We start from the raw sequence: 103,930 nt of genomic DNA, 5'->3' as shown, positions 1-103,930 counted from the left end.
TCATTGATTTGATGAATCTGCTGCTCGGCGCGATTCTCCGGCAGAAACTGGTTCTTTTCTGAAAATTGAAATGAAACTTCACCCAGTGAGGAAGCTGCTTTTTGTAGAACTCACAAAGACAGACTGGGATTGGGTGAATGGACACAGAAACCTCGAGTTGAGTCAGGGTTCAGGAGGTGACACAGAGGCTCAGAACGCAGCACTCTGTGTTAGAGTTAAACATTCTCATTATTGCTCTGCTTCCAAATATATTTTACACCTTTGGCCAGGGCCTTGTAACAACATTCAGAAATCCGTGTCAATATCACCAACTACAGGCTGGAATCTGAATGGAAAAAAGTATCCCTGAAACGGAAAGGATACCCCCCATCGTCCGGATACTCCCATAGTCTGGACACTCCCACAGTCCCGATACTCTTCGAGTCCGCATACTCCCCGAGTCCAGATACTCCCATAGTCCGGACACCTTGTACTCCACAGTCTGAAAACTCCCAGATCCAGAAGTACGAAGAGTCCGAAAACTCAAACAGTTCGGACATCCTGTATCCCAGAGTCTGTATATCCTGAGTCCCAAAGTCCGGATACCTTGTATCCGCGAGTCTGGATACCCTATATCCCAGAGCCTGATATAGAAGGTGAAGTCATATGGGATCCGAGCTGGTAAGGTGGATACAAAACCAGCTTGGGCATAAAAAGCAGAAAGTAGCAGTGGACGGGTACTTTTCTAACTGGAGATCTGTCCCAAGTGGTAATGATGTGGAGATGTCGCCGTTGGACTGGGGTAAACACAGTAAGAAATCTCACAACACCAGGTTAAAGTCCAACAGGTTTATTTGGGAGCACGAGCTTTCGGAGATGAAGGGGCAGTGCTCCTTGTGCTATCAAATAAACCTGTTGGACTTTAACCTGGTGTTGTGAGACTTCTTACTATAGAAAGTAGAGTCACAGGTGGACAGAGTGGTGAAGAAGGCATTCAGCATGCTTGGTTTCATCGGTCAGAACATTGAATACAGGAGTTGGGACGTCTTGTTGAAGTTGTACAAGACATTGGTAAGGCCACACTTGGAATACTGTGTGCAATTCTGGTCACCCTATTATAGAAAGGATATTATTAAACTAGAAAGGGTGCAGAAAAGATTTACTAGGATGCTACCAGGACTTGATGGATTGCGTTATAAGGAGAAGCTGGATAGACTTTTTTCTCCAGAGAGTGGGAGGCCAAGTGGTGATCTTATTGAGGTCTGAACTGGGGAAAGGCGAGCTATAGCAGGATTAGGAGGGAGCTGCAGGACACTGATTGGGAGGGACTGTTAGCTGGAAAGTCCACGGTTGGCAAGTGGGAAGCTTTTAAGGGCAAAATGAAATGGTTGCAGGGGAGGTATGTTCCGGTTAAGCGGAAGGATGGGAAAGGTAGGATTAGAGAGCTGTGGATTACAGGGGGTATTGAAGACTTGGTCAGGAAGAAGAGGGAGGCGTATGTTAGGTCGAAATGACTGGGTACGGAGAGTGCGCTGGAGGAATATAGAGAGAGTAGGAGGGAGCTAAAAAGGGGAATTAGAAGGGCGAAGAGAGGGCATGAAATGGCTTTGGCTGGTAGGATTAAGGAAAATCCAAAGGCATTTTATTCCTATATTAGAGGCAAGAGAGTAGTTAGAGGGAAAATTGGTCCTCTTAGGGACAAGAGTAGAGAGTTATGTATTGAGTCGGAGGGAATGGGGGAGCTCCTGAATGAATACTTTGCGTCGGTATTCACGAAGGAGAGGGGTTCGGAATCGTGCGGTCTCTTGGAGGGAGCGGAGGATCAGTTGCAGGAGATATCTATTATGAGGGAGGAAGTGCTAGGGCTTTTAGGTAGCGTAAGGACGGATAAAGCTCCGGGGCCTGATGGTATTTATCCCAGGCTGCTTAGGGAGGTGAAAGATGAAATTGCTGGGCCTCTGGCACAAATCTTTGTCTCTTCTTTGGACACAGGTGAGGTCCCAGAGGACTGGAGGGTAGCTAATCTGGTACCGCTGTTCAAAAAAGGTAGTAGGGACAACCCTGGAAATTATAGACCGGTGAGTTTGACATCGGTGGTAGGGAAATTAATGGAAAAAATACTTAGGGGTAGGATGTATGAGCATTTGGAGCATTGCGATCTGATTAGGGATACGCAACATGGCTTAGTTAGAGGGAGGTCTTGCCTTACGAATCTGGTGGAATTCTTTGAGGAGGTGACAAAAACGGTTGACGTTGGGAGAGCCGTTGATGTCATCTATATGGATTTCAGTAAGGCGTTTGACAAAGTCCCTCATGGTAGGCTGGTAGAAAAGGTTAAGGCGCATGGGATACGAGGCCAGGTAGCTAGGTGGATTGAGAACTGGCTGGGTAATAGGAGACAGAGGGTAGTTGTGGAGGGGACCTTGTCGGGCTGGAGGCCAGTGACCAGTGGTGTGCCGCAGGGCTCAGTACTGGGACCTCTCCTCTTTGTAGTATACATAAATGACTTGGAAGAGAGTGTAGGTGGTGCGATCAGCAAGTTTGCTGATGACACCAAAATGGCAGGGTTGGCGGGTACTGAACTGGATTGTCAGGTGATACAACAGGATATAGATAGGTTGGTGCATTGGGCAGATAGGTGGCAGATGGAATTTAATCCTGACAAATGCGAGGTGATGCAATTTGGAAGGAATAATGCAGAGAGGAGCTATGTGATAAAAGATAGACAGATTAGGAGTATAGACATACAGAGGGACCTGGGAGTGCAGGTTCACAAATCCATGAAGGTTGCGTCACAAGTGGAGAAGGTTGTTAGGAAGGCGTATGGAATGTTAGCCTTTATAGGAAGGGGTATAGAGTATAAAAGCTGCCGTCTAATGCTTCAGTTGTACAGAACGTTGGTTAGACCGCATTTGGAGTACTGCGTCCAGTTCTGGTCACCTTACTACCGGAAGGATGTGGAGCCTCTGGAAAGGGTGCAGAGGAGGTTTACCAGGATGTTGCCTGGCATGGAGGGGCTGGGTTACGAGGAAAGGTTGGAGAAACTGGGACTATTCTCCTTGGAAAGACGGAGATTGAGGGGGGACATGATAGAGGTATATAAGATACTGAAGGGAATAGAACATAGAACATAGAACACTACAGCACAAACAGGCCCTTCGGCCCACAAGTTGCGCCGACCACATCACCTACCAACCTACAGACCTATCTATAACCCTCAATCTCATTAAACCCCATATACTCATCCAGAAGTCTTTTAAAAGACCCCAGCGAGATCGCCTCCACCACCACTGACGGCAGCTGATTCCATTCACTCACCACCCTCTGAGTGAAAAACTTACCCCTAACATCACTTCTGAACCTCCCTCCCCGCACCTTAAATCTGTGTCCTCTCGTAGCGACCATTTCAACCCGGGGAAATAGCCTCTGAGAGTCCACCCTATCTATTCCTCTCAACATTTTGTAAACTTCTATCAGGTCGCCTCTCAACCTTCGTCTCTCCAGGGAAAAGAGTCCCAGCTCCCTCAACCTAACTTCATAAGGCATGCCTCCCAGTCCAGGCAACATCCTTGTAAATCTCCTCTGCACCCTTTCAATAGCTTCTACATCTTTCCTATAGTGAGGCGACCAGAACTGCGCACAATACTCCAAATGAGGCCTGACAAGGGTCTTATAAAGTTCCAGCATTACCTCCCGACTCCTAAACTCAATCCCTCGATTAATGAAGGCCAGTACACCATACGCCTTCTTGACCACCTCCTCCACCTGCGAGGCCGATTTAAGAGTCCTGTGGACCCGGACCCCAAGATCCTTCTGCTCCTCAACACTACTCAGACTTCTGCCCTTAATAGTGTACTCGTTCATCCCGTTGGTTCTGCCAAAATGGACGACAACACATTTATCCGCGTTGAAGTCCATCTGCCACTTCTCCGCCCAGTCCTGCATCCTATCTATGTCCTGCTGCAACTTTTGCCATCCTTCCAGATCATCCACAACACCACCGACCTTCGTGTCATCAGCGAACTTACTTACCCATCCCTCCACTTCCTCATCCAGGTCATTTATGAAAATGACAAACAACAAGGGTCCCAGAACAGATCCTTGAGGCACTCCGCTGGTGACTGACCTCCATTCAGAAAAAGCCCCATCCACAACCACTCTCTGCCTTCTGCAGGCAAGCCAGTTCTGGATCCACAAGGCCAAAGGCCCTTGGATCCCATGCCCTCTCACCTTCTCAAGAAGTCTTGCATGGGGGACCTTATCAAACGCCTTGCTGAAGTCCATGTACACTACGTCCACGGCACTTCCTTCGTCAATGTGTTCAGTCACATTATCGAAGAACTCAACTAGGCTTGTAAGGCACGACCTGCCCTTGACAAATCCATGCTGACTATTCCTGATCATGTCAAACCTCTCCAAATGTTCGTAAATCTTGTCCCTCAGAAGCCTCTCCATCAGCTTACCAACCACTGAGGTCAGACTCACCGGTCGGTAATTTCCCGGGCTATCTCTGTTCCCTTTCTTAAAAATAGGAACTACATCCGCAATCCTCCAATCCTCTGGAACCTCTCCCGTCTCCATTGACGACGCAAAGATCATCGCCAGGGGCTCTGCAATCTCTTCCCTCGCCTCCCACAGTATCCTGGGGTACATCCCATCTGGTCCCGGCGACTTATCTACCTTGATAGAATTCAAAAGTTCCAACACATCCTCCTCCTTAATATTCACGTACTCAATCCTTTCCATCTGCTGCAAATCCATAACAAAATCTCCCAGATCGGCTTCCACCGTGAATACTGAGGCGAAGTACTCGTTAAGCACCTCCGCCATTTCTTCTGGTTCCACACAAACCTTTCCCCCCTCACCTTTTATCGGTCCTATCCCTTCTCTTCTTATCCTTTTACCTTTCACATATTTATAGAAGGCCTTGGGATTCTCCTTAATCTTACTCGCCAAGGTCTTCTCATGACCCCTTCTAGCTCTCCTAATTTCCCTTTTAAGTTCCCTCCTACAGTCCTTATACTCCTCAAGATCTTTAACATCTCCTAATTCCCTGAACCTCTTGTACACCTTCCTTTTCTTCCTGACTAGGTTCAACACATCCTTTGTGCACCACGGTTCCCTCGACCCACCAAAACCCCCTTGTCTCATCGGAACGTTGTCATTCAGAGCTCTAGACACACATTCCTTGAATATCTGCCACCTTCCTTCGGTACTTTTCCCTAAGAACGCCTCCTTCCAGTTTATTTGTCCAAGTAACTTCCTGACTTCTTCGTATCTCCCCTTACCCCAGACAAACACCTTCCTAGCCTGCCTGATCCTATCTCGTTCCAACGCAATTGTGAAGGAGATAGAATTATGGTCACCATATCCAAGATGCTCTCCTACCGAAAGATCCATCACCTGCCCTGGTTCATTCGCCAGTACCAGGTCAAGTACAGCCTCTCCCCTCGTAGGCTTATCCACATACTGCGTCAGGAAACCCTCCTGAACACACCTAACAAACTCCTCCCCATCCAAACCCCTTACCCTAGGGATATTCCAGTCGATGTTTGGGAAATTGAAGTCTCCCATCACGACAACTCTGTTATTAAAACATCTCTCCAGAATCTGTTTCCCTATTTGCACTTCAACTTCCCTGTCACTATTGGGCGGCCTATAGATTACACCCAGCAAAGTTTTTGGCCCTTTGCTGTTCCTAACTTCCACCCACAGAGATTCTGTAGACAATCCCTCCACGACATCCTCTTTCTCTGTAGCCATGACACTATCCCTGATCAACAGTGCCACGCCACCACCCCTTCTGCCACCCTCCCTGTCCTTCCTGAAGCACCTGAAGCCTGGCACCTGAAGTACCCAGTCCTGTCCCTGAGACATCCAAGTCTCCGTAATGGCCACCACATCACAATCCCAAACAGCTATCCACGCCCTAAGCTCATCTACCTTATTCACTACACTCCTTGCATTAAAATATATACACTTCAGCCCCTCAGTCTGGGCATTTCCCATCTCCACCACCTGTCTAACCTCCCTCGCATACTGCCTGCGGTCCTCCCCTACCTGGGAGCGAACCTCCTCCGTCCCAGTTTCCCCAACACAGTTCCCTCCCCCCATCCTTTCTAGTTTAAAGTCCCCCCGGTAGCCTTAGCCAGTCTTCCCGCCAAGATACTAGTCCCCCTGGTATTTAAGTGCCACCCGTCCCTACTATAGAGGTCCCACCTACCCCTAAAGAGGTCCCAGTGATCTAGGAACCGAAATCCCTGCCCTCTACACCAGTCCCTCAGCCACGCATTCACCCTCCACCTCATTTCATTTCTTCCCTTATTCTCCCTTGGCACAGGCAGCAATCCTGAGATTACTACCTTCGCTTTTCTCTTCCTCAGCTGCCTACCCAGTTCCCTATAGTCCTTTTTCACAAGTGCCTCCCTCTTCTTACCTACATCAGTAGTACCTATATGTACTACTACCTCCGGTTCCTCACCCTCCCCTTTCAGGATGTCTGGGACCCGCCCAGAGTTAATAGTGAGAGACTGCTCCCTAGACTGGGTACAAACACGAGAGGTCATGATTTAAGGGTGAGGGGGGAGAGGTATAATTTGGAAGTGAGAGGAAGGTTCTTTACGCAGAGAGTTGTGGGGGTATGGAACGCGCTACCGAGTAGGGTGGTGGAGGCAGGAACGTTGGACTCGTTTAAGGTTCAGTTAGATAGACACATGAGTGAAACGAGGATGGAGGGTTATGGTAGGGGCTATTAAATAAGGTTAGAACCTCGGGAGACACCGGAAAAGCAGGCTTGTAAGATTAACGTTTTTGTCTTTTTATTCCGCAGGTGGAGGTCCACCTCGTGTCAAACGAGGGGCATGCACACGGTGGGTCGTGCGCGGGCTGCTCTTGGAAGTTCCGGGAGTGGCCTAGCACTTTGTGTCGGTGTGTGTGCTTGATCCTGGACCGGTAGACGGGCGCCGCAACAGCTCGGTGACTAGCACTGCTAGCTGTGCAGATACATGGATTTGGGCCTGTGTCTGTGGGAGTTTGCGCATTCTCCCTGTGGATGCGTGGGTTTCCTCCGGGCGCTCCGGTTTCCTCCCACACCCCAAAGATGTGCTCTTAGGCTGATTGGTTTTACCAAATTGACACTATTCTCCCCTGAATCTGGCTAAGTTAAAGGTTCCATTCATAGACACGCAGGGTAGAATAGGTGTAGGGTGATGCGGCGGCGCGGGCTCGTTGGGCTGAATGGCCTGTTTCCCGTGCTGGGTTGTTCTTTGTTCTTTGTTATAAAATAATAAGAACATAAGAAATAGGAGCAGGAGTAGGCCGTCCAGCCCTTCGAGCCTGCCCCGCCACTCAATAAAATCATGGCTGATCTGAAGTGGATTAGTTCCACTTTCCCGCTTTCTCCCCATAACCCTTAATTCCCTTATCTATCAAAAACCTATCTACCCGTGACTTAAAAATATTTAGCGAGGCAGCCTCCACCACTTCAACGGGCAGAGAATTCCAGAGATTCACCACCCTTTGAGTGAAGAAGTTCCTCCTCAACTCCGATCTAAACTGCCCCCCCCTTATTTGAGGTTGTGCCCTCAAATGAGGGGCACAGATCAGCTAGATAGCCAATATCTTTTTTTCACACAGAGGGTGGTGAGTGTCTGGAACAAGCTGCCAGAGGCAGTAGTAGAGGCAGGTACAATTTTATCTTTTAAAAAGTGTTTAGACAGTTACATGGGTACGATGGGTACAGAGGGGTATGGGCCAAATGTGGGCAATTGGGACTAGCTTAGGGATTATAAAAAGGACAGCATGGACAGGTTGGGCTGAAGGGCCTGTTTCCATGCTGTAAACCTCTAGGACTCTGTGTGGTTTAGAACGTCGACATCTGTAAGAGACTCTGAATGAGCATTCTTAGAACGTTTCACAGAGTTCAGGTTTAGAAGAGCAGAACGAGAGTAAAAAATAGAATGAGAGAGCTTGCTCGGGACAGCTCATGAGAGGTCGTCACTCTCCAGTGCTATCTTTATCACATTATTGTCACATTCCCCTGGTGTGTTCCGCACCTTCCCGTGTGATCCATCTCCCCTCTGGATCATTTTTAAATTTTTCTTTATTCATTCCTGGGACACAGGCTGCCAGCACCTTGTTGCCCACCCCTCGTCCCTCTAGAAGTGAATGACTCACTCGGGTATTTCAGAGGGCAGCTGAGAGTCACCCACATTGCTGTGGCTCTGCAGTCAGGTGTAGGCCAGACTGGGTAAGGGTGGCAGATTTCCTTCCCTAAAGGAGATTAGTGAACATAGAACACTACAGCACAAACAGGCCCTTCAGCCCACAAGTTGTGCCAATCATATCCATACCTACCAATCTATAGACCTATCTATAACCCTCAATCCCATTAAATTCCATGTACTCATCCAGAAGACTTTTAAAAGACCCCAGCGAGTTCGCCTCCACCACCACTGACGGCAGCCGATTCCACTCACTCACCACCCTCTAACATCTCCTCTGTACCTGCTTCCCAGCACCTTAAATCTGTGTCCTCTCGTAGCGACCATTTCAACCTGGGGAAATAGCCTCTGAGAATCCACCCTATCTATTCCTCTCAATGTTTTATAAACCTCTATCAGGTCGCCTCTCAACCTTCGTCTCTCCAGGGAGAAGAGTCCCAGCTCCCTCAATCTATCTTCATAAGGCATGCCTCCCAATCCAGGCAACATCCTTGTAAATCTCCTCTGCACCCTTTCAATAGCTTCTACGTCCTTCCTATAGTGAGGCGACCAGAACTGCGCACAGTACTCCAAGTGGGGTCTGACAAGGGTCTTATAAAGTTGCAGCATTACCTCCCGATTCCTAAACTCAATCCCTTGATTAATGAAGGCCAGTACACCATACGCGTTCTTGACCACATCGTCCACCTGCGAGGCCGATTTAAGAGTCCTGTGGACCCGGACCCCAAGATCCTTCTGCTCTTCAACACTGCTAAGACTCCTGCCCTTGATAGTTCATCCCATTGGTCCTGCCAAAATGGACCACTACACATTTATCCGCATTGAAGTCCATCTGCCACTTCTCCGCCCAGTCCTGCATCCTATTTATGTCCTGCTGCAACTTCTGACATCCTTCCAGACCATCCAGAACACCACCGACCTTCGTGTCATCAGCGAACTTACTAACCCATCCCTCCACTTCCTCATCCAGGTCATTTATGAAAATGACAAACAGCTAGGTGACCAACCTCCATGCCGAAAAAGACCCATCCACAACCACTCTCTGCCTTCTGCAGGCAAGCCAGTTCTGGATCCACAAGGCCAAAGGCCCTTGGATCCCAGGCCCTCTCACCTTCTCAAGAAGTCTCGCATGGGGGACCTTATCAAACGCCTTGCTGAAGTCCATATACACCATGTCCACTGCACTTCCTTCGTCAATGTGTTCAGTCACATTTTCGAAGAACTCAACTAGGCTCGTAAGGCATGACCTGCCCTTGACAAAACCATGCTGACTATTTCTGATCATGTCAAACCTCTCCAAATGCTCGTAAATCTTGTCCCTCAGAAGCCTCTCCATCAGCTTACCAACCACTGAGGTCAGACTCACCGGTCGGTAATTTTCCAGGCTATCTCTGTTCCCTTTCTTGAAAATAGGAACCACGTCCGCAATCCTCCAATCTTCCGGAACCTCTCCCGTCTCCATCAACGGCGCAAAGATGATTGCCAGGGGCTCTGCAATCAGATGGGTTTTTTTGACAATCGACAATGGTTTCATGGTCATCAGTAGATTCTTAATTCCAGATATTTTAAATTGAATTCAAATTCCATCCCCTGTCATTGCAAGATTCTAACCCGGGGGACACGGTGACACAGTGGGTTAGCGCTGCTGTCTCACAGCGCCAGGGACCCGGTTTCGATTCCCGGGGACACGGTGACACAGTGGGTTAGCACTGCTGTCTCACAGCGCCAGGGACCCGGTTTCGATTCCCGGGGACACGGTGACACAGTGGGTTAGCACTGCTGTCTCACAGCGCCAGGGACCCGGGTTCGATTCCCGGGGGCACGGTGACACAGTGGGTTAGCACTGCTGTCTCACAGCGCCAGGGACCCGGGTTCGATTCCCGGGGGCACGGTGACACAGTGGGTTAGCACTGCTGTCTCACAGCGCCAGGGACCCGGGTTCAATTCCCAGGGGGCACGGTGACACAGTGGGTTAACACTGCTGTCTCACAGCGCCAGGGACCCGGGTTCAATTCCCGGGGGGCACGGTGACACAGTGGGTTAGCATTGCTGTCTCACAGCGCCAGGGACCCGGGTTCGATTCCCGGGGGCACGGTGACACAGTGGGTTAGCGCTGCTGCCTCACAGCGCCAGGGACCCGGGTTCGATTCCTTGGGGGGCATGGTGACACAGTGGGGTAGCGCTGCTGCCTTACAGTGCCAGGGACCCGGGTTCGATTCCCCGAGGCCTGGGTTACTGTCTGTGTGGAGTCTGCACATTCTCCCCGTGTCTGTGTGGGTTTCCTCCGGGTGCTCCGGTTTCCTCCCACAATCCAAAAGACGTGCTGGTTAGGGTGCATTGACCGTGCTAAATTCTTCCTCAGTGTAACCCGAACTGACGCCGGAGTGTGGCAAGCAGGGGAATTTCACAGTTACTTCATTGCAGTGTTAACGTAAGCCTTACTTGTAACATTAATAAATAAACATTTTAGAACTTTAGCTGAGTTTCTGGATTAATTGTCAAGTGATAATTAGGTCAATGCCTCCACACTGGACCCCAGTGTAATTCCCCTATTTCAGGGCCAGCTCTGTTTAAGACAGGGTTTGTCAGTTTCTGACATGATCTATCCTCCCTGAGACCTCCTTCCTCAGTGGCTTCTCCTCCCGCCACTCCAGGAAGTAAACTGTGGCACGGTAGCACAGTGGTTAGCACTGCTGTTTCACAGCTCCAGGGACCTGTGTTCGATTCCCAGCTCTGGTCACTGTCTGTGTGGAGTCTGCACGTTCTCCCCGTGTCTGCGTGGGTTTCCTCCCGGGTACTCCGGTTTCCTCCCACAGCCCAAAGATGTGCGGGTTAGGTTGATTGGCCTTGCTAAAATTGCCCCTCAGAGTCCTGAGATGCGTAGATTAGCAGGATCAGTGGATAAATATGTAGGGATGTGGGGTTAGGGCCTGGGTGGGATTGTGGTCAGTGCAGACTTGATGGGCCGAATGGCCTCCTTCTGCACTGTAGGGTTTCTATGATTTTTAAAATATGGTTCAGTTTTGACAAACAAACATAGTTTTACTTCAGTCTTCAAAGTCAATAAATAATAGTCTGACATGGTATCCTTGTTACCTAGGTGTTCCAGAGTTGAGTGCAGGGCCAGGGGGATGGGATCTGCTGTGGATCTGTTGCAGCAGTAGGTGAACTGTAGTGGATCCAGGTAGACCAGGAGGCTGGAATTGATTCGTGCCATGACTAACCTTTCAAAGCACTTCATAATGATGGATGGCAGAGCCTCTGGCCGATAGTCATTAAGGCCACGCTGCTTGGCTTTTCTTAGGTACTGGGATGATGGTCATCTTCTTGAAGCGGATAGGGACCTCAGGTTGTTGTAAAGAGAGCTTGAAGATGTCTGTGAATAATCCCGCTAGCTGGTCCATGCAGGATCTGAGTGCTCGTCCGGGTACCCCATCCGGAGCCAGTCGCTTTCCGTGGGTTGAACTTCAAGAAAGCTGTTAATCAACAAAAATACTGATCTTTTGCGCTGATGTGCTGGGCTGCGTATCTGAGTTTGTCAGGATCACCACGTGAATGGGACAGTCTGGGAATCAGGAGTGACCTGGACACTATCAGATCCAATCAGTGAACTGATACAAAGCCATGTCCCCGAGCCATCTCCTGCCAGCTTGGAATCAGAAGGATATTTCTCACGCTGGTGGAGTGCTCTCCCTGGTGTTTTGGGTAAGTACTGTTCAAGCTCTTGGTGTGTTGCTGACGATGGAGCTGGGTGCTCTGTACCCTGGCCAATGGTGACGCGCAAACACTGATACATTTACACAGGAAGATTCCACAGCGCTGGCAGTTCCAATGGCTATTGGCTCAAGACCACCTCTTGTTTTGCAGAGTAAAAGGGAGACTGGGAGTGAAGTGAATGAGTTCTAACAACGATTCAAATCTCTGAAACATTGGAGAAAGGAAACTGGAGCTTGAATTAATCCAGTTTTGCTGCTGAACTCTGATCACTCGTTCGAATTCCCACAACATCATTGCTGCAAAAACCACCTGTTTGAGTTTGAACGTGTCTCTGTTGGGTTGTGTTTGTGGATGGGATGTAGAGAGCAGAATTCTCTGGCTGTGCTCGCCCCTCGCCCCTCGCCCCTCGCCCCTCACCCCAGAACCGGAGAATCCTGCTGGAGATCAATGGACCTTTACGTGATCTGCACCACCCCCCCCAACTGGCCCCCCCCCTCCACAACAACCCCCCCCGCCCCACCGCCCCCCCTCCACCGCCCCCCTCTCCACAACAACCCCCCCGCCCCACCGCCCCCCCTCCACAACAACCCCCCCCACCCCACCGCGCCCCCCTCCACAACAACCCCCCCAACCCACCGCCCCCCCCTCCACAACAAACCCCCCCCCACCCCACCGCCCCCCCCTCCACAACAACCCACCGCCCCCCCCTCCACAACAACCCCCCCCACCCCACCGCCCCCCCTCCACAACAAACCCCCCCCCCACCCCACCGCGCCCCCCTCCACAACAACCCCCCCCCACCCCACCGCCCCCCCCTCCACAACAACCCCCCCAACCCACCGCCCCCCCCTCCACAACAAACCCCCCCCACCCCACCGCCCCCCCTCCACAACAACCCCCCCCCCCACAACAACCCCCCCACCCCACCGCCCCCCCTCCACAACAACCCGCCCCCCCCTCCACCGCCCCCCCCCTCCACAACAACCCCCCCCGCCCCCCCCTCCACAACAAGCCGCTACCGCCCCCCCCTCCACAACAAGCCCCCACCCCACCGCCCCCCCCTCCACAACAACCCCCCCACCCCACCACCCCCCCCTCCACAACAACCCCCCCCACCCCACCCCACCACCCCTCAGCCCGCCAACTGCCCCCCAGCCCCCCAACAACACCTCCCAACAACACCCCCCACTACCCCTCATCCCCGCAACTGCCCCCCGCCACAACAACCTCCCCCAACTGCCCCCACTGCCCCTCACCCCCCCAACTGCCACCCCGTCCCCCCAACTGCCTCCCCACTGCCCCCCCGCCCCCCCCCAGCTGCCCCTCACCCCCAAAACTGCCCCCCCAACTGCCTCTTGCCCCAACTGCCCCTCACGCCCCCCAACTGCCCCCCCCACCCCCCCCAACTGCCCCACCTGCCCCTCACCCCCCCCACCTGCCCCTCACTCCCCCCCCAACTGCCCGCCTGCCCCTCACCCCCCCAACTGCCCGCCTGCCCCTCACCCCCCCAACTGCCCCCCCACCACCCCAACTGCCCCCCCACCACAACAACCCCCCATTGCCCCCTCACCCCCTAACTGCCCCCCCCCACTGCTCCCCCACCACAGCAACCCCCCCCCCACTGCCCCCCACCCCCCCGCCACAACAACCCCCTCCCCCACTACAACCCCCTCACTTCCCCCACCCCCCCCCCAACCAACTGACCCCCGCCACAACAATGCCCCCCACCTCACTGCCGTTCCCATGGTGAGTGGGATGGGATTGTTAACCAGTCCCAAGTCAGATCCCCCAATCCAGGCGAGACCTCTGGATTGGTCACTGTCCGTTTTGGAGACCCCCAATAGTTACAAGCCTGGGGGAGGGATGATTCTTTTGCTGGTTTTTATTAACACAGCCCTTTTCCAGGGATAACTATGGTTTAACCTAACAAGATTCCCTCCCCCAGACCGAATAGTTATGTTTAAAAAGTGGCAAGTTTAACCAGGTAAAGTTAGTTAAGTTAGTAAGTTTCCTACTCTTTGTTTCCTCTCTGCCAATCAGTTTTCTAACCATCTCAATACACTACCCCGCCCCCCACCAATCCCATGCGCTTTAATCTTACACGAGAATCTCTTGTGCGGGACTTTGTCAAACGCTTTCTGAACATCCAAATATACCACATCGACTGGCTCATCCTTGTCAACTCTACTGGTTAATCTTCAAAGAATTCCAACGGATTTATCCAGCATGATTTCCCCTTTATAAATCCATGCTGACTGTCTGATCCTGCCACTGCTTTCTAAATGCTCTGCTATAAAGTCCTTGATAATGGATTTGAGAATTTTCCCCACTGCCGATGTTAAGCTTACTGGTCTATAATTCCCTGTTTTCTCTCTACCTCCCTTTTTGAATATTGGAGTGAGATTCGCTACCCTCCAATCTGCAGAGACTGTTCCAGAGTCTATAGAATCCTGGAAGATAACCACCAATGCATCCACTATTTCTAGAGCTATTTTCCTTAAGTACTCTGGAATGTAGATTATCAGGCCCTGGGGATTTATCCGCCTTCAATCTCATCAATTTTCCCAGCACCATTTCTCTGCTAATATTGATCTCCCTCAGTTCTTGCCTCTCACCTAAATCTTGCACTCTCCAACATTTCTGGAATCTGATTTATATCCTCTTTTATGAAGACAGAATCAAAGTATTCAGTTTCTCGGGCCATTTCTTTGTTCCCTATTATACATTTCCCCCGTTTCTATCTGTAGGGGAGATGCATTTTCCTTCACCGACCTCATTCTCTTTACATATTACATTACATCCCCACATTACAGGAAGGATGTAGAGGCTTTGGAGAGGGTGCAGAGGAGGTTTACCAGGATGTTGCCTGGTATGGAGGGGAGATCCTATGAGGAGAGACTGAGAGATTTGGGGTTGTTTTCGCTGGAAAGAAGGCGGCTAAGAGGGGACCTTATTGAAACATATAAGATGATTAGAGGTTTAGACAGGGTGGATAGAGATAGCCTTTTTCCTAGGATGGAGAAAGCTAGCACGAGGGGGCACGGCTTTAAATTAAGGGGGGGTAGTTATAGGACTGATGTCAGGGGTAGGTTCTTTACCCAGAGGGTGGTGAGGGACTGGAATGCCCTGCCAGCTGCAGTTGTAAATGCGCCTAGTTTGGGGGCGTTTAAGAGATCTGTGGATAGGTTTATGGACGAAATGGGACTGGTTTAGATTAGTGGGTTAGTGTTGTTTTTTTTTTAAAAAGCTGGTCGGCGCAACATCGTGGGCCGAAGGGCCTGTTCTGCGCTGTAATGTTCTATGTTCTATATCTGTAGAAACTCTTAGCGTCAGTCTTTATGTTCCCTGCTAGCTTACTTTCGCACTGGATTTTCCCCTTCTCCATCAATCCCTTGATCCTTCTTTGCTGAATTTTAAACTGTCCCCGATCCTCAGACCTATTATTTTTCTTGGCCAATCTGTATGCTTCTTCCTTGGATCGGATCCTCTCTCTAATTCCCTTTGTGAGCCTTGGATTGGCCCTCTTACTCATTCTGCTTTTGTGCCTGACAGGAACAAACAGTTGCTGCAGTTTCCCCCATGCGTTCCTTGAATGTTTGCCATTGCCCACCCACTGGCATGCCTTTAAGTAACTCTCCCCAATCTATCAAGGACAACTCATGCCTCACATCCTCATGGTTTCCTTTAAGATTCAGCACCCTAATCTCCGAATCAACTACTTCACTCTCCATCTCGATCAAAATAGTCACTCATCCCTAAGGGGTCTGGTACACCTAGATTGGCAACGATTCCCTCCTCATTACACAGTGCCCAGTCTAAAATGATCTGCTCTCCGGTTGGTTCCTCCACATATTGGTCAAGAAAACCATATATTCTCTAGACTAGCATAGGCCAGAATTGACTGGGACATTTTTCTCTGGAGTGTAGGAGGCTGTGGGGTGATCTTATAGAGGTTTATAAAATAATGAGGGGCACAGATCAGCTAGATAGTCAATATCTTTTCCCCAAAGGTAGGGGAGTCTAAAACTAGAGGGCAGAGGTTTAAGGTGAGAGGGGAGAGATACAAAAGTGTCCAGAGGGGCAATTTTTTCACCCAGAGGGTGGGGAGTGTCTGGAACGACCTGCCAGAGGCAGTAGTAGAGGTGGGTACAATTTTGTCTTTTAAAAAGCATTTCGATAGTTACATGGATACAAGGAGTACAGAGGGATATGGGACACATGCGGGCAATTGGGATCAGCTTACAGTTTTGAAAAAATACAAATAAGGGCAGCATAGACAAGTTGGGCCAAAGGGCCTGTTTCCATGCTGTAAACCTCTATAACGCCAGGAATTCCTCCTCTACATACGTATATAAAGAGCAAGAGGGTGGCCAGGGAGAGGATTGGCCCACTCAAGGACAAGGGAGGGATTCTTTGTGTGGAGCCAGAGGAAATGGGCGAGGTATTAAATGAGTACTTTGCGTCAGTATTCACCAAAGAGAAGGACTTGGTGGATGACGAGTCTGGGAAAGGATGTGTAGATAGTTTGAGTCACGTTGAGATCAAAAAGGAGGTATTGGGGTTCTTGAGAAACATCAAGGTAAACAAATCCTCAGGGCCTGATAGGATATACTCCAGAATACTGAGAGAGGCAAGGGAGGAAATTGCTGGGGCCTTGAGAGAAATCTTTGTATCCTCACTGGCTACAGGGGAGTCCCAGAGTATTGGCGAATAGCCAATGTTGTTCCCTTGTTTAAGAAGGGTAGCAAGAATAATCCAGGTAATTACAGGCCGGTGAGCCTTACATCAGTGATCGGGAAATTATTGGAGAGGATTCTTCAAGACAGGATTTATTCCCACTTGAAAGGAAGTGGACATATTAATGAGAGGCAACGTGGTTTTGTGAAGGGGAGATCGTGTCTCACTAACTTGATCGAGTTTTTCGAGGATGTGACGAAGATGATTGATGAGGGTAGGGCAGTAGATGTTGTCTACATGGACTTCAGTAAGGCCTTTGACAAGATCCCTCATGGCAGACTGGTGCAGAAGGTGAAGCCACATGGGATCAGAGGTGAGGGGGCAAGGTGGGTACAAAACTGGCTCGGTCAAAGAAGACGGAGGGTAGCAGTGGAAGGGTGTGTTTCTGAATGGAGGGCTGTGACAAGTGGTGTTCCTCAGGGATCAGTGCTGGGACCTTTGCTGTTTGTAATATATATAAATGATTTGGAGGAAAATGTAACTAGATTGATTAGTAAGTTTGTGGATGACACAAAGGTTGGTGGATTTGTGGATAGCGATGAGGACCATCAGGATATAGATCAGTTGGAGACTTGGGTGGAGAGATGGCAGATGGAGTTTAATCCAGACAAATGTGAGGTAATGGATTTTGGAATGTTTAATAGAGATAGGAAATATACAGTAAATGGCAGAATCAAAGAACAAAGAACAACACAGCACGGGAAACAGGCCCTTCGGCCCAACGAGCCCGCGCCGCCGTCCCACTGTCTCAGTGACCTATTCATGATTTTAGTCTACGCCTAATGTGCGAGGATCAGGGAGGTCCAATTTAGGGACAATTTAGTACCCAATCAATCAGCCTAAAAGCACATCTTTGGGATGTGGGAGGAAACCGGAGCACCCGGAGGAAACCCACGCAACCACGGGGAGAACGTGCAAACTCCCACAGACACAGGCCCAAATCCATGTGTCCGCACAGCAACAGAGATAGTCTCTGAGCTGTCATGTTGCCCTTGAGATGGTCCAGTTTAAGCACACTAACGACATGAAGCAATAGGCAACTCCCGAAGCAACGTCCAAGAGCAGCCCACTACAACCTGCCGCATGCATGCCCCTTGCTGGACTTAAATGCCTGTGGGGACAAAAAAATTCATTATTAAACAGGCAAAGACTAACATCCCTGAGGCAAAACGTATTCCCAAGCCTACAATGTTTAGTAAGGCCTACTATATCCCCCTATATGTAGCCCGCTCATGTGGCTGTCTAAGTGACTCTTAAACAACCCTAGCGTGCCTGCTTCCACCACCTTACTCGGCAGTGCATTCCACACCCCCACTACCCTTTGCGTGAAAAACTGCCCTCTAATATTTGTCTTATACCTAGCCCCCCTCACCCTAAGCCCGTGACCCCTCGTTCTATCCATTTCTAATAGCAGAAAAAGCTTACCACCATTTACTCTATCTATCCCCTTCATAATCTTATAAACCTCTATTAGATCCCCCCTCAGCCGACGTCTCTCAAGGGAAAACAGCCCAAGTTCATTCAATCTTTCCTCGTAAGACAGCCCTCCCATACCAGGCAACATCCTGGTAAATCTCCTCTGCACTCTCTCCAGGATCTCTACATCCTTCCAGTGGTACGGCGACCAGAACTGGACGCAGTACTCCAAGTGAGGCCTAACCAACGTTCTATACAACTGCAACATCAGACTCCTACTCTTATATTCTATACCTCTTCCTACGAAGGCTAACATACCATACGCTTTCCTCATCACATTCTGCACCTGCACCGACACCTTCAGGGACTTGTGCACTTGCACCCCCAGGTCTCTCTGCGTATCTATGCTCCGGATAGTTCTACCTTTTATCGTATAACTCCCCTCCACATTATTCCGGCCAAAGTGCATCACCTCGCATTTCTCCGGATTAAATTCCATTTGCCATCTATCTGCCCAATCTACCAGCCTGTCTATATCCTGTTGCATTGCCAGGCACTGCTCCTCAGTATCCGCCAATCCAACCATCTTAGTGTCATCAGCAAATTTGCTGATCACACCACCTACCCCCTCTTCCAAGTCATTAATATATACCACAAATAGAAGAGGTCCTAGTACCGAGCCCTGCGGCACACCACTGGTGACAGACCTCCAATTGGAAAAAGAGCCTTCCACTACTACTCGCTGTCTCCTCCTCCCAAGCCAGTTCTCCACCCATCTACATACCTGACCTTGTATCCCATGAGCCTTCACCTTTTCTATCAGCCTACCATGAGGGACCTTGTCAAACGCCTTACTGAAATCCATATAGACGACATCAACGGCTTGTCCTTCGTCAACCGTTTTTGCCACCTCTTCAAAAAATTCCACTAGATTTGTAAGGCACGACCTCCCTGTAACGAAGCCATGCTGCGTATCCCTGATCAGATTGCAGCGCTCCAGATGTTCATACATCCTATCCTTGAGGATCCTCTCCATTAATTTGCCTATAACTGAAGTCAAGCTCACCGGCCTATAATTCCCTGGGTTATCCCTCTGACCCTTCTTAAACAACGGTACTACATTTGCAATCCGCCAATCCTCTGGGACCTCACCTGTGTCCAAAGAAGAGACAAAGATTTGCGTCAGAGGCCCAGCAATTTCATCCCTCACCTCCCTTAACAGCCTGGGATAGATGCCATCAGGCCCCGGAGATTTATCCGTCTTTATACTGTCTAAAAGTCCCAACACCTCTTCCCTCGTGATGACTATATCCCTCAACGGATCCTCAAACTCCTGAAGCACAGCACCAGACATCAGGCCCCTCTCCTGCGTGAATACCGACGCAAAGTATTCATTCAGGATCTCCCCCATTCCCCCAGGCTCCAAGCATAGTTCCCCTCCTCTGTCCCTGAGAGGACCAATCTTCCCTCTAACCATCCTTTTATTTCTAACATAGGAGTAAAATGCCTTAGGATTTTCTTTAATCCTACCCGCCAAAGCCATTTCATGGCCCCTTCTTGCCTTTCTGATGCCCCTTTTAAGTTCTCTCCTACATTCTCTGTATTCTTCTAACGCTATCTCTGTCCTCAAATGCCTAGATCTAATGTACGCCTCCCTCTTCCTCCTGACCAGGTCCTCAATATCCCTAGTTACCCACGGCTCTCTAATCCTACCTTTCCCATCCTTCCTCTTGACCGGCACGTGCCTTTCCTGCAAAGATTTTAGTTTTCCCTTGAGAGACTCCCACATACCCAGCGTCGACCTGCCATCAAACAGCTTACCCCAGTCCGTATCTTTAAGATCCTGTCTAATCTGGTTGTATCTAGCCCTCCCCCAGTTTAACACCCTCCCCTTAGGACAGGCTTCATCTTTATCCATTAATATCTTAAACCAGACAGAGTTGTGGTCACTGTTAGCCACCTGCTCTCCTACTTCAACGTCAACCACCTGCCCAGGCTCATTCCCCAGAACCAAGTCCAGTATAGCCCCCTCTCTGGTCGGGCTATCCACATACTGCTCCAGGGATCCTTCCATTACACACTGTACAAATTCCTCCCTGTCAGCACCCTCTGATCTCGGCACCTTCCAGTCTACCCCGGGGAGATTAAAATCTCCCACTACCACCACCCTATTCTTCCTGCACTTATCTAGAATGTCCCTGCTTATCCCTTCTTCCACAGCCCTCGGGCTGTTGGGCGGTCTGTAGTACACACCCAACATAGTAACATCTCCCTTCCTATTCCTCAACTCCACCCATAGCGACTCGATTCCTATATCCTCTATACCTCCCTCCCTCTGCACTGCTATGATGCAATCCTTAACTAACAACGCCTTAAGAGTATTGATAGGTAGAGGGATCTGGGTGTCCAGGTACACAGGGCACTGAAAGTGGCAATGCAGGTGGAGAAGGTAGTCAAGAAGGCATACGGCATGCTTGCCTTCATCGGCCGGGGCATTGAGTTTAAAAATTGGCAAGTCACGTTGCAGCTTTATAGATAGTTAGGCTACATTTGGAATACAGTGTTCAATTCTGGTTGCCACACTACCAGAAGGATGTGGCGGTTTTGGAGAGGGTACAGAAAAGATTTACCAGTCGGTTAACGGGCAAGTTGCAGAAACACCTGGAGAATTGCCGATTCTCAGTGCAGTGTGTAGCAGTTATCTTTTACCCTTGTCACTGTGTCAGTGATACCGCCCCCTGTGTCATCCAGGGAAAATACTGTCCTTTCATCGCTTATTCTTCAGTCACAGGCTGGCTCGATATTTATTGCCCATTTCTAATTAGCCTGAGGAAGGTGCTGTTGAGGCACCTCTCGAAATGGAGAGGATTGATTGACCATTTCGTGGAGGCCAGATCATGGATTCCCTTCCTTCAACCAGATGAGTTTTTATGAGAATCTAATAAAGCAATATTTTAATGTCAGATTTATTTAATTAACTGAATTCAGATTCTTTTAATGCTCAGGTGGGACTTGAACTCCCGTTTCTGGATCATTAGTTCAGGTGTTTGGGTTACTATCCAGGGACAGAACCGTTTCCGTCCATTACCAGACTAGATTTTACACAACCTGAGTGAAGCATTCTCATTGGAAATTGGACTCTTCACCCACAGTTTACTATGGGAGGTGAGGGAAGTGATTGCAGAGCCCCTGGCGATGATCTTTGCGTCATCGATGGAGACGGGAGAGGTTCCGGAGGATTGGAGGATTGCGGACGTGGTTCCTATTTTCAAGAAAGGGAACAGGGATTGCCCGGGAAATTACCGACCAGCGAGTCTAACCTCAGTGATTGGTAAGTTGATGGAGAGGATCCTGAGGGACAAGATTTATGAACATTTAGAGAAGTTTAGTATGATCAGAAATAGTCAGCACGGCTTAGTCAAGGGCAGGTCATGCCTTACGCACCTAGTTGAGTTCTTTGAAAATGTGACTGAACACATTGACGAAGGAAGAGCGGTGGATGTGGTTTACATGGACTTCAGCAAGGCGTTCGATAAGGTCCCCCATGCAAGACTTCTTGAGAAAGTGAGAGGGCATGGGATCCAAGGGGCTGTTGCCTCGTGGATCCAGAACTGGCTTGCCCGTAGAAGGCAGAGAGTGGTTGTAGATGGGTCTTTTTCTCCATGGAGGTCGGTCACCAGTGGAGTGTCCCAGGAATCTGTTCTGGGACCCTTGCTGTTTGTAATTTTCATAAATGACATGGCTGAGGAAGTGGAGGGCTGGGTTGGGGAGTTTGCCGATGACATGAAGGTTGGTGGTGTTGTGGATAGTTTGGAGGGATGTCAGAAGTTGTAGCGAGACACAGATAGGATGCAAGACTGGGCAGAGAAGTGGCAGATGGACTTCAACACGGATAAGTGTGTAGTGGTCCATTTTGGCAGGTCCAATGGGATGAAGGAGTATAATATCAAGGGTAAGACTCTTAGCAGTGTTGAAGATCAGAAGGACCTTGGGGTCCGGGTCCATAGGACTCTTAAATCGGCTTTGCAGGTGGAGGATGTGGTCAAGAAGGCGTATGGTGTACTGGCCTTCATTAATCGAGGGATTGAGTTTAGATGTCGGGAGGTAATGCTGTAACTTTATAAGACCCTTGTCAGACCCCACTTGGAGTACTGTGTGCAGTTCTGGTCGCCTCACTACAGGAAGGATGTGGAAGCTATTGAGAGGGTGCAGAGGAGATTTACAAGGATGTTGCCTGGATTGGGAGGCATGCCTTATGAAGATAGGTTGAGGGAGCTGGGACTCTTTTCCCTGGAGAGACGAAGGTTGAGAGGCGACCTGATAGAGGTTTATAAAATGTTGAGAGGAATAGATAGGGTGGATTCTCAGAGGCTATTTCCCAGGGCTGAAATGGTCGCTACGAGAGGACACAGGTTTAAGGTGCGGGGAAGCAAGTACAGAGGAGATGTTAGGGGTAAGTTTTTCACTCAGAGGGTGGTGAGTGAGTGGAATCGGCTGCCGTCGGTGGTGGCGGAAGCGAACTCGCTGGGGTCTTTTAAGAGACTTCTGGATGAGTATATGGGATTTAATGGGATTGAGGGTTACAGATAGGCCTGGTAGGTATGGATATGATCGGCGCAACTTGTGGGCCGAAGGGCCTGTTTGTGTTGTAGTTTTCTACGTTCTATGTTCGAAACAATCTGGAGGGAACTAAAGGTGAGCAACAATGCCAGTCTGGCCAGCAACTCACATCCCAGAATGAAAAGATGGAGGGATTTGGGGGAATGAAGAGATATGGGGATAATCCTGGAAGGTGGGACAGAGGCTAGGATTTTATTGAATGCTCCCACTTCCCCTGCTTTAACCACAAACCAAACGTATCTGGGTGCGGACTTCCCACAGACTGACAACAACAACTTTTATAGAGCACCTTTAACTTAATAAAACTTCCCAAGGTGCTTCCCACTGGTGTTATCAAATAAAATATCACACAAAATGATCAGCACGTTTACAGATAACACCAAGATTGCTTGGGTGGTTAATAGTGAAGAAGGTCATAGGCTACAGGAAGATACAGATGGGTTGGTCAGATGGTAACAGACTGATAAATGCAGGTGATGCACTCAACAAGACAGGGCAGTGTTTAGTGAATGGCAGGACATCAGGAAGCTCAGAGGAACAAATGGATCTTGGGCTACTCATTCATAGATTCCTGAAGGCAGCATAGAACATAGAACAGCCCAGCACAGTACAGGCCTACGGCCCTCAATGTTGTGCTGAGCTATGTCTGAACCCAAGATCAGTCTATCCCACTCCCTATCATTCTGGTGTGCTCCATGTGCCTATCCAATAACCGCTTGAAAGTTCCTAAAGTGCCCGACTCCACTATCACAGCAGGCAGTGCATTCCACACCCCAACCACTCTCTGAGTGAAGAATCTACCTCGGACATCCCTCCTATATCTCCCACCATGAGCCTTATAGTTAGGCCTCCTAGTAACAGCTATATCCACCCAGAGATGTCCACTCTATCTATCCCTCTCATCATCCTATAAACCTCTATTAAGTCGCCTCTCCTCTGCTCCAAAGAGAAAAGCCCCAGTTCCCTCAACCTTTCCTCATAAGACCTACCCTCCAAACCAGGCAGCATCCTGGTAAATCTCCTCTGCACTCTCTCCAATGCCTCCACATCCTTTGCGGGCAGCATGGTAGCACAGTGGTTAGCACTGCTGCTTCACAGCTCCTGGGTTCGATTCTCGGCTCGGGTCACTGTCTGTGTGGAGTTTGCACATTCTCCTTGTGTCTGCGTGGGTTTCGTCCAGGTGCTCTGTTTTCCTCCCACAGTCCAAAGATGTGCGGGTTAGGTTGATTTGGCCATGCTAAGAAATTGCCCCTTAGTGTTCAGGGATGTGTAGGTTAGAGGGATTAGTGGGTATGATATGAGGGTTGGGCCTGGGTGGGATTGTGTTTGGTGCAGACTCAATGGGCCAAAGGGCCTCTTTCTGCACTGTAGGGTTCTATGATTCTACATCCTGCTTATAATGAGGTGACCAGAACTGCACACAATATTCCAAATGTGGATAGGGATGTAAAGAGTGCTTTTGGAACATTGGCCTTTATAAATCGGAGTATCGAGTATAAAAGTTGGAGTGTTATGGTAAAGTTATATAAGGCATTGGTGAGGCTGAATTTAGAGTACTGTGTACAGTTTTGGTCACCTAGTTACAGGAAAAATGTAAATAAGGTTGAAAGAGTGCAGAGAAGGTTCACAAGGATGTTGCTGGGACTTGAGAAGCTGAGTTACAGAGAGAGATTGAATAGATTAGGACTTTATTCCCTGGAGTGTAGAAGAATGAGGGGAGATTTGATAGAGGTGTATAAGATTTTGATGGGTATGGATAGAGTGAATGCAAGCAGGCTTTTTCCACTGAGGCTAGGGGAGAAAAAAACCAGAGGGCATGGGTTAAGGGTGAAAGGAGAAAAGTTTAAAGGGAATATTAAGGGGGGGATTCTTCACACAGAGTGGTGGGAGTGTGGAATGAGCTGCTGGATAAAGTGGTAAATGCGGGGTCACTTTTAACATTTAAGAAAAACTTGGACCGGTTCATGGATGAGAAGGGTGTGGAGGGATATGGTCCAAGTGCAGGTCACTGGGACTAGGCAAAATATGGTTCGGCACAGACAAGAAGGGCCAAAAGGCCTGTTTCTGAGCTGTAAATTTTCTATGGTTTTATGGTTTTCCTATGTGGTCTCACCAAGGTCCTGTATAGTTGCAGCATAACCCCACGCCTGAAACTCAAACCCCATTAATAAATGCTAACACACGATAAGTCTTCTTCACAGCTCTATCTAATTGAGTGGCAACCTTCAGAGATCTGTGGATATGAACCCCAAGATCTCTCTGTTTCTCCACATTCCTCAGAACCCTGCAATCTACATTCAAGTTTGTCCTACCAAAATGAATCACCTCACATTTATCAGGGTTAAACTCCATCTGTCACTTTTCAGCCCAGCTCTGCATCCTATTAATGTCTCTTTGCAGCCTACAAGAGCCCTCCACCTCATCCACTACTCCACCAATCTTGGTGTCATCAGCAAATTTACTAACCCACCCTTCAGCCCCCTCTTCCAAGTCATTGATAAAAATCACAAATAGCAGAGGACCCAGCACTGATCCCTGTGGTACACCGCTGGTAACTGGCCTCCAGTCTGAAAATGTTCCCTCTAACACTTTGTCTTCAATGAGATACGGTAAGAATTCTCACAACACCACGTTAAAGTCCAACAGGTTTATTTGGTAGCAAACGCCACAAGCTTTCGGAACGCTGTTCCTTCATCAGGTGAGTGGGGAGCTCTGATCACAAACAGGGTATATAAAGGCACACACAGTTTACAGAATACTGATTAGAATGTGAGTCCTTGCAGCTAATCTGCTATTCAAATCTTAAAAGTGCTGACAATGTGAGTGGAGATAGCATTAAGCATAGGTTAAAGAGATATGTATTGTCTCCAGACAGCTCAGTCAGTGAGATGTTGCAAGTTCAGGCAAGTCATGGGGGTTACAGACAGTGTGACATGAACCCAAGATCCCGGTTGAGATACTTCTATGAGACAGCCAGTTACTTATCCAATCGGCCAAATTTCCTTCTATCCCACACCTCCTTACTTTCTTCATGAGCCTACCATGGGGAACCTTATCAAATAGCCTTACTAAAATCCATGTGTACGACATCAACTGCTCTATCTTCATCTACACACTTAATTACCTCAAAGAATTCAATCAAATTTGAGAGGCAGGACTTACTTTTCACAAAACTGTGCTGACTATCCCGGATTAAACTGCATCTTTCCAAAAGGTCATAAATCCTATCTCTCAGGAACTTTCCATTAACTTACCGACAACCAAAGTAAGACTAACTGCCCTATAATTACCAGGATCATTCCTATTTCCTTTCTTGAAGAGAAAGGAAATGACTCTTCAGTCCTCTGGCACAATCCCTGTGAGAGGTCTCACAACACCAGGTTAAAGTCCAACCAGTTTATTTGATAGTAAACCCACAAACTTTCGGAAATGCTGTTCCTTCATCAGGTGTGAACAGCGTTTCGGAAAGCTTGTGAGATTACTATCAAATAAACCTGTTGGACTTAAACTTGGTGTTGTGAGACTTCTTACTGTGTTTACCCCAGTCCAACGCTGGCATCTCCACATCATGACAATCCCTGTGGACAGTGAAGACCCAAAGATCAAAGCTAAAGGCTCCGCAATCTCATCCTTTGCCTCCCAAGGTATCCTAGGATGTATCCCATCTGGCCCAGGGGACTTATCGACCCTCAGGTTTTTTTTAAATTGCTAATACATCTTCCCTTAGAACATCTACCTCCTCCATCCTATCAGCCTGTATCACGCACTCATCCTCAAAATCATGGACTCTCTCCTTACTGAACACCGAAGAAAAGTATTCATTCAATGCCTCACCTATCTCTTCTGACTCCAGGTACAAGTTCCCACTACTATCCTTGACTGGCCTTAACCTCACCCTGATCATTCTTTTATTTCTCACGTAAGAGTAAATAGTAGATAGTGGATATAAATTGCCCCATTGCTAAGATGCAGCATGGGGTCATAAGAACATAAGAACATAAGAAATAGGAGCAGGAGTAGGCCATCTAGCCCTTCGAGCCTGCCCCGCCATTCAATAAGATCATGGCTGATCTGTTGTGGCTCAGTTCCACTTTCCCGCCCTCTCCCCATAACCCTTAATCCCCTCTCTTATCAAAAACCCATCAACCCGCTTCTTAAAAATATTTAGCGAGGCAGCCTCCACCACTTCAACGGGCAGAGAATTCCAGAGATTCACCACCCTTTGAGTGAAGAAGTTCCTCCTCAACTCCGTTCTAAACCGCCTCCCCTTTATCTTGAGGCTGTGCCCCCTAGTCCTACTGTCTTTTTTGAGCGGGAAGAGTCTCTCCACCTCTATCCTATCCATCCCATTCATCATCTTATACGTCTCAATGAGATCTCCCCTCATTCTTCTAAACTCTAACGAGTACAAGTCTAGTTTATTCAGCCTCTCCTCATAGCTCAATCCCCTCAACTCCGGCATCAGCCTAGTAAACCTCCTCTGCACTCCCTCCAGGGCCAAAATATCCTTGCACAGGTGCGAAAAAGGGAAAGTCATGAAGGGAAAGTCATGTTTGACTAATTTGGTGGAATTCTTTGAGAACATTACATGTGCAGTGGACAATGGGGAACCTGTGGAAGGCATTTGACAAGGTGCCGCACCAAAAACTGTTACACAAAATAAAGGTGCACAGAGTTACAGGTAATGTATTAGCATGGATAGAGGATTGGTTAAATGACAGAAAGCAAAGAGTGGGGGTAAACGGGCGTTTTTCTGGTTGGCGATCAGTGACTAGTGGTGTGCCTCAGCGATCAATGTTGGAACCACAATTGTTTATGATTTACATAGATGATTTGGAATTGGGGACCAAGTGTAATGTGTCAGAATTCACAGAGGACTCTAAGATGAGTGGAAGAGCAGTGTGCAGAGGATACTGAAAGTCTGCAAAGGGGTATAGATAGTCTGAATGAGTGGGCAAGGATCTGGCAGATCGAGTACAAGTTGGTAAATGTGAGGTCATCCATTTTGGTAGGAATAATATCAAAATGGACTATTATTTAAATGGTAAAAAATTGCAGCATGTTGCTGTGCAGAGGGACCTGGGTGTCCTTGTGCAGGAATCTCAAGGAGTTGGTTTGCAGGTACAGCAGGTAATTAAGAAGGTAAATGGAATTTTGTCCTTCATTGCTAGAGGGATGGAGTTTAAAAACAGCGAGGTTATATTGCAGCTGGTATAAGGTGCTGGTGAGGCCACACCTGGAGTACTGTGTACAGTTTTGGTCTCCTTACTTGAGAAAGGATATACTGGCACTGGTGGGGGTGCAGAGGAGATTCACTCGGTTGATTCTGGAGTTGAGAGGGTTGGATTATGAGGAGAGACTGAGTAGACTGGGGCGATACTCACTGGAATTCAGAAGAATGAGGGGAGATCTTATAGAAACATATAAGATTATGAAGGGAATCGATAAGATAGAAGCAGGGAAGTTGTTTCCATTGGTGGATGAAACTAGAACTAGGGGGCATGGCCTCAAAATAAGGGGAAGCAGATTTAGGACTGAGTTGAGGAGGAACTTCTTCACACAAAGGGTTGTGAATCTGTGGAATTCCCTGCCCAGTTGAGGCTCCCTCATTGAATGTTTTTAAGACAAGGATAGATAAATTTTTGAACAGTAAAGGAATTAAGGGTTATGGTGAGCGGGCGGGTAAGTGGAGCTGAGTCCACGGAAAGATCAGCCATGATCTTATTGAATGGTGGGGCAGGCTCGAGGGGGTGAATGGCCTACTCCTGCTCCTAGTTCCTCTATTCTAGTTGCACGTGATAGGCGAATGGGCCTTTTCTGTATTGTGCCACTCTATGACTCTAACCCACAGCCACATCCTGTTACCCACCCCCACCCTCACTCTCTCACCTCCATCTCCACCCTCACCCCACCCCCAGCCCCCAGACCTATCCTCACCCCCACTTCCACATGAACACATTGGTTTTCCCAAGCTTTGCCCTGAGGGACAGACTGGGAATGGGGAGATGGGAGCTCACTACAAACGGGACTCCTTTTGCACCAGCTTCCCATTGGAACATCCCAGCTCTTGTGTTTTTCCTGAATCCGCTGTTTTATTCCCAATCTTTTCAATGCCTGAGTTTTTGCGTCTGTTCTGTAAAAGAAACAAGAATGAAGGTCAGAAAAACAGCAAGTGCTTTAATTCCAGTGAATAAAAACCAAGCTGATATTATCAGTATACGCTGTATACAAACTGGGTAGTGATGGTAAGTGGACAGAATGTGTAATTGTTACTGAGCTGCTGATGTCTCTGTTTTTTCTACAGCCTGGATGGGCAGTGTTTGCGATAACATGTGAGAAACGTGCAACTTTAAGTTGAATCTAATTCTGTTGAGTAGTGGGCAACTTGCAAGCTGGGGGGTCACATACAGCCAATCAGCATTCTGAGTGTGACCCACCAGACATTTTGTTAACCAATGCCCATGTGCAGCGTCACCACATTCTCATCCTTACTATCTGCAGAAAAGTTTCTTCCAATCGGTGTGACTGAAGCAATTTGCACGTAAAGCAAGGGCAAGTAAAGTGAGGAATGTGTTTTAATATACAGTGAAAAGTATTGTTTCTTGTGCACTATACAGACAAAGCATACTGCTCATAGGGAGGGAAAGGAGAGAGTGCAGAATGTAGTGTTACAGTCACAGCAAGGGTGTAGAGAAAGATCAATTTAATGCGAGGTAGGTCCATTGAAAAGTCTGACAGCAGCAGGGAAGAAGCTGTTCTTTCGTCGGTTGGTACGTGACCTCAGACCAACAGAAGAAGGTGGAAGAGAGAATGTCCAGGGTGTGTGGGGGGTCCTTGATTATGCTGCTGCTTTGCTGAGGCAGCGGGAAGTGTAGACAGAGTCAGTGGATGGGAGGCTGGTTTGAGTGATGGTTTGCATGATTCTCATCAACTTTTACAGATGCCCCATAGAAAGCGGAGGTTATAGTGGATGCCTTGGTGGTTATTTTCCAGACGTCGCTGGATTCCGGGGAAGTGCCGGAAGATTGGAAAACGGCTAATGTTACGCCGTTGTTTAAGAAGGGTGCCAGGCAAAAGGCGGGGAATTATAGGCCGGTTAGTTTAACATCTGTGGTAGGTAAAATGTTAGAATCCGTCATCAAGGAGGAAATTGCGAGGCATCTTGAAGGGAATTGCTTGATAGAGCAGACGCAGCATGGTTTCATTAAAGGGAAGTCGTGTCTGACAAATTTACTGGAGTTCTATGAGGATGTGTCTAGGGCAGTGGATAGAGGAGAGCCGGTGGATGTGGTCTTTCTGGATTTTCAGAAGGCGTTTGACAAAGTGCCTCACAAGAGGTTATTGCAGAAGGTCAGGGACATGGAGTTGGGGGTAGGGTGTTAGCGTGGATAGAGGATTGGTTGTCAAATAGGAGGCCGAGAGTGGGGGTCAATGGGTGCTATTCGGATTGGCGGTTGGTGACTAGTGGAGTGCCCCAGGGATCGGTGCTGGGGCCTCAGCTATTTACCATTTATATAGATGATCTGGAGGAGGGGGCTGAGTGTATGGTGTTGAAATTTGCTGATGACACAAAGATAAGTGGAAAAGCAAATTGTGCGGAGGGTGTGGAAAGTCTGCAGAGGGATTTGGATAGGCTGGGCGAATGGGCCAGGAACTGGCAAATGGAATTTAATGTTGGCAAGTGCGAGGTGGTCCACTTTGGTAGGAATAATGGTAGGAAGGATTATTACTTACGTGGCGAAAAACTGCAGCAGGCGACGGTGCAGAGGGACCTGGGGGTCCTTGTGCATGAGTCGCAAAAACCCAGCCTGCAGGTGCAGCAGGTGGTCAGGAAGGCGAATGGGATGCTGGCCTTCATAGCGAGGGGGATTGAATATAAAAGTAGAGAGGTCTTGCTGCAACTGTACAGGGCACTGGTGAGGCCGCAGCTGGAGTACTGTGTGCAGTTTTGGGTGCCGTACTTACGCAAGGATATTTTGGCCTTGGAGGGAGTGCAGAGGAGGTTTACTAGGCTGATGCCGGAGTTGAGGGGGTTGAGCTATGAGGAGAGGCTGAATAAACTAGGCTTGTACTCGTTAGAGTTTAGAAGAATGAGGGGAGATCTCATTGAGACGTATAAGATGATGAATGGGATGGATAGGATAGAGGTGGAGAGACTCTTCCCGCTCAGAAAGGATAGTAGGACTAGGGGGCACAGCCTCAAGATAAAAGGGGGGCGGTTTAGAACGGAGTTGAGGAGGAACTTCTTCACTCAAAGGGTGGTGAATCTCTGGAATTCTCTGCCCATTGAAGTGGTGGAGGCTGCCTCGCTAAATAGTTTTAAGACGCGGGTTGATGGGTTTTTGATAAGAGAGGGGATTAAGGGTTATGGGGAGAGGGCGGGAAAGTGGAACTGAGCCACGACAGATCAGCCATGATTTTATTGAATGGCGGGGCAGGCTCAAGGGGCTAGATGGCCTACTCCTGCTCCTATTTCTTATGTTCTTATTATGTAAAGCATTCTTTCTGGCTGTTTCGCAGCTTGGTCTGGGCTCCTGCTCTGCCCAAGACCATAAGGAACTACAAAAGATCGTGAATGTAGCCCAATCCATCACACAAACCAGCTTCCCATCCATTGACTCTGTCTACACTTCCCGCTGCCTCGGGAAAGCAGCCAGAATAATTAAGGACCCCACGCACCCCGGACATTCTCTCTTCCATCTTCTTCCGTCAGGAAAAAGACACAAAAGTCTGACGTCACGTACCAACCGACTCAAGAACAGCATCTTCCCTGCTGCTGTCAGACTTTTGCATTGAGTCAGAGTTTACAGCAGGGAAACAGGCCCTTCAACTCAACCTGTCCATGCTGCCCTTTTTTTTAAACCCTTAACTAATCCCAATAGCCCATATTTGGCCCATATCCCTCTATACCCATCGTACCCATGTAACTATCTAAATGCTTTTTAAAAGATAAAATTGTACCCACCTCTACTACTACCTCTGGCAGCTTGTTCCAGACACCACCCTCTGTGTGAAAAAATTGCCCCTCTGGACACTTTTGTATCTCTCTCCTCTCACCTTAAACCTCTGCCCTCTAGTTTTAGACTCCCCTACCTTTGGGAAAAAATATTGACTATCGACGTTGTCTATGTCTCTCATTATTTTATAGACCTCTATAAGATCACCCCTCAGCCTCCTACGCTCCAGAGAAAAAAGTCCCAGTCTATCCAACCTCTCCTTATAACTCAATCCATCAAGTCCCGGTAGCATCCTAGTAAATCTTTTCTGCACTCTTTCCAGCTTAATAATATCCTTTCTATAATAGGGTGACCAGAATTGCACACAGTATTCCAAGTGTGGCCTTACCAATGTCTTGTACACCTTCAACAAGACGTCCCAACTCCTGTATTCAATGTTCTGACCAATGAAACAAAGCATGCTGAATGCCTTCTTCACCACTCTGTCCACCTGTGACTCCATGTTCAAGGAGGTATGAACATGTCCGCCTAGATCTCTTTGTTCTGTAACTCTCCCCAACGCCCTACCATTAACTGAGTAAGTCCTGCCCTAGTTCAATCTACCAAAATGCATCACCTTGCATTTGTCTAAATTAAACTCCATCTGCCATTCGTCAGCCCACTGGCCCAACTGATCAAGATTCTACTACAATTGGAGATAAGAACATAAGAAATAGGAGCAGGAGTAGGCCATCTAGCCCTTCGAGCCTGCCCCGCCATTCAATAAGATCATGGCTGATCTGAAGTGGCTCAGTTCCACTTTCCCGCCCTCTCCCCATAACCCTTAATTCCCTTGCCTACCAAAAACCTATCTACCCGCATCTTAAATATATTCAGCGAGGCAGCCTCCACCACTTCAACGGGCAGAGAATTCCAGAGATTCACCACCCTTTGAGTGAAGAACTTCCTCCTCAACTCCGTTCCAAACTGCTCCCCCCTTATCTTGAGATAACCTTCTTCACTGTCCACTATGCCACCAATCTTAGTGTCATCTGCAAACTTACTAACCATGCCCTATATTCTCACACAAATCATTAATATAAATGACAAATAACAGTGGGCCCAGCACTGATCCCTGAGGCACACCGCTGGTCACAGGCCTCCAGTTTGAAAAACAACTCTCTACAACCACCCTCTGGCTTCTGTCAAGAAGCCAATTTTGTATCCATTCAGATACCTCACCCTGGATCCTGTGAGATTTAACCTTATGCAACAACCTACCATGTGGTACCTTGTCAAAGGCCTTGCTAAAGTCCATGTAGACAACATCAACTGCACTGCCCTCATCTACCTTCTTGGTTACCCCTTCAAAAAACTCAATCAAATTTGTGAGACATGATTTTCCACTCACAAAGCCATGCTGACTGTCCCTAATCAGTCCTTGTGTCTCTAAATGCCTGTAGATCCTGTCTCTCAAAATAGTTTCTAACAATTTACCCGCCACAGATGTGAGGTTCACTGGCCTGTAGTTCCCAGGCTTTTCCCTGCAGCTCTTTTTAAACAAAGGCACAACATTTGCCATCCTCCAATCTTCAGGCACCTCACCCGTGACTATCGATGATTCAAATATCTCTGCTGAAGAACCCGCAATTTCCTCCCTAGCCTCCCACAGTGTCCTGGGATACACTTCATCAGGTCCCGGGGATTTATCTACCTTGATGCACTTTAAGACTTCCAGCATCTCCTTCTCTGTAACATGTACACTCTTCAGGACATCACTTTTTATTTCCCCAAGTTCCCTAACATCCATGCTTTTCTCAACAGTAAATACTGATGAGAAATATTCATTTATAGATAGATATTATAAATATTCATTTATAGATAAACCTGATAGAGGTTTATAAAATGTTGAGAGGAATAGATAGGGTGGATTCTCAGAGGCTATTTCCCTGGGTTGAAATGGTCGCTACGAGAGGACACAGGTTTAAGGTGCGGGGAGGAAAGTACAGAAGTGATGTTAGGGGTAAGTTTTTCACTCAGAGGGTGGTGAGTGAGTGGAATCGGCTGCCGTCAGTGGTGGTGGAGGCGAACTCACTGGGGTCTTTTAAAAGACTTCTGGATGAGTATATGGGGTTTTATGGGATTGGGGGTTATAGATAGGTGTTGATGTGATCGGCGCAACTCGTGGGCTGAAGGGCCTGTTTGTGCTGTAGTGTTCTATGTTCTATGTTCTATTTAGGATCTTACCCATCTCTTGGGATCTGCACATAGATGACCTTGTTGATCCTTAAGAGGCCCTACTCTCTCCCCTGTTACTCTTTTGCCCTTTATGTATTTGTAGAAGCTCTTTGGATTCTCCTTTGCCTTATCTGACAAAACAATCTCGTGTCCCCTTTTTGCCCTCCTGATTTCTCTCTTAACTCTACTCCTACACCCCCTATGCTCTTCAAGGGATCCATTTGATCCCAGCTGTCTATGCATGTCATGTTCCTCTTTCTTCTTCTTGACCAGGGTCTCAATATCCCGAGTTATCCAGGGTTCCCGACTTCTGCCAGCCTTGCCCTTCACTCTAAGAGGAATGTGTTTACCCTGAATCTTGGTTAACAGGGTTCGGGGTAAACACAGGAATGGACCTACCTCGCATTAAGTTGATCTTTCTCTACACTCTATGACTGTAACATAACATTCTGCACTCACTCTCTCACCAATTGGGATTAGTTTACAGGTTTTATAAAAAATAGGCGGCACGGTTAAGTTGGGCCGAAGGGCCTGTTCCCATGCTGTAACCACTACACCATGTAAACAGCTGGCAGGAGACTCGAGCAAATCTGTCTGTCTGTAATGCTAACTGATAACCAGTTTCCTTCTCTATGAACGGTATACTTTGTTTGTATAGCCCGCAAGAAACAATACTTTTCATTGTGTGCTAATACATGTGACAATAATAAATCAAATCAAAAAAATCAAATCAAGTTTTAGCGTGGACATACCACATTTTCACAGAATCATAGAAACCCTACAGTACAGAACGAGGCCATTTGGCCCATCGAGTCTTCACCGACCACAATCCCACCCAGGCCCTAGCCCCACATCCCTATACATTTACCCTCTAATCCCTCTAACCTACACATCTCAGGACACTATGGGGTAATTTTTAGCATGGCCAATCAACCTAACCCACACATCTTAGGACTGTTGGTGGAAACTGGAGCACCCGGAGGAAACCCACACAGACACGAGGAGAATGTGCAAATTCCACACAGACAGTGACCCAAGCCGGGAATTGAACCCAGGTCCCTGGAGCTGTGAAGCAGCAGTATTAACCACTCTGCTACCGTGCTGCCCCGGTTTTCCTAGTTTTCTGAGAAAATAGAGGTGTTGGTGGGGTTTTCTTAACTATAGTGTCTGCCTGGGGGGGAACCAGGGCAGGTTGTTGGTGATCTGGACACCTATGAACCTGAAGCTTTCAACCCTTTCTAATTTATCTCTGCTGATGCAGACAGGGGCATGTTCTTCTTTACACTTCCTGCAGTCGATGACAATCTCTTCATTTTGTTGATATCGAGGGAGAGATTATTGTTGCCGCAGCAGTTCACCAGATTCTCCATCTCATTCCTGTTCTCTGTCTCATCATTGTTTGAGATCCGACCCACTACGGTGGTGTCGTCAGCAAACTTGCAAATCCATTTAAAAGTCTAACAGCAGCAGGAAAGAAGCTGTTCCTGAGTTAGTTGGTACGTGACCTCAGATTTTTGTATCTGTAAGAGTTGGAGGGGACTCAGAATCAAAGATGTAGAAGGAGTATGGTAGGGGGCTGAGAACACAGGGGTTGAGAATGATTGTGGAGGAGGTGTTGTTGCCTATCCTTACTGATTAGAGTCATAGAGGTTTACAATATGGAAACAGGCCCTTCGGCCCAACTTGTCCATGCCACCCTTTTCTTTAAACCCCTAAGCTAGTCCTAATAGCCCACATTTGGCTCACATCCCTCTATACCCACTGTACCCATGTAACTGTCTGAACACTTTTTAAAAGACAAAATTGTACCCGCCTCTACTACTGTCTCTAGCAACTTGTTCTAGACACTCACCACACTCTGTGTGAAAAAATTGCCCCTCTGGGCACTTTTGTATCTCTCCCCTCTCACCTTAAACCTATACCCTCTAGTTTTAGACTCCCCTACCTTTGGGAAAAGATATTGACTATCTAGCTGATCTGTGCCCCTCGTTATTTTATAGACCTCTATAAGATCACCCCTCAGCTTCCCACTACTCCAGAGAAAAATGCAATTTTTAATCTGAATGCGATTACTGTCACTAGAGAGGTAGTGCTTGATTGACTAGCGGGACTGATGGTGGACAAGTCCCCAGGACCGGATGGAATGCATCCAAGGGTTCTGAAGGAAATGGCAGAGGTGATAGTAGATGCCTTAGTGATTATTTTCCAAACCTCACTGGATTCTGGGGAAGTGCCAGAAGATTGGAAAACGGCTAATGTTACGCCGCTGTTTAAAAAGGGTAGCAGGCAAAAGGCAGAGAATTATAGGCCGGTTAGTTTAATGTCTGTTATAGGAAAAATGCATGAATCCGTCAAAGAAGAAATAGCGAGGCACCTTGAGAAGAATTGTTTGATAGAGCAGACGCAACACGGATTTGTTAAGGGGAAGTCGTGGCTGACGAATTTATTGGAATTCTATGAGGATGTGACTAGTGCGGTGGATAGAGGGGAACTGGTGGATGTGGTGTCTCTCAATTTTCAAAAGGCGTTTGATAAGGTGCTGCACAAAAGGTTGCTTCAGAAGGTTAGGGGGCATGGAGTTGCGGGTAGGGTGTTAGCGTGGATAGAGGATTGGTTGTCTAATAGGAGGCAGAGAGTGGGTGTCAATGGGTGCTATTCGGATTGGCAGTTGGTGACTAGTGGAGTGCCCCAGGGATCGGTGCTGGGGCCTCAGCTATTTACCATTTATATAGATGATCTGGAGGAGGGGGCTGAGTGTATGGTGTTGAAATTTGCTGATGACACGAAGATAAGTGGAAAAGCAAATTGTGCGGAGGGTGTGGAAAGTCTGCAGAGGGATTTGGATAGGCTGAGCGAGTGGGCGAGGACCTGGCAGATGGAATACAATGTTAGCAAGTGTGAGGTTATCCACTTTGGCAGGAATAATAGTAGGAAGGACTACTACTTACAGGGCGAAAAGCTGCAGCATGCTACGGTGCAGAGGGACCTGGGGGTCCTTGTGCATGAGTCGCAAAAACCCAGTCTGCAGGTACAGCAGGTGATCAAGAAGGTGAATGGTATGCTGGCCTTCATAGCGAGGGGGATTGAATATAAAAGCAGGGAGGTCTTGCTGCAACTGTACAGGGCACTGGTGAGGCCGCAGCTGGAGTACTGTGTGCAGTTTTGGTCGCCGCACCTGCGCAAGGATATTTTGGCCTTGGAGGGAGTGCAGAGGAGGTTCACTAGGCTGATACCGGAGATGAGGGGGTTGGACTATGAAGAGAGACTAAATAGACTGGGTCTGTACTCGTTGGAGTTTAGAAGGATGAGGGGGGATCTTAGAGACGTATAAGATAATGAAAGGGATGGATAGGGTAGAGACAGAGAGATTCTTCCTGCCCAGAAAGGACAGCAGGACTAGAGGGCACAGCCTCAAGATAAGGTGGGGGGGAGCAGTTTAGAACAGAGTCGAGGAGGAACTTCTTCACTCAAAAGGTGGTGAATCTCTGGAATTCTCTGCCCGTTGAAGTGGTGGAGGCTACCTCGCTAAATATATTTAAGACACGGGTAGATAGGTTTTTGGTAGGCAAGGGAATTAAGGGTTATGGGGAGAAAGCCGGAAAGTGGAACTGATCCACTTCAGATCAGCCATGATCTTATTGAATGGTGGGGCAGGCTCGAAGGGCTAGATGGCCTACTCCTGCTCCTATTTCTTATGTTCTTATGTTTGTATTAAAAAAGTCCCAGTCTATCCAGCCTCTCCTTATAACTCAATCCATCAAGTCCTGGTAGCATCCTAGTAAATCTTTTCTGCTCTCTTTCTAGTTTAATAATATCCTTTCCATAATAGGGTGACCAGAACTGTACACAGTATTTCAAGTGTGGCCTTACCAATGTCTTATACAACTTCAACAAGACATTCCAACTCCTGTATTCAATGTTCTGACCGATGATTGTGGTCTGTGAGTTAGGAAGCCTAAGATCCTTGATGTTAACTGTCACAGGTAATAATGATAATGAATTTACAATTGATGTTGTTACACTAATCACTTTCTTTACCTGTAGGAGATGAATAACTGTGAGAATGGCAGCGAGCAGCCCCAGGATCGCTCCCAGTGCCATCAGGATATACTGGATACATTGAAGGACCAGCGGAATCACCTGCATGAAAGTGTAGAAAGTGTCCAGGATTGGCCCGTCGATATTTCCACTCTGGAATAAATACAGCAACTTCCATTAATGTGTTTGTTAAAGGACACATGGCATTTGGGTTTTGCTGAATAATGAGTGACTGTTGTGAATTTGTCAATGTCTTTCTGCAGCTGTTGCTGATTTTATCCTTTCTCTGATATCTGCTGCCTCCTAATGGTCATTCTCATCAGTCTGAGAGGTGTGCTGGTTAAATGCATCGACATGAGCAGGTGCCAGAGTGTGGTGACTCAGGGAATTTCACAGTAACTTCATTACAATGTTAATGTAAACCTTATTTGTGACATTAATAAATAAACTTTACTTTTTTTAAATTTTACATTGAATGGAAATCTCTGGCTTTTTAACTGGTGTTGTTAGTGTAAAGGGGGTGATTTTGGATCGACACGTGTTAGTCAGCAGGGAAGCAATGTGATCGATTCTCAACTGCTTCCGTGCAGCCACGGGCAGGCAATAAACGCTGGCCATTTGGAGATGCTCAGTGTGACCTCTGGTCAGTGATTGGGACAGTTTCCTGTTTCTACCGTTGAAGTGGTGGAGGCTGCCTCGCTCAATATTTTTAAAACGCGGGTTGATGGGTTTTTGATAAGCGAGGGGATTAAGGGTTATGGGGAGAGGGCGGGAATGTGGAACTGAGCCACGACAGATCAGCCATGATCTTATTGAATGGCGGGGCAGGCTCAAAGGGCCTGATGACCTACTCCTGCTCCTATTTCTTATGTTTCTTTCTTATGTTTACATTCAGGCTAAAATTCATGAACCTTCCTAGAGTGGACGTTACAGGTGGATTGGGTCCAGTTTTGGGTTGGGCTGGGCAGGGGGGAGGGAGACAGTGATTGGGGTTAGGAGTGTTTGTGAGGGTTCCCCTGGAGGGTGGGGGGTCCTCTGGGGGTTCAGGTGTGTGTGGGGGTGACCCATGGTAGGCTTGCTATGGGTGCTTAAATAGTCACTCGGGAATTAAAAGTGATTTTTTTCCCTTCTCACTCTTATCAGGGTAAAATTGGCAGAACCAGCCACAGTTAGTGATTTAAATCACCTTGTCAGATGGTTCCCAGCCCAGTATGGTTGTCCAGGGGAAGTCAGTGCTTCTGGGCAAACACAGGATAGACCCTTACACAGGGTTGTCTGAGACAGATTCATCATCACAACATCATTAAAGTCTCCCAACCTCCTTCCCCTCCCCACACAGTCTGACACTGGGTGCTGGGTGTTATGGGTGACAGTAGGTGCTGGGCGTTATGGGTGATACTGGGTGCAGGTGTTATGGGAGACAGTGGGTGCTGGTGTAATGCGTGATACTGGGTGCTGGTGTTATGAGTGATACTGGGTGGTGTTATGGGTGACACTGAGCACTGGGTGTTATGGGTGACAGCCGGTGGTTTCCTGAGAGAAAGACTCTGACTATCCATGCCTTTTATAATCTTGTAAATTTCTATCAGGTCACCCCCTCAGCCTTCAACATTCCAATGAGAACAAACCAAGCTCATAGCTAATACCCTCCATATCAGGCAACAATCCTGGTACACCTTTTCTGTACGCTCCCCTGCGTCTCCACATCTTTCTGGTAGTGTGGCGACCAGAACAGTGCGCAATGTTCCAAATGTGGCCTAACTAAAGTTCTATAAAGCTGCAACATGACTTGCCTGTTTTTACACTCTGTGTCCAACTGATGAAGGCGAGCATGCCATAAACCTAACTGACCACCTTATCCACTGTGCTGTCACTTTCAAGGAGCTGTGAACGTGACACCTAGATCCCTCTTTGTTTTAATTCTTCTCCAGGTTGACATTTACTGTTTAATTCCTTTAAATTCCCTTTAACATTTTTTGGATGAAAACAGAATTGTTTGGGGGTGGGGGGGGGAGGCACAGAGACCGGGACGGGGAGAGAGCAAACTGCCTCCATATTGATCTCAGCCACAGAGGGAGGACCGTATAGAGGCACCTGTGAAAAATTCCTCCAATCACAGTCCTTTCTACAAGGGCCACGCACGGGTCTATTTTTCAATCCTCCCAACTCTACTTTCAAACTTCCTCCCGAGGCCATCGGGAAGGTTCCGTCCAGTCTGTCTGTCACTCAATCTGGGAACGTACTTCACAAATCAAATTCATTCCAGCGATGTATACTGTGGCAGGTGGAATTCCCATTCCGCTCACCATGGGAATCGTAGTGGGCAAAGGGCAGACAATGGAAAGATCCGTTGACCTAGAGTGGGATTTTCTGGGACATTTCCGGCAGGAGCAGCAGAAAAATCGTGCCCTAAAGCTGGAGTTCACCCATCCCACTTGCCAGTGGAATTTTAGTGGGGGGGGATTGCGGAGAATGTGAACTGCCATTGATGTTGGGGAGGGAATTTCTGACTTTTAGACCAGCACAGCCGGAGAATTCCACCCCAGGTTTCTGCATTTCTTTCAATAAAAACATAACGAGTAAGTTGTTTTCATCAGGAAGACTTCATTCTTTGAATAATTTCCATGCTTCAAGTAGAAAGAAAATTATCCCAAAATATCTGTAGATTTTCCCTGAAGATGTTCTTACCTCATCGAACCAAATTAAAGGGAGCAGCATTGTCCTCATTTTCCCAGTAAGTCTAAAGAAGAGGTGAAAGGTTATTGTGTGGTAAATTGCATAAATATTTCAGGATCTGATTACATGAGCAAATAACAATGTCCACTTGGCTTTGGTTTCAGATACTCTGGCTGTATACTTTCAAGATGAGGTGAGTTCTATACCCTGACAACAGCTCCTAATGAAAGGGATCTGATTCCTTATTGGCTATCGAAAAAACATGATCTCATTTTCAGTCACATGATCCAGCTGTAATTATTGCCCCTAATGAGTTTTCTATCAAGGTCCAATTGAATTGGCAGACAAGTTGAGAAATGAGTCAACAGATCCAAGAATGTCCTTACTCACTTGGCAATATCTTGCTTAAAGATACCAGAATTGGAGAGATTAAACTAACTTGGCAGGGGTGTGGGAGCCAAGAGATAATATCAGAGAGGAACATCAAGGTCCACAGTTAGAGAGCACGTGAGTGAGCAACAGTAAGCTATCGGGTGAGGGCAGGGTAAAGAAGAAAGTGATAAAATCAGGGTTAATATGTATGCATGTGAATGTACAGGGTGTAATTAATCAGATTGGGGAGTTACAGGCACAGACTGTACTGTGCAAATATGATATTATTGATAATCATTGAATCCTGCAGTGCAGAAGGAGGCCATTCGGCCCATCAAGTCTGCACCGACCATAATCCCACCCAGGCCCTATCCCCATAACACCATTCATTTACCCTAGCTAGTCCCCCTGACACTAAGGAGCAACTTACCATGGCCAACCCACCCAACCCGCATATCCTTGGACTGTGGGAGGAAACCAGAGTACCCGGAGGAAACCCACGCAGACACAGGGAGAATGTGCAAACTCCACACAGATAGTGACCCAAGCCAGGAATTGAACTTGGGTCCCTGGTGCTGTGAGGCAGCAGTGCTAAGCACCATTCCACTGTGCCACTGTGGCTCGAGGAAGTACAGGACTGGTATTAAATATTCCGGGATACGAGGTGTTCAGGAAGGATAAGAGAAGAAGGTTAGGGCAAGGGATAGCGGGATGGCCTATAGGCCTTCAACAAGTGGGAAGGATATTGAGGAAGAAATTTGCAAGGAAGTCACAGCGGCGTGCAAGAATGAGAGCAGTTACAATTTGATTATCCGAATATAAACTGGGATAGACGTAGTGAGCAGCAAGACTTGCTTGTGTGTGCGTGTGTCGAAGAAAGTTTTCCAAAACAGGACATTTCCAGTCCAATGACGGACTGCTGGACTTGGGACTGAGGTGGGCCAAGAAGATCAAGTATCTGTCGGAAACAGTGATCACTGTATCATAACGTTTAGGTTGACTATGGAAAAGAACAAAGAATGATCCAGAGTCAGAATAATTAACTGGGAGGAAGGTAGCTTCAAATGGGGTAAGAATGGGTCAGGGCAAAAAATTGGAGTCAAAGATTGGCAAAAAAACAATAGCTGGACAATGGACTACCATCAAAGAAGAGAGAATTCAGAGGCACGGTAATGGTTTATTCCCTTGGAAGGGAAAAGCAGAGCAAACAAATTCAGAACTCCCTGGATGACAAAAACGATAGAAATGAAGCCAAAGAAGGAAATGTGTGTTTATGACAGATGTTGGATAGGAAATACCATTGAGAACCAGGCTGAATATAGAAGGTTCACAGGGGAGGCGAAAAAGCAAATAAATGAAGCGCAGAAGGAAAATGAAAAGGAACAGTAAGCAGCACCGTGTGTACCATCTACAAGATGCACTGCAGCAACTCACCAAAACAGCATCTTCCAAACCCACGGTCACCAGCATTGAGAAGAAGGGCAGCAGATAGCAGGGAACACACCCACCCTCAGCTTCCCTTCCAAGCCACTCACCATCACATAGGCCATTCCTTCACTGTCACTGGGTCAAAATCCCCTCTAACAGCACTGTGGGATGTCCCAGTGAGAAAAAAATCAATATTGTTTTGTAGTGTGGTCACTAGCAGAGAGCGTCCGCGCAGACAGCTCAATAAAGGCAGTTATACTGCTGAAAAATCTCAGCCAGTTTGACAGAGTTGTGGAGAGAGAATAAAGCTAATGTTTCGAGTTTGGATGACCCTTCAAAAGGAAGTTAAGGATTGTTTAAGATTTAAAGGAAATGTCTTAAAAGTTGCCAGAAATACCAGTAAACCTGCAGAAGGGCAGCAATGTAGAATTTGGCAAAGGAGGACAAAGAAACCAATAAAGAAACAGTGAATAGGATATGAATATCATTGTGAGGAAAATCTGGGCTGTTACAGGATTTTTATGTCGGTATGTGAAAGGGAAAGGTTTGGCTATGACAAATGTGGGTTCATTACAGGAAGAGCCAGGAGAACTGGGAATGGGATAGAGACTTGGGGAGTGGGGTACTGACTCGAGGACTGGGGTACACACTTGGGGAGTGGAGTACTGACTCCCTTCCTGTTGGCGAGTGCTTCAGCAGTCACAGGCATTCGACCTCTGATCTTCAGGTAAGCGTTCTCCAAGGCGGCCTTCACGACACACAACGCAGAGTCGCTGAGCAGAGACTGATAGCCAAATTCCGCACACATGCGGTGGGTCTCAACAGGGATCTTGGGTTCATGTCACACTATCTGTAACCCCCGTGACTTGCCTGGGTTTGCAAAATCTCACTAACTGTCCTGTCTGGAGACAATACACATCTCTTTAACCTGTGCTTAACCCTCTCTCTACTCACATTGTCTGCACCTTTAAGACTTGATTAGCTGTAAAGACTCGTATTCTAATCAGTATTCTGTAAACTGTGTGTGTCTTTATATGCCCTGTTTGTGATCAGAACTCCCCACTAACCTGATGAAGGAACGGCATTTCAAAAGTTAGAGGCGTTTACTACCAAATAAACCTGTTAGACTTTAACCTGGTGTTGTGAGACTTCTGTGTTTACCCCAGTCCAACACCAACATCTCCACATCACAGTGAGGCACAGACTCGGGGGGCTGGGGTACAGACTCGGGGGTGGGGTGGGGCACAGACTCTTTCAATTCTTCATTCCACACAAAACCCCTCTCCTCACGACATTCATTCGATGATTTTCGAATGTATTCTTTATATTTTTTCAGTTTGAAGCAGTTTTACTTTCCCACATTTCTCTGGTGTGAATCCAGTCTGTTCATGTTCAGTGCCTGGGGTTATAATTCGTGTCATTTACAGAGTTCTGTTGGCAATCACAATGTTACAGGTGTTTGGTCTTTATAGTTATACAGGCAGCAGTTTATAAAAATTATCAAATAAAACTCACTGTATTCCTTTTGCAGATTTGAGGAACAGGTTTAATTGTAATTTAATTGAGACATTCAGTGGGATTCCTGACAACTGCAAAAGAAAAATAAAACAATGTGAATGATTCTCTGCGATGTGTCGGATAGTTTCACAGTTCTTGCTCACTCACATTAATCAGAGTTAATCTTTCCTGATGCTCCTGATTTTGGCAGCTGAAGCAATTCACTTTGCAGAGTGGCTGATGCAGGAAAGAATATAAACGAGGGGAACATGGAGAGTAAGTGGAAAAGTTATATTTGGAGGAGTTTATCAAATCCCTATATAAGGAATTAACTTTATCCTGGGGATTGCTTCTAGAATGACTGCCTCACCAGCCAGTGGAAGTGGGAGAAGCTGAGATGCAGCAGGAGGAACATTCAAGAAAGTTTCCAGACTGTGCACTGATCAGATTTCAGACACATAAAATTAGCTTGGACAAAGCAATACAGATACACAACACTGTTTAAAAACCTCAGCAAAAAGCAGGAAGATAAAGAGATTGACGTGGAACCATTTCTCTGGTGGAAATGTAAGAGGCTGAGTTTGAGCTGAGAGAGACTGAGGCTGAATCAGAACAAACATGTGAATGTTCCTTGTCCCTCTTCGTGAATCACAGATTCATTCTTGAGATGTCAGATGTTGTGGGATTGTCAGTTAGTTTTGCTGGTTTTTGGTTGGTTTGTCAGTAATGACCGTACTTACAGGATGGATGTCGATGAAAAGTGCATGGTCTTTCTCATTGGGATGCAATCCACTAATAGCCTTCTCTAGGACTGGATCAGCGTTGTAAAAGTGCGGGTGAGAGACGAAGATTTGAGCATCTGAAGATGAAAGATTTATAGTTAATATCCCATAAATATTCCAGCTGAGTAGCTCAAATCAACCTGTCACTGATGACAACTTGTTCTGCCCAAATCCCTGCAATTATACAGCTTTTGAATTTGACCTTCAGTTGCTATTTAACATCCAAAGAGCAACAGGACTCCTGGCAAGAAGCCTGTCTCTCCATCTGCCAAGTTGCAGCCTAACAGGAACAGTTTTACCCTGGTTTAAATTGCCTGACCCTTCCCTACTCTGTGAATCACTGGAACTGCTCTATCTGTGCCTTCAATTCATTTCTGTGTTCTTTCTCCCATCCTGAAAGTCCTCATATCTGGAAAGATACATCACTCTGCAACAGGCAGCCTGCAACCTTTCAAAGGAAAACACAATTGAACTTTTGGTTCTGGACTCTGGACTCACGAGAAATACTTTTACTTTTGTCCTTGACCTGAACCCCCACTTTATAATATCAGGGAGATCGGATGGATGCTGTGAAATAAGCCAATCCTTTCCTTTATCTGATCTCGAGGGTGCTGTGGGGTCATTAATTTCAGCATTGTGGAAATATATAAAAGAGAAATCAAAGCAGAAGTACCTTTCTGTCTGTGAGTGGAATAGTGAGAGGGGGAAATCAGCGTTACATCAACCAACACCCCTCCCGTCCATAACTAATTATTACTTCAACATTAACATCATCGCAGCTGAGGAGCAGTTGAGACATTAATTGGATTTCTTGTATCCATTTGATTTTCTGTTTTAACCAGATTTATATACTCACTGTATCTACACGTGCTGACGTTCAGCACTCCGGACTGTCTACATGGACAGAAGCCTTCATTGGGGGGATACACTGTCCCATTCGCAAACATCGTCTTTGGAGCAATGTATCGGTAAGAAGGTAACCCATAAGTCGAGCCTGACGCTTGGTAAATCAACTCCAATGACCTGTTCAAATTTACAAGTTAAACTCTGTCAGTATAAATTTTACTGCCTATTTTGTCATTGCAGACTGAATAATTAAACAGTACGTAAGGGCTTCTTCGTCAAATAGTACATTTGCTTTTATCCGTTCATGGGGTGTGGGCATCTTTGGCTGGGCCACCATTTGTTGCCTATTCCTGGGGGCATTTAAGAGTCAGCCACATTGCTGTGGCTCTGGAGTCTTGTGTAGGCCAGACTGGGTAAGGACAGCAGATTTCCTTCCCTAAAAGACATTAGTGAATGAGATGGGTTTTTCTGAGAATCCCCACTGGTTTTGCGGTCACTATTAGACTTGTAATTCCAGATTTTATTGAATTCAAATTTCACCATCTACTGTGGTGGGATTCAAACCCGGGTCTCCAGAGCATTACCATGGGTCTCTGGATTACCCGTCCAGCAATAATACCACTTCACCAGAAACTCACCTAATCTTCCGGGGACCAGGTTCGAATCCTGCCACGGCAGCTGGTGGAATTTGAATTCAATAAAAAAATCTGGAATTAAGAATCAACTGATGACCATCAAACCATCATCAATTGTCAGAGAAACCCATCTGGTTCACTAATGTCCTTTGAGGAAGGAAATCTGCCATCTTTACCCGGTCTGGCCTACACGTGACTCCAGACTATTGGCAATGTGGTTGGCTCTAAGCTGCCTTCTGAAATGGCTGAGGAATCCGTTCAGTTCAAGGGAATGGGCAAGAATTGTTGTCCAGCCAATAAAGTCCATCACTCAACTATTAATAACCTCCAACCTTCATAGCCTCAGACATTTAAACAGCCTCATGTCACATAGCCAGTTATTCAACCGAGCAAGCATAACGCCCTAACACATTGCATCAGACTTCCTTGGAAAAGGAGTCCAGCAAACCAGTTGGGAGAGGCTTGTCAGCTTGTGCTGATTCCCAGGGAGAACACAATTCCCATCGGAATTCCAGGGTGACTGCTTCCTCACATTCTCACAGTTTTAAATGCATTTTACTTCATCCCAATGAATAAACTATATTCCATATTCCTGATGTCAGATGGAAAGGTTTATATATCCACGTTTTTTTACACAATGGGGTCACGTTTCCAATCTTTGGGATTGTTCTTGAATCCCGGGATTTGGGGAATGATGAAAGAAATGTATCCACTATCTCCATAGCGACCACGTCGAGGGAATTAATTTCTCCAGAATTCTCTTTTACCGATGTTAATTTCATTTGGTTTTTCATTCTCATTCGACACTTGATTCTCCAATGTTTCTGGAATATATTTCTGTTTTCTATTATGAAATATTCAGGATTGTGATGAATGTTTGGAGATACACATCCCACAATGTCCTCATGAAACATTGCTCTAAAATTCCCACTCCCTCACTCACATTCCGTGCCTACCCCAAATCACTCTCTTTACATTATGACTTATTACCTTTAACCAAACACTACCACCATTTCTCACTAATCTTTGTAGATTATTTTGATTCATACCTACAAGCGTCAGGACTAAAGAACTTCAGCGAGTCAGATGGATTCATGAAGGGTGGCCACATTTCACCTGCTGTTCCATTCAGCATGTTGCACTGTTCAGAATGCCAGAAGTTCACCTGGAATATCAGCATTGCAATGAGAACTGTGAACAGTTTTACTCCCCTTATCCAAGGGGAGATATCCTGACACTGGAGACAGAGAGAAGATTCACTCGGTCGATGCTGGGTCTTGGAGGGATTTTTTTTATGAGGAGAGGGTGAGTAGGTTGGGCCTGTACTCACTGCAGTTTAGAAGAATGAGAGGCGACCTTATTGGGACATATCGGATTCTCAGGAGACTCGAAGGTGTAGGTACTGAGAGGTTGTTTCCCTTGTGGGAGAGTCTAGGACCAGAGGAATCTTAGAGTAAGACAGAGATGAGGAGGAATTTCTTCTCTCAGAGAGGAAAGCTGAGTCATTGAGTATGTCTAAGGCTGAGACAGACATATTTTTACTCAGCAAGGGAATCGAGGGTTTTGGGGATAAGGCGGGAAATTGGAACTGAGGATTATCACATCAGATCAGTCATGATCTCATTGAATGGCAGAGCAGAATTGATGGACCAAACAGCCACATTTGGAATATAGTGTTCAATTCTGGTTGCCACACCACAAGAAGGATGTGGAGGCTTTGGAGAGGGTACAGAAAAGGTTTACCAGGATGTTGCCTGGTATGGAGGGCATTAGATATGAGGAGAGGTTGGAGAAACTTGGTTTGTTCTCACTGGAACGATGGAGGTTGAGGGGAGATCTGATAGAAGTCTACAAGATTGAAAGGCATGGACAGAGTGGATAGTCAGAAGCTTTTTCCCAGGGTGGAAGAGTCAATTACTCGGGGGGCACAGGTTTAAGGTGTGAGGGGCAAGGTTTAAAGGAGATGTACGAGGCAGATTTTTTACACAGAGGGTGGTGGGTACCTGGAACTCGCTGCCGGGGGAGGGAGTGGAAATGGATACGATAGTGACTTCTAAGGGGTGTCTTGATAAATAAATGACTAATAGGATGGGAATAGAGGGATATGGTGCCCAGAAGGGTAGGGGGTTTTAGTTCAGTTGGGGGCAGCATGGTCGGTGCAGGTTTGGAGGGCCGAAGGGCCTGTTCCTGTGCTGTAATTTTCTTTGCTCTTTGTTCTGCCCCGCTAATAACTCCATTTCCCGTATAGCTTTCAGTTGTGGTGTTTGATCAATATTATTGATCAAGGCGATGTAGAAAGCTGAGAGGGGGCTGGGCTCCGCTCCGCTGATGTAATCTTTACCCATTGTTCACCGTGAAGGAACTAACCTTTCGCAGACCGTTCCAGGTGTTAATTTTATGCACTTTATTAATGTCATCAACTCCTGTATTAATTGTAAATAATCCAGTATCTGTGTTGTTCAACTGTAACAGAATCAGAGAACGGGCTTTTAGAAGTCAGTTACTCCTCACACAAAGAAATAGTTTCAGTTGACACAGGCAGAGGAACCTACAGATCCAGAAGAATAGTCACATCCTGACAGGAAATTAGAACAAATGACTAATTTCCACATGGCTTTTCCCAACTCCTGACACCTTTATAACTTTTCCAGAAGCTGACTGGAGCTGGGTTAATCCATGTTGTAATTTCCAGTTTATAATGTTCAGGGATGTCTGCTCACTTCCTGCCCTATGGAATCGTGGGCTGGAGGAGTTTCCATCGCACAGTAGCTGGCAGAGACCAGCACTTTGAACCAAGCAGATAATGACAGGCAGAGTGTTTGGGGATTGTATCAGAATGACCTCTCTGACCAGGCACACAAACCAGAACCACTCAGTGACAAAGGGACAGAGACAGACTGGTTGGCCTTCTGTGGAGAGTCACGTTATAAGAGGCAGTGACCAAAGAACAACACCCAAACTGTGCGGAATCCTCACCATCATTAATGTTCTTTTACAATTATGGATGTGAGGGAACCTAGGGAAATAAATAGTGATGTTCTGAGGACGTGCTGGATTCTTAAAGCGCTTCAAGATAAATAAACCTCTGGGACCTGATGAAGTGTATCCCAGGACACTGTGGGAGGCTAGGGAGGAAATTGCATGTCCCCTAGCCGAGATATTCGAATCGTCGATAGTCACGGGTGAGGTGCCTGAAGATTGGAGAGTAGCAAATATTGTGTTTTTGTTTAAAAAGAGCTGCAGGGAAAAGCCTGGGAATTACAGGCCAGTGAGCCTCACACCTGTGGTGGGTAAATTGTTGGAAGTATTTTGAGAGACAGGATCTACAGGCATTTAGAGACACAAGGACTGATTAGGGACAGTCAGCATGGCTTTGTGAGTGGAAAATCATGTCTCACAAATTTAATAGAGTTTTTGATGGGGTAACCAAGAAGGTAGATGAGGGCAGTGCAGTTGATATTGTCTACATGGACTTTAGCAACCTACCACATGGTAGTTGTTGCATAAGGTTAAATCTCACAGGATCTAGGGTGAGGTGTCTGAATGGATACAAAATTGGCTTCTTGACAGAAGCCAGAGGGTGGTTGGTGAAGAAGGCATTCAGCATGCTTGGTTTCATCGGTCAGAACATTGAATACAGGAGTTGGGACATCTTGTTGAAATTGTACAAGACATTGGTAAGGCCACACTTGGAATACTGTGTGCAATTCTGGTCACCCTATTATAGAAAGGATATTATTAAACTAGAAAGGGTGCAGAAAAGATTTACTAGGATGCTACTGGGACTTGATGGTTTGAGTTATAAGGAGAGGCTGGATAGACTGGGACTTTTTTCTCTGGAGCGTAGGAGGCTGAGGGGTGATCTTATAGAGGTCTATAAAATAATGAGGGGCACAGATCAGCGAGATAGTCAATATCTTTTCCTAAAGGTAGGGGAGTCTAAAACTAGAGGGCAGAGGTTTAAGGTGAGAGGGGAGAGATACAAAAGTGTTCAAAGGGGCAATTTTTTCACCCAGAGGGTGGTGAGTGTCTGGAACGAGCTGCTAGAGGTAGTAGTAGAGGTGGGTACAATTTTGTCTTTTAAAAACCATTTGGACAGTTACATGGATACAATGGGTATAGAGGGATATGGGCCAACTGCAGGCAACTGGGATTAACTTAGAGGTTTTAAAAGAAAAGGACAGCATGGATAAGTTGGGCCGAAGGGCCTGTTTCCATGCTGTAAACCTCTGTGACTCTATTAGACAGGTATCCTGTGCCTAAAATAGAGGACCTGTATGCCAAGCTAGCTGGAGGTTTAACTTACTAAATTAAATGTGAGTCACGTGTGGCAGTAGCTGGAATGGGATGATGCATCCAGGGAGTTTGTCACCATTATCACATGTACCAGTGTGTGGGTCTATAGCAGTCCACCAGGCTGCCAATCAGAGTCTCATCATCTTGTACAGTCCTTCAGTGCACAGTGGGAGCCAGTTCAGGATTTATCTCAGGTACTTGTTTACTCGAATGACGTGCTTAAGCTCAGAAACCACAGACGAGGAATACCTCACCGGATGGGATGTACCCCAGGTTACCGTGGGAGGCAAGGGAAGAGATTCCAGAGCCTCTGGCAATGATCTTTGCGTCATCGATGGAGACGGGAGAGGTTCTGGAGGATTGCGGATGTGGTTCCTATATTCAAGAAAGGGAGTAGAGATAATCCAGAAAATTATAGACCAGTGAGTCTAACCTCAGTGGTTGGTAAGTTGATGGAGAGGATCCTGAGGGACAGGATTTATGAACATTTGGAGAGGTATAGTATGATCAAAGATGGTCAGCACGGCTTCGTTAAAGGCAGATCGTGCCTTACGAGCCTGACTCAGTTTTTTGAAGCTGTAACTAAACACATTGATGAAGAGCGGTAGGTGTGGTTTATATGGACTTCAGCAAGGTGTTTGATAAGGTCCCCCATGTAAGGCTTATTGAGAAAGTGAGGGGCCATGGGATCCAAGGGGACATTGCTTTGTGGATCTAGAACTGGCTTGCCCACAGAAGGCAGAGAGTGGTTGTGGATGGATCATATTCTGCATGGAGTTCGGTCACCAGTTGAGTGCCCCAGGGATCTGTTCTAGGACCCTTGCTGTTTGTCATTTTTATAAATGACCTGGATGAGGAAGTGGAGGGATGGGTTGGTAAGTTTGCTGATGACACAAAGGTTGGTGGTGTTGTGGATAGTCTGGAGGGATGTCAGAAGTTGCAGCAAGACATAGATAGGATGCAAGACTGGGCGGAGAAGTGGCAGATGGACTTCAACCCTGATAAAGGTGTAGTGGTCCATTTTAGCAGGTCAGATGGGATGAAGGAGTATAATATCAAGGGTAAGACTCTTGGCAGTGTGGAAGATCAGGAGGATCTTGGGGTCCGGGTCCATAGGACTCTCAAATCAGCTTCGCAGGTGGAGGATGTGGTCAAGAAGGCGTATGGTGTACTGGCCTTCATTAATCGAGGGATTGAGTTTAGGAGTTGGGAGGTAATGCTGTAACTTTATAAGACCCTTGTCAGACCCCACTTGGAGTATTGTGCACAGTTCTGGTCGCCTCACTACAGGAAGGACGTAGAAGCTATTGAGAGGGTGCAGAGGAGATTTACAAGGATGTTGCCTGGATTGGGAGGCATGCCTTATGAAGATAGGTTGAGGGAGCTCGGCCTTTTCTCCCTGGAGAGACGAAGGTTGAGAGGCGACCTGATAGAGGTTTATAAGACGTTGAGAGGAATAGATAGGATGGATTCTCAGAGGCTTTTTCCCAGGGCTGAAATGGTGGCTACGAGAGGACACAGGTTTAAGGTGTGGGGAAGCAAGTACAGAGGAGATGTCAGGGGTAAGTTTTTCACTCAGAGGGTGGTGGGTGAGTGGAATCGGGTGCTGTTGATGGTGGTGGAGGCAAATTTGATAGGGTCTTTTAAGAGACTTCTGGATGAGTACATGGGATTTAATGGGATTGAGGGTTATAGATAGGCCTGGTAGGTATGGATATGATCAGCACAACTTGAGGGCCGAAGGGCCTGTTTGTGCCGTAGTTTTCTATGTTCTATGTTCACCAACCTTGAGGAGGTTTTAAAAGGACGTTGGGGAGGCTGAGTAAGATTAGAGGGAGGAATACACCGTTATGACAAATGCAGTGACATATTTGGGGTTTAATGTGGATGCACCCTATGGAATTTCTTTATCCCAATCCCTCTATCTCAATCTTTCCTTCATCAGGTAGGGTCAGCGTAGCCAATGGGACTTCCAAACTTCAAGTAAGGATTTCGTGATATTTGTTCTAATTCTCCAGTTTGTGCATCTTTTCAAATGTTCACAATATGCAAATCACAACTGGCAGCTCCTGTGGGTGAGATATTTGTCAATAACTTTGTGACAGAATTGCTCCAATTCCACAAGGAGCAAAAAAAAGCTCAGTGTGTCTGTGTGTAAATCAGTGAAGTCGGCGAGAGTAGTTAATAAAACAGATATTAGCTTGGGCATTGGAGAAAGTGCAGGAAAACATCAGCAGGATGGAATGGTTCCAGGGATGAGGAACTGAATTTTGACGCTAGATTCGAGAGTTGGGAAAGGCTGAAATTTGACCGAGATGTTCAAAATAATGAGGGGGCTGAAGAGAGGCTGTTCCCATTGGTGGAGGCACAGATTGAAAGTAATTACTGAAAGAAATGCCTGTGGTTTCACTCAGGAAGTGGTTAGAGTGTGGAATGGCACTGCCTGCGTGTGGGATGGAGACTGATCCACATGGAATGTGGCTGCTATCCGAAAGGAAAATGTGCAGAGCTACAGGGAGAGGCAGGAGGATGGCACTGCATGAGTTGTGTATTTAGAGGGACAGAGCAGACATGATGGGTCAAATGGCCTTCTTCTGCACTGTAAAAATTCTGTGATTGTGTGGTGCCAAGGAGAGATGGTTAGATTCTCTCTTGTTGGAGATGAAACTTCCAGTTCATGATGTTCAATTGTTTATTTTGTTTCATGGGATCCAGGTGAACTGAGAGTGCCTTGCTCAGGCATCAGGGGGCAGTGTCAGAAGGCGTTTGACAAGGTGCCTCACAAGAGGTTATTGCAGAAGGTCAGGGGACATGGAGTTGGGGGTAGGGTGTTAGCGTGGATAGAGGATTGGTTGTCAAATAGGAGGCAGAGAGTGGGGGTCAATGGGTGCTATTCGGATTGGCGGTTGGTGACTAGTGGAGTGCCCCAGGGGTCGGTGCTGGGGCCTCAGCTTTTTACCATTTATATAGATGATCTGGAGGAGGGAACCGAGTGCAGGGTGTCGAAATTTGCTGATGACACCAAGATTGGGGGAAAGGCAAATTGTGCGGAGGGTGTGGAGAGTCTGCAGAAGGATCTAGATAGGCTGGGTGAATGGGCCAGGAAATGGCAAATGGAATTTAATGTTGGCAAGTGTGAGGTGGTCCACTTTGGTAGGAAGAATGGTAGGAAGGACTATTACTTACGTGGCGAAAAACTGCAGCAGGCGACGGTGCAGAGGGACCTCGGGGTCCTTGTGCATGAGTCGCAAAAACCCAGCCTGCAGGTGCAGCAGGTGGTCAGGAAGGCGAATGGGATGCTGGCCTTCATAGCGAGGGGGATTGAATATAAAAGTAGGGAGGTCTTGCTGCAGCTGTATAGGGCATTGGTGAGGCCGCAGCTGGAGTACTGTGTGCAGTTTTGGGCGCCGCACTTACGCAAGGATATTTTGGCCCTGGAGGGAGTGCAGAGGAGGTTTACTAGGCTGATACCGGAGTTGAGGGGATTGAGCTATGAGGAGAGGCTGAATAAACTAGGCTTGTACTCGTTAGAGTTTAGAAGAATGAGGGGAGATCTCATTGAGACGTATAAGATGATGAATGGGATGGATAGGATAGAGGTGGAGAGACTCTTGCCGCTCAAAAAAGACAGTAGGACTAGGGGGCACAGCCTCAAGATAAAGGGGAGGCGGTTTAGAACGGAGTTGAGGAGGAACTTCTTCACTCAAAGGGTGGTGAATCTCTGGAATTCTCTGCCCGTTGAAGTGGTGGAGGCTGCCTCGCTAAATATTTTTAAGAAGCGGGTTGATGGGTTCTTGATAAGAGAGGGGATTAAGGGTTATGGGGAGAGGGCGGGAAAGTGGAACTGAGCCACAACAGATCAGCCATGATCTTATTGAATGGCGGGGCAGGCTTGAAGGGCTAGATGGCCTACTCCTGCTCCTATTTCTTATGTTCTTATGTTCTTATGTCTCTGGAGTCCCATATAGGCTAGACCAGGTAAGGGCAGCAGATTTCCCAAGCAGATATGTTTCTACAACAATCAACAATGGTTCCAATGTCAAAATCACTTTTAATTCTAGATTCTTAGATGGGCGGTCCAGTAGCACAGTAGGTTAGCACTGCTGCTTCACAGCTCCAGGGACCTGGGTTTGATTCCCAAGTCACTGTCTATGTGGAGTTTGCACATTCTCCTCGTGTTTGCGTGGGTTTCCTCCCACAGTCCAAAGATGCGTGGGTTAGGTTGTTTGGCCATGCTAAAAATTGCCCCTTAGTGTACTGAGATGTGTAGGTTAGAGGGATTAGTGGGCAAATGTGTGGGGGTAGGGCCTGGATGGGGTTGTGGTCGGTGCAGGCTCAATGGGCTGAATGGCCTCTTTCTGTACTGTAGGGTTTCTATGATTTTATTGAATTAAAACTCCACCATCTGCGTGACAGGATTGGCTGCCATGGGCACAGGCAGGAAGGTGATTGGATCACCAGCTGCCACAACCTGGGAATGGGGGAGCCACGGGATTCTGCTGGTCACATCTGGCTCTCCCTGATAGAGACTGATGCCTGTGATTAGTATTGTTACCAATTATTACTGATCAGTATTATTAACTAATATGATTAGGAAGATGGATCCTGTTCACTCTCCAGCTCACAAATCCTCTCTTCTGTTTTGCTCCTTTCAGTAAAGTTTGAAAGTTTGAACTCTTCCTTTGGACCCTGTCAGTAATACTCACATCAGCAAACAAACCATACTTGTCCTTGAACGGGAGGTGGTTTGAGAAAAGCTTTTTAAGGAAGGTAATGAACTTGTCCTCATAACCCCACATGATCTCACCGACAGTCTTTCTGAAGAAAGCAGTTTGATTAAAGTTCTTCATTGCAGAATTGAACATGATTTTCAACAATGGATGGAAACGTTCAGCCAGGATCGCTGCGCCCTAGTGTCAAAACAAACAGACCTGACTTCATCGAGACTCACATGGTGCTACATTCAAACGGAAATGTAAGAGTTTGAGAAAGTGTTGCACTTCCACATTAGGAGTGAATGCAAACCATTTCTATTTATTTATGGGATGTCAGTGCCACTGGCTGGGTAGCATTTATTGTCAATCCCTAGTTGCATTTGAGAGTCAACCACTTTGCTGTGACTCTGGAGTTATATGTAGGCCAGACTGGGTAAGGACAGCAGATTTCCTTCCCTAAAGGACATGAGTGAACCTGATGGGTTTTTCTAATAATCAGCAACGGATTCATCGGCATCAATAGATTCCTAACTTTTATTGAATTTAAATTTCACCATCTGCCGTGGTGGGATTTGAACCCAGATCCCCAGATTCTGCTCTCGAGATGACCAATCCAGTGACAATACCTCTAGGCCACTGTCTCATTGCATCAGGCATTGGAAATAAAGTGGCATTCTGCAACTCTTCACCCAGAATTGCAGGTGAGCTGTTCTGGCTCCCGGCCTATTTAATGCTGCCTGAATTTGGGTCTTGATGCAGAATAGTTTGTAGCTGTTTCCCCGGAGATAAAAGGTGGGGAAGTGAAGGAATTGAGGAAAACCGAGGGAGTGAGAGGGGAAGAGGATTCCAGAGGCAGCAAAGGAAGCTGGGATACTGCAGTGGCAGCACGTGTAAAGTTATTGTGATTTGTTCACTGCAGAATCCACATCTACACCAGACTGTCTGAAGCTTTTACAAGTGGGTTTTACTGATACCTACCAGAGCAAGCATGTTGGGTAAGACCAGCTCATCACTCTCATTACCGACTGAGCGTTCAGGACAGAAGTGGAACTGACGATAGACACGATACGAAACGGTGTAATTCTCATTGAAGGTTATGTTACCTTTCGGTCTGTACTCTCTGTCCAATCAGAAATGTGGCAATTAATACAATTCCAGTTTCAAGTTTTATGTGTAATTTAATTGGAGATTTCACAACTGCGAATAGAATATTTATCCCATCTGTTTATACACAGTGTCTAACACTGACCGTCTGGTACAGCCCATTCACACTTAAAGGAATTGTGCTCCTGGAAAGTGTAACTTTCACTGGAACAATTTAAAGTGACTCAGATTTTTCCGTTAAAACCAATATAAAAGTTGTGTTTAGGTTCTGAAGGAACTTCCTCAGAAATAAACACTAAATCAGCTTAAACAACAAGTGATAGACAGAACTAAGTGGTCCCATCAACAAGGGGTTAGATCTAAGCTCTGCAGTCCTTCCACGTCCAGTTGTGAATGGTGATGGACAATTAAACAACTCACTGGAGGAAGAAGCTCCACAAATATGCCCCCCCAAACCCCGCCCTCCCCAACCCCCAACCCCACCCTCCCCAACCCTCCCCCTGCCCGCCCCCCCAACCCCCCCACCCCACCAACCCGCCCCCGCGCCCCGCCCCCCCCGAACCCCACCCCCCCAACCCCCCTGGGTCGTAAGGCTGGGTAGTTTGCTGCGGACAATGGTCTGTTTGAGGTTGTGCGGTTGTTTGAAGGCAAGAAGTGGGGGTGTGGGGATGGCCCTGGCGAGATGTTCGTCTTCATCAATGATATGTTGAAGACTCCAGAGAAGATGTCGTAGCTTCTCCGCTCCGGGGAAGTACTGGACGATAAAGGGTACTCTGTCCGTGTTTGTCTTCTGAGGAAGTCAGTGCGGTTTTGATCCTGGACCACAATGTCTTCACCTTCAACAACCAGTTCTTCATCCAGACACACGGAACAGCCATGGGGACCAAATTTGCACCTCAATATGCCAACATCTTCATGCACAGGTTTGAACAAGACTTCTTCACTACACAGGACCTTCAACCGATGCTATACACTAGATACATCGATGACATTTTCTTCCTTTGGACTCATGGTGAACAATCACTGAAACAACTATATAATAACATCAACAAGTTCCATCCCACCATCAGACTCACCATGGACTATTCTCCAGAATCAGTTGCATTCTTGGACACACGCATCTCCATTAAGGACGGTCACCTCAGCACCTCACTGTACCGCAAGCCCACAGACAATCTCACAATGCTCCACTTCTCCAGCTTCCACCCTAAACATGTTAAAGAAGCCATCCCCTATGGACAAGCCCTCCGTATACACAGGATTTGCTCAGATGAGAAGGATCGTGACAGACACCTCCAGATGCTGAAAGATGCCCTCACAAGAACAGGATATGGTGCTCGACTCATAGATCGACAGTTCCGATGCACCACAGCGGAAAACCGCACCGATCTCCTCAGAAAAGACATGGGACACGGTGGACAGAGAACCCTTTATCGTCCAGTACTTCCCCAGAGCGTAGAAGCTACGACATCTTCTCCGGAGCCTTCAACATATCATTGATGAAGACGAACATCTCGCCAGGACCATCCCCACACCCCCACTTCTTGCCTTCGGACAACCACACAACCTCAAACAGACCATTGTCCGCAGCAAACTACCCAGCCTTCAGGAGAACAGTGACCACAACACCACACAACCCTGTCACAGCAACCTCTGCAAGACATGCCGGATCATCGACATGGATACCATCATCACACGTGAGAATACCATCCACCAGGTACAGGGTACATACTCTTGCAACTCGGCCAACGTTGTCTACCTGAGACACCGCAGGAAAGGACGTCCCGAGGCCATGGTACATTGGGGAGACCATGCAGATGTTACAACAACAGATGAATGAACATCGCTCGACAATCACCAGGCAAGACTGTTCCCTTCCTGTTGGCGAACACTTCAGTGGTCACGGGCATTCAGCCCCTGATCTTCGGGTAAGCATTCTCCAAGGTGGCCTTCACGACACACGACAGCGCAGAGTCGCTGAGCAGAGACTGATAGCCAAGTTCCGCACACATGAGGACGGTCTCAACCAGGATCTGGGGTTCATGTCACACTATCTGTAACCCCCATGACTGGCCTGGCCTTGTAAAATCTCACTAACTGTCCTGTCTGGAGACAATACACATCTCTTTAACCTGTGCTTAATGCTCTCTCCACTCACATTGTCTGTACCTTTAAGAACATAAGAAATAGGAGCAGGAGTAGGCCATCTAGCCCTTCGAGCCTGCCCCGCCATTCAATAAGATCATGGCTGATACTTAATACTTGGTTAGTTGTAAAGACTACATTCTAATCAGTATTCTGTAAACTGTGTGTGTCTTTATACACCCTGTTTGTGATCAGAACTCCCATTCACCTGATGAAGGAGCAGCGCTCCGAAAGCTAGTGGCGTTTGCTACCAAATAAACCTGTTGGACTTTAACCTGGTGTTGTGAGACTTCTTCTAATATTGATCTCCCTCAGTTCTTGCCTCTCACCTAAATCTTGCATTCTCCAACATTTCTGGAATCTGATTTATATCCTCTTTTATGAAGACAGAATCAAAGTATTCAGTTTCTCGGGCCATTTCTTTGTTCCCTATTATACATTTCCCCCGTTTCTATCTGTAGGGGAGATGCATTTTCCTTCACCGACCTCATTCTCTTTACATTTCTGTAGAAACTCTTAGCGTCAGTCTTTATGTTCCCTGCTAGCTTACTTTCGCACTGGATTTTCCCCTTCTTCATCAATCCCTTGGTACACTTGATCCCTTGGAGTGCCGCAGGGATCGGTGCTGGGGCCTCAGCTATTTACCATTTATATAGATGATCTGGAGGAGGGGGCTGAGTGTAGGGTGACGAAATTTGCTGATGACACAAAGATGAGTGGTAAAGCAAATTGTGCGGAGGGTGTGGAAAGTCTGCAGAGGGACCTGGATAGGCTGAATGAGTGGGCGAGGACCTGGCAGATGGAGTATAATGTTAGCAAGTGTGAGGTTATCCACTTTGGCAGAAATAATAGTAGGAGGGACTACTATTTAAAGGGCGAAAAGCTGCAGCATGCTACGGTGCAGAGGGACCTGAGGGTCCTTGTGGATGAGTCACAAAAACCCAGCCTGCAGGTACAGCAGGTGATCAAGAAGGCCGGTTAGTTTAACGTCTGTTACATAGAACATAGAACATAGAACACTACAGCACAAACAGGCCCTTCGGCCCACGAGTTGTGCCGATCACATCAACACCTATCTATAACCCCCAATCCCATAAAACCCCATATACTCATCCAGAAGTCTTTTAAAAGACCCCAGCGAGTTCGCCTCCACCACCACCGACAGCAGCCGATTCCACTCACTCACCACCCTCTGAGTGAAAAACTTACCCCTAACATCACTTCTGTACTTTCCTCCCCGCACCTTAAACCTGTGTCCTCTCGTAGCGACCATTTCAACCCGGGGAAATAGCCTCTGAGAATCCACCCTATCTATTCCTCTCAACATTTTATAAACTTCTATCAGGTCGCCTCTCAACCTACGTCTCTCCAGGGAAAAGAGTCCCAGCTCCCTCAACCTAACTTCATAAGGCATGCCTCCCAATCCAGGCAACATCCTTGTAAATCTCCTCTGTACCCTTTCAATAGCTTCTACGTCTTTCCTATAGTGAGGCAACCAGAACTGTGCACAGTACTCCAAATGAGGCCTGACAAGGGTCTTATAAAGTTGCAGCATTACCTCCCGATTCCTAAACTCAATCCCTCGATTAATGAAGGCCAGTACACCATACGCCTTCTTGACCACCTCTTCCACCTGCGAGGCCGATTTAAGAGTCCTGTGGACCCGGACCCCAAGATCCTTCTGCTCCTCAACACTACCAAGACTCCTGCCCTTGATAGTGTACTCGTTCATCCCGTTGGTTCTGCCAAAATGGATGACTACGCATTTATCCGCGTTGAAGTCCATCTGCCACTTCTCTGCCCAGTCCTGCATCCTATTTATGTCCTGCTGCAACTTTTGACATCCTTCCAGACCATCCACAACACCACCGACCTTCGTGTCATCAGCGAACTTACTTACCCATCCCTCCACTTCCTCATCCAGGTCATTTATGAAAATGACAAACAGCAAGGGTCCTAGAACAGATCCCTGGGGCACTCCGCTGGTGACTGACCTCCATTCAGAAAAAGACCCATCCACAACCACTCTCTGCCTTCTGCAGGCAAGCCAGTTCTGGATCCACAAGGCCAAAGGCCCTCGGATCCCATGCCCTCTCACCTTCTCAAGAAGTCTTGCATGGGGGACCTTATCAAACGCCTTGCTGAAGTCCATGTACACCACGTCCACGGCACTTCCCTCGTCAATGTGTTCAGTCACATTATCGAAGAACTCAACTAGGCTCGTAAGGCACGACCTGCCCTTGACAAATCCATGCTGACTATTCCTGATCATGTCAAACCTCTCCAAATGCTCGTAAATCTTGTCCCTCAGAAGCCTCTCCATCAGCTTACCAACCACTGAGGTCAGACTCACCGGTCGGTAATTTCCCGGGCTATCTCTGTTCCCTTTCTTGAAAATAGGGACTACATCCGCAATCCTCCAATCCTCTGGAACCTCTCCCGTCTCCATTGACGACGCAAAGATCATCGCCAGGGGCTCTGCAATCACTTCCCTCGCCTCCCACAGTATCCTGGGGTACATCCCATCTGGTCCCGGCGACTTATCAATCTTGATAGAATTCAAAAGTTCTAACACATCCTCCACCTTAATATCCACAAACTCAATCTTTTCCATCTGCTGCAAATCCGTAGCAAAATCTCCCAGATCAGCTTCCACCGTGAATACTGAAGCAAAGTACTCATTAAGCACCTCTGCCATTTCTTCTGGTTCCACACAGACCTTACCCCCTTCACCTTTTATCGGTCCTATCCCTTCTCTTCTCATCCTTTTACCTTTCACATATTTATAGAAGGCCTTGGGATTCTCCTTAATCTTACCCGCCAAGGTCTTCTCATGACCCCTTCTGGCTCTCCTAATTTCCCTTTTAAGCTCCTTTCTACAGTCCTTATACTCCTCAAGATCCTTAACCTCTCCTAGTTCCCTGAACCTTTTGTACACCTTCCCTTTCCTCCTGACTAGGTTCAACACAGCCTTCGTGCACCACGGTTCCCGCGACCTACCAAAACCCCCTTGTCTCATCGGAACGTTGTCATGCATAGCTCCAGACAAACATTCCTTGAATATCCGCCACCTTCCTTCGGTACTTTTCCCTAAGAACGCCTCCTTCCAGTTTATTTGTCCAAGTAACTTCCTGACTTCTTCGTATCTCCCCTTACTCCAGACAAACACCTTCCTAGCCTGCCTGATCCTATCTCGTTCCAATGCAATTGTGAAGGAGATAGAATTATGGTCACCATTCCCAAGATGCTCTCCTACCAAGAGATCCATCACCTGCCCTGGTTCATTTGCCAGTACCAGGTCAAGTACAGCCTCTCCCCTCGTAGGCTTATCCACATACTGTGTCAGGAAACCTTCCTGAACACACCTAACAAACTCCTCCCCATCCAAACCCCTTACCCTAGGGATATTCCAGTCGATGTTTGGGAAATTGAAGTCTCCCATCACAACAACTCTGTTATTACTACATCTCTCCAGAATCTGTTTCCCTATCTGCACTTCAACTTCCCTGTCACTATTGGGTGGCCTATAGAATACACCCAGCAAAGTTTTCGACCCTTTGCTGTTCATAACTTCCACCCACAGAGACTCTGTAGATAGTCCCTCCACGGCATCCTCTTTCTCTGCAGCCATGACACTGTCCCTGATCAACAGTGTCACTCCACCACCTCTTCTGCCATCCTCCCTGTCCTTCCTGAAGCATCTGAAACCTGGCACCTGAAGTACCCAGTCCTGTCCCTGAGACATCCAAGTCTCCGTAATGGCCACCACATCACAATCCCAAGCAGCAATCCACGCCCTAAGCTCATCTACCTTATTCACTAGACTCCTTGCATTAAAATATATACACTTCAGCCCCTCAGTCTGGGCATTTCCCTTCTCCACCCCCTGTCTAACCTCCCTCCCATACTGCCTGCGGCCCTCCCCTACCTGGGAGCTAACCTCCTCCGTCCCAGTTTCCCCATTGCAAATCCCTCCCCCCATCCTTTCTAGTTTAAAGTCCCCGTGGTAGCCTTAGCCAGTCTTCCCACCAAGATATTAGTCCCCCTGGGATTTAAGTGCCACCCATCCTTATTGTACAGGTCCCACCTACCCCTAAAGAGGTCCCAGTGATCTGGGAACCGAAATCCCTGCCCTCTACACCAGTCCCTCAGCCACGCATTCAGCCTCCACCTCATTTCATTTCTTCCCTCATTCTCCCGTGGCACAGGCAGCAATCCTGAGATTACTACCTTCGCTTTTCTCTTCCTCAGCTGCCTACCCAGTTCCCTATAGTCCTTTTTCACAAGTGCCTCCCTCTTCTTGCCTACGTCAGTAGTACCTATATGCACTACAACCTCTGGTTCCTCACCCTCCCCTTTCAGGATGTCTGGGACACGCCCAGAGACATCCCGAATCCCAGCCCCAGGGAGACAAACCACCATCCGCGACTCCCGTCTACGTCCACAAAAATGCCTGTCCGCGCCCCTCACTGTGGAGTCCCCTATTAACACTACCTTTCTGCTCTCTTTTTTGATTTTTTGGCTCACTGGCTCAGCTCCAGAGACCTGGCCACCGCTTCCTCCCTCAGATGAGCTGTCCCCCCTAGTAGTACTCAGGCCGGAGTACTTATTTTGAAGGGGGACATCCACCGGTGTGCTCTCCATCACCCGTGTTTTCCCCTTCCTAATAGTTACCCAAGTGCCCTCATCCCGTTGCCCTGGTGTGACTACCTGCTGGTAGCTCCTATCTATAACCTCCTCACTCTCCCGAACGAGCCGAAGGTCCTCGAGCTGCAATTGCAGCTCCTTAACCTGGTTTCGTAGGGCCTGCAGCTCCACACACCGAGCACAGGTGTGGATGTCTGGCAGACCAGGAGCCTCCAAGACCTCCCACATGTTGCATTGGCAACAACATACAGGTCTCACACCCATACTTACCCCTTATAGCAACCCAGAGGAAAGAGTAAAAAAAATTATAACTTATCCCCTCCGGTCTAATTTATAGTTGGTGAAAAAAAACTTGACCCGAGTGCCCTCGCAACTACTTCCGGGGTCAAACTGGGGTCAAACTTAAATCAAGCAAAAAAAACCCCACTAAACTCACTTAAACAAAGTTAGTTTTTTAAAAGAAGGAAAAAGTCGCTGTACTCACCCACAAGCTCTCCACTCACAAATCGCAGCGTCTCTTCAGTGCTCCCACGGAACAATGAGGACGGACCCCCCGAGGTGAGTAAACTTTTAAAGGTGAAAAAAAAACTTGACCCGAGTGCCCTCACAACTACTGTTGTAGGTAAAATGTTAGAATCCGTGATCAAAGAGGAAATAGCGAGGCATCTTGAGGAGAATTGTTTGATAGAGCAGACGCAGCACGGTTTCGTTAAGAGGAAGTCGTGTCTGACAAATTTACTGGAGTTCTATGAGGATGTGTCTAGGGCAGTGGATAGAGGAGAGCCGGTGGATGTGGTCTTTCTGGATTTTCAGAAGGCGTTTGACAAGGTACCTCACAAGAGGTTATTGCAGAAGGTCAGGAGGCATGGAGTTGGGGGTAGGGTGTTAGCGTGGATAGAGGATTGGCTGTCAAATAGGAGGCAGAGAGTGGGGGTCAATGGGTGCTATTCGGATTGGCGGTTGGTGACTAGTGGGGTGCCCCAGGGGTCGGTGCTGGGGCCTCAGCTATTTACCATTTATATAGATGATCTGGAGGAGGGAACCGAGTGTATGGTGTCGAAATTTGCTGATGACACCAAGATTGGTGGAACGGCAAATTGTGCGGAGGGTGTGGAGAGTCTGCAGAAGGATCTAGATAGGCTGGGCGAATGGGCCAGGAACTGGCAAATGGAATTTAATGTTGGCAAGTGTGAAGTTGTCCACTTTGGTAGGAATAATGGTTGGAAGGATTATTACTTACGTGGCGAAAAACTGCAGCAGGCGACGGTGCAGAGGGACCTCGGGGTCCTTGTGCATGAGTCGCAAAAACCCAGCTTGCAGGTGCAGCAGGTGGTCAGGAAGGCGAATGGGATGCTGGCCTTCATAGCGAGGGGGATTGAATATAAAAGTAGGGAGGTCTTGCTGCAACCGTACAGGGCATTGGTGAGGTCGCAGCTAGAGTACTGTGTGCAGCTTTGGTCGCCACACTTGCGCAAGGATATTTTGGCCTCGGAGGGAGTGCAGAGGAGGTTTACTTGGCTGATACTGGAGTTGAGAGGGTTAAACTATGAGGAGAGGCTGAATAAACTAGGCTTGTACTCGTTAGAGTTTAGAAGAATGAGGGGAGATCTCATTGAGACATATAAGGTGATGAATGGGATGGAGAGGCTCTTCCCGCTCAGAAAGGACAGTAGGACTAGGGGGCACAGCCTCAAGATAAAGGGGAGGCGGTTTAGAACGGAGTTGAGGAGGAACTTCTTCACTCAAAGGGTGGTGAATCTCTGGAATTCTCTGCTCGTTGAAGTGGTGGAGGCTGCCTCGCTAAATATTTTTAAGATGCGGGTTGATGGGTTCTTGATAAGAGAGGGGATTAAGGGTTATGGGGAGAGGGCGGGAACGTGGAACTGAGCCACGACAGATCAGCCATGATCTTACTGAATGGTGGGGCAGGCTCGAAGGGCAGGATGGCCTACTCCTGCTCCTATTTCTTATGTTCTTATATCCTTGATCCTTTGCTGAATTGTAAACTGTCCCCGATCCTCAGACCTATTATTTTTCTTGGCCAATCTGTATGCTTCTTCCTTGGATCGGATCCTCTCTCTAATTCCCTTTGTGAGCCTTGGATTGGCCCTCTTACTCATTCTGCTTTTGTGCCTGACAGGAACAAACAGTTGCTGCAGTTTCCCCCATGCGTTCCTTGAATGTTTGCCATTGCCCACCCACTGGCATGCCTTTAAGTAACTCTCCCCAATCTATCAAGGACAACTCATGCCTCACATCCTCATGGTTTCCTTTAAGATTCAGCACCCTAATCTCCGAATCAACTACTTCACTCTCCATCTCGATCAAAATAGTCACTCATCCCTAAGGGGTCTGGTACACCTAGATTGGCAACGATTCCCTCCTCATTACACAGCGCCCAGTCTAAGATGGCCTGATCTCTGGTTGGTTCCTTCACATATTAACATAGAACATGGAACATTACAGCGCAGAACAGGCCTTTCGGCCCACGATGTTGCGCCGACCAGTTACAAAACAATGACCCACTAATCTAAACCAATCCCTTCTCGTCCATAAACCTATCCACGGATCTCTTAAATGCCCCCAAACTAGGTGCATTTACAACTGCAGCAGGCAGGGCATTCCAATCCCTCACCACCCTCTGGGTAAAGAACCTACCCCTGACATCCGTCCTATAACTACCACCCCTTAATTTAAAGCCATGCCCCCTCGTGCTAGATTTCTCCATCAGAGGAAAAAGGCTATCACTATCCACCCTATCTAAACCTCTAATCATCTTATATGTTTCAATAAGATCCCCTCTTAGCCGCCTTCTTTCCAGCGAAAACAACCCCAAATCCCTCAGCCTCTCCTCATAGGACCTCCCCTCCATACCAGGCAACATCCTGGTAAACCTCCTCTGCACCCTCTCCAAAGCCTCCACATCCTTCCTATAATGTGGGGACCAGAACTGCACACAATACTCCAAGTGCGGCCGCACCAGAGTTGTGTACAGTTGCAACATGACGCTGCGACTCCTAAATTCAATCCCCCTACCAATAAACGCCAAGACACCGTATGCCTTCTTAACAACCTTATCTGCTTGACTCCCAACTTTCAGGGATCTATGTACACATACACCTAGATCCCTCTGCTCATCCACACTATTCAAAGTCCTCCCGTTAGCCCTATACTCGACACATCTGTTATTCCTACCAAAGTGAATTACCTCACACTTCTCCGCATTAAACTCCATCCGCCACCTCTCGGCCCAGCTCTGCAACCTGTCTAAGTCTTCCTGCAAACTATGACACCCTTCATCACTATCTACCACACCTCCGACTTTGGTGTCATCAGCAAACTTACTAATCCACCCAACTATACCCTCATCCAGATCATTAATAAAAATTACAAACAGCAGTGGCCCCAAAACAGATCCCTGAGGCACACCACTCGAAACCGAACTCCATGATGAATATTTACCATCAACCACCACCCTCTGTCTCCTATCCGCTAGCCAATTCCTGATCCAATTCCCTAGATCACCCCCAATCCCATACATCTGCATTTTCTGCAGAAGGCTTCCATGGTGAACCTTATCAAATGCCTTACTAAAATCCATATATACCACGTCAACTGCCTTACTCCCATCCACCTCTTTGGTCACTTTCTCAAAAAACTCAATAAGGTTAGTAAGGCACGACCTACCCGCTACAAAACCATGCTGACTATCTCCAATCAATTCTTTACTCTCCAAATAACTATAAATCCTATCCCGAATAATTTTTTCTAAAACCTTGCCCACAACAGAAGTGAGACTCACCGGTCTATAATTCCCGGGGAAGTCTCTGTTCCCCTTCTTAAACAATGGGACAACATTCGCTATCCTCCAATCTTCCGGTACTATACCAGAGGCCAACGACGACCTGAAGATCAGAGCCAGAGGCTCTGCAATCACCTCTCTTGCCTCCCAGAGAATCCTGGGGTAAATCCCATCCGGACCAAGGGACTTATCTATTTTCAGACCCTCCAGAATATCTAGCACATCCTCCTTATCAACTGCAACACTGTCAATTCTACTCCCCTGCAACCCAGTGTCCTTCTCAGCTATATCCATGTCCCCCTGCGTGAACACCAAAGAGAAATATTGGTTCAATGCCTCTCCAATCTCCTCCGGTTCCACACATAACTTCCCTCTGCTGTCTATAACTGGCCCTAATCTTGCCCTAACCAACCTTCTGTTCTTGACATACCTATGGAAGCCTTAGGATTCTCCTTAACCCTATCAGCCAAAGTCTTCTCATGTCCTCTTTTAGCCCTTCTTAGCTCACTCTTCAACTCCCTCCTAGCCAATCTAAAGTTTTCTAGTGCACTGCCCGAGCCCTCAAGTCTCACCCGAACATAAGCCTCCTTTTTCTTTTTAACCAACGAATCAACTTTTTTGGTGCACCACGGTTCCCTAGCCCTACCAATTCCTCCTTGCCCGACAGGGACATACCTATCACGGACTCGCAGTAGCTGCTCCTTGAAAAAACTCCACATTTCAGACGTTCCCAGTCCCTGTAATCTCCTAGTCCAACCTATGATTCCTAATTCTCTCCTAATAGCCTCATAATTACCCTTCCCCCAGCTAAAACTACTGACCCGAGGTTCATGCCTATCCCTTTCCATCGCTAAGGTGAACGTAACCGAATTGTGGTCACTATCACCAAAATGCACACCAACTTCCAAGTCTAGCACCTGGTCTGGCTCATTTCCCAGCACCAAATCCAATATAGCCTCACCTCTAGTTGGCCTATCTACACACTGAGTCAAAAAACCTTCCTGCACGCTTTGTACAAAAACTGACCCCTCTAACGAGCTAGAGCTATAACAATTCCAATCAATATTAGTAAAGTTAAAGTCCCCCATAACAATTACCCTATTACTTTCACTCCTAACCAGGATCGTCTCCGCAATCCTTTCCTCAACCTCTCTAGAACTTTTAGGAGGTCTATAAAAGACTCCCAACAGGGTGACCTCTCCTCTCCTATTTCTAATCTAATATTGGTGAAGAAAACCATCCCGTATACACTCCAGGAATTCCTGCTCTGTGGCATTGTGGCTAATTTGATTTGCCCAATCTACGTGCAGATTAAAACCACCCATCATCACTGATATTCCCTCATCACGTGCATCTGTAATTTTGTGTTTAATGCCATTCCCAACATCACCATTGCAGTTTGGCGTCTGTATATGACACACACTAATGTTTTTTACCCCTTGGTATTTCTTCACTCTACCCATACAGACTCCACATTGTCAGAGCGAATATCCTTTCTCACTGTTGTGTAAATTTCCTCTTTAACCGACAGTGCCACTCCACCTGCCTGTCCTTCTTAAATACTGAATACTTTGGGACATTCAATTTCTCATCCCTCATCACCCTGCAGCCATGTCTCCGTAATCCCAATTATATCATACCCGTTTACAGCGATCTGCGTGATTAGTTCATCGATTTTATTGTAAATGCTCCATGTGTTAAGGCATTGTCTTTTTAACATTGTTTGTTTCACTCCCAATATTTTTCTCTATAGCCGTGATTGAACTTTGTCTTTGGTTTCTCTGCCTGTCACTTTTCTTATTCCCTTTTCTATCTTTTGATTTTGTCCTTGCTCCCTCCTTCTCTGACTCCTTACAAAGGTTCCCATCCCCCGGCACATTAGTTTAAACCCTCCAGGGCCACTTCCTCAAGTACTCTGGGATGAACCTGGAGGTTTATCCACCTTCACTCCCATCAATTTCCCCAAAACTATTTCTCTCCTAATGCTGATTTCTTTCAGCTCCTCACTAAACATGTTTCTCTCTTCTGGTACATTATTCATTCTTCCTTTGTGAAGATTGAAGCAAAGAACAAATTTAATTCCTCGGCCGTTTCCTTATTCCCTGTTATGAATTCTCCTGTTTTTGACTGTAAGGGGCCTACATCTGTTTTTGTCAAACTTTTTTCTCTTTAAATACCAATAGAAAATTTTACAGTCAGTTTTCATGTTTCTCGCTAGTTTACTTTCATACTCTATTTTCTCCTTCTTAATCAATCCCTTGGTTTTCCTTTGCTGAATTTTAAACTGCTCCCAATCCTCAGGCCTATTGCTTTTTCTTGACAATTTGTATGCTTCTTCCTTGAATTTCATACTATATTTAATTTCCCTTGTGAGCCATGGTTTGACCACAAATCCCTTACCTCTCTTTTGCCAAATAGGGATAAACAACTTCTGGAGTTCACCTATTTGTTCTTTAAATGCTTCCATTGCCTGTCCACTGTCTTTCCGTTCAGTAATGTTTCCCAGTCCATCATGACCAATTCATGCCTCATACAATCACAATTCCTTTACTGAGATTCAGGATCCTGGTCTAACTATCAATTATAGCATTATTCACCTCGACAAAGAATTCTACCATATTATGGTCACTCATCCCCAAGGATTCTCTCACAACTAGAATGCCAACTAATCTTTCTCATTGCACAACACCCAGACCGGTGTAGTCTGCTCTCTAAAATAAAAGCAAAATACTGCAGATGCTGGAACCTGAAACAGAAATAGAAAATGCTGGAAAATCTCAGCAGGTCTGACAGTGTCTGTGAGGCGAGAATAGAACCAATGTTTCAATTCTGGGTGATCCTTTGTCAGAACTGGTTCTGGGGATTTGGATGTTACGTACTTATTCACACCTCATCGTTGTTCTTCTACCATATCCATTCTCACTCTGTCTGGCTGTTGAATGATGGAAGATTTCGTTTTGAATTTCTCCTGTCCTCCACCTTAGAACATAGAACATAGAACACTACAGCACAAACAGGCCCTTCGGCCCACGAGTTGCGCCAATCACATCAACACCTACCAATCTATAGACCTATCTATAACCCCCAATCCCATTAAACCCCATATACTCATCCAGAAGTCATTTAAAAGACCCCAGCGAGTTCGCCTCCACCACCACTGACGGCAGCCGATTCCATTCACTCACCACCCTCTGAGTGAAAAACTTACCCCTAACATCACTTCTGTACTTTCCTCCCCGCACCTTAAACCTGTGTCCTCTCGTAGTGACCATTTCAACCCGGGGAAATACCCTCTGAGAATCCACCCTATCTATTCCTCTCAACATTTTATAAACCTCTATCAGGTCGCCTCTCAACCTTCGTCTCTCCAGGGAGAAGAGTCCCAGCTCCCTCAACCTATCTTCATAAGGCATGCCTCCCAGTCCAGGCAGCATCCTTGTCACTGAGTTCCTTTTTGTATTTGCTGTTAATGTGTCCAATCTGCTGTTGTAAAAGCTCTTACATTTCAATCTTCCTTTGGTTCTGAAATGTTAACTCTGTTTCTCTCTCCACAGATGCTGCCTGACCTGCTGAGTATTTCCCATAAATCAGCACAAACATCTACAATCCCTGAGGCCATGACGTTGAGTTTTCAGATAAAATGTTGAAATAATAGACAAGAAAATAACTTGCTGTTAACCGTTGCTACCTGTAAACATACGGTCCACGTTGTGCAACAACTGGTTTCTCTCCCTGGAGAATTGCGTCTGGATTCACAATGTGAAAGAAATAAATGGAAATGTAGAACGGGATAGGCACATCCTTCCAAACGGTGTATGAAAACCCATTGCTGGGGTCAATCTGGACATTCTGGAACCAGAAACAAAAAACACAGATTAATATCTAACTTACTACGTGGAAATAGATCATTTAACCCTACTGGTTGACCCCAGGATAAATAAGGGTTATGGGAATAGGGTCTGTGGTTGGTGTAGATTTGATGGGTCGAATGGCCATCTTCTGCACTCTAGGAGTCTATGATTCTATGAACAGGCCTGACCTCTACAATGTATTGCATTCAGCCCCTGTGGCATTTCCACTTGACTGCTGCATTTTATAAACATTTTCCCTTTATTTTTATCCTTTCCAAAATCACTACTCCCCCTCCCCCTGCCCCCAGCCACTCTGAAGCAAAGACAGTAAAGGGATAAGAATCTTTTTCTGTTTTTTTTAAATTCAACAGACTGATCAAGGTCTCTGATCCAGATCTTCAGACCCTCTGAGTTCTCATCCCATGTACTCCCTGCCTTCCAAAGATACACAAGGCAATCACACCCACCCATCCCATCGTATCAGGCAACGGGACCCTGTGCGAGATCCTATCCGGCTACATCGAGGGCATCCTGAAACCCACTGTACAAAGAACCCCCAGCTTTTGTCACGACACTACGGACTTCCTACAGCAGCGCTCCGAAAGCTTGTGACTTTTGCTAACAAATAAACCTGTCTTTAGACTTTAACCTGGTGTTGTGAAACTTCTTACTGATCTTTTTAAACTCAGTTAGTTGGTGAAGATATTGATTCAGTTTCTCACTGCTGCCCTGCGCCTTTACACAGAGATTTTCTTCCTTTTGTTCTTCTACTTTAATGTTTATCGAAGAGTTTTGCCTTTTATAATTTTTTTCTCTGGCTAAATTCCCACTGCAGTGCCGTGTCTGACCACATGAGGCAGAGTAACAGGTGAGCGTGCCCTGCACTAAGCACCCATTAACTTTCCCTTTGTCGTTAGCTGATTATGGACTTCAATCATTTTGTTACATGAAAGAGGGAGCCAATAAACTGATAAATGGCTCATTAACTCACTGACTGCCATCCCACATCTGAATCTGGTACAGAGAGTGCTATCTCCCCCGTCCACGGGGAGGAGAGAGCGACAATCACAGCTCACAAATCAAAACTAAAACCAGGAGAAAGGTCAACTATGGTTTTACCAATTGTGTCAATAGAAATCAGAGAAACAGAGAAAAATAGGAGCAGGAGGAGGCCATTTTGAGGCCAACTTTGAGCCTGTTCTCCCAATCATTCTGATCATGGTGAATCTTCCAACTCAACAGCCTGATCCTGATCTTCCCACCAGATCCTTTCTTTCCCTTCTCCCTAGTGTTATAGTTATCTGCTTCTTGAAACCATTTCCCGGCTGTTCTTGCCGGCAAGATTTTCTGGTCCCACTTTGGTGAACAGGGATTTGGCTCAGTGCCAAATTACCCAGTCCTCTCCTTCCAGTGGAAGTGGGGCGTAAACGGCTGAAAAATTCCTGCCACAACATTTTAGCCTCAGCTATGTTCTGTAGGAGTGAATTCCACACATTCACCATCCTCTGGGTGAAGAAATTTCTCCTCACTTCAGTTTTAAATGTCTATGTTATGTCCTCAGACTAATTGATCCAGTCTCTCCACATCCATCAGTCCTGCCATCCCTGGAATCAGCCTGGTAAACCTTCACTGCACTCCCACGAGAGCAAGAACATCCTTCCTCAGAAAAGGAGACCCAAAACTGCACACAATACTCTAGGTGTGGCCTCACCAAGGCCCCTGTATAATTGTAACAACACATCCCTGCTCCTGTATTCAAAGCCTCTCGCAATGAAGGCCAACATACCATTTGCCTTCTTTACCACCTGCTGCACCTGCATGCTTACCTTCAGTGACTGGGGCACAAGGACACCCAGGTCCCTCTGCACACCCCCCTCCCCCAATCAGGATGCAAGGCCCATGTCTGTTATAAGCAAATGAGAATCTAAAACCCTCAAAACTGCAAAGACATCTGAAGACTGAACGTGATTATCGAGAGAATAAAAGATATGGCAAGAACCTAAGTCATCAGCTCACCTTCTTAGCAGCAATTCTGCTGGGGAATTGAAGCTCGAGGGATTTGGTAGGGTGGGGGGTGCGGGGGTGAGGGGGGAGAGAAGTGTTACAGAGAGTTCTTACAAACCATTTCCTCTCCTGAGCCCTCGTGGGTCTCAGATGGAACTTCAGTCTGCAAGAGATTCCTGCACGTTCAGGCTTATTCACTCACACTCCTGTTTTCTTTTGCTTATTACTGTCTTGTTAAACTTTATTACTTGTTTATATAAAGATCATCCTTCCTTTAACAACACCTTCAACTCCCTTATTTGTGAACTCAAGATGGCCACAGTGCTGCTTACCACAGGCAGTAGAGATGGATTCACTGCCAGGCCCCCAAATTCTATCTAAAATAAAGCTCTGAATCCCCCCACTCACCCCATCGAGCGTTGTACTAATAATTGAACTGACGTAATTCAGTGCGCTTTCTCGTCTTTCCTCAGTGAATACTAAAGATTTGAATCATGTGCAAAGTTTAGGCTGTGATAAAGTTTATGATAAGTCCAATGTTAAAATCCATTAAACTTTACAGCACAATAAGGCTGATGTCATTCTTGGAGGGGGCCTTATACCACCTTGAGATAAAAATCGGAATAGTCCGAAGGTTAATTTCTCTCTCTTGTACAATATGGTGACTCAACTCTTCCAACGTGAAGAATTACTCGTGTTCTGATTGTGAAATAAGACACTTTGTTCCCACGGCAGATTGGATTTTGGGATTTGTATTCTCTGCTCTTTTCTGCTACAATTATGGTAGCTCCGTGGTTAGCACTGCTGCCCCTCAGCACCAGGAACCAGGGTTCCATTCCCAACTTGGGTCACTCTCTGTGTGGAGTTTGCACGCTCTTCCCATGTCTGTGTGGGTTTCCTCCAGGTGCTCCTGATTCCTCCCACAGTCCAAAGATGTGGGGGTAAAGTTGATTGCCATGCTAAATTACCCCTTAGTGTCTTGGGATGTTTAGATTAAGGTCTGTGGGGATAGGGGCTGGGATGGGATTGTTGCTGGAGCAGACCCAATAGGCTGAATGGTCTCCTTTTGTAATTTAGGGATTCTATGCTTAAACTAATTTGGCAGGAGGATAGAAACCAGAACAAACCAGGTGTCCAGAAGTTTCAGAAAGGCTGGAGGAGAATTAGGGAGGAATTAAGTGGAGTCAGAGTAAAGGGGAATGCAACGAGGTTCAAATCAGATTTCCTGAGCATGGAGTGAGATAAATAAGGTATGGATAACCGCACGGGGAGATGACATCAGTGATTCGGTGGTGGGAAATTTTTTAGAAATGAAGAAATAATTATTTTAATTTTGGCAAATGTCCATTAACGAAGCCAATATAGATTCATCGAAGGCAAGCTGTGTTTAACTAGATAACAAACTAGATAACTAACTAGATAGGATTTTTTGATGAGGTAACAAGAAGTATTGCTGAGGGTAATGCAGGTGATCCAGTGAACATGAACATGGCACTTTGTAAAGAGGCTGAGGCTCCGAGTTACTCACGGATACGACTGAGTGACGGGAAACGGAGTCGGAGAACGACTGTTTTTCAGACTGGATGAGGAATTATAGTGGGGGGGTGGGGGGGCGGGGTGGGGGGGGAGCGGGATGAGGGGAGGATGGGGGGGTGGGGAGGCGGGGGCCAGGGATTGAGGAGGGATGTGGGAGGGGATGGAGGGTGGGGGGCAGAGGGTGGGCGGTTCCCAGAGATAGCTACGAAGATCTGTGCTTTTCTGGATATTTATTAATGTCCAAAGCACAAGGGAAAATTTCAAACTTTACTATTGACACAAAATGAGGAAATTTTGTAAACTGTGAGGAGAACAGGTGAGAGACATTAACAGGATGTGGATAGGTTGGTGAAATGAAATTAACAGCTCATATTTAATGTAGAGAAATATTGAGTTTTATGTTTTGGTAGAAAAAACACAGACACAATACAAAATGATATAATTGAACAGATTAGTATCGAGAGAGAGGAGGTATCGGGGTTTTAGTGGCTTAGAAGTGGATAAATCCCCAGGCCCAGAGGAGATACGGACCAGGTTGTGGTGAAGCAAGGGCAGAGATTGCAGGAACTCTGATTCTCATTTTCAAACCCTCTCTGGCTGTAGGAGAGGTGCCAGAGGACCGGAGGAGAGAGGACAGCGGATGTGATATCAGCATTCAAGAAGGGAAAAAACGGGGAATTATCAGCATTGAGTCTAACATCAAGAGGGAAATTATTGGTAAAAATGAGCAACAGAATTAATCTCCACTTGGAAAGGCAAGAATTAATCAAGGTTAGTCAATGTGGCTTTGTCAGGGAGATATCATGTCTAACAAATTTGATTGAATCTTTTGAGGAGATCATTAAGTGTGTAGATGAAGGCAGTGCAGCTTATGTAGTCTATATGGGCTCAGTAAGGCTTTTGAAAGGACCCAAATGGGAGACGAATCAAGAAGGTAAGAGCCCATGAGGTCCAGTGCAATTGGATCCAAAATTAGCTTAGTGACAGGAGGCAGAGGCTGATGGTCAATGGTTGTTTTTGTGACTGGAAGCCTGTGTCCGGTAATGGATCGGTGGGATCACTGGGTCAATGTATCGCTGGGATCGGTGGGATCTCTGGGTCAACGTATCACTGGGATCGGTGGGATCTCTGGGTCAACGTATCATTGGGATCGGTGGGATCTCTGGGTCAACGTATCACTGGGATCGGTGGGATCTCTGGGTCAACGTATCACTGGGATCGGTGGGATCTCTGGGTCAACGTATCACAGGGATCGGTGGGATCTCTGGGTCAACGTATCACTGGGATCGGTGGGATCTCTGGGTCAATGTATAGCTGGGATCTCTGGGTCAATGTATCGCTGGGATCGGTGGGATCTCTGGGTCAATGTATCGCTGGGATCTCTGGGTCATTATGTATCGCTGGGATCTCTGGGTCATTATGTATCACTGGGATCGTTGGGATCTCTGGGTCAATGTACCACTGGGATCGCTAGGATCTCTGGGTCAATGTATCACTGGGGTTGGTGGGATCTCTGGGTCAATGTACCACTGGGGTTGGTGGGATCTCTGGGTCAATGTACCACTGGGATTGCTGGGATCTCTGGGTCAATGTATCACTGGGGTTGGTGGGATCTCTGGGTCAATGTATCACTGGGATCGTTGGGATCTCTGGGTCATTATGTATCACTGGGATCGTTGGGATCTCTGGGTCATTATGTACCACTGGGATCGTTGGGATCTCTGGGTCAATGTACCACTGGGATCGCTGGGATCTCTGGGTCAATGTATCGCTGGGATCTCTGGGTCAATGTATCGCCTGGATCTCTGGGTCAATGTACCGCTGGGATCAGTGGGATATCTGGGTCAATGTATCGCTGGGATCTCTGGGTCATTATGTATTGCTGGGATCTCTGGGTCATCATGTATCGCTGGGATCGGTGGGATCTCTGGGTCATTATGTACCGCTGAGATTGGTGGCTCTGGGTCAATGTACCACTGGGATTGGTGGGATCTCTGGGTCAATGTATCACTGGGATCGTTGGGATCTCTGGATCATTATGTATCACTGGGATCGTTGGGATCTCTGGGTCATTATGTATCACTGGGATCGGTGGGATCTCTGGGTCATTATGTACCGCTGGGATTGGTGGGATCTCTGGGTCAATGTATCGCCTGGATCTCTGGGTCAATGTACCGCTGGGATCAGTGGGATCTCTGGGTCAATGTATCACTGGGATCGTTGGGATCTCTGGGTCAATGTACCACTGGGATCGTTGGGATCTCTGGGTCAATGTACCACTGGGATCGCCGGGATCTCTGGGTCAATGTATCGCCGGGATCTCTGGGTCAATGTATCGCCGGGATCTCTGGGTCAATGTATCGCCGGGATCTCTGGGTCAATGTATCGCCTGGATCTCTGGGTCAATGTATCGCCTGGATCTCTGGGTCAATGTATCGCCTGGATCTCTGGGTCAATGTATCGCCTGGATCTCTGGGTCAATGTATCGCCTGGATCTCTGGGTCAACGTACCGCTGGGATCAGTGGGATCTCTGGGTCAATGTATCGCTGGGTCATTATGTATCGCTGGGATCTCTGGGTCATTATGTATCACTGGGATCGTTGGGATCTCTGGGTCATTATGTATCACTGGGATCGTTGGGATCTCTGGGTCAATGTACCACTGGGATCGCTGGGATCTCTGGGTCAATGTATCGCCGGGATCTCTGGGTCAATGTATCGCCTGGATCTCTGGGTCAATGTATCGCCTGGATCTCTGGGTCAATGTATCGCCTGGATCTCTGGGTCAATGTATCGCCTGGATCTCTGGGTCAATGTATCGCCTGGATCTCTGGGTCAACGTACCGCTGGGATCAGTGGGATCTCTGGGTCAATGTATCGCCTGGATCTCTGGGTCAATGTATCGCCTGGATCTCTGGGTCAACGTACCGCTGGGATCAGTGGGATCTCTGGGTCAATGTATCGCCTGGATCTCTGGGTCAATGTATCGCCTGGATCTCTGGGTCAACGTACCGCTGGGATCAGTGGGATCTCTGGGTCAATGTATCGCTGGGTCATTATGTATCGCTGGGATCTCTGGGTCATTATGTATCACTGGGATCGTTGGGATCTCTGGGTCATTATGTATCACTGGGATCGTTGGGATCTCTGGGTCAATGTACCACTGGGATCGCTGGGATCTCTGGGTCAATGTATCGCCGGGATCTCTGGGTCAATGTATCGCCTGGATCTCTGGGTCAATGTATCGCCTGGATCTCTGGGTCAATGTATCGCCTGGATCTCTGGGTCAATGTATCGCCTGGATCTCTGGGTCAATGTATCGCCTGGATCTCTGGGTCAATGTATCGCCTGGATCTCTGGGTCAATGTATCGCCTCGATCGCTGGGTCAATGTATCGCCTGGATCTCTGGGTCAATGTATCGCCTGGATCTCTGGGTGAATGTATCGCCTGGATCTCTGGGTCAATGTATCGCCTGGATCTCTGGGTCAATGTATCGCCTGGATCGCTGGGTCAATGTATCGCCTGGATCTCTGGGTCAATGTATCGCCTGGATCTCTGGGTCAATGTATCGCCTGGATCTCTGGGTCAATGTATCGCCTGGATCTCTGGGTCAATGTATCGCCTGGATCTCTGGGTCAATGTATCGCCTGGATCTCTGGGTCAATGTATCGCCTGGATCTCTGGGTCAATGTATCGCCTGGATCCCTGGGTCAATGTATCGCCTGGATCCCTGGGTCAATGTATCGCCTGGATCCCTGGGTCAATGTATCGCCTGGATCTCTGGGTCAATGTACCGCTGGGATCAGTGGGATCTCTGGGTCAATGTATCGCTGGGATCGGTGGGATCTCTGGGTCATTATGTATCGCTGGGATCTCTGGGTCATTATGTATCACTGGGATCGGTGGGATCTCTGGGTCATTATGTATCACTGGGATCGGTGGGATCACTGGGTCATTATGTATCACTGGGATTGGTGGGATCACTGGGTCAACGTATCACTGGGATCGGTGGGATCTCTGGGTCAACGTATCACTGGGATCGGTGGGATCTCTGGGTCAATGTATCGCCTGGATCTCTGGGTCAATGTATCGCCTGGATCTCTGGGTCAATGTACCGCTGGGATCAGTGGGATCTCTGGGTTAATGTACCACTGGGATCGGTGGGATCTCTGGGTCAATGTACCGCTGGGATCGGTGGGATCTCTGGGTCAATGTATCGCTGGGATCGGTGGGATCTCTGGGTCATTATGTATCGCTGGGATCTCTGGGTCATTATGTATCACTGGGATCGGTGGGATCTCTGGGTCATTATGTATCACTGGGATCGGTGGGATCACTGGGTCATTATGTATCACTGGGATTGGTGGGATCACTGGGTCAACGTATCACTGGGATCGGTGGGATCTCTGGGTCAACGTATCACTGGGATCGGTGGGATCTCTGGGTCAATGTATCGCCTGGATCTCTGGGTCAATGTATCGCCTGGATCTCTGGGTCAATGTATCGCTGGGATCGGTGGGATCTCTGGGTCAACGTACCACTGGGATCGGTGGGATCTCTGGGTCAATGTATCACTGGGATCGGTGGGATCTCTGGGTCATTATGTATCACTGGGATCGTTGGGATCTCTGGGTCAATGTATCGCCGGGATCTCTGGGTCAATGTATCGCCTGGACCTCTGGGTCAATGTATCGCCTGGACCTCTGGGTCAATGTATCGCCTGGACCTCTGGGTCAATGTATCGCCTGGACCTCTGGGTCAATGTATCGCCTGGGCCTCTGGGTCAATGTATCGCCTGGGCCTCTGGGTCAATGTATCGCCTGGGCCTCTGGGTCAATGTATCGCCTGGACCTCTGGGTCAATGTATCGCCTGGACCTCTGGGTCAATGTATCGCCTGGACCTCTGGGTCAATGTATCGCCTGGACCTCTGGGTCAATGTATCGCCTGGACCTCTGGGTCAATGTATCGCCTGGACCTCTGGGTCAATGTATCGCCTGGACCTCTGGGTCAATGTATCGCCTGGACCTCTGGGTCAATGTATCGCCTGGACCTCTGGGTCAATGTATCGCCTGGACCTCTGGGTCAATGTATCGCCTGGACCTCTGGGTCAATGTATCGCCTGGATCTCTGGGACAATGTACCGCTGGGATCAGTGGGATCTCTGGGTCAATGTATCGCTGGGATCGTTGGGATCTCTGGATCATTATGTATCACTGGGATCGTTGGGATCTCTGGGTCATTGTGTATCACTGGGATCGGTGGGATCTCTGGGTCAATGTACCACTGGGATCGGTGGGATCTCTGGGTCAATGTATCACCTGGACCTCTGGGTCAACGTATCGCCTGGATCTCTGGGTCAATGTACCGCTGGGATCAGTGGGATCTCTGGGTCAACGTACCGCTGGGATCTCTGGGTCAATGTATTGCTGGGATCTCTGGGTCATTATGTAGCGCTGGGATCGGTGGGATCTCTGGGTCATTATGTACCGCTGGGATTGGTGGGATCTCTGGGTCAATGTACCGCTGGGATTGGTGGGATCTCTGGGTCAATGTACCGCTGGTATTGGTGGGATCTCTGGGTCAATGTACCGCTGGGATTGGTGGGATCTCTGGGTCAATGTATCACTGGGATCGTTGGGATCTCTGGGTCATTATGTATCACTGGGATCGGTGGGATCTCTGGGTCATTATGTATCACTGGGATCGGTGGGATCTCTGGGTCAATGTACCACTGGGATCGGTGGGATCTCTGGGTCAATGTACCACTGGGATCGGTGGGATCTCTGGGTCAATGTATCGCCGGGATCTCTGGATCAATGTATCGCCGGGACCTCTGGGTCAATGTATCGCCTGGATCTCTGGGTCAATGTATCGCCTGGATCTCTGGGTCAATGTATCGCCTGGATCTCTGGGTCAATGTATCGCCTGGATCTCTGGGTCAATGTATCGCCTGGATCTCTGGGTCAATGTATCGCCTGGATCTCTGGGTCAACGTATCGCCTGGATCTCTGGGTCAACGTATCGCCTGGATCTCTGGGTCAACGTACCGCCTGGATCTCTGGGTCAACGTACCGCCTGGGTCTCTGGGTCAATGTACCGCTGGGATCAGTGGGATCTCTGGGTCAATGTATCGCTGGGATCGGTGGGATCTCTGGGTCATTATGTACCACTGGGATTGGTGGGATCACTGGGTCAATGTATCACTGGGATCGGTGGGATCACTGGGTCAACGTATCACTGGGATCGGTGGGATCACTGGGTCAACGTATCACTGGGATCGGTGGGATCACTGGGTCAACGTATCACTGGGATCGGTGGGATCTCTGGGTCAACGTACCACTGGGATCGGTGGGATCTCTGGGTCAACGTACCACTGGGATTGGTGGGATCTCTGGGTCAATGTATCGCCTGGATCTCTGGGTCAACGTACCACTGGGATCAGTGGGATCTCTGGGTCAATGTATCGCCTGGATCTCTGGGTCAATGTATCGCCTGGATCTCTGGGTCAATGTACCGCTGGGATCAGTGGGATCTCTGGGTCACTGTATCGCTGGGATCTCTGGGTCATTATGTATCGCTGGGATCGGTGGGATCTCTGGGTCATTATGTATCGCTGGGATCGGTGGGATCTCTGGGTCATTATGTATCACTGGGATCGGTGGGATCTCTGGGTCAATGTACCACTGGGATGGGTGGGATCACTGGGTCAATGTACCACTGGGATGGGTGGGATCACTGGGTCAATGTACCACTGGGATGGGTGGGATCACTGGGTCAATGTATCACTGGGATCGGTGCTGGGTCCCTTGCTGTTTGTCGTTAATGATTTAGATGTGAATGTCAGAGGTATGATTGGTATGTTTGTAGGTGACACAAAAATTGGCGGTGTGGTGAATAGTGCAGAGAAGAGCCTTAGATTACAGGATGATATAGATGGGCAGAACAGTAGCAAATAGGATTTAACCCTGAGGTGTGAGGTGATGTAATTTGAAAGAATTAACAAGGCCAGGGATACACAATGGAGAGTTGGGTGTGAGGACAGAGGACCGGAGGGAGCTTGGGGTTCATGTCCATCAATCCCTAAAGTCTGCAAGACAGGTGGACAAGGTGGTTAGGAAGGGATATAGGATATTTCCTTTATTAGCTGAGGCAGAGATAAAAGAGCAGAGTGGTTATGATGGAGCAGTATAAACACTCAGTAGGCCACAGCAGGAGGCTGTGTGTGGTTTTAGTCTCCACATGGAAGGGAGGATGTGATCGCACTGGAGGGGGTGCAGAGGAGGTTCACCAGGATGTTGCTGAGCTGGAGAGTTCCAGCTATGAAGAGAGGCAGGTTAGACTGGGGTGGTTTTCCTTGGAGGAACAGACAGGGCTGGATGCAGCAGGGGCTGGGGAATTTGTACAAAGTTATGAGGGACACAGATAGGGCAGATAGGAAGAGAGATTAATAACTAGGGGGCAGAGATTATAGGTCAGGGGCAGAAGAATTAGAGAGGATTTGTGGAAAAACATTTCCACCCAGAGAGGAGTGGGAGTCTGGGATTCACTGCCTGAAAGGGTGGTGGAAGCAGGAACCCTCACAACATTTAAGAAGCATTTAGATAAACACTTGAAACATCATACAGTGCTGGAAAACAGAATTGGAATGGACAGGTGCTGATGGCTGGTGCAGAACTGATAAGCCAAAGAGCCTCTCTCCAAAGAAACAAAGAAAAGCACAGGAACAGGAAGAGGCCCTTCAGCCCCTCCAAATCTGTGCTGATCATGATGCCTGAATTAAATTTAAAAAAACCTCTGCCCTTACACAGTCCATATCCCTCTATTCCCTCCCTATTCATGTCCCCATCCAGATGCCTCTGAAATGTTGCTAATGTGCCTGCTTCCACCCCCTCCTCTGGCAGCGCGTTCCAGGCACCCCCCACTCTCTGTGTGAAAAACTTCCCCTGCACATCTCCCTTAAACTTTCCCCTCTCACCTTGAACCTGTGCCCCCTTGTAATTGACATTTCCACCCTGGGAAAAACCCTCTGACTATCCACACTGTGCCTCTCATAATTTTGCTGACCTCTGTCAGGTCTCCCCTCAGTCTCCATCTTTCCAGTGAAAACAATCCTAGTTTATCCAACCTCTCCTCATAGCCAACACTCTCGAGACCAGGCAACATCCTGGTGAACCTTCTTTGCACTCTCTCCAAAGCTTCCACAACCTTCTGGTAATGTGGTGACCAGTACTGCACGCAATGCTCCAAATGCGGTCTAACCAAGGTTTCATACAGCTGTCATGTGATTTCCCAACTCCTGTACTCAATGCCCCAGCTGATGAAGGCACCATCTGCCTTCTTAATCACTTTGGCTACCTGTGTTGTCACTTTTAGGGAACTGTGGACCTTCATGCCCAGATCCCTCTGTATGTTAATGTTCCTAAGATTTTACAGTATAATTCACACATAAATTTAATCCTCCAAAGTGTATCACATCGCATTTGTCCACATTAAACTTTATCTGTCATTTCTGTGCCCAATTCTATAGTCTATCTCTATCCTGTTGTGTCCACTGACAATCCCTGGCACTATCAGCAACTCCACCAATCTCCGTGTCATCCACAAACTTACTAATCAGACCGTTTCCCCAACTCTCCCGATTGTATGGGTCCCATTACTGAGTACAAGGCTGGTTTCGATATTAATGACATGTTTAGCATCTCATCAACAAGTCCCTAGCAATCGCATCTTGCCAGGTGAGCTTCTCAGTTTGAGAATCACAGCTAGCTTCCACCAGCCTCGCCAGGGGAATCAGAGGCCAATGACTCCCCTCCCCCCCGGGTGGCCAGGGGCAGAGTTGGGCAGTACCCATCGGGCACCATTCAGCCCCGTTTTCTCCTTCATTCAGCATTTGGAATTCCTTCTGTAAGATTGTTCCCCATGAATCGATGGGGGAGACTCTCGGCTCTGGCCAAATGGAGGAGGGAGTGCTGCTGGTGCTCTGAATCGGGAGTCAGGGCTAAACTGGGAAATACACCAACATCAAACGCATCACAATTCTCCTGCCCCCACCCCACCAGCCTCGATCCAGTTCCCACTTCATTGACATGCTGAGAACGCAGACTCAGAGAGTCACGGAGGTTTACCGCACGGAAACTGGCTCTTCAGCCCATCATGTTCGCGCCGTCCAGTTTTTACCACTAAGCTAATCCCAATTGCAAGCATTTGGCCCATCGTACCCATGTAATGGTTTAAACGCTTTTTCAAAGACAAAATTGTACCCGCCTCTACTACTGCCTCTGGCAGCTTGTTCCAGACACTCACCACCCTCTGGGTGAAAAAATTGCCCCTCTGGACACTTTTGTATCTCTCCCCTCTCACCTTAAACCTATGCCCTCTAGATTTAGACTCCCCTATCTTTGGGAAAGGATATTGACTATCTATGTTCCTCATTATTTTATAGACCTCTATAAGGTCATCCCTCAGCCATTAACGGTCCGGGGAAAGAAATCCCAGTCTATTCAGCCTCTCCTTATAACTCAATCCATCAAGTCCCAGTAGCATCCTAGTAAATCTTTTCTGCACTCTTTCTAGTTTAATAATATCCTTTCTATAATAGGGTGACCAGAATTGCACACAGTATTCCAAGTGTGGCCTTACCAATGTCTTGTACAACTTCAACAAGACGTCCCAACTCCTGTATTCAACGTTCTGACCAATGAAACCAAACATGCTGAATGCCTTCTTCACCACTCTGTCCACCTGTGACTCCACTTTCAAGGAGCTATGAATGTGTACCCCTAGATCTCTTTGTTCTGTAACTCTCCCCAGTGTCCTACCATTAACTGAGTAAGTCCTGCCCTGGTTCAATCGACCAAAATGCATCACCTCACATTTGTTTAAATTAAACTCCATCTGCCATTCGTCAGCCCACTGGCCCAACTGATCAAGATCCTGTTACAATTGGAGATAACTTTCTTCACTGTCCACTATGCCACCAATCTTGGTGTCATCTGCAAACTTACTAACCATGCCTCCTATATTTTCATGTAATTTCTCATGTAATCTTCATGTCATTACTGGGTTTGAGGTCAAATGTTTTGGCCTCCTGGTATGATGTCAACAGCAACCGCCCCCCCCCACCTCCCCACTCCCCAGCCCAACTTGTCCACGCCGCCCTTCTTTTTTTAAAATCCCTAATCTAATTCTGCCATTCATCAGCCCACTGGCCCAATTGATCAAGATCCCCTTGCAATTGGAGATAACTTTCTTCACTGTCCAGAAAGTCCTCATTGCTGGGTGGCCCCTTCAGCCTTGGGAAACCATGCAGATCAGAATTAGCATCCTAATAGTCACGGGTGAGGTGCCTGAAGATTGGAGAGTGGCAAATGTTGTGCCTTTGTTTAAAAAGAGCTGCAGGGAAAAGCCTGGGAACTACAGGCCAGTGAACCTCACACCTGTGGTGGGTAAATTGTTGGAAGGTATTTTTGAGAGACAGGATCTACAGGCATTTAGAGACACAAGGACTGATTAGGGACAGTCAGCATGGCTTTGTGAGTGGAAAATCATGTCTCATAAATTTAATTCAGTTTTTTGAAGGGGTAACCAAGAAGGTAGATGAGGGCAGTGCAGTTGATGTTGTCTACAGGGACTTTAGCAAGGCCTTTGACAAGGTACCGCATGGTAGGTTGTTGCGTAAAGTTAATTTCACGGGATCCAGGGTGAGGTATCTAAATGGATACAAAATTGGCTTCTGTCAGTTGTAGAGAGTTGTTTTTCAAGCTGGAGGCCTGTGACCAGCGGTGTGCTGGGATCAGTGCTGGGCCCACTGTTATTTGTCATTTATATTAATGATTTGGATGAGAATATAGGAGGCATGGTTAGTAAGTTTGCAGATGACACTAAGATTGGTGGCATAGTGGACAGTGAAGAAAGTTATCTCCAATTGCAACAGGATCTTGATCAATTGGGTCAGTGGGCTGATGAATGGCAGATGGAGTTTAATTTAGATAAATGTGAGGTGATGTATTTTGGTAGATTGAAGTAAACCTTTGCTGCACTCCCTCGAAAGCAAGAACATCCTTCCTCAGAAAAGGAGACCAAATCTGCACACAATACTCTAGGTGTGGCCTCACCAAGGCCCTGTATAATTGCAGCTACACATCCCTGCTTCTGTACTCAAAACCTCTCACAATGAAGGCCAACATGCCATTTGCCTTCTTTACTGCCTGCTGCACCTGCACGTTTACCTTCAGTGACTGGGGCACAAGGACACCCAGGTCCCTCTGCACACTCCCCTCTCCCTATACCGGTTGGTCACCGGTATAGTGCCAGAAGATTGGAAGTTAGCGAATGTTGTCCCATTGTTTAAGAAGGGGAACAGAGACTTCCCCGGGAATTATAGACCGGTGAGTCTTACTTCTGTTGTGGGTAAGGTTTTAGAAAAAATTATTAGGGATAGGATTTATAGTTATCTGGAGAGTAATGAAATGATTAGAGATAGTCAGCATGGTTTTGTGGAGGGTAGGTTGTGCCTTACTAACCTTATTGAGTTTTTTGAGAAAGTGACCAAAGAGGTGGATGGGGGTAAGGCAGTTGACGTGTGTATTTGGACTTTAGTAAGGCGTTTGATAAGGTTCACCATGGAAGCCTTCTGCAGAAATTGCAGATGTATGGGATTGAGGGTGATTTAGGAAATTGGATTAGGAATTGGCTGGCGGATAGGAGACAGAGGGTAGTGGTTGATGGTAAGTATTCGACATGGAGTTCAGTTATGAGTGGTGTGCCTCAGGGATCTGTTTTGGGGCCACTGCTGTTTGTAATTTTTATAAATGATCTGGATGAGGGTATAGCTGGGTGGATTAGTAAATTTGCTGATGACACCAAAGTTGGAGGTGTGGTAGATAGTGAGGAAGGGTGTCTTAGTCTACAGGGAGACTTGGTCAAGTTGCAGAGCTGGGCCGAGAAGTGGAGGATGGAGTTTAATGCGGAAAAGTGTGAGGTAATTCACTTTGGCAGGAATAATGGATGTGTAGAGTATAGGGCTAACGGTAGGACTCTGAATAGTGTGGATGAACAGAGGGATCTAGGTGTATGTGTAGATAGATCCCTGAAAGTTGGGAATCAAGTAGATAGGGTTGTTAGGAAGGCATACGGTGTCTTGGCGTTTATTGATAGGGGGATTGAATTTAAGAGCCGCAGCGTCATGTTGCAACTGTACAAAACTCTGGTGCGTCTGCACTTGGAGTACTGTGTGCAGTTCTGGTCCCCACATTATAGGAAGGATGTGGAGGCTTTGGAGAGGGTGCAGAGGAGGTTTACCAGGATGTTGCCTGGTATGGAGGGGAGGTCCTATGAGGAGAGGCTGAGGGATTTGAGTTTGTTTTCGTTAGAAAGGCGGCGGCTAAGAGGGGATCTTATTGAAACATATAAGATGATTAGAGGTTTAGATAGGGTGGACAGTGATAGCCTTTTTCCTCGGATGGAGAAAGCTAGCACGAGGGGGCATAGCTTTAAATTAAGGGGTGGTAGTTATAGGACAGATGTCAGGGGTAGGTTCTTTACCCAGAGGGTGGTGAGGGATTGGAAAGCCCTGCCTGCTGCAGTTGTAAATGCGCCTAGTTTGGGGGCGTTTAAGAGATCCGTGGATAGGTTTATGGATGGAAAGGGTTTGGTTTAGGTTAGAGGGTCATTGTTTTTTAACTGGTCGACGCAACATCGTGGGCCGAAGGGCCTGTTCTGCGCTGTAATGTTCTATGTTCTATGTTCTAATTTACACCCAGTCAGGGAGTAATCTACCTTCTTGTTTTTGCTTCCATAGTGAATAACGTCACACTTATCCAAATTATACCATATCTGCCATTGGTTTGCCCACCCACCCAACCTGTCCAAATTATTCTAAAGGATCTCTACATCCTCGTCACAGTTTATTCTCCCACCCAACTTGGGATCATTGCAACCTTTGAGATGTTACATTTTGTTCTCCCATCCATATCAGTAATATATATTGTGAATAGCTGGGGTCCCAGCACCGATCCCTGTGTCACCCCACTAGTTACTGCCGGCCAATTAGAAAATCACTCATTAATTCCGACTCTTTGTTTCCTCTCTGCCAATCAGTTTTCTAACCATCTCAATACACTTCCCCCAATCCCACGCGCTTTAATCTTACACAAGAATCTCTTGTGCGGGACTTTGTCAAACGCTTTCTGAACATCCAAATATACCACATCGACTGGCTCATCCTTGTCAACTCTACTGGTTAATCTCCAAAGAATTCCAACAGATTTATCCAGCATGATTTCCCCTTTATAAATCCATGCTGACTCTGTCTGATCCTGCCACTGCTTTCTAAATGCTCTGCTATAAAGTCCTTGATAATGGATTTGAGAATTTTCCCTACTGCCGATGTTAAGCTTACTGGTCTATAATTCCCTGTTTTCTCTCTACCTCCCTTTTTGAATATTGGAGTGAGATTCGCTACCCTCCAATCTGCAGAGACTGTTCCAGAGTCTATAGAATCCTGGAAGATAACCACCAATGCATCCACTATTTCTAGAGCTATTTTCCTTAAGTACTCTGGAATGTAGATTATCAGGCCCTGGGGATTTATCCACCTTCAATCTCATCAATTTCCCCAGCACCATTTCTCTGCTAATATTGATCTCCCTCAGTTCTTGCCTCTCACCTAAATCTTGCATTCTCCAACATTTCTGGAATCTGATTTGTGTCGTCTTTTGTGAAGACAGAATCAAAGTATGTATTCAGAGGGAGGACAACTTGGAAGAATCATGTAATGAGACACTGTAGGTAGAGCTCAGAAATGGGAAGGGGGAAGTCACTATACAAAGAACAAAACAGCCCGGGAAACAGGCCCTTCGCCAACGAGCCTGCGCCGCCATTTTAACATTATGAGTCCCCCCTCCACCCATGACCCTTGTCTATGCTTATGGCATTCCACATTGAGGGAAGACTAATTTAGGGACAATTTATTACACCAATCAGCCTAAGAGCACATCTTTGGGGTGTGGGAGGAAACCGGAGCACCTGGAGAAAACCCACACAAGCATGGGGAGGATGTGCAAACTCCCACAGACACCAGCCCAAATCCATGTGTCTGCACAGCAATCAGTGATAGTCACTGAGCTGTTGTGTTGCCCAGCATCTGGTCCAGTTTAAGCACACACTAACGACATGAAGTACTAGGCTATTCTTGAAACAACCAAGAGCAGCCCTCGTACGACCCACCGCGTGTATGCCCCTCATTGGACAACAAGGCAGACAGAAGCACCTGTGGATTAAAAGAGAAAAACATCAGTCCTTCCATACCAGGCAGCATCCTGGTAAACCTCCTCTGCACTCTCTCCAGGGTCTCCACGTAGTAAGGCGACCAGAACTGGATGCAGTACTCCAAATGCGGCCTAACCAACGTTCTGTACAACTGCAACATTAGACTCCAGCTCTTGTACTCTATACCCCTTCCTATAAAGGCTATGGGCCTTTATAGGAAGCGGCTTGATGTCAGTGCCAATAAAAGACTATGAGGGAGGGCGGGGGGGAGCTACAGGCCTTCTGACAGCTCACGGGAGATTGAGGAACAGATATGTAAGCAGATTCTGGACAGATTAGAAATAATAGTATTTTTGTAGTGGGAGACTTTAATTTTCCTCATTTTGACTGGAAATCCCTCAGGGCTGGGGTTCTGGATAGTGAGGAAATTTGTTAAATGTGTCCAGGAAGGCTTTTTGGAACAATATGTGGATAGCCCGACTAGAGAGAGGGCTTTACTGGACCTAGTACTGGGGAATGAGCCCGGTCAGGTCAAAGTTTCAGTAGGGGAACATATGGCAAATAATGACGCAATTCCGTAACCTTTTGGACACTGATGGGAAAGGACGAGTGTTTGGGGTTAAGGTACTAAATTGGGGGAAGAACACTACAGAACATAGAACACTACAGCACAAACAGGCCCTTCGGCCCACAAGTTGCACCGATCACATCTATACCTACCAAGCCATAGTACTATCTGTAACCCCCAATCCCATTAGATCCCATATACTCATCCAGAAGTCTTTTAAAAGACCCCAGCGAGTTCGCCTCTACCACCACCGACGGCAGCCGATTCCACTCACTCACCACCCTCTGAGTGAAAAACTTACCCCTGACATCTCCCCTGTACCTGCTTCCCAGCACCATTGTTTGCTGGAGCTGAGAGAGAGAGAGCTAAGATTTTACCTGTTAAAAACCTGTTTAAAATAAGTTTAAAGCACTTGACTCTTTGTAGAACTGTTTAAAGCATTTATTTATTGTATTTACTGCTTTAAGAATTCTGAGGGTGTGGTGAAAAGGCAGTTGTGGACCAGCCTGCTTTAAATCAGCGCCAGGTTTAAAAGGAGGCCTGGTGTAGACAGCGGGCAGCGGAGTGAGTGGGAAGCAGAGTGAGCTAATAGGGCTTAATATCAAAAAGGGCTTGAGGGAAAAAAGGCCAGGTGAGTTTGTTTGAAAAAAAAAACAAGGAAAAAAATTTTTTCCCCATAAAAAATTACAGTGAATAATGGAGGGGCATGTGATGTGTGGTTTCTGTATGATGTGGGAACTGGCAGACCCCAGGGTCCTTCCCAGTGACCATGTCTGCAGTAAGTGCAGGTTGCTGGAGGAGCTCCAGCTCAAGGTAGATGAGCTGGCCTCTGAGCTACAGACACTGAGGCTCATCAGGGGGAGAGAGGGTGCCCCTAGACTGGCTAAATCTAAGGGTCAGGGACAAAAGGGGACTGCTGGGAGGAGGAGGAAGGGGGGTGAGGAGCGGAGGCCTCAGCCTCTTAATCTGCATAACAGGTTTGAGGTTCTTGCTTCCAGTCTGGAAGAGGACGAGGCAGGTGAGGTTGGTGAGCAAACTGCACACAGTACAGTGATGCAGCAGGACATAGGCAAAGAGAAGGGGAAAAGGAACGTAGTAGTGATTGGAGATAGTGGGGTGAAGAGTATTGACACTGTCCTTTGTCACAATGACAAAGTGCACAGAAGGGTGTGTTGTCTGCCTGGTGCTCGGGTACAGGATGTCGCAGCTGGGCTGCAGAGGAACCTGGAGTGGGAGGGTGAGAACCCGGTCGTTGTGGTACATGTGGGTGCCGGCGACGTAGGCAAAGTGCGGACTGAGGATCTGGGGAGGGAATATGAGAAGCTGGGAATGGAATTAAAAAGTAGAACCGACAAGGTGGTCGTCTCTGGGCTACTGCCTGAACTGAGTGCAGACGGGCGTAGGGTTGACAGGATAAAGGAAGTGAATGGGTGGCTCAGGGATTGGTGTGGGAGGAATGGGTTTGAATTTATGGGGCATTGGCACCAGTATTGGGGTAGGTGGGACTTGTTCGGGCAGGATGGGGTTGGTCTGAATCGTGCTGGGACCAGAGTGTTGGCGAATCGAGTAAAGAGGACTGTAGACAGGGCTTTAAACTAATTGGGGGGGGGGGAGGGTGCGAGGGTAGGTGACGCTACGAGGTCTAAAGTTAAGGATAGGGTACAGGTAAGGGAAGAGGCCAAGGATGTCCCAATTGGTGGCGTTACGGCAAATAGGGTCCAGGTGAAGGCTGGGATGAAGGCACTTTATCTGAATGCACGAAGCATTCGGAATAAAGTGGATGAGTTGGTGGTGCAGATCGACACAAATGGATATGATCTGGTGGCCATTACAGAGACGTGGCTGCAAGGTGACAGGGACTGGGAGATGAATGTACAGGGCTATCAAGTGTTTAGGAAGGATAGGCAGGAGGAAAGAGGGGGTGGCGTAGCTCTGCTGATTAAGGATAGTATCAAGGTGGTAGCAAGGGATGATATCGGAGCCAAAGAGCAGAACGTGGAATCGTTGTGGGTGGAGATTAGGAACAGCAAAGGGAGGAAGACGCTGGTGGGTGTCGTCTATAGGCCCCCGAATAATGATCTGGAGGTGGGGCGGGCTGTTAACACGCAAATAAGTGCGGCGTGCAGGAATGGGACGGCCGTAGTTATGGGAGATTTCAATCTGCATATTGATTGGTCGACCCATGTTGGACGAGGTGGGCTCGAGGAGGAGTTCTTGGAATGCTGCCGGGATAATTTCCTTGAACAGTGTGTGTTGGAGCCGACGAGGGAGCGAGCTATCTTGGATCTGGTGCTATGTAATGAGGCGGGTAGAATTAGGGACCTTGCGGTGAAGGATCCTCTTGGAGAGAGTGATCATTGTATGGTGGAGTTTCTGTTGCAGATGGAGGAGGAGAAAGTGGGTTCCCGGACGCGTGTCCTTTGTTTGAATAGAGGGGAGTACGGTAGGATGAGAGAAGAATTGGCGAATGTGGACTGGGGGAGTGCGTTGGAAGGTAGGTCTGCTGAGGAGCAGTGGAGGATCTTTAAGGAGATCTTTCTTGGTGCTCAGCAGAAATTTATTCCGATGGTTAAAAAGGACAGTAGGAAGAGAGGTAATAAGCCGTGGATAACGAAGGAGGTGAAGGAAAGTGTTAAATTAAAAGCGGAGGAATTTAGAGTAGCTAAGAGCAGTGGGCGAGAAGAGGATTGGGAAAGGTTTAAATGTCAACAAAGATTGACAAAGAAGTTGATAAAGGAGGGTAGGAGAAGCTATGAGGCTGGGCTAGCACTTAATATAAAAAAGGATAGCAAGAGTTTTTATAAATATATAAAAAGGAAGAGGCTGGCTAGGGTGAACGTTGGTCCTTTAGAGGATGAGAAAGGGGAGCTAGTGGTAGGGGAAGGGGATATGGCTAAGGTCTTGAATAACTTTTTTGTTTCTGTCTTCACGGAGGAGGACGTGAATAATTTGCCGGGTGTTAGCGATGGAAAGGTGGTAGGAATGGAGGGTCTTAATGACATTACTGTTACTAGAGAGGTGGTGCTCGACAGACTGGAGGGGCTGATTGTGGACAAGTCCCCAGGACCGGATGGAATGCATCCGAGGGTTCTGAAAGAAATGGCGGAGGTGATAGTGGATGCCTTGGTGGTTATTTTCCAGACGTCGCTGGATTCCGGGGAAGTGCCGGAAGATTGGAAAACAGCTAATGTTACGCCGTTGTTTAAGAAGGGTGCCAGGCAAAAGGCGGGGAATTATAGGCCGGTTAGTTTAACGTCTGTGGTAGGTAAAATGTTAGAATCCGTCATTAAGGAGGAAATTGCGAGGCATCTTGAAGGGAATTGCTTGATAGGGCGGACGCAACACGGTTTCATTAAAGGGAAGTCGTGTCTGACAAATTTACTGGAGTTCTATGAGGATGTGTCTAGGGCAGTGGATAGAGGAGAGCCGGTGGATGTGGTCTTTCTGGATTTTCAGAAGGCGTTTGACAAGGTACCTCACAAGAGGTTATTGCAGAAGGTCAGGAGGCATGGAGTTGGGGGTAGGGTGTTAGCGTGGATAGAGGATTGGTTGTCAAATAGGAGGCAGAGAGTGGGGGTCAATGGGTGCTATTCGGATTGGCGGTTGGTGACTAGTGGGGTGCCCCAGGGGTCAGTGCTGGGGCCTCAGCTATTTACCATTTATATAGATGATCTGGAGGAGGGAACCGAGTGTAGGGTGTCGAAATTTGCTGATGACACCAAGATTGGGGGAAAGGCAAATTGTGCGGAGGGTGTGGAGAGTCTGCAGAAGGATCTAGATAGGCTGGGCGAATGGGCCAGGAAATGGCAAATGGAATTTAATGTTGGCAAGTGTGAGGTGGTCCACTTTGGTAGGAAGAATGGTAGGAAGGACTATTACTTACGTGGCGAAAAACTGCAGCAGGCGACGGTGCAGAGGGACCTCGGGGTCCTTGTGCATGAGTCGCAAAAACCCAGCTTGCAGGTGCAGCAGGTGGTCAGGAAGGCGAATGGGATGCTGGCCTTCATAGCGAGGGGGATTGAATATAAAAGTAGGGAGGTCTTGCTGCAGCTGTATAGGGCATTGGTGAGGCCGCAGCTGGAGTACTGTGTGCAGTTTTGGGCGCCGCACCTGCGCAAGGATATTTTGGCCCTGGAGGGAGTGCAGAGGAGGTTTACTAGGCTGATTCCGGAGTTGAGGGGATTGAGCTATGAGGAGAGGCTGAATAAACTAGGCTTGTACTCGTTAGAGTTTAGAAGAATGAGGGGAGATCTCATTGAGACATATAAGATGATGAATGGGATGGATAGGATAGAGGTGGAGAGACTCTTCCCGCTCAAAAAAGACAGTAGGACTAGGGGGCACAGCCTCAAGATAAAGGGGAGGCGGTTTAGAACGGAGTTGAGGAGGAACTTCTTCACTCAAAGGGTGGTGAATCTCTGGAATTCTCTGCCCGTTGAAGTGGTGGAGGCTGCCTCGCTAAATATTTTTAAGACGCGGGTTGATGGGTTCTTGATAAGAGAGGGGATTAAGGGTTATGGGGAGAGGGCCGGAAAGTGGAACTGAGCCACAACAGATCAGCCATGATCTTATTGAATGGCGGGGCAGGCTCGAAGGGCTAGATGGCCTACTCCTGCTCCTATTTCTTATGTTCTTATGTTCTTATGTTCTAAACCTGTGTCCTCTCGTAGCGACCATTTCAGCCCTGGGAAATAGCCTCCGAGAATCCACCCTATTTATTCCTCTCAACATTTTATAAACCTCTATCAGGTCGCCTCTCAACCTTCGTCTCTCCAGGGAGAAGAGTCCCAGCTCCCTCAACCTATCTTCATAAGGCATGCCTCCCAATCCAGGCAACATCCTTGTAAATCTCCTCTGCACCCTCTCAATAGCTTCCACATCCTTCCTGTAGTGAGGCGACCAGAACTGCGCACAGTACTCCAAGTGGGGTCTGGAGTACTGGAGAAGGATAAGGACAACTGGATTAGGAAGGATTTGGATGCTGTTGTTTGAGGGTAAATCCACATCTGGCATGAGGGGTTCTTTTCAGGAGCAGTTGATTGGAGTGCAGGACAGGTGTGTGTAAAAAGGAAGGCGGGATTCAGGAACTGTGGATGACCAGGGAAATTGTGAGTCTAGTCAAAAAGAAAAGGATCCAGACATGAGGTCGAAGCAATTAAAAACATGAAGCATTTGAAGAATACAGGGAAAGTAAAAACAGCTCAAATAGGGAGTTAGGATGGTAAGAAATGGTCACAAAATATCCTTGGCAGACAGAATTAAGGAGAATCCCAAGGTATTTTATACATATATTAGGAACAAGAGGGGTAGCTAGGGAAAAGGTTGGTTTATTCAAGGAAAAAGGAGGGAAATTATGTGTAGGACTAAAGGAAGTGGGTGAGATCCTTACTGAGTACTTTGCATCGATATTCACAAAGGAGAGGGACACGTGGATTGATGGTGTCTTGGAGAGGTGTTAAACCCCCTAGAACAAGTCATCATTACAAGGAAGGAAGTATTAGGTGAATTAAAAAGCGCTAAGGAAGACAAATCCCCAGGGACAGATGGCATCTATCCCAGATTACTGAGGGAGATAAGTGATGAAATTGCTGAGCCTCTAACAGAAATCTTTGTTTCCTCATTGGCCATTGGGGAGGTCCCAGAGGATTGGAGGATAGCCAATGCTGTCGCGTTATTTAAGAAGGGTAGCAAGGATAACCCGGGTAATTGTAGGCCAAAGAGCTTGATGTCAGTGCCAATTAAATTGTTGGAGAAGATTCTTAGGGATAGAATCTATACACATTTGGAACTGAATGGTCTTGTTAGTGACAGACAGTGTGGCTTTGTATGAGGGAGGGCATATCTTACTAATTTAATTGGATTTTTTGAAGAGGTGACAAAAATGATTGACGAGGGAATGATAGAACATAGAACATTACAGCGCAGTACAGGCCCTTTGGCCCTCGATGTTGCACCGACCAGTGGAACCAATCGAATGACCCTCTAACCTGAACTATTCCAATGTTATCCATATGCCTATCCACTGACCATTTGAACGTCCTTAAAGTTGGCGAGTCCACAACTGCTGCAGGCAGGGCATTCCACACCCTTACTACCCTCTGAGTAAAGAACCTACCTCTGACATCTGTCCTATAACTACCACCCCTTAATTTAAAGCTATGTCCCCTCATGTTAGCCATCACCATCCGAGGAAAAAGGCTCTCACTGTCCACCCTATCTAATCCTCTGATCATCTTGTATGCCTCAATCAGGTCACCTCGTAACCTCCTTCTCTCCAATGAAAATAACCTCAAGTCCCTCAGCCTTTCCTCATAAGACCTTCCCACCATACCAGGCAACATCCCGGTAAACCTCCTCTGCACCCTTTCCAATGCCTCCACATCTTTCTTATAATGCGGCGACCAGACCTGTACGCAATACTCCAAGTGCGGCCACACCAGAGTTTTGTACAGTTGTAACATGACCTCACGGCTCCGAAATTCAAATCATCTACCAATAAAAGCTAACACACCGTACGCCTTCTTAACAACCTTATCAACCTGGGTGCCAACTTTCAGGGAGCTATGCACATGTACACTGAGATCTCTCTGCTCATCAACACTACTAAGAGTCCTTCCATTAACCCTATATTCTGTACTCCTGTTATTCTTACCAAAGTGAATCACCTCAACTTTTCCGTATTAAACTCCATCTGCCACCTCTCGGCCCAGCTCTGCAGTTTATCTATGTCCCTCTGCAAATTGTTACATCCATTCTCACTGTCTACAGTTCCTCCAACTTTGGATGTTGCCTACATAGAACATAGAACATTACAGCGCAGAACAGGCCCTTCGGCCCACGATGTTGCGCCGACCAATTAAGAAAAAGCAATGACCCTCTAACCTAAACCAATCCCTTTCCATCCATAAACCTATCCACGGATCTCTTAAACGCCCTAAAACTCGGCGCATCTACAACTGCAGCAGGCAGGGCATTCCAATCCCCCACCACCCTCTGGGTAAAGAACCTACCCCGACATCCGTCCTATAACTACCTCCCCCTTAATTTAAAGCTATGTCCCCTCGTGCTAGCTTTCTCCATCCGAGGAAAAAGGCTATCACTGTCCACCCTATCTAAACCTCTAATCATCTTATATGTTTCAATAAGATCCCCTCTTAGCCGCCTTCTTTCTAACGAAAACAACCCCAAATCCCTCAGTCTCTCCTCATAGGACCTTCCCTCCATACCAGGCAACATCCTGGTAAACCTCCTCTGCACCCTCTCCAATGCCTCCACATCCTTCCTATAATGTGGGGACCAGAACTGTACACAATACTCCAAGTGCGGCCGCACCAGAGTTTTGTACAGTTGCAACATGACGCTGCGGCTCTTAAATTCAATCCCCCTACCAATAAACGCCAAGACACCGTATGCCTTCCTAACAACCTTATCAACTTGATTTCCAACCTTCAGGGATCTATGCACATATACATCTAGATCCCTCTGTTCGTCAACACTATTCGGAGTCCTACTGTTAGCCCTATACTCTACACATCTGTTATTCCTGCCAAAGTGAATTACCTCACACTTTTCTGCATTAAACGCCATCCGCCACTTCTCGGCCCAGCTCTGCAACCTGTCCAAGTCTCTCTGTAAACTATGATACCCCTCATCACTATCTACCACACCTCCGACTTTGGTGTCATCAGCAAATTTACTGATCCATCCTTCTATACCCTCATCCAGATCATTTATAAAAATTACAAACAGCAGTGGCCCCAAAACAGATCCCTGAGGCACACCACTTGAAACCGAACTCCATGACGAATACTTACCATCAACCACCACTCTCTGTCTCCTATCTGCTAGCCAATTCCTGATCCAATTAACTAAATCACCCTCAATCCCATACATCTGCAATTTCTGCAGATGCCTTCCATGGTGAACCTTATCAAATGCCTTACTAAAATCCATATATACCACGTCAACTGCCTTACTCCCATCCACCTCTTTGGTCACTTTTTCAAAAAACTCAATAAGGTTAGTAAGGCACGACCTACCCTTCACAAAACCATGCTGACTATCTCCAATCAATTCATTACTCTCTAAATAACTATAAATCCTATCCCTAATAATTTTTTCTAATACTTTGCCCACAACAGAAGTAAGACTCACCGGTCTATAATTCCCGGGGAAGTCTCTATTCCCCTTCTTAAACAATGGGACAACATTCGCTATCCTCTAATCTTCTGGCACTATACCTGTGACCAACGACAACCTGAAGATCAGAGCCAGAGGCTCTGCAATCGCCTCTCTTGCCTCCCAGAGAATCCTAGGGTAAATCCCGTCCGGCCCAGGGGACTTATCTATTTTCAAACCCTCAAGAATATCTAGCACGTCCTCCTTATCAACTGCAATACTGTCCAGTTTACAACCCTGTAACCCAGTGTTCTCCACAACTACATTTACGTCTCCCTGCGTGAATACCGAAGAGAAATATTTGTTCAGTGCCTCTCTAATCTCTTCCGGTTCCACGCATAACTTCCCACTGCTGTCTCTAACTGGCCCTAATCTTGCCCTAACCAATCTTCTATTCTTAACATATCTAAAGAAAGCCTTAGGATTCTCCTTAATCCTATCAGCCAAAGTCTTCTCGTGTCCTGTTTTAGCTCTTCTTAACTCACTCTTTAGCTCCCTCCTGGCTAATCTATAGCTTTCTAGTGGACTACCTGAGCCCTCAAGCCTCATCTTGACATAAGCCTCCTTGTTCCTTTTAACCAGCGAATCAACTTTTTTAGTGCACCACGGTTCCCTAGCTCGACCATTTCCTCCTTGCCTGACAGGGACATACTTATCAAGGACTCGCAGTAGCTGCTCCTTGAATAAACTCCACATTTCGGATGTTCCAAGCCCCTGTAGTCTCCTAGTCCAACCTATGCTTCCTAATTCTCTCCTAATAGCCTCATAATTACCCTTCCCTCAGCTATAACTACTGCCCCGAGGTTCATGCCTATCCCTTTCCATCACTAAGGTGAACGTAACCGAATTGTGGTCACTATCACCAAAATGCACACCAACTTCCAAGTCTAGCACCTGGTCTGGCTCATTTCCCAGCACCAAATCCAATATAGCCTCACCTCTAGTTGGCCTATCTACATACTGAGTCAAAAAACCTTCCTGCACGCTTTGTGTAAAAACTGACCCCTCTAACGAGCTAGAGCTATAGCTATTCCAATCAATATTAGTAAAGTTAAAGTCTCCCATAACAATTACCCTATTACTTTCACTCTTGTCCAGGATCGTCTCTGCACTCCTTTTCTCTACCTCTCTAGAACTTTTAGGAGGTCTATAAAAGACTCCCAGCAGGGTGACCTCTCCTCTCCTATTTCTAATCTCAGCCCATACTACCTCAACAGACAAGTCCTGATCAAACTTCCTCTCTGACACTGTGATACAGTCCTTGACTAATAATGCTACCCCTCCCCCCCTTCTACCTCCTTCTCTACTCCGACTAAAGCATTTGAACCCCGGGACCTGCAACAACCATTCCTGCCCCTGCTCTATCCATGTCTCTGAAATGGCCACAACAAAGTTCCAGGTACTGATCCGCGCTGCAAGTTCATCCACCTTATTGCGAATACTCCTCGCATTAAAGTATACGCATTTCAACCCCTGCCCCGCTCCACCCCCATGATGCCGTGCATTGCAGTCCTCATCTATTACCCCCTCACTTTCATCCCTGCTACTCAGGATCCCCCCCCCCTCTGAATCAGTTTAAACCCCCCTGCATAGCCTTTGCAAATTTTCCCCCCAAGATATTGGTTCCCCTCTGATTCAGGTGTAGACCATCACTCTTGTAGAGGTCCCACCTTCCCCAGAATGAGCCCCAATTGCTCAAGAACCTGAACCCCTCCCTCCTGCACCATCCCCTCAGCCACGAGTTCAAACTTTCCCTCTCTCTGTTCTTCTCTAAACTATCCCGTGGCACAGGCAAGAGTCCCGAGATAACCACTCTGTTTGATTTGGCCCCAAGTTTCCACCCCAACTCCATAAATTTCCGTTTAATATCCCCTTCTCTTATCCTCCCTATGTCATGTGTCTCCACATGAACTATGACTTGGGGCTGACTCCCCTCTCCCTTGAGGGTCTTAAACACCCGCTCTGAGACATCCTGTACCCCAACCCCTGGGAGGCAACACGCCAGCCCTGAGTCCCTTCCATTACTGTTGACTCTCCTATCTGTCCCCCTAACTACGGAGTCCCCAATCACCAGGCCCAATCTTTTACTTCCCCTACCCACCTGAGCCTTCACAGCAGGCTCACCTCCAGACACCTGCTCCCTTTGGCTATCTCCAGTTGATTCTTCCTCAACTGTAGCCTCCAGGACAGAAAACTTATTTTGGAGGGGAACAGCCCTGGGGGATTGTCTCCCCGATTGCTTCTTACCCCTCTTCCTGGCAGTTACCCAAGACTCATTTTTAGGAGTGACTATCTCTTTGTAACTCCTATCAACGTCTGCCTCAATCTCCTGAATTATCCGGAGTTTCTCCAATTCCAGCTCCAGATTGTCAGAGAATACAGCAGGATATAGATAGGCTGGAAAATTGGATGGAGAAATAGAACATAGAACATAACAGCGCAGAACAGGCCCTTCGGCCCACGATGTTGCGCCGACCAGTTAAAAAACAATGACCCACTAACCTAAACCAATCCCTTTTCGTCCATAAACCTATCCATGGATCTCTTAAACGCCCCCAAACTAGGCGCATTTAGAATGGCAGATAGAATTTAATCTGGACAAATGCAGGTAAGATTATGGAGAACCCTAAGGTGTTCTACAAATATGTGAAGAGTAAAAGGATGAGAAGTGAAGGAACAAGGCTGATAAAATATGAAGGTGGGAAAGTTTGTACAGAACCGGTAGAAATAGCAGAGGTGCCTAATGAATACTTTACCTCGGTATTCATGGTGGAAAAAGATCTGGGTGGTTGTACTGCAGGCTTGCAGTGGACTGAAGAGACAGAGTATGTGGACATTAAGAAAGAGGATGTGTTGGAAATTTTGAATAGCATCAAGATAGATAAGTCGCCGGGACCGGATGGGATGTAACCCAGGTTACTGTGGGAGGCGAGGGAAGAGATTGCAGAGCCTCTGGCGATGATCTTTGCATTGTCGATGGAGACGGGAAAGATTCCGGAGGATTGGAGGATTGCGGGTGTGGTTCCTATATTCAAGAAAGGGAACAGGGATAGCCCGGGAAATTACTGACCGGTGAGTCTAACATCAGTGGTTGGTAAGTTGATGGAGAGGATCCTGAGGGACAGCATTTGTGAACATTTAGAGAAGTTTAGTATGATCAGAAATAGTCAGCACGCTTTGTCAAATCAATCGATTACAATCAGGAACATTAGTTTTTCTCTCTCTGAAATCTGACAAATATAAACAGTAAAGAACAGTTTGAGATTGTTGAATTGCTGCAGGTAGTTTGAATGCACACTGAAAGTGGTAATAAAGTAAAAGTTATTGCTGGAAATCTCGCCAGTATTAGTAACCTGTTCAGTTTGTGATTCAGACGCTAGATTCCCGAAGTTTACCTGAATAACCTGATCCCGGATAATGATGGGTCCAGTCAGGAACAGGAGCAGACCCAGGCCAGCTGCCAGGATCCCGGCTACAAGCAGCAGGAGAGTCCGGTGTCCCCTCGAAAGCCCCATCCCTCCAGCTCTCAGTGCGGGCTGACTGATCAAATCCCAGCAGCGAGAGGCTCCGGAGAGACAACCTCTGGCCAGTCACACCCTCCCCAGGTTATAAAGATAAAGGCCATGTAAACAGATCTGTGAATAACATGAAATCCAAATATCACCAGAGAACCAAACTGAACACAAAAAAGACGACAGAGAACATTCTGAAGAACAAAAGGGTTTGAGAAGAAAACGCGATTAAATGAATGGTGAAGGTTAAAACTCATTAAAGTATTGGAGAAGAATGAAAGGAAAGAAATCTTTGTGTAGAGGCGCAGGGCAGCAGTGAGAAACTGTATCAATATTTTCATCAATAACTTAGTTTAAAAAAGATCAGATAGGATTCTTATTTTTACTGTCACTTCCTTTAGGGTGGCAGGGGGTGGGGGGCATGGGGAGTGGGAGTGGGGGGGGGGGGGGTGGAGTTCTGATTTTGGAAAAGCTAAAATTAAAGAGGAAGTATTTAAAAATTGCAGCACTCAAAGTTGAAATCCCCTCTCACTCTTCTAAACTCCAATCAATACAATCCTAGTCTCTCCTCATATGACAGACCTGCTGTCCCAGGAATCAGCCTGGTAAACCTTCGCTGTGCTCCCTCTATAGCGAGGACATCCTTTCTCAGTTAAGGAGACCAAAAGTGCACACAATACTCCAGGTGTGACTTCACCAAGACTCAGTATAATTGCAGCAAGACAGACCGAAAGACTGTGTGGGTGGGTGGGTGTGGGGGGGGCGGATTCTCCAGTCCTGTCTGATGATCCACAGGAATCCTAATGCCCAACAGAATGGGATATTGGCCAAAATTCAGAATTCCTGATGGACATCAAGACAATGGGAATTCACTGGCCCCATAACTCGTTCTACCAAATAAATCTGTTGAACTTTCACCTGGTGTTATGAGACTTCTTACTGGCCCGTAGCAAGCTAACTCATATGCAAACCCACTAACTGTAGCACTATTGGTGACTTTGGTGGTCCACTCACTGACCCCCACCCACAATACACTCAACCACCCCCTCCCAGTGGGAGCTGCACCGGGTGGGCTTTGACGCAGGTAATCACCGCGTGGGCCTGGTGTACAGGACTCTGAGTGCCCAGGGGAGCACCACCAATACCTCAGCAAAGAGGGACCTCCTCTCCCCTTAATACCCAAATAACGGGTCACCTCCACCCTACCAGATAATGCAGGCACAAGGGTTACAATATCCACCCCCCTCACCTGCACTGATGTACTGGCCTGGTGCTTTGGAACCTAAGGGGAGTAAAGGAGGAATACCCACTGGTCATTATCCCCTCTACCAGTGCCAGGCTCCAGAGAGAGGCTCCCTCGAGGGTCTGGGGGATCAGGCTGGCTCATATGTGATCATATGGGCAACATGTTGATCTCACTACTCTCTCCTGGGATGGGGTCTTGTGGCTGGACTGGCCCTCCCAACCTTGGCAGACATGAAGATCTCTCCTGGCAAAGTGATTTCCGGCTGCCCTGTGATTAGCATCTGCATTCCTGTCTGTGGGCCATTAAAAATCCAAAGTGGCTGGGTCACTTTAATCCCCTTGCCTCCCCCACACGAATCTAAGTCATTGCAGCCTTCCATTCAGCAGCCGAGATCTCCCTTCCTCTCTGTCAGAAGCTGTGATGATATTGTGCTATTAATATGTTTAAGGGGGGACTGCTTTAAGGAGCAGTGTTTTGTTATGAGCAGTCAGCTTGTCTGCATGGAATACAGCAGATGCTGAGAAAGCAGGATAATTACTCATTTTAGCCAGCTAAATGTTTATTTAGCAGAAAGCTCTAGGGGGTGTTCTTTGATTAAAGTAATAATGTGAATTAGGTATACAGGGGCAGAGTCATGTGATATTAGAAATGGGAGGAGCTAAGCTTGAAGCAGAAAAGAGTTTCATTTACATTTTAAATAAAACAGCAGTTGCTGCCTGAAGTTGTTGTTTCAATCTTTGGTTTTATAGTCTGTATAGATTCATTATCCCAGCAGTTCATTTGGAATAATGGTAGTTTCATCATACAGTTTCCCTTCACGTCATTGTCCTTTCTTTTGTCTGTAGTAGTAAAATACTTCTGTTCCTCAATCCCATCTTGAGATCACATATGACTGCTGATTGGTGTATATTGTCTCTCTCGGAGTTGATGGTCTGTTATTGACAGTCATGTAGTTTATGCTCAGTTAGTTTCCACAACTCAGAAACAGGTTACAAATCAGTCAATGTTTCTTGCATCTATCTCCATATCTGCTCTCTTTCCTTATTCACATCATCACCCAGTAGTTTGTTCTCCTTCCTTGTCTTCACCAGTTTCATGTTTCACTCATCAGCCTCCAGTCATGTCTTCATTAACTGAGATTTGTAACTATCTGCCTTCCCTTTGTATGTTTGATGAAGACTTTAGGCTGCTGCATCTCAGACCGAGTAAACGTCAACTTTGAGTGGATAAAATCTATATGGATGTTCCTTAAATCAGAACAATATTTTTATACATCATGTGCAGTTACCATGGTACTTCCCAGTTTGTTCCCACATATTATTCTGTGTGATTGTAAAAACTCTTTCAGGCAATTTGATTTTTCTCCATAAGTTCCCTCAGTAATTATCCCAATTTTGGATTACTTTTGTATTGTCCCATCTAATTCAAGGAATGTCACATTCAGAATCATCTGGATTATTTATTCACTCTGAGTTACAACAAACTACCAGTGCTCTTCCTTCTGCTTTTCTTCCTCATCAAAATACTCTTTCAGAATATTAACATAGCACACTCTGCGAGTCTCCCTTCTATCTGTTGTTCTTATCAAATAATTCACTTTTTAATTTGATAAGAGTCACAAAATCCTGCTTTTAAAGGGTCACCTACCACTGGTAATGATACAAATTATCCCCATTAACACAACTACAAGTTTTTGATTTCTTATCCATTTCTTTTCTCATCACATTCTGTGCCACTTTTAAATGTTATCCAGTCAACTCACCAGCCTCAATTCATCTTTCCTGAAAATTTGACTAACAGTCCAGCAATATAGCCTCAAGACTCTGTCTCAGCAATTTCCCCTTGACCAATTTAATTGGTCCCCTTACCTCATGACCAAACATCAGTTGGAATGGATGAATTTTGTGACTCGTTAGG

General features: G+C 47.2%; 1 protein-coding gene across 1 annotated transcript; it reads right to left on the bottom strand.

The window, feature by feature from the left end:
* Positions 1 to 28,707: 28,707 nt before the first annotated feature.
* On the bottom strand, positions 28,708 to 100,770 carry LOC145356167 (scavenger receptor class B member 1-like). Its single transcript, XM_080208776.1, has 12 exons — positions 100,651 to 100,770; positions 70,537 to 70,697; positions 56,129 to 56,270; positions 55,142 to 55,345; positions 48,507 to 48,602; positions 47,189 to 47,304; positions 45,515 to 45,681; positions 44,617 to 44,735; positions 43,895 to 43,968; positions 40,592 to 40,643; positions 37,736 to 38,056; positions 28,708 to 28,824 (listed from the first exon to the last, which is right to left on the bottom strand). Exons 1-12 carry the CDS (start codon positions 100,768 to 100,770, stop codon positions 28,708 to 28,710), a joined length of 1,689 nt encoding a protein of 562 aa, XP_080064902.1.
* Between the last annotated feature and the right edge of the window lie 3,160 nt (positions 100,771 to 103,930).

This window comes from Carcharhinus amblyrhynchos, chromosome 20 (genome assembly GCF_965287045.1).
Source record: "Carcharhinus amblyrhynchos chromosome 20, sCarAmb.v2.hapA, whole genome shotgun sequence".
In the NCBI taxonomy this organism is placed as follows: Eukaryota; Metazoa; Chordata; class Chondrichthyes; order Carcharhiniformes; family Carcharhinidae; genus Carcharhinus; species Carcharhinus amblyrhynchos.
The sequence above is the reverse complement of the archived record's forward strand: the minus strand, read 5'-3'. Positions and strand labels throughout refer to the sequence as shown.

Excerpts from the sequence above, each read along its gene's own strand:
- LOC145356167 (XM_080208776.1), bottom strand. The coding sequence starts at position 100,770 with ATGGGGCTTTCGAGGGGACACCGGACTCTCCTGCTGCTTGTAGCCGGG. Across the intron at positions 55,346-56,128 it reads TACCCAACATGCTTGCTCTG|GGCGCAGCGATCCTGGCTGA; the intron begins GTAGGTATCAGT and ends TTTTGACACTAG. Across the intron at positions 45,682-47,188 it reads TTTAGTCCTGACGCTTGTAG|GTCATTGGAGTTGATTTACC; the intron begins GTATGAATCAAA and ends AAATTTGAACAG.